Here is a 135516-nt window from a genome sequence, read left to right on the forward strand (position 1 = left end):
AGCAAACCCACTCTTCCTTTATCTCAGAGGCATTCATCTTTATTATATGGACAGCAAACAAACCTGCCCTCTGCCCCACAGGAAGAAACCCTCTGCCTTCTGAGGCTGTTTGCTATCCAAACATCCTTGAAAAAATAGCAGGACAAAAAGCTGCCCACGCCCCTGCTTGTGAGTTCTATGAAAATACCAGAAACTCAGGAAGCAGTGTCTCCCAAGAGCCGTAGCACTGGCATTCAATGGGCCGTGCATTCACCTGTGAGGGTGATTTGGGCTGGAAGTCAAGCATATGAGGCTGTTCAGGGTACAGCGTAGTGGTTCAGTGTGTAGACTGTGGAGTCAGACAGCCTGGGTTCAAGTCCTGGTTCTGCCACTTTTAACTGTGTGACCTTGAGCAAGTTACCTGACTTCTCTGCTTCAGTCTCTCCTGTAAAATGAGAACAAGCCGAAACCGGTTTGGCTCAGTGGATAGAGCGTCGGCCTGCGGACTGAAAGGTCCCAGGTTCGATTCCGGTCAAGGGCATGTACCTGGGTTGCGGGCATATCCCCAGTGGGAGATGTGCAGGAGGCAGCTGGTCGATGTTTCTCTCTCATCAATGTTTCTAACTCTCTATCTCTCTCCCTTCCTCTCTGTAAAAAATCAATAAAATATATTTTAAAAAAAACAAAAATGAGAACAATATGTCCTAGGGCAGTGATGGTGAACCTTTTGAGCTTGGAGTGTCAGCATTTTGAAAAACCCTAACTTAACTCTGGTGCCGTGTCACATATAGAAATTTTTTGATATTTGCAACCATAGTAAAACAAAGATTTATATTTTTGATATTTATTTTATATATTTAAATGCCATTTAACAAAGAAAAATCAACCAAAAAAATGAGTTCACGTGTCACCTCTGACATGCTTGTCATAGGTTCGCCATCACTGTCCTAGCGGCTAGGACCTAGCCAATTTTGCTCAGTGGATAGAGTGTTGTCACCCTGCGGACTGAAGGGTCCCAGGTTCGATTCCGGTCAAAGGCACGCAGGAGGCAGCTGATCAATGATTCTCTCTCATCATTGATATTCCTATCTCTCTCTCTCCCTCTCCCTTCCTCTCTGAAATCAATTAAAAATATATTTTTTTTAAAAAGAACAATAGCCCCAGTAACCATAGGGTTATTGTGAAAATTAATATATGGGCTTATATATGCAAGGCACTTGGAACAGCACTGGCAGATGGAGGGCCATGTCAGTGTTAACTATAATTATTATTAATTATCATGATGACGCTGCGAAGCGTGTGGTCATGCCTGCTCTCCCACATTTGTGGGCAAGCTGTGTAGCCCACGCAGCTCCCTTGGAACCTGCCTCAGAGAACCCGGGGAGAGCACCCGGGCTCTCTGCTCCCTGCTCCCCACACTGACTCAATATGCGGGGCTGCAGCGCCGGAGCTGGGTGGTTGCAGGTTCCAAGGAATCAAACAGACTCAGGTTCAAACCCTGCCTTTGCCACGTGCCAGCTGGGGACCCCAAGTGCTTACTGCACAAGGTCTGGGCGAAGGGAGAGTGAGCCCCCCACACCCCCCACCCACACTCGCCCCAAATGACCTGTCCAGCACACACTCTGGGCCATCCTTGGCCAGTGCCATTTTGATTATCATCGTCATATTATTATTCAATGGGCAAGACTCCATAGGTGCAAGCTGAGACCATCTTTGCTCTTTTCCTCCAGTACTCAGTGCATTTACCCTGGCCCCACCGTCTCTCTGCATGCCTCAAGCTCCAGGAGAGACATGGGGGAGGGCACCCCCATGCTGTCCTCTGTCGTCTCATCCAAGGTACACCCAGCCCTCCCACCTGTGGGCTTCGAATATGCAACACCATCTCCACCGCCCCCATCTCACCTTTCAGTCCTCCTCCAGACCCCGCCTCAATCGCCACCTCCTCAGGGAAGACTTCCCTGACTTCTACCCACGGCTCATCAGGTCTCCCTGTTAGATATTCCATTAACATTTTGTTGTTGTTATTAATCTTCACCCAAGGGTACTTTTCCCATTGATTTTTAAAGAGTGAAAGGGGGGCGGGGGGGGAGAAGAGAGAAGACAGACAGACAGACACATCTACTGGTTGCAGCCTGCACACACCCCAACCTGATCTGCGATCAAACCTGCAACCCAGGTACATGCCCTTGATCAGGAATCAAACCCATGGCCCTTCAGTGCGCGGGCCGAGGCTCTAACCGCTGAGCAACACCGGCCAGGCTCCATTATCATTTTTATTGGACACTCTCCCACTCTCCCCACCGCACCCCACCGCACCCCACTCCTACCCAGGGATTCCTTCTTCCAGCAACTGCATGTTTGGAGTGCCGGTCTTTCGCCAGCTGCCGAAGCTGGCGTGGCCCAAGCAAAGGCTGGCCAGAAGTGCTAGCGAATCAGCAGCCTCCCCTTCCCGGGCCACCCAACCGGGGAGCAGCCTTTAAGGAACGAGGATGGGGATTGGTGGATAAATAGCCCGCTCCCGCGCCCTTCAGCTCTGCCGACTCGGACGAGGGTGCTCTCTGCTGCCTCCCAGAGGTCCCGGCGGCTCTGCGCCCAGTGGTCCAGCCTGGTAACAGCTGGTTTCATCACTGCAGTTACTGGCGCCTTCCCTTCCCTTTCTCACGGTCCACGCCCCTATCCGTGTCTCCTTGGGCTACCTCCCAGATAAATTACTTGCCCCGGAATTCTTGTCTCGGGGTCGCCTTCTGGGGGAGCCCAAGCTCAGACAGCACTTCGCCCTATCCCTGTGAAGGTCATAATTCTTTGCAGGCATTGGGCGTGTCTCCCCACTGGCCTGAGTTATGTCCACCCTTGTGTCTTCAAAGCCTACCCAGTGCCTGGCATGTAGTAGATGCTCAATAAATGACCCCAAGTCTCCTAGCTCTGGGGGCCAGGTGCTAACGGGGAGCTCTGCCCCCACTCGGGTCCTCAGAAGCCCCCAGTTGGAGAGAGTCACGGGGCAGGAGTGGAGCTTACTCCTCCCAAGCTATAAATGGCAGCCTCCACTGCCGGGCGCCCCAGGCCACACAGCCTGGACAGCTGGGCCAGGGCCCCCAGGGGCCAGGAACCCCAGATGACCCTTCAGGTCTGGCCAGGGCTCCTGGGGTGTCCATGAGGCAGGTACATGGAGAGGACATAACTCCAGTCCCAAGGCTGCAGGGCGGGAGGGATGGCACCGTTGGACTCTAAGGCAGGCCTAGGTCCCCTCTCCCCTCCCAGGCATCAGATTCCACCTCTGGGAGCTCCCAGGGCAAGAGGCCAGGGCAGGAACCGGGGTCTGCCCTACAAGGCCATGGAGCGAGCAGGCGCCTCCTGGGGGAGAGATCCCTTTTCAAGCTGGTGGTGTCAGACCTGGAATTAGCCACCAACCTGCGGTGAGGCCATTCTCAGGGTCTCCCAGGGCCAGCTGTGGGGAGGGAGGGGCGGGGGGGGAGGGACCTGACTCCCAATGACTCAGCTTAAGACAGGGAATCAGGGGGGTGGGGGAGTGCGGGTTAGGACCCCTCTCCAGCTCTGTTCTAGGGTCAGCTATGTCGGGGTCCAGCTCTGCCACTCGCAAGCTGGGTGACCCTGGGGTGCCACCCTGGACCTCAGCGTCCTCCTCTATAAAATGAGAATAAAAACAGCCCCCTGCTCAAGGCTCAGGGAGGCTGAAATGAGATGCTGCCAGTTGAGTGCTCAGAGCCGTGTTCGGCACACGGTGGGCACCAGTGAACGGTATTCCATGGTCTACGTCGCACTCCCGCACTCTGTACTCTGCGCTGCCAGGAAAAGGGGGGAACAGAGGGCGGGGGGAGGGATAAACCAATGTCCTCAGAGCATAAGAGGTTCCAGAATGTTCTGTTTGCTGTTATTATGGCCCCAATGCCTTTGAGTGGGTGAGTTCTAACCATGACAAAGAGAAGGACTAATAGCTTAAGGGGCAGTGAAGGAGCCAGGATGGGGCACAGGGGAGCCAAGAACTCTGGATCTTGGCCTCCCCCACCCCACCCCACCCCCGACTCCCCAGTGGTACAGACTGCTGCCCAGTCTCTCTCGTTACCCCACTCCCTCTGTGGCCTTGGGCAGGAAACCCAGAAACCTCCATACCACATGGGATTGTTGGTTCAGGGCTCTGTTCAGGAAGGCTTCCTGGAGGAAGAGCCATCTGGTCTGGGTTTTGAAGAATGAATAGAAGTTCCCTGGTTTAAGAACTGTGTGTGAGAGAGTGTGTGAGTATAGAGAGGGGGTTGTTCATTTTCATTAATGAGGCTCATCTGGGCCCCAGGCACTCAGGGGCCCACAGACAAGACCAAGGCCCAGGCCTGCTGCAAAGCAGCTCAGTCTGAACATGATGATCAAATAATAACCGTAGAGCAACAGCTCCCACAGTCTGAGCATGTGCGCGAGGCCTCAGCCTGCGAGGGGCACTCTGTTTGTCAAGTGAATGAATGAGCAAACAATTCTTTCTAAAGGCAGCAAATCTGCCCAGCCAGTGCTTGAGCATTGACCTATGAACTAGGAGGTCACGGTTCGATTCCCGGTCAGGGCACATGCCCGGGTTACAGGCTCAATCCCCAGTGGGGGGTGTGCAGGAGGCAGCCAATCAATGATTTCCTCTCATCATTGAGGTTTCTCTCTCTCTCTCTCTCTCTCTCTCTCTCTCTCTCTCTCTCTCTCCCTCTCCCTTCCTCTCTGAAATCAATAACAAATATATTTAAATAGAATGAAATAAAGGCAGCGAGTCCTGCCCCGGTTGATGGAAGAGAGAGGGAAGCACAGTGGGCAGCGGGGGCCACAGGTGCAGAGACCTGGAAGGAGGAAATGGCAGGCCTGCCTGGGAGCTCTGAGTGCTGAGCTGGGAGAGCTGGGTGTAGGTAGGGGTGAGTGGGGGTGGGCAGGAGTCTTGAGTGAGAGGCTGAGGGGCTAGGCCTCCTGTTCCTGGGGGGACTGCAGAGTTGGGCAGGGAGGGCATTGGGGTCTGGCCGGGGCCTGCCAGGGCCTCCAAGCTTCTGAGAGAAGGACAGCCCAGGTCAATCTCACCCTAGTGAGCCAGATCCATGGGGCCAGGAGAGATGACAGAGGGAGAGGGAGGCAAAGGAGACAGAGAAAGGGGGACAGAGAGAGGAGCCTGAAGAAATAGAGGGAGAGAGACAACGAGTTACAGAGAGAATCGGAGATAGGGAGACAGAGGGAGGGAAATGGAGACAGACAGAGTGACAAAATGAGAGCTACAGAGAGACAGACAGAGATGGAGAGCGACACAGACCAAAAGAGGAACAGAGACAGAGAAATGACGAGAAACAGAGACAGTCACCAAAACAGGGGCAGAGGGAGAAGATGATGAGACGAAGACCCTCCAGGAAGAGGTGGGAGGACCCCCTGGGGTGGTAGCAGGAGATGGGATGGGGGCCTGACCCCAATACCTGGAGGCAGTACCAGGAGTGGAGGACAGGAGCCTCCCCGGCCCACTCTACCCACCCACCAGTCCTCCCCGGCCCTCCCAACCACAGATGTGGAAATCGAGGCCAACCAGCAGGCCACAGGGGATCGCCCTGGGCCAGCACTGTGGCCCCAGGTTCATGTGGGACCAGTGTCACCAGGTTAAAAATGGAAATGGGTTCGGCCTTTTTTTTTTTTTCCTTTGAGAAAATCCTAGGCCCAAATAAGGTACGGGCTGCGGGTGCCGGGTGAGCTGGCCAAGTTCTCCTGAGCGAGCGAGTGGCGGCTGGCCCGGCCAGCCTGGGCTTGGGCCTCCTCCAAGACTCGCCCCAGCAGGGCGGCACACCCTGGGAGGCTATAAGGGCCTCCACTCCGCCCTGCTGTTCACTGAGCCCAGCCACCGATCCCGCCACAGACCCACCACCTGCGCCCCTCTCCGCCCAGCCATGGAGGCCATCAAGAAGAAGATGCAGATGCTCAAACTGGACAAGGAGAATGCCATCGACCGCGCCGAGCAGGCCGAGTCCGATAAGAAAGCTGCGGAGGAGAAGTGCAAGCAGGTGGGGCCCGGCCGCTGGGCCGCACCAGGCGGCCCCGTGCCCTCTCTGAGCCAGCGAAGCTCTGGGCTGAGGGTGGGGCTCTCAGAAACCTTGGTGCCTGGAGGTTAGGAAGGGGACAGGGGGTGATGCTTGAGCCAAGGAAGAGTGAGGGGATCATTGTCTTCCCGGGAGGGGGGTCCCTGGCCTGAGAGAGAGAGGTGACAGGACCCACCCAACAGGACCAGCCGGAGCCAAGCAAGTAAGCAGGGGCGTCTGTTGGTACTGGATGTGTGTGTGCAAACGTAAGGGTGAGTGTAGGTGTGTCGGGGTGAGCGTGTCAGGTGGGTGTACGTGTACTGGATAGGGTGGAGAGCGAGGGAGAGAGGAACCTGAAGAAATAGAGGGAGAGAGACAAAGAGATACAGGGGGACGCTGTGTGAAAGTGTATTTGTGTGTGTTTGAGCATTTCTGTGTGTATACATGTTGTGTGTGTGTGTGTTTCCACTGCAGAGAGTGTGGAGGGATGAGGGTGGCTGTGAAAATGAGGGTGTGCAGAGAGGTATGAGCTTGTGGCTGTTGGAAGTGGGTGTGAAAGAGCGTGGATGTGTGTGAATGGTGGTATCAGCGTGGGGCTGTGTGTATGGGGGAGAGGCTGGCTGCGCGTGCGCTTGTGCAAAAGGTGGCCTGACTAATGGAACATGCGAGTGTCAGAGCGAGTGTGTGTGTTGAGGTGACTCTATTGGGGCTGGCCTGTGTGTGTGCTTGCCGGGGCGCGCGCACGTGTGTGTGTGTGTGTGTGTGTGTGTGTGTGTGTGTGTGTGTACGCGTGCACCCGTTGAGGTGAGGGGGGCAATGCAAAGCTGTGGGGGAGGGGTGACCTGTGCCCTGTGACTGTGGGCCTGTGGTCCACTTTGGTGACCACCCTGGGTGGGTGGCCAAGTGTGGTGTGTGGTGGGGTTAGTGCCTGGCTGCAGGGGCAGCTGGTGAGGCCAAGGGTGCCTCCCGATGGCCGGGCAGGAACCCAAGTCCCCAGAGGTCAATTCCCCATCTGAGGGGGGGGGGGCAGGGAGTGGAGATGTGAGACTCTCCATAGGCTCTGCTTATCTGGGTGCCCCTGCTGCCCCTGCTGTGAACCTGGCAGGGCAAGGCAGGGCTTCGGGGACAAGAGTCCCAGGAGGCTCCGGCAATAAGGGCTCATCAGGAAGCTACCAGGGGAGCAGTGGCAGAGGCCGGGCTGGGCCGGGCTGGGCCGGGCTGGCTCGTCCAGAGCAGAAATCAGTTGTCGGGGCCTCGGTGGCCAGAGCAGCCAGTGAGAGGAGGGGAGGGGGTCCTGCCCCTTCCATAGGGCCCTGCCCCCCTGCTCCCCAGGGCTCAGCCACATCCCCTGAGTCAATGACCAAGTCCTCAGGAGCATCAGGGTCTCAAATAAGCCCCAAGAACTGCCCAGGACAGTGACACCAAGTGCCAGCCCTGCCCAGCCCGGGCGCCAGGCCAGCTTGGCAGGTCAAAGCATAGGCTCTGAGCCCAGACTGGCCCTGTCGGAAGCTTGGTCACTGAGCACCTGGAGAAAATGGCTTTCCTCTCTCTGTGCCTTAGTGGCCTCAAGTGTGAAACGGGGAAGCGACCGTGGTACCTCCCTCGTAGCCATGAGAGGATTAGAGGTGACTATGCAGGTAGATTCCCTGTCACTGCACCGGGCACAGAGTAGGCGCTCAATAAATGGAAGGTTGTTTTCTGCCCCTCCCTACTTCCTGGGGCTGTGACACATCTGTATAGGGCAGCTCCACCTCAGCCCTCCCTGCCCTGGGCCCCTCCTTGACAAACACAGCCGCCCATCCTGTGCTGGCCCTGAGCTGTCTGCTTCCATAAATCATGCAGCCCTCACCATGAGGAGCTTAGCAGAGAAAAGCAACTTGCTGGCTCTAATTTTCACTAAGGTGTGAGTGACTAATATAGTATACTCCACCAAGGCAGACACAAGTTCAAAAGGGAAGGCTCCTCAAAGTCTCCAGGCAGCTGTGTGGCCAAGGGGCAGGGACAGGTTCTCTGGCCTCCAGCTAGATTTTCATTCTGTTCCCCCCACCCCCACCCCCACAAAGCCTCCCACTCCTGTGGACAGTGCTCAAATCCAGACCGGATCATCTAGCTTTGTGACTCAGGGCACGTTGCTGACCCCCTCTGAGCCCTCAGTGTTTTCATCTGAGAAATGGGGGCAAATGATGCTTCCGATGGCCCGGCATGAAACCCAAGACCCAAGAGGCCCAAAGCAAAAGCCAGAGCCCCTTGGGGCCAATGGGCAGTCTTGCCTGGGAACAGAGGCAGGGGGCCGACAAGGGACTCAACTTACCCAGAGTGCCACCTGCTTCAGAGGAAGCCCTGAGGACCCTGCAGCGAAGTCCAGATTCCAGGCCCCTCTAACCCCCCCCCCCCCCCCCCCCCCCCGCCTGCTGAATGTGGGAATGGGACCAAGAGGTCCTGCCCGCCTGCTTCCTGCCCACTTCTCTCCCAGGGCAGTGACATCCGCCACAACTGGCCTTTGACCCCACATCCTGCCTCAGTCCTGTCCGAAGCCCCATTATGGGGACTAAGGTGTGTAGTCCATGACCCTCCCAGCTGATTTACAGGCAGGGAAACAGGAGGAAGTGACTTATCCGAGACCCCCCAGAGCCAGGGCAAGGCTCTGCCCACCAGCAAGGTGCCACACACCTGCACATGCTTCATGTGTGGAACTCAGAGGGAAAGAAAGGAACTGATAAGTGTCAGTCTTATTTATTTTTCACACCAACTCCAACCATTAAAGGGGCTGGGGTTGTGTCATTGATTCATTCGGAGAACTTCCTCCAGGGGTCAGTGCTGGGTGATGCTGGGGCCCAGAGTGACCTTAGCCCCAGGCCTGACTCCCAAGGAGCCCCAGGCTGGGGGAGATGGAGCCAAACATAGAGGGAGGTTCCCTGCCTCCAGGGTAGGGCTAGACCAGGGAGGGACAGGGACTGGGGGGCCCAAGGGGGTGACAAGGGCTCCGTCCAGCACAAAAGGCACACCACCCAGCAGAGAGGGCTTTGGCGCTGGGTACGGAAGGTCAGTGGGAGAAGGGTGTGCTGGACAGTGGGCAAAGCTTAACCTAGTGGTCAAGCGAACCAGCTTGGAGTCCGTCTGACTCCAAGGTTCAAATCCCCTATCTGTATGGCCTGGGGCAAGTCCCTTCCTCATTCAGGGCCTCAGTTTACCCTTCTATAACATGGGCCTTCAGTAACGGGCCTGGCACATTCTAACTGCTTCATAGCCCTCTGCCCGCTTTATCCCAGTGCCCACCCATTGTACACGTTTTGCCAGAAAAGGTCATCAAAACCCAATCATCTCTGTAGCTGGATGGGCACCGGAGACCACCATGTCAAGGCTTCCGTTTTGCAGAAGGAACTGAGGTTAAAAAAGGGACACAGCTGGGGCTTGGAGTCAGGCTTCTGAGCTCCTTACCTGGAGGTCAAGGTCAAGGCCCATAGATCCTGATTTAGGCCTGACCTGCTGCCACCCTCCCGGTCCTCCGATCCTCTCCAGTGGTTCTCAACCTTCTGGCCCTTTAAATACAGTTCCTCATGTTGTGACCCAACCATAAAATTATTTTCGTTGCTACTTCATAACTGTAATGTTGCTACTGTTATGACTCGTCATGTAAACATCTGATATGCAGGATGGTCTTAGGCGACCCCTGCCTGGGAAAGGGTCGTTCGACCGCCAAAGGGGTCGCGACCCACAGGTTGAGAACTGCTGCACCCCTGCACCATTTCCACCTCAGCGTGGGACACTCAGGGGTTCCAGGATGGGAGGCTAGGTGATATCACCTTGGGACAGGGGCCCTTTTAAGAATTTATGCGCGCACGCGCGCACACACACACATTCCCATACTTTGCACATCTCACTAGTGAACATGTAACCCAGATCAGACTCCCAGCTTGATCTACTAAAAGCTGCAGGAACAGCAGCTTGTAACATACCCTCTTCCGGAAGGAAGAGAAGGAAGTCAGAGAGGGATGCAGGAAAGCAGGCCTGGCGTGAGGACCGGTCAGAAGGGATGCGGTTCCTCTGCTGTGTGACCTGGGGAAAGTTACTCTAGTGAAGAGGAAGTGAAGAGGAGGCAGGAGGATGAAGGGAGCCCAAGAGGGCTGCTGGGAGCATGGACAGGATCAGGAGTCAAACTACCCAAGTCACAAGTCTGGTCCAAGCATGACTTGAACTAACCACCTCAGCCCAGAATTAGGGGCAAGGGGAGGTGCAACCTGGGGTTTTCCTGAGCTGACCCTCACCGATGGGCTGGGGGCAATAGAAATGGGGAGGTGAAGGGTGTGTGGTTTGTCTGCCACAGACCTGAGCTAATCAAAGCGGGTGTAAGGAGGGGGCCAAGACTAAACAAAGGATAAACAAAGATGACTCAAAATTTGGGAAATGTAGGGAACGTTTTTATTAAGATTAAAGCCACATGTGCAAGAATTTAAAAGATTTAATCTGAGCCTCAGAAGAAAGTGGTTTTTGAAGGGTAACTCTCTTCTAGCCAAGCCCCCAAAGTCCAGGAATGGGGGCCGTCTGAGCCCTTAAACCTTTCATTTTTGTGAGACAGTGTGAAAACCACTCTCTTGGGCAATGGGGAGCCATGACAGGTTCTAGGCAGGGGGAGAGCAAACAAACACTTAGAAAGGTTCTCTGGCTTGAGGTTGTGGTGCAGAACTAGAGGGAGGTCAACTGGAAGTAGGGATGGTCCATGAGACTCCCTCCCTTTTTTTAAATATATTTTTTTTATTGCTTTCGGAGAGGAAGGGAGAGGGAGAGATAGAAACATCAATGGTGACAGGGAACCATTGATTGGCTGTCTCCTGCACGCCCCCTACCGGGGATCGAGCCCGCAACCTGGGCATGTGCCCTTCATCAGAATCGAACCTGGGACCCTTCAGTCTGCTGGATGATGCTCTATCCACTGAGCCAAACCGGCTAGGGCGAGACTTCTTTCACTTTAACCCAGATCACGGAGAGGTTGCACCCCTGAAACTGGGATGCAAAACTGAATGTGTATTTCTGGGGAACTGTGTCAGGACTCAAGTTTCTCCAAAGCTGTACTCGATTCCTCAAGAGTATTGGGGAACCCTACAACAGATAAGCACAGCGGGTCCCAGGACAAGGAAAGGATGTGAAAATGAAATTCACGGGTGTCGTTTATGGAGTGGTGCTTGGCGTTGCTATCCCGTTTACAGAGGCGGAAAAAGGCCCGGATAGAGGACTTTTGTGAATGTGGGGGGAGCTCCCGCGCCCCGGGGACGTGGCCCCCGACTGACGGGTTCCCCACTCTGTCCCCAGGTGGAGGAGGAGCTGACGCATCTCCAGAAGAAACTGAAGGGGACCGAGGACGAGCTGGACAAGTACTCGGAGAACCTGAAGGACGCGCAGGAGAAGCTGGAGCTGACCGAGAAGAAGGCCTCGGACGTACGTTCGCAGGAATGCGGCGGGGCTGGGCAGGAGCCGGGGGCAGGGAGGGAGGAAGAGGAGCAGGAGGAGGAGGAGGAAGGGAAGGCGGTGCCTCCCTGCGCTTTCTCCAAATAAGTCCCGAAAAGGGGCACTTTCCAGCAGCTGCGGCCAGCGGTGCCGACGTCAGGCCCTCCCCCAGCGGTGCTGACGTCGGCGGCCGGGCCGGGTGACCTCATCGCCCCGACGGCGGCCGGGCCTGGGGCAGGGAGGAGCGGGGGCGGCACCGGCGCAGGCAAAGGCTCGGGGGCTGGGGCGCGGCCGCTGCAGCTTCACCGAAGCGGATTCTAGCCAAGTCGAGCGCCCGCTGCGTGCGCCCCCGCGCCTCCTTGCCATGGCCGGCCTCAACTCCCTGGAGGCGGTGAAACGCAAGATCCAGGCGCTGCAGCAGCAGGCGGACGAGGCGGAGGACCGCGCGCAGGGCCTGCAGCGGGAGCTGGACGGCGAGCGTGAGCGGCGCGAGAAAGTGAGAGCTGCCCCCGGCCCGCGCCCCCCTTCCCCCAGCAAGGCGTACTCCGGGGTCCCGCGCTCCCCGGCTCGCCCCGCGCGCCCTCCTTTCTTCCCTTCTCCCGGCGCCTCTCCCTTCCCGCGTTCCCGCCCGCCGCCGCAGCTGCTGTCCACCCCCCTCCCCCGACCCATTAGCCCGCCTTCGCGCCCTCGGGCCCTGCAGCTCCCGATCGGGGACCCGCAAACGACCCCCACCCCCACCCCCTCCCCGCCTGGGGTTGGTTGCTGAGACCCCCTTCCTCCGCAGCCTTCCGCCTTCCCCGGCCTGGGACTGGGCAGGGAGCGCCGAAGCCGAGTTGGGAGGGGCCGGCCGAGCGGGAAATGGGGGGGATGGGGCCGAGGGCTAATGCGACCCCAGAGTGGGGTAGGGGCACCCAGCAGCCACAGAGCTCGGGCTGGTGCCGGGACCCGGAGGTTGGGGGCGGGGGGGGGGATGAGGCAAGGAGCAGCCTTGGGTTCATGCACCTCCTAGGCGCAGCCTTCCCGCTCCGTGGCTGCACCTAGGAGCGGGAAGTGAGAGTGGAAAGAGCTCCCATTGTCTGGGGTTGGGCTGGCCGACTCGGACTGGGGTGGGGGAGGTTGCGTCGCACTCTCGCCTCTTCTGAGGCTTCCCGGCTCCGCTGAACTTTCCCAGCTGCTCCTGGAGGCGCGGCGGCGACGTGTCTGCTCCCCGCAAGGGGCGGTCAGCCTGGAGCCGACGGCCTTTCGCTTCCCAGCTGGTCCCTGCGGTGACCAGGGCTCCTTCTCCAGGGGACCCTTGGAGTGTTAGCACGGCGATCGGTCTCTTGCGTGTCGCGGGGCCAGAGGCGGCAGATAATGGGGCTGAATGAGGGGGTTGCCGCCCTCTCCCCCATCCTCTGACTGTCCCGCGGGATGGTACAGATGGTGGCAACCCTGGGGTTGGTGAGAGATCTGGATTCTAATTCCATCTCCTACTACCAGATACTTAACCCCTAGGGGTGTCTCCCCATCTGTAAAGTAGGGGTGATGATAATGGCGACTCTCTAGGGTAGGTGGGAGGTCCTAGGAGTAAAACCTCCCTGGGTGCATCTGGCACATAGTAGGTGCTGGATTCCTTTTTTGTTTTTGTCTCTCCCCTCCCTCTATCCCCAGAAGAGCTCACAGTCTAATGCAGGTAAGGGGAACAGACACACAAAACTGATTTGCATTCCAGGGGTCTCAGTTCTGTTGTGGGAGCATAGCAGTGGAGCTTCAAAATGGAGGTTGAGCAGAAAATTCTGAATTTTCTGGGACAGGACACCTGGTTATATAAAGTCTTAAAGACTCAAAATTTGGGGGGGGGGGGCGGTGAAAGCCAAGGGGCCCTGAAAGCTGGAATGTTGGGACTCAAGAGTGGGGACCCCAGAAGTGGAGAAGGCGCTTGGCCAGGTGGCATTGCCATGGGTGTTGTGCCCCAGACTGCTTCAGGGTTGGCCCGAGTCGCAGCCTTTAATCCTGTAAGCCTCCAACAGTAGCTGGTTTGGCCTCTTTCGCACACGGAACCAGCGTAATCCTCCCTCTGATCTCATCCCAAGTCTTCTCGCTGGAGGACAATTACTTCTGCTTAAAAATGGCCCTCAGCCGCGAGCCAAGACAGGAGTGGGATATCCATTTGGGAGGAGAGATGTTTTTGGAAAGTTGCAGACATCTTAAAAAGTTAGCCTTTCAAAGCATGCTTCTCTCGGTCAGGAGGGGGAAAGCCTGAAGAAGGTTCTTGGGCAGAGGAATGGGGCCCAGAGGGGGGAAAAACTTTCTCAGTCGCCTGTAGAGTAAGCCAAGAGCCGGCGTGTGGCAGACTTCTGGGGCTGCCTCCAACAGCTGGTTTCATTTAGATTTTTGTGTGATTAACCGACATCTTCCTGTTCCTTGGCCACATGTATCTAGCAAGCCTCTTTTACCTTATAAGGGAAATCCTTTGTAGAGTGTAGAAGCTTTGATTGCAGGAAGGGGTGGAGCCCCAAATGACTAGCAGTGACTAGCAGTTTTTCAAAAATACATATATATGTCTGTGTCCATAGAGATGAGTGCATCACAGAAGTCTTTCGAGTCCAGATAGTTGAAAATGTGCCCAAAGCCTAGATGTCAGGATTCAGAATCCCCAACATAAGGAGCCGCTCACTTTTTAAAAAAAAAAAAAGACAGCTTCTAAATCAAGCACTCTATATGAGCTTAAACATCAATTCCTAACTGCTAATTGGTATGGGATTTCTTGTTGGGGTGCCAAAAATATTCTGGAAGTAGTGGTGTTGGTTGCACAATTTTATGACTGTACTAAAAAACGGGGGAATTCAATTCCTGCCCCAGCTGCTGAAGGAGTTAAGATTCACCTAATTTAAAAAGGATAAAAAAGCACTCATTGGAAGGAGTGGGTGACATTTCTTAAAATAACTCATTAGTGGTTTTTAATAGATTCTCCAAGCTGGTGTTTCAGAAGAGGCTGCCATCAGAAACACTTGTGGGAGCTTCCCCGCCATTTGCTGCTAGAACACTCTGGAGCTGAGAAAAGATGCCTGGTTCTCTGTTTTGGAGCAACTCAGGCCTCGTTCTATGACTCCATATTTTTGCTGTTTAAAGGAGCAGGGGAGTGGTTTCCCACTCATTTTTACAGCCTACCCCAATTCAGAGGCCTTCACGTCTCCCCTTGGTTCAGCCCTGTTGTCACACATTCTCAATATCCCTTCCTGAGCATGGCTGGCCTTGATTGCCCCCCGCCCCAGGACTTCAAGGTTCAGGGAGCAAGGGAAGAACCCTGGACTGGTGCCCAAGAGGCCATTCCTTCCCAATTCTGTGACATTAACCAGAACTATGCCACCTAGCTGGGCCTCTCTGTTTTTCCATCTGTAAAATGGGTGGGATACTCGAGGATTAAATGAGATGAAATCCTGGCTGTAAAGCTGCCCTTCGGTGGGACTTAACCACAGGACAGGCACGACGCCTTGCCCTTCAATGGCAGTCCTCGCAGCTGTGAGGAAGCAAGACAGGGAAGGGATAGGATAGGGAGGCTCAGAGCCGTGAAGCAACCAGCCTAATGCACATGGCTACAAACTGGCAAAGCGAGCCAATACCTTTTGATCCTGGAGTTCTTGCTTTTATGCATACTCCACCACGTTATCTTCCTTGTGGGGAAAAACACCTTGAAAAGCCAGTGACACTCTTCAGACATCTCTTCCATGTTTGTAACCAAGATTTCTTCTATATGTTATCCTGTCATCTCTCGGTCAGACTTAGTTAAGGATGGTGTTCCATCTTGGTTGCCTTCTCCACCCCACCCCCACCCCCCCACCCCCGCCCAGCGTATGGCCAGGATTTTACTGAGGGCTCCATGTTCTTGCATTTATCTTGCCATCGAGGTGACTGGGTGAGCCAGGTCCCCGGTGGCCTTGTTCTCTAGGAATCCCAGGCACGGAGAGGCCAGCACTGTGCTCTCACAGCATATGGTATACTTACTTCTCTTCTGTGTTGATTTGACCACCCATCCTGTACTGGGACACGAACACCCCCCCTCATCATTGAGTGGCGTGTGTTCCCTCATGTTTTCAGGGAAGATCACAGAAAATTATTCACATTCTCCAGAAAAGGGTGGATTCCTCACTGCCTGGATTCCTGGACGGGCTCTGGTAGGGGGAATCATGTTAGCTGAGGGAAAGCTAGTGTGTGGGGGGGCTTCCCACTGCTGGCCCGTTGCCTCCTAACCTGGCTGCACCCCTGACCTCCCAGGCTGAAGGAGATGTGGCAGCTCTCAATCGACGCATCCAGCTTGTTGAGGAGGAGTTAGACAGGGCTCAGGAACGACTGGCCACGGCCCTGCAGAAGCTAGAGGAAGCAGAAAAGGCTGCCGATGAGAGCGAGAGGTAAGGATGCTTTGAACCCAGTGGCACTGGTGACGGCTTCTGGGAAATGGAGATCTGAATGGATGGCTGACCTCACAGACCTGGGGTGAGGCTCTAATCACATGATGTGAGCATGCGCACATATGTACGATGCACGACAGCGTCTTGAAAACCCTCACACTGTGTATAGAGCTGTCTTGGTGGTGGTGATGGAGAAAAACTCCCATCAGGCAGAGGGAGGTTAAAAAAAGGGGGGGGGGGCAGCTATAACTGCAAGTATGACTGTAATGCTGATAAGTTTGCAGAGTCTGAAAGCCATTGTGCAACTCATCCATCCATGTTCTCAAGACATCAATTTCCAGGGTCAAGTGAGGAGGAGGCAGGTAAAAACTTGGAACAGGCCATGCGTATGTGATTGTTAACAATGCTGTTGGTCAGGCTTTGGGCTACTAGATAGCTAAACACGTCAGGGACATGCACAAACTTGAGCTGACAGTGCTCCTCACCTCTGAGGCATGAGCGCTGCATTCGGCGTCCAGCAGGGTGCTCTGTCTTCTGGAGACAGTTTTCTGGCACAATTCCAGACTGTGGGATTCACAGAGTACCTGTCTCTGTAGTGTAAATGGGTTCCTTGGGTGGCGACGGTGTGGGCCAGGCTGGTGGTCATTGCATGTCTACCACGATCCCACCAGAATTCTCACTTGACCCATCCACTGTGGTTTTCCAGGATGAATTCCTCCTAAGGACTCATTCCTGAATATGCTGTTGTGACCATAAACTGGAGATTAAAAACCAATTTGGGGGGGGGGGGGCGGGCTGGGGAACTTGGAGATAGACTCTGGGAGTTGCCCAAGCAGGAAATTTCTTCCCGTGCAGTGGAACAGCCATAATGAGGGTGTAGACCCCAGACCCCGGGGCAGGCTCTGCTTTAGCCACTTAGAGTGGGGGAGGGAGGGGATGCTATGGGAAATATGAAGGATCCTGTCACAAGGTGCTCATGGCTGAGCCTGGGGCCTGGGTTAGCTGTTGTCTGTGGACACTGTCAGACCAGCCTGGCTGGATATCTCATTTTTGAAGATGTCCTCAGGGCAAACCCGGAAAGCCTGGGATTGCTTCTCACTTGTATCGCCAGAAGTTTTTGGTGACACTGTTGTTGGTGACTGATGTCTTTTGGTAAAAGGAATTTTACACTCAGAAGCTGGAGAATCTAGGTTCAAGTCCTGCTGCCACTTGTTACATGGCCGAGGGCTGGCCACTTTGATCTCTCCAGGAATACAGAGGGTTTTCCAAGCTTGCTCACCTGCTGATCTTGAGGCCTTGTACAGCTGTGCAGCGTGTTGTGACAGTCAGCTGAGAATGGTAGTGACAGCCCAAATGGAAGTATTTATTAGACAGCAGAAGTGTGTGCTCCTTTGCTCTGAGTGGGCACTGCACACATTGCTATGTTATCCTGGGTCAGCCTTTTTGGAGCTGCTGATCTTACCTGGATCACCCAAGCAGTACAGGCCAGAGTGAGTTCATTTCATGGTCAGCCAACTGAATCATGGGAGACTTCCAGCTGTCCCCAGGAGGTATCCACTTCAGGCTCTCCTCACCCCTCACCTTGTTGGTACCCCACTCTTACCTGGGCTTCCCACTACAATCCATTCACCATTCTAGTTTCCACTCACTTATTTTTGAAACTGTCAAGTGCCACCCACCTTACAGTCTAGTCACCCTGACCTCCTGCTGTGTTGACATTTCTCTGGGGCTTTCTTGTGCGGTTCCCTCACTGAAGAATAACTTTCCCTCCCTTGTTCACTTGTGGACTCTCTTCTGGAACGTCTTCTGTGACATCTCCCCCACTGCAACAGAATTCATCTCTCCTTAGCCAAGCTGGCCCAGATCTCTAATCACATTGTAGTTACAGAGTACAAATACATCCTGTTACTAGTCAGAGGTTATTTAGAATGGGAACACAGACTCCAGAGTCAGACCACCAGGTTTGAGTCCCAGCTCTGCACTTACGAGTCACTTCGCCTCTCTGTGCCTTGGTTTCTTCTTCTGTGAAATGGGGACAATGTACCTACCAGTTCATGGGGTGGTTTTGAAGTTTAAGGCATTTAGAGCAGTACCCAGTGTTCAGTAAGGGTGAAAAGTACATGTGAGCAGCTCTATAATTTCCTCTTTGGAGTCTGGTTCTTGGCAGATGTCTGACAAGTGCTTAGATGAGCAAGTCCGTGAAGGTGTGTGGTGAGGTGGTACTGTGTCTGTGTTGGTAATGACAAGGTTGTCCTTGCAGAGGAATGAAGGTGATAGAAAACCGGGCCATGAAAGATGAGGAGAAGATGGAGATCCAGGAGTTGCAGCTCAAAGAGGCCAAGCACATTGCAGAGGAGGCTGACCGCAAATACGAGGAGGTGAGTGGGGCTGGCAGATGGCGGCGGCAGCAGGAAATAGGGAGGAAATGGATGTGTGATAGGGAGATCCTGGGGCTGCCCAAAGGAAGTCCTCTGTTAGGTCAGCTGTCCATCTGTATCCACATCTGTTTTTCCAGAGACACCACTTGGCTGGGAACTGTATCTTCCACAATGCCAAAAGGTTCTGGGGAATTCTGTGACGCTTGTCTGACTTGGTGGGGAAATCAGCTGACCAGATCACTTTTTGTCCCGCAGCTGGGTATTTCAGTACAGTTTGGCTAAAATTGGGAATCGTGGTCCCTGGTCATGGGTCTTCAGTCCCCTTCCTGCCTGCATCCATGGTCTCAGCTCTTCCTTCCCCTCCTGTCTGCCTTACTCTTGGGACCTAAGGGAGAGAATGTGGATGTTCTCCAGACTGAGTTAAAGAAGCAGCAGTAAGCCCCTGGCATAGTCTGGGTGTGGCCTCACTGTCTGCACTGGGAGGGCATCCTATTAGATGTGGCTGTTGGGGGGGGGGGGGGCGGGGGGGGGCGGCAGGTCAGTCTCCGATGATCCTTTCTCTCTGCAGGTAGCTCGTAAGTTGGTCATCCTGGAGGGCGAGCTGGAGAGAGCAGAGGAGCGTGCCGAGGTGTCTGAACTGTGAGTGGCAGAGCAGAACTGAGTGGGGCCCAGCTCTTTTGGGTCAGAGCTGGAGGGAGTTGGTTTACACCAACCAGGGCCTCTGGTCACGTGGATGGGCATCTGGACTCATTGCTCTGTAGCTCCTCTTTGCTTCTGTGGCTGACAGAGAGAGGTGGCAACTGTTTGTCCTTGCTGTTCACGTCTCGACTCTAACCATAAAGGTATTAGGAAGTAGGAGTGAGACAGCTGGTAGCAGAGAAGTCTCATTCTTCCAGAGAGACTATCTCAGTAGGCGTGCCTTCTTTACAGAAAGCTGACCTACAGAAGGCAGCACTCCCCCCTCCCACCCAGTGTTTAAATACTTTGCTTCTGAAGTCATTATTTGGCCATGACACATTAACCCCGACAGGCGGGGGAGGGGGTAAGAAGCTTGACCAGAATCCAGAAAGCTCCAAAATATAAAAATTCCTCTTCCCTGGGCCTTCCAGCTCCACAGAGCATCTCACAGTCTTAAAGGGGTCTGGTTTTGCAAATCCATTCTGGGCTTGCTTCCTGTAGTGTCCGGTGTAGACTGCTGTCTCCCAGCCTCCTGCTCTCCATCTCATTCTTACACCTTCCGGAGTCAGCCTCATCAATCATAGATTCCACAAGTCCCTGTTGCCTCAGCTTTGGCAGGAGCCCAGGAGCACTCTATAAACCTTCCAGTACTCCGCAGCCTGCCTGCCGCGCCTTTGCCTGGCATGATAGGGTTTTGCTAAGTACACAGTGCTCCAGTTCAGAAAAGGCCATTAACCTTTTCCCCGCATTCCTTGTGGGGGGCTCCAGGCAGTGTGGATTCCTCCTTTGGAGGACTGCTGTTAGGGGGATTGCCTGCGGTAAGGGAAGATAAGACATAAAAATCCTTTGTCTTTGTGCAGAAAATGTGGTGACCTGGAAGAAGAACTCAAGAATGTCACTAACAACCTGAAATCGCTGGAGGCTGCCTCTGAAAAGGTTGGTTGGCTTTAGTTAGAGGGTGATTGGCTGGACTTTTTTCTTTCCTTCCCCAGAGGTACACAGGAGCATGCCAGGGCAACAGGGATCTGTATTGGCTAACAGCAGCTTTAGTGCCCCGCTGCTGGGGTTTTTTCCCCACAGAAAGGTGTCTGGTGGCTGGATTTCCCTCTTTCATGGGGTCTTAGCACCATCTTTTGTCTCCAATTCTTATGAGGGTAGACATGGAAGGTGAGATTAATGCCTGGTCAGGCTTTTCCTGGAGAGATCTGAGCATAATCCTATAAATACAGAGCCCCACTCTCACTTGGATCCCTTGGTTCTTCCAGAAATACCTTATTGAAGATTGAGCAGCAGATATCAGAAGTGGGATAGGGCTTTTTAGGCTGAGACAGTAACCAGAGTGGTCACTACAGGATAGAATCACATTAGGAGTAACGTGTAGTCTTCCTTGGCTTACCCTGCTGAATTCCCCATCCTCATTGCTTCCTCACCCTCCTCCTACTATCCTCCAGTAGCACTGAACTTCAGTTTCACAAAAATTCCATGTTCTCTCATCACTGCCAGTTCTTTAAACCTGCTGTTGGAAGCAACCTTTCCTTTCTTCTCTGCTTGATAACCTATTCATCCTTCAGGCCTTTGCTTAAACAGCACTTCTTCTGAGAAGCCTGCCCTGATTGCACATTTAGGTTAGGCGTCTCTTGGCTTCATAGCCCCACCTACATCTTTTCCTATCATGATGATTGATCTCATCCATCATAATTACTCAATTATATGCCTTCCTTTCTAGATTGTAAACTTTAAGAATTGGGTCCCATAGCTGACTTGTTTAGAGCTATATCATTAGTCCTAGCCTTGTGCTTGGCATATATTTGATACCAATTTTTGGGGAATACATACAATCCAGGCGTACATGACAATGTGGCCTTTGCTTCTGTGAGAGCTCAGAGTCGAGTGGAAGAGACTAACAAGATAACAATGTGCTTTGGAATTTCAACAGAGGCACCTTGGAAAGTTGGGAAAGGTGTCCTGAGGAGGTGACCTTAAAAAAGGCTGCAGAACATAATGATGGCTGGGAGCTCAAATTCCAGGGTCAGATTCCAGTCTCATGGCTTGGTCATTTGATAGCCATGTGACCCTAGACAAATGACCTCTTTACTCATCTGTAAAATGGGACTGAGGCTATCTAGCAACATTGCAAGCAGTTGGTAAATACCAACTAACTAGTGGCCCTGTGCACGTATTCGTGCACTGGTGTGGGGCGTGGCCTGCAGGGATCTGCCTGCTCTGGGAGCAGCTGCTCATCCCGGTCAGCCAAGCAGTCAGCTGAGTGGCCCTCCTCCTGTGAGAGCGCACTGACCACCAGGGGGCAACTCCTGCGTGGAGTGTCTGCCCCCTGGTGGTCAGTGCGCATCATAGCGACTGGTTGACCAGTCATTCTGGTCATTCTGCCATTCAGTCGCTGGGCTTTTACATATATAGATATTCATCTGAATTGAGCCTTGAAAGACAGATGATTTCTAACAGGTGGTAATTAGGAAAGGAACATTCTGTCCCTGGGTCCCCATCATAGACAGAGCTGGGACACCAGAAAGTACACAAAATTTCTTGAGGAAATTGGTGGGAAATGGGGTTAGAAATATAGATGTGAAGGGCCTTGAATAGCATGCATTTCCATCCAATCATTGGTCCCACCTCATCACAATTTTAGCTCAAGTTATCAGCTCAGTACCATCCCAGAGGGGTCTCCCACAGATTCTCTGAGTTTTGCACACATTTCTTCTGCCTGGAAAGGTGCCTGCCTCTACTTTACTTCTTAGGCATGTTCAAGCACACTTTATTCCAAGGAGCAGGGAACCAGTATGCCTTTTTCTTTCCTTTTTTTAAAAGCAGTATTTTGGTTTCTCCCACAGTATTCTGAAAAGGAGGATAAATATGAAGAAGAAATTAAACTTCTGTCTGACAAACTGAAAGAGGTGAGTGATCACACCCAACTGGTCAAGTTTCTCCTGGCGCTGGTCTTGAAGCAATCATAATAACTCTCGTCTTTTCCTTTAGGCCGAGACCCGTGCTGAATTTGCAGAGAGAACAGTTGCAAAACTGGAAAAATCTATTGATGACCTGGAAGGTATGAAATTACCATCTAATTTTGTTTGCTCTGTCTCCCCCTACTTGACACATCCATGGAAAGTTGGGGAAAATCTGTGCAGGGACTAGGTTGGGCTATGTTCAGTTTCGGATAGTAAGTGCAAAGTGATGTCACATCTGGAAGTCTAGAGCATTGGAATCAGATAGTGCAAATCAAATTCAGACTCGGGTTGCCATTTTTTGAGAAATAAAATATCTTTGGTTAATTATCTCCACGTGTGAGTACAAAGACCCGAATATGGCTGATTTTTTTTTAAATGTCTTTAGAATTTTCTTCCATTTCCTCATTTCTGAGAGATGCCTTGCATTTTTCAGATGCCTTGCATTTTTTACAGAAGCTCTCTCTCCCAGAGAGCTGAGCTTATCACTATATGAGACAACGGAAATACAGAGAACGTAGGGACTAAATAAAGACTCCAGTCTGCAAGCCTGGTGCCCCCACAGATTCCAGAATTTCTTGTAGAGTTCCAACTTTTTAAAAAATTCTGTCCTGTGTTCTTTATGAAATAATTCTGGAATTCCAGATCTTGGGGTTCAGACAGGATCCCCCAAGCTGCCTCTTTCACCTAGAAAAGGTACAAAACTTATTCCTCAGACCATGTGTCCCGAGTTTGGTTTGGGAAGTGAGGCTTCCATATAAGGAGAATTGCCCTCCTTCCAAAGTGTGACCTTTAACCAGGTGACATCATTGAAAGTCAGAAACAACCCAGGGCAGGAGACTAGTGACCTGTGCACTTGTAGTCACCACTCTTTGTAAAGGTTATGACTAATCCCCGGTAGAACGTCAGAATGCTTAGAAATCACTCTGTCCATCTTTTGTTTTCTTGTTTCCGTAAGACACAACTTCCTCCTAGTTCATGCTTTGTTTTCTCACTTTTTTTCTCCCTTTCATTGCTCATCTGTGGCACGCCATCTCGACCCTCGCATTCTGTCCCCTGTACCTCTTCTTCTGAACTCTCTCTCTGGGGACATCCACCCTCTAGATGAGCTATATGCTCAGAAGCTCAAGTACAAGGCTATCAGCGAGGAGCTGGACCATGCTCTCAACGACATGACCTCTCTCTGAGAGGCAGCAGGGTGCTGTCCTCTGTCCTAGCAAAACTGAAGTCTGCTTCTCACTCTGGTACCTGTGTTCCCATTTCCTGCCTCCTGGTTTGACCCTTCAAGCCGCCATCTGCTGTGACTGTGACTGTGTGACCGAAATAAAGACAGGGGGTCCTCATCTTCATGCCCTCTTATTTTCATTTTTTCTACTTGCCGCTCTTGAGCCGTAGTAGCTGTGGTGCCCTTGATGTGGGTGGTTCAAATGAAGAGCTCATTTCAGAAAGAAAATTATGCCCAGGCGATTATTTTCTGATGACATGAAAACAAAAGCCAATTTGGCATGAGCTCTCAGACTCTGTATCTACCAGTAACTGTTTTTCCTTAAACAGAAATTGTTTTGAGTGGAGATTCATCCACCTTCATAGAGTCAGCAGAATTTTCAGAAACCAGCAGGATTGTGTCTAAAAAGAGGCTACGCTTGAATGGGGTTTGCTCTACGGACTCAAACAGTGGCAAAGGCATTTTCGTCTCTACGCCTTTTTGCATTTGTTTCTCTTTATACTCTGAGAACAGTGCCTGGGGTTCCCTATGTTTTCATTGTTCGTGGAGTATCTATCCAGCTCCCAGTCCTGGGAAGAAGTTCACCCATGAACTTCATCCCTATACCTTGCCTGTAGAAAACTACCCTACAAAGAATTAAAGAGCATCCCATTAGCAGGGAGAGAGTGGAAGCTGCTGGAATGCCAAAGAAAGGAAGCGAGGTGATCCTTTTCTGAGTTTCAAACAAAGTTGCCTGAGATGCTAAAATCTACCTCCCCCCCTTGCCAAAACCAGTTTGGCTCAGTGGATAGAGCGTCGGCCTGCGGACTGAAAGGTCCCAGGTTCGATTCCGGTCAAGGGCATGTACCTGGGTTGCGGGCACATCCCCAGTAGGGGGTGTGCAGGAGGCAGCTGATTGATGTTTCTCTCTCATCGATGTTTCTAATTCTCTCTCCCTCTCCCTTCCTCTCTGTAAAAAATCAATAAAAATATATTTAAAAAAAAACCCAAACATCTACCTCCCCTCATACTTGAGTTAACTAGAAAGGAACTTTTGCAAGTCCATTCAGCCCTCCCCTGCACTCCACCACCACCACCTCAGATTGTCTCAGTAACTCTGACATGTTGATGTCCAAGCCACATCTTCCAGACTTCCCCTCGAACCTGACAATGGCATGAAAATCTCCAGTTAGCATTAATGTGGGGTCCCTACGACCTGTTATTCCTCATCCTGTTTTGATTCAAGTGGGAACCTCTGTCCTGATTTTTCTTTATAGTCATTGCTTCAAAATACATCTCCCCTAAACAACCCACACCCTTCCACCCCCAGCATCTCCCTGCTTCTAACTGCCATCCACCAGGAACTTCTGTATAAACCACACCCCTCACATGTTGTCATACATCCACCCCTGGAAAAGTTACAGACTGTGTGGAGGTGGATGTATTGTCTGTTCTCTCTGTGTATTTGTTCCTGGGATTTTTCCAGACATTTGTAGCCTCCACCCTTTGAAACAGCTGCAGCTCTGCCTCTCCAGTTACTCTGGATTGGGTCTATGGTGATCTACTACTACCTGTCTATGGGCTGTCATGATTCTCGAGGGCAATTAACACTTTCAGGGAAAGTTACTTTATCTCAGCCCAATAACAAAGTAGATGCCAGGAACCTAGTGGCAAGGTGAAGTGAGATCAGGATTTATAGCTGGGATGTCGGGGTTTTGATTCTAGCTCTACCACATTAGCTGTGTGACCTTGAACAAGCTATTTAGCTTTTCTGCAAAATAAAGGTGCTATCTTAGTTATTGTGAGGATTAAATGAGATAATGGAGAAATTAGCTCACACAGTAGGCACTCAATTACATGTATCCTTCTAGACTGGATAGGCCTGGGTCACTGTTCTGATGGAAGCCTCTGAGATCAGAGTGGCTAGGTTTTTTTAAGTGCCTGGTCAAATGAAAAGTTTCGCAGTTGTATTTGAAAGGCTGCCATCTTGTGCACTTTTTTCCTTTCTGAAAATTTCCAACCTGATCCTATCACCTTTTAGGAGACATTTTACTTCCCTTCAGTATTTTAATGAGTCTTGGCCTAGTCCCTTATCAGCCATCACTCACGGCAAACCAGTTCTCCCTCGTGTTCTGTCATGCATAGCTCTAAATGGCATCTTACTCTCTTAAAAAAAAAAAAAAATTGTGTCATCAGCTCAATCACTTAATAACATACCCGTAGTTTAGCTTAAATTTCAATCATGTTGTGTTTGCTTGGGTTTGACTACATTGCTATGGACACACAGAAGCAATAACACAATTACGGGTGGAATTTCAACAGCCATTCCCAGAAGCTCCAAAAGAAAGATGGGTTACAGGGCTAATTAACTGTATTTAGGGGGGAGACGTATTAAGTCACCCATATCTGGAATTAAAATCTTATGTTTGTGTAGCACTTCATAAGTTCTGAAGCATTTTTCATTCTTTCTCATAATAACCCCCATACCACACGGTAGTATTGTTATCGCCATTTGACAGATGGGGAAACAGACCTAGAAAGGTTAAATGGCTTACTTCATCGGCACAGCAGGGACTTAAATCCAGGAGTTCTGACTTTAGGATTGCCAGATGTAGCAGATTAAAGTACAGAATGCCCAATTCAATTTGAATTTCAGATAGGCAATGAATAATTTTTTGGTATACGTATATCTCATGCAACATTTGGCATATACTTATACTAAAAAGTCTGTGTACCTGAAGTTCAAATTCAGCTGAACACTCTGTATTTTATCCTGCAATCTGATCTGACTCCCAGATTTGGTGCTTGATTTCTATTATTCCATGGTGTCCCCTTATAATTAAAATGCAAAATGCTTTCTCTGCTATGACGTATACTCTGGCAGTATGGATTTTAGGAAACCTTCTTCCCCACCCCCACCCCTCTTTAAAAAGATGCTTATTAATTTATTTTTCTTCCACTCTTAATCCTCACCAGAAAAACTTGCTCAGGCCAAAGAAGAGAACGTGGGCTTACATCAGACACTGGATCAGACACTAAATGAACTTAACTGTATATAACCACATCAGAAGAGTCTCGTTCCAACAGAAGCTCCAGACCTCCGTTTCTCTCTCTTCTCTTGTAAGAAGTTTCTTTTGTTACTGCATCTACGCAAATTATGAGTATGTGACCAAATATTTTGTATCAGAGAAGCTTTGAGCATCAGTTAAATCTAATTCCTTCCCCTCTTCCCCAAATGGCACCAGATTTTTTTAGCTCTATTTTTATCCTTAAATTGCATTTATTCCTAAGCTAGTCAGGGTGTTTCCTATTGAACATTAGTCTCTTAAGACTGAGGGCATATGGTTTCTGGGAGATTAAACAACCCCACACTTCCAAAACACAGACTCTAATATCTAGTCACTGGCCAATTTAAAAGGTTGAAGAGTAGAACCACTGGGCCACCGTTGGACACACTATAGGAGTCCAGGGACCATCACATTAAAATGGGTGGGGATTTTCCAGCCAGAGCATAAAAAGGTTTGGGGAGAGGCTATTGCGGGAAGTCATAAACCACAGATAGATTAGTCGTTCTGGCTCTTTTCCACACTCTACTGTGCAGAACATCCTTTGAGAAAACAGTGTGAGAATGCTTGGGAAATAGTTATAACATTTACTCTTATTTGAGGCCATCTACTCAGCAGGAATGAATTCAGTCCTGTTCAGGAAGCCATACCAAAAAGACTGCTAGCCTTCAATAATTGAGCAAGAGCATTTTTCTATTAAGTATTAGGCAGAAGAGATAATGTAATCGGCCTAACTTATCTCCTCTGTACTTAGGGAATGGTAAATTGAAGATTTACTTATTTAGGGCTTTAATTCCTTTGTCAGGACCAAGTTAATAAAAGACCAGGAAACTCCTGATTCAACTGGATATGCAGTATTTTGTAGACAGGGCTGCACATTTTGGCTTTGTTATATTTTTGCTTTCTTGGTTAACATCTCAGCTGAAACATTCCATATTCCCCAGCAGTGAGGGGAGTAACTCAAGTTTACAGTTCTGCCTAAAAATCACCCTGATTCTAGCTTTTTGGACTCCTCTGCCCCTCACTCCTATTTATTACGCATCACACTACCCAGGAGATACACTAGCAAACTGTGCAATTGAATAAAACCCACACTTTTCATTTAGATTCTTGCAACTGTATCATATGTAATAGTATCACTTTTTCTACATTTTGGTCAAATAAATTTTTACATAAACTATAATTTGTGTGAATTTTAGAACGTGTGGGGACATTATCAGGCATTTTGGTTCAATGAATGTTAAATGGGATGGATAGATAATTGTGCCATGAATTGAGCAAATTTTATTTATTAGCTTCATACCATGACTTCATGATATAAGGATTATGATCTCTTCATTACAGTGAGAGCGCTTTGCCTCGGTTACTCTAAAGCTCCTGTCCTTTGTTATTCCCAATCATGAGCCGGACTGTGAAGAATGAGTAGGATATTAATAGATGAATAGGAGGAGGAAAGATGGTCCCTGTTGCTTTAGTTAGGAAAGCACAGGCCTGCCTGGAAAGGTTTCCTGTACATCGCATAAAGGAAAAATATAGGAAAGCTGGAAGGTAGGCTGGTCCACCTTGATGAGAGCCTGAACATAACTTGGTCAGAAGTGGAGAACCATTGACATTAGAAAACTCCACTTAGCATTCATTTTCAGAAAGGATTAAAATGGGGATACACTAGAGGCAGGAGGACCAGTTAGAAAGATGTTTCAATTAATCCAGGGTAGTACTTGCCATGGAATTGGGAGGAAGAAGTGATGTGAAGGAAGTAATCTTAAGATTTAGCTGACTGCAGTTTAACTACCTGAATTGTTTTGGTATTTGCCTCAAGATCACATCTTGGAAAAGGGAGCTAGGGAATCAAAAAGAGAAATGAAAGGCATTAAAACACTGATGCAGCATGCAAACAATGTTTTGTTACCAAGTACAATTGAAAACATTTCCTGCTATTCAACATTTAGCTGACACTGAGCTCATTTAGATGGTAGAAGAGAATGTCAATAAAATAGAATCCCCTCTAAATGTCTACCATTACTAGACTGAAGTTCCTTCTCCGTCCTTCCCATCCCCCCACCCCCGGGATATAATCTAATCTCAGGATACTGTTTAGTCCTGTGCCTGAACCCTTAACACTGTTCAATGTTTATTAAACTGAACTGTCTCAGCTCTTGGGGAATCCAGTCTCATGAAGTGTGAGTGGAACACAAGGTGAGGTCAGGGCCGGTTGTAAGGACTTTATCCTGGCCGTATACCATGGATGGACATTGGGTGTCTTAGAATGAATGAGCACACTGCGGGATGGAGTCTGGATTAGAGAATGTCAGGGAGACCACTGGGAGAGGTGATGATCTGAGGGGCGATGGAAACAGAAGAGCAAGATTCAAGAGCTACTGAGAATGTCCCTGAGGACCAGAGTGCGAGGGACGACGAAGTCTCACAGACAACTTAGGTTTCAGATAGAAGGCAATTCAGGACAAGCTAATGTGAGTAGATGATGAGGTCGGTTGTGGCCATGCTGAATCTGAAGGATCTTTGACAAATCCAAAGGCAGATGCTGAGAAAGCCCTTGGACACAGAGTGATCGCTGGGCACTAGGTTCTCTAAGAAGTGAGAATCAGTGTGGAGCGATACTAGAAGCCACGGGGGCGGGGGACCACCTAGGAAGTGCAAACAGACAGGAAGGGAACCGTGAGGCACATGGACACCTAGGGGACAAGTGGAGATCCCCCCCCCCCCACCCACCCAAAGACTGCAAGGGAATCTGACAAGCAGCACCCAGAGAAGGGGAGTTGTAGGTGGCGGGTGAAGAAACAGGCAAATGAAATGGAAAAAGTGCCCAGAAAAGGAATTGCCGGAGGAAGGTGGTCAAGAGCATCAACTACCACGGGGGCTGAAACCTGCAAAGTGGCCTGTGACTCTGGCTGGCGCTTTTCCTAAACAAGACGAGCATTCCGGAATGGGCTGAGGTGCAGGGAGGAGAGCCCGAGGCCATGGCGGGACCCCACTCCGATGCCCCAGAGCGACTCCACGGGGGAGGCCGCACACAGGCTGTGACCGCACACGGGCCGTGGCCCGCCTTTGAGACGCAGGAAACCCTAGTGATCGGGACTTGGGCCTCGGCAGCTTTGGGGTCGGCATTCATCGTCCAGCCTCCCACTCTGGGGCCCGGGCAAGTCACTCAGCCCCTCTGGCCCGTTTCCTCGCCATAAAATGGGGCGAATCGGCCCGGCTGTTTGGCTCGGTCGCAGGTGTGAGCCCCGGCTTGGTGGGGGCTTTCGCCACCAAGGGTGTGTGTCTCCCTCACGCGGCTCTTTCTCTCTCACCTCCTCCCCCCCTCCCGCTCTCTCTAAAAATCAGCGGGAAAAATATCCTCGGGTGAGGACTGAAAGACAAAACAAAACAAAACGTGGTCACACAGCAGCACCTACCTCAGCGGGCCGCAGCGGGGACGGAACGTCTTACATGGTTTCCTTTAGTCACTGTTTCCACAAACCCTGGCCGGCACAAACCAGCGTTCCCAATTCTGACTGTGCTTCTGGCTCTCCAGAGGGCTGACTGTGGGGGCAGGGAAGCTCCAGGGTGTTGGGTCTCATCAAAGAATCGGATCGATACCCGCCCCCCCCCCACCCCCCAACCCAACCGACCTTCAGGCCGCGTCACAGGGGACACTCCACTTGCTGAGACCATTCTCTCCCCGCTCCGGAGCTTCCGAATCCGCACCTGCACAGGGACTTCTCCGCCCAGAGTCCTCTGAAAACCTCCGACTCCCCGTCTTTGGGTGCCGCTGCCCTTTGGAGCTCAGCCCATCTGGGTATCCAGGTGACCTAATCCTATAAAATAAAAGGCTACTGTGCAAGTTGCCCCCTCAACCGGGAGTTCGACCAGGGGGCAGAGCCTGCCGGACCCCACCCGTGCACCGGGCCTCTAGTAAATGTATCATTCTTCACTCCTTTCGGCCTCGTGCGTCCCTCCTTCGGTGACTCTAACACAGGGTAACACTGAGGGCAGAGAATGTCCTGGACAACCTCTAATTAGGTCCGAGGGCCATCCTGAATTGTGCCCGAGAGCTCAGCTGGTGAAGGCCTGGGTAGCTTTAAGCCAGTCCCCTGACCAGCGCCTAGATCCCGGAGTATACCTGGGGGCGGGGGCGGGGGGACGGGGTGGAAATAAGGGGGATTGGCTCGTTTCCACTGTGACCAGCCCCCCTACTCTCCTTTCCTCTTCGGATTTCCCTGGCCTGCGTACTGCCCTGCCCGAGCGGAGGCCTCCAGACGACACCACCGAAGACACCGCGCCTTCCCGCGCTCTTCCCGGCGCCTACTGAGCCTGCGCAGGCCGAGAAGGCGGGAGCCAGAGACCCCGTGCGCGTGCGCCCTCTGCTGGCACCTAACGGTTTCCCTGGCGCGCGTGCGCAAGCTCCCCTCCCCGGGCTGCGGGGGCGCGGAGCCGTTGGCGCTGATCCCAGCGCGCTCCCCGCCTTCCTCGGGGGCAAGGCGGGGCCTCCATAGAGTCCGGGAAAGAAAGCCGGGACTCGAGAGACCACGCCCCTTGTCCTGGTCTTCTTTTGAAGCCCCTAGACTCCTCACCGCTGGCCAATCGCAACCCGCCCTGTCTCGAGCGCCGGCCAATGAGAGGCGTTCTTGGGCCGCTTCCGGCTCCGCGCCCCGCTCGCCCCTTCCCCAGTTCTCCCCGCGACGGGCGGGGCGCAGGGGCGGGCGTAGGCTGCGGTGACGCGCCAAAGGCTGGGAGCCAATAGGAGGCGAACTGGGCATTGATGGACGGGAACAGCGGCCAGTGGCGAGGCGCTGGCCGCACTTCCCGTCGGGGAGAGAGTGTAATATGGCGAAGACCTACGATTACCTGTTCAAGCTGCTGCTGATCGGGGACTCGGGGGTGGGGAAGACCTGTGTCCTGTTCCGCTTCTCCGAGGACGCCTTCAACTCCACTTTCATCTCCACCATAGGTAGTGGGGCAGGGGAGCGGCCGGGGTCGCCGGAGGCCTGGGTTGGGCGCGCCCCTGGGAGGCTCGGGCTGAGGGAGCGGCGGGGCCGGACGGACACAGGGATCTGAGAAGGTCGAGGGGTTCGGAGGGGAGAAGAGCAGTCGCCTCCGCCGCCGTTCGGGGGTTCCTGGGCCACGAAGGGGACCAGGTGCCCATTTTGCAGATGCGAAGACTGAGGCCCCAACCCTCAGCCTGCTTCTCGGGGAATATATGTCCTGGGCTAGGGTCTCGGCGCCCGTCATCTCGTTCGGTCCGCACAGCGGTCTTGGAAGCTGTTCTTCGGGGTTCCCGTCTTGCAGGAGCGAAATTGAGGCATAAGGAGCTGCCGCGGGGAAAGGCCCGTGACATCTAACCTTATTAAGAATTTACTGTGTGCCAGGCGCTGTATGTTCATTATCACATCCTGCAATCCTCTGTGGTAGGTCTGTTATGAGCCCATCTCACAGATGAGGGATTTGAGGCTCAGGGCGGTGTGGGACTCGCCCAAGGTCAGAGTCTGCAGGTGGCAGAGATGGCATTTGAATCCATGTGTGTCTGACCCCAAAAACTCAAGGCTCAGGCATCCCAGAGAGTGAGAGCACAAGGCAGGCACAGCTGATCCACCTTGGAGCCAGAACTCTAACCCAGATCGCTTCTGCTCTTACCCCTTCAGGGGTGAGGACCCTTCTCTCCTCCCCCTGACCCCCTCCCCCCCCATGGGTGGATTTCTTCTAGAGAGGGAGCTCAGAGCCTTTCTCTGCCCTGCCTTCTCTCCCACTTACGGGTCACAGCAATGGCAAGTGACAGCTGCCTTCCCTGGGACCTGTCATCCCCAAAGAGATGCCAGATAAAAGCTTCAGTGAGAAACCAAAATCAGCCGCTGCCACAGGCAGCCTGACTTCCCTATCGCGGGGCCCAGGACACCGGTTGTCACTTTGCAGAATAGCGTTTCCTGCAAGGCCAGCCCACACTGTGGCTGAACGGAATTGACTTGTTGCTCTTCGGTTCTGACAGCCACAAACGTGGAGCGGACTTCTCCCCACACCATAAAACAGCTATTGCCCGCGTGACAAGCTGTGACCTGGGAGTAGCACTGGTCTGTGCAGCCTTGCTCTGCAGTGGGGACGGGGAGGGACGGTTGCCAAGCCCAGGAATTGTTTCTGAACGGAGAAAACCGGCTCTGCCTTGCCCCTGGGTGACTTCAACCCAATCAGGTTATCGCTTGAACCCCACAATGCGCTGCTGAGTGCCCTGCTCCAGGAGCTGCACTTTGCAAAACGAGGTGCCAGGTGCAAAGGGGAGGAAATCTTCATGCCTGATTTCCAGCTGTTGTTCATTCGGGAACAGTCACTTCACCTGTCTGAGCCCTGTGTCGGCGTGATGCTCTCTGCCTTGCTTTGTGCCCTGGGTGGTGGAGGATCAGAACTGGACCACGAAGAGGAGATTGTCCCCATAGCCTGGTGGACAGCATTCTTCCCCGTGTTTCTGATTCCTTCCCCTCTCCCACTCCAAGGTCCAACTTTGGTATAACCCTTGTGCCCCCATCAATCAGGAAGTAATGTTAATACCTGGCAAGCTATGGGTCGCTCTCAACTCAGACCTCAGGTCCCCAGTATCAGACACCTCCTGTTCAGCCCAAGCGCTAGTGAGATCAGTTTAGGGGGTGTTTTTTATTTGATTTCGGATTCTTGACCAGAAAATCCAGGCCGGCACTTAGGGCTCTGAGGAGACAGGCCTCCACTTGCAGAAGAGACCATGATTTGGGCAGGTCACCTAGGAGAGTAGAGGAGGCACTGGAAGCAGGATCTCTTTCCCTCCCACTGTTTTTCCCTCATGGCACGTGTCGCCTTCCTGCAGGTCTGTGCCTTCTAGGAAAGTTCAAGTTAATTCTGACCTTGAAGTTACAGCCTCATAATTCTTAGGCCTTGTAAAGTTTACACTTCCTAATTAAATTTGGTGTGTGAATAAAACCCAGGAGAAGAATAGGACAGCGATGTGGTGCTCTGCCGATTGAATGGTGCTTCTTGATTTCATAGGTCCCATGTGTCTGCGATGGGGGTGGGGGTGTTAGGAAGGGATGTCACTGGGATGCTTAGTCCTGAAATGCAACTTAATGCATAAAGGGGATTCTCTGTTGGCAGTGTGTGTACCTCTGGGTTTTCTTTATAGATCAGAGATTAAGTGGCTGTTCATTTTCTGCAGATTATGTTTTGCCAAAGCCTGTTCTCATAAACTCCATCGATTGTGGTGTGAACTTGGCCCTGTGGCTACCAGAATTGGTTCTCCCTAGCCTGGTTCAGCCCCACCACCTCCTCCAGACCCTATCCATTCATGTATTCACGGAGACAGATGACATCGGGGCAAGTGCTGTGTACACCATGGAGTATCACATAGATCCCACTGCTCTTCATTCTTTCATTCAGTCATCTTTCCCTGACGCCTGCTGCATGCCAGGCACCCACCTCCGTGTGGGGGCTGGAGAGACGACTCGAATGAATCTGAGGGAGCAGCACTAGAACAAGGTCTGTAGTCAGGGTGTGTGCACAGGACCGGGCAGTTCAGCCCCTGCCACACTGTCACTGGATATGCAGCCATAAAACTTTTCAGTCTCTGCTCTCTTGGAGCTTATAGTCTAGCGGGCACAATTTAAGTGCAGGCTTATATTCTGTGTGGTCCCCAGGACAGGTCCTGAGGGGGCAGGGAGGGAATTAGCATTGTCCTCAGGGTTCAAGTCAGGCCTGAGCCTCAAGGCTTCCCAGGCAGAGATTAAGAACAAACTCACAGAGGCAGAGGCTAGGTTGGGCTGTTCCCCTCACACAGGCCATTCTAGTCAGCAGGTTTTGCTGCTAATGTTCATGGAGCAAATAACCAGATAGACAATGTCAGGGGAAAAAGAAAAAGCAAGTAGGGGAGAGAGAATGAGGAAGGTCAGGAAGGCTCCCCGGAGGAGGTGACTTGAACAGGAACCTGAGTGAAGGGAAGGGAGGAAGCCAGCTGACCGTGGAAGGAAAGACCGTTCCAAGGGAGAGAAGAGCAAGAGTGAAAGCCTGAGGCTGGCTAGAGTGTGCTGAGGGTGGTTAGGACACAGCCCTGTGGGCAGTGGCCAAGGCGGCTGGAGAGGAGCGCCTGCGCTGTGGGTGCTGAGAGGTGCGCGGGTTTTACCTTATTCTGGGGCCAAGGTCATGTGGGAAGGTGTTTTGAGTTTTTGTAACAGTTTTATTGAGATATAATTTGCAAACCATACACCTCATCCATTGAAAGTGTACAATTTAGTGGCTTTCACAGAGCTGTGGAACCATCTCCATCGACTCTAAAACACTTCTATTATGCCAAAAAGAGACTCCAAACCCCTTGGTCACAATACCACCCTACCCTCTACCAATGGGACCCCATCTCCGCATTCCTCTCACAGCCCCTGGCATCTGCTAACCTCCTTTCTGTCTCTATGGAATTGCCTGTTCTAAACATCTATAATAATAAAAGCGTAATATGCTAATAAGACTGGACAGCCGAACGACCTTCCAGGCGTCATTCCAGACATCATTCCGGACATCCTTCTGGACAAAGCCATGGCAGCGGGGGCCGAGGCAAAGGCAGTTAGGGGCGATCAGGCAGGCGAGTGGTTAGGGGCGATCAGGCAGGCAGGCAGAGTGGATGGGGCAATCAGGCAGGCAGGCAGGCAAGCAGTTAGGAGCCAGCGGTCCCGGATTGTGAGAGAGATGTCTCGGATTGCAAGAGGGTGCAGGCCAGGCTGAGGGACACCCCCCCTCCCCGCCCCCTGCACAAATTTCATGCACCGGGTCTCTAGTTTCATATAAATGGGATCATACACTGTGTGGCCTTTTGTGTCTGACTTCTTCCACTCAGCATGGTGTTTTCAAGGTTTACCTATGTTGTAGCGCGTGTCATTGCTTTGTTCCTTTTCATGGCTGAGTAATATTCTGTTATATGCATAGAGCACATTTTGTTTATCCATTTATCTCTTGGTAAACCCACTGGAAGGTTTGGAGCAGAGGTTAGCCTTGTGATATGTTGAGTTTGTGTTTTTAGAAGCTAGGGAAGGGACTGAGGGAGCAATGGTGGGAGCCTGGAGAGCAGCCAAGGAGTTGAGAAGCCACCCTGGTCCTGGGGGGAGAGGCAGATGGGAGAGAGGAGGGCAGGGTCAGGAAGGCTTCTTGGGAGGTGACCTTAAAATGGCTTTTAAAGGAGAGAGAAGTTTGCCAAGCTGATAGGTGGGCAGGGTGGGGACCACCACAGAGAAGGAACAGTATGTGCAGAAGCTCGAGCCTCCCTGTATCAGGGGCATGTTGGGACCTATTGCCCTGGGTGCTCGGAGGCCCAGGGGCGGGGTGGTGGGAAGTGTGGGTCTCTGGCCGGCAAAGGGCTCTGCTGGGCCCACTCCTTAAGGCTGCCTGATGGCGGAGGGAAGAGAACAAAGCGTTGGCACCTGAGTTGCCTAGGTTTGCCTACCATCTTTGCCAGCTGCCAGGCAGTTGTGAGGGTCCCAAGATCCTGTGTGCCCAGCACTAGCCATGGCAGCTGTTACCTGCACAGGTGGGAGGTGCCCGCCTCAGATGCAGCTTGGGAAATGGGCTGACAGTGATGTGCCTTTTTTTTTTTTCCTTTTCTTTTCTTTCAGGAATTGACTTTAAAATTAGGACCATAGAGCTCGATGGCAAGAGAATTAAACTACAGATATGGTAAGAGTCATTACCTTCTTCACCCAGAGAACACTTCGAGCAGAAGCTCCTGGTGTCCTCTCCCACTCCCTGTGACCACGGCCTCCGTCTCTTTGTGCCCAGCCTAGATACTTTCTTCAGAAGCTTCATGAACTGTCCTGTGCTGGCTGCTGGGGCCAAAGTCTATGTCAGCACCTCCTGGGGGCACAGCTACAAGCCCCCATTAGCTCGGTGTTTCCATGTGGCACAGCCTGGGTCTGGGCTGCAGGGCGGCCTGCTCCCATGGAGCTTGGAGAGAGCCCTCTGTGCCTGGCAGTGGCAGAAGCTGCCAGGAGGACAAAATACCCTGGCCGGCATTTCCTTCTGAGCCTGTCGGCTCACTGAGCCAGGCCTACGTCGCTTCCTCTTTTCTTTCCCAGGGCAACCCAGGCCTCATTTCCTAACAGGCAGACCGAAACCCCAGGACCAAAAATAAGCTGAGGCCAGGCCTCACCTGGGGCTGGCTTACATGCCACATAAAATTAGAGAAGCGTGAGTCCCTGACGCTGATGCTGGTCTGCGGCCCGCGGCTCTGGGAGCTCGGGCTGAGCTCAGATGGTTAGATGTGGGAGAGCCCTGTCTTGCAGCCGCATCACTTGCGGGGAAGCACGAGCCCTGACCAAAATGAAGAAAAGTAATTTTTTGTAGGGTGGCACCATCCCTTCGGTCCATGAGAGCGCCTTTGGGCGGGAGGGAGTGCCATGAGATAGTCTATAAAGCCACCCCCTCCCCCCACAGCGTGATCCCTCCTGTCCTCAAATCTCAGTGCATGAGCATCACCCAGCTTGCTTCATAGTCCCTCTCAACTTCAGTGGTATTCACCTCTGAATCTGATTTCAGAGCCAGAGGGATGAGGCCTAAAGCCTTGCCCACCCTGCAGAGCTCCTGGTCTGTCAGCTCTGGCCACCTTGTAAGTTGTCACTTTGTAAGCCACACAAGTTCCTCCACTTCCAGCTTGTGTTCCCCAGCAGCCTTGGCGCCCAAGTCCAAAGTGACACTGTATCAGCAAGCAGAGTTTCACTTTCCTTTCCTCTTGTCTTCTTGCTTCTGCTCTTAGCAATCCCAGTGAGCTTAGTGACTTTCGTAAAACTTCTAGACTAGGCCATGGTTGAGAATAAAATGACTAATCACAAATGTCACCCCTGTTGGCATCAGAAAGTCAGCCCCACATGATTAGGCATGCGGATCCCTCCTGAGATTGGGGGTTGAGGGGGTACAGAGTTGTAGGAGGAACCCTGGGTCCAGAGACAAAAGACATGGCCCTGGTTCTGCACTGATCTGTTAATGCCAGGAGCTGGGCTGGGCACAGGCCTGTCGGTGAGGAAGGACTGTTTTCCCTGGCCTCCACCGAGATGGTGCGAAAGTGCCTCCTGAGTCCCCACTGAGGTCACCCCTGCCACATGACCAGCCCCTTCCACACTTGTGGTCCCAGATTTGCACAAATAATAACATCCAACCATGGCTCTTCTGTGACAGGAACTCCAGGGTGAATTCCCAGGAAGCAGCGGTGGCCGTGTTGTGTCCCCAGCTGGGACGCATCAGCAGGTTCCTAACCTGTCTGAGGCAGAGTTCCTTCTCTGTAAGAATAGGGGGCAGGAGGGGCACTGCCCACTGCAGGACAATGAACCAGAGTTAACCCGTGAGAAAGCCAGGCACCCATCCCCGTTAAATGCCCCTCGTTCTCACTGTGACAGTGTCGCTGATATCCCTTCTCCTTCTCGTCTTTAGGGACACAGCTGGCCAGGAACGGTTTCGGACGATCACAACAGCTTACTATAGGGGCGCAATGGTATGGATCGGTGTGTTTGTATGTTTGCTTGTTTAAGTAAAAGGGAAAGTCACTGCTTGGATACCAAAACCTGGCTGTTTCCGAGGGGCCCCATGATCTGGCTCCTCGGGGATCCTTGGTCCTGGGTTAGTTTTAGGAAAAGGCTGTGTGCCCCTCCCCCATATCCGTACTTCCCTTCTGGCTTCAGAGACAATGCAGGCTTTAAGGAAACCTAATTCTCTGGGAACGAAAGAAGACACAGGAAGCCGGTTCTTCCAGGTGAAGTCAGTGAAATCGGAGGGGGCATGTCCCAACACCTAGGAGCGTTCGCTCGGCCCATGCTGGTCTCTATGGAATTTGCTACTGAAAACTTGAAGATGGTCCAGGAGCTGACTTGTTCTGGGCTCTTGGCTGCGGCTGAGGCAGGGTGACGTGACCAGAAGACTGGCTCATCCCTCAAATATTTCTGCCGAGCGCCTTCTCCGGGCCAGGCTTGCACTGGATGCGGGGGAGACCTATGAGGGCTCTGAGCAGGTCATGCATGTGTGAAGTATGTACAAATGGGGCACTCGGGGGTCAGCAGGAGCAGACACAGACCCCCAGGACCTGGCTCAGCACCCTGGGTCACCCTCTGAGTTCCATCTCCTTACTTGCAAAGCGTAACAGAGAATAGGACTATGTCCCAAACAGGGAGGATATGTGGCCATCTCTCCATTTCAAGATCCTACCACACCCTGCCTTTCCATGGTCATTGCCATATGCCCTGTGCCTGGGACTGTGCTGAGTATGTGGTGAGAGCTCAGGAAATGAGGTGGACTGCAAAAATGAATGGAGACATTAAGTATTTAGCGTGTCCCACACAACATCTGAAACATAATAGAAACTCAATCACAAAGATTGCAACCTTAGCTCTCCTCATTAAAATTAATTTACTAATTTTCCCCTCACCTGGCTGTGTTCTGGTGGGGCGGGGCCCTCAGGTCCCTGGGGGACCTTCTGCTGTGTGGTCTCAAGTAGTCCCTTCCTTCCAGGTCGTGGCCATAATTTCCTGTCTCCCCTGAGTGTGGGTGTCACGTAATCCCCGTTACACAGATGAGGACGCTGAGGCTGGGCGCCCTTGCATGCCTGACTTAAGTTTATCCAGAGAGTACATGGCTGGGCTGGTCCTAGCAGGCTCTTCAGCTCCCACACCCTCAGCCCACCCTGGCCAGGCTGGACTGAGCCATCTGGAAGGCACTGTCCAGTAAGACGATGGTGGCTTGTGGTCCTCTTAGACCTGCACTAACCATGCAGAAGCCACTGGCCACCTGTGGCTCTCGGCATTTAAATCGGTTAAATAGGAATCCAGCTCCACCATCCCACTGGCCACATTTCAGGTGCCCCAGAGCCGAATGTGGCCAAGCAGAAACCTCACAGGACAGTGCAGGGAACATTGCCACCATTGCTGCCCATCATCCTCTCTGTCCATGAGGTACTAGACCATGGGGTCTCGAAAATGGGAACATTGGATGTCTGGTGTCCGCTTATGAGCCTGCAAACAGCTATGGGGAGCTGTGCCCAGATGGGGGCCAGGAAAATGATCGCTAGGAGCCCCAAGGGGAGTTTTAGGGAGGACCTGGAATACCCCTGTTTTGATGGCAGTGAGAATCTTAGGCCATCAGAGGGGCCAGTCCCCGGATAAAGTGGTGAGAAGTCCTCACTGCCCCTGATGGCAGGAGTGCAGCTTCTGAGCAGAGACCCCTACTATGCTCAACTCAGAGTCTGCCCATCAGCATCTTCTACTCATGCTGGCCTTGGGGGGAGGCAGACATCACGTCCTCTAAAATCTCTGAGGCCTCCTGTCAGCAGTCTGTTCAGTTCCTCAGGAGACCCCAGAATGGACCCAGATGGTATTTTCGAGCGGTCATGACCCTGGCTGTGGGTATCCTTAAGGTCACGGTGGGGATTTGGAAGTGTTGTGGCTTTCTTGCCCTGTCTCCATGGTGACCCTCGCCCCCGAGGTTCTCTACCCAGTGCATACGGATCGTTTTCTTACTCTGCAAACTCGGGCCGCCTCAGAGACAAGGTCTTGGCCACACCAGAGGCTGTGGATGCAGGGCTGGGCCCTGGGAGCAGGTAGTGTGAGGGAATGAGCAAACTGGACCTGAGCAGGACAGCTTGAGCCCAGATGCTGGGCTGCACAGGGGGACTGCAATGCGCTGCAGGCTGGTTTGCTGTGGATACCCCTCAAGGTCTGGAGCAACCAAGGGTGGCCTGAGTGTTGCTTGGTGCTGAGGAGGGCCCAGAGAGGTCCTCACAGGAGCCAGTTCACTGCTCCTTCAGGGTTAGCCCCACCTGGGCTTAAACCTTAAAACTAAAGCACTTCCCTCTGTGCATTAGTTTTCCCTCTAACAGGGATATTTGCCCTTCACATGATGGTGAAATCATGGGCTCAGGTGGAGGCGAGGTCACTCTGTGGGGACCTATGGACTGTACCAGGCACTCACACGTTGGCTATGGAACCACTGGGCCTCAGTGCTGCCGGCCTGTGCTGGAAGCCAGCCCCCACTCTGGGGGAGTCGCTGGAATGCACAGCGATGTCAGGATCAGGCTGCCCAGGGTTCAGAACCCACTTGTGCCCTTTACTGTCTCGTGGGGCCAGGGCCAGGGACCTAGCCCTGTTATCCCACAACCTCAGGTTTCCATCTGCAGAGGGGGGAGGGTAGTGGGACCACTTGACCCAGGCCTGTGAGGCTTTAGGGAGACCCACTGCAGTGTCTGGCACATAGGAAGCGCCCAGAGGAGGTGGCATTGGCTGAACCCAGGAGGTGACTTGGGCCAGGGCAGGGGCATGAGTGAGGATTTGGAGGAAGCCAAGCACAGTGAAGGCTGGCATGGGGGAAGTACAGGGCTGTGGAACCTGTAGAGGGTGGGGAGCTGCAGGATGAGAAGTTGGGAGCCCAGCAGGATCTCAGGGGCTGCCGGGCACATGGGCTGTTCTTATCCTGCTGTGAGGAGCCAGCAAGGCTGTTTGTGAGCATGGGTACGGTGGGATCTGGTCTAGGGTGAAGGGTCACCTTGGTGGCTGAGGGGGCAGGACTAGAGCCTGGGAGACCAGGGATAGGCTGTTGCTGGAGCCCAGCAGAGGAAGAGCCCCTGTGATGGAGAGGAGGGAGTTGTAGGGAGAGGTCTCATGTCAGGGTCCCTGCTGCCCTGCCTCGCTGGGTCTCCCTCAGCTCACAGCTTTTCTGGAACATCTCTGTCTCCCCCTGCTCAGGGCATCATGCTGGTCTACGACATCACCAACGAGAAGTCCTTTGACAACATCCGGAACTGGATTCGGAACATTGAGGAGGTAAGGCTTAAGGGAAACTTCCATCTTGTTCTCACCCTGGAGCCCCCTGGTTTACAGGTGAGATCACTAGGCACGGAGCCACCCCAGGAGCCTGTCCAGAGCCCCATAGCTAGTGGTGTCGCCAAGGCAGGGCCTGGGACCCAGGCAGTGAACCCTAGAGACCACGCTGCCCTAGCCTGGTCACAGAGTGACTCCTCTGGGCTGTTGGTTTTGGTGATGAGAAGAAGTGATACCCATACTCTCAGTCACCGTGAGCATTTGGTGCTTTCTAGAATTGGCATGACCTTTGTCTTTGGAGGGTGTGGTGAGAAGCTGTATCAGGTGACTTTGAGCCACAGCAGAGTGGGGTGTGAGTTGGTGTGAGCTCCCCGGGTTCAGGTCAACAGCACACAGACCACAGCTGGCCTGAAGAGAGACCTTGAACCATGAAGGGAGGGGAAGGTGGCCAGCCCCAGCTCCCCATTCCAAAGCCAGTGTCGTCACCTTTCTGCTCCCCGAAGAGCTTATCTCACCCCAGAGCCTTCCTGGACAGAGGCGCTTGCAGCTTTTGATGACTCACTAGGTGGGGCGTTCGGGGTGAGGTGTGGCCAGAGGACTTTCCCCTCCTGGGCTGCCACCGCAGAAGGTCACTCACTGCTGATACGACGGTTATAAGCAGTTGCACTGGGCCTCCCCCCTCCCCCCCGCCCCCAGCAACTCTGCATTTGCTGTCAGTGGGCTGTGCCTGGCTGAGGAGGAGGAACTGCCCACACTCACGGTGGTCTTTGTGGAAGCTGCGTTTCTGGCCAGCAAGCAAGAGGGCCTTCCAGTTGGCAGGAAGTTAGGCGGAGAACCATGCAGGGCATTTTGGTGAGATCAGGTCTGAGCTGCAGCAAGAAGGTCCTATCCAGTGCCTCGGGTCTTCAGGAAGCAGGGCCACTGCATGGAGGAGGGGCGGGTGGGACAGAGTTAAGGGAATGCCAGGTGCCACCACCCCAGGCATGACCCATTTCCGGAGCCCAAAGAGAGTAAGCTGGAGCAGGCTAGAAGCTCTCAGGATAGCAGCTGCGCCCCCCCCCCTCCCCCGGCAGAGGAGCCAGGGAGGGGAGCCGGGTTACCTCCCATAGACCCCACTGGATTCCTAGGGACACACTCAGGAGCCTGGTTATTGCAGCCCATAGAGAAGCCATCCTCAGCAGGTAGAAAGCATGCACTTGGTCAGAGAAGCAGCCAGAACCCTAGACTTGGCCTTGGCATTGGCTGTGTGACATGGGACAAGTTATTCAACCTCTCTGAACTTCAGCTTGTCATATGCACAAGGGTGTTCTAGCAATCCTGGCCCTCCCACTCTGATTTCAGGGGTCAGGCCACAAGTTGGCCTGTGAGCCCGTCTAACCGCACCTTTCACCTCCTCTGTCTGTTCTCCCCCAGCATGCCTCTGCAGATGTTGAAAAGATGATACTTGGAAACAAGTGTGACGTGAACGACAAGAGACAAGTCTCCAAGGAACGGGGAGAGAAGGTGGGCATGGTGGCCAGCTTGGGCCTAGTATTGTCAGGCACCTCAGGGCAGAGGGACCTCAGGGTTTTAGGGTTCTCTGCATGGAGGCCAGCCCTTCATGCCCTCCAGCGTTCCTTGATTGCTTACTAAACCCCTCAGAATCTTCATGAGCATAAGATGACCTACCATCTCGCTTGTCCGAGACTAGGGGTCCCAGGATACAGGACTTTGCTGAGCAAAAGGGGACAAGTCGATCGCCCCTGTGGGGTACATGCCAAGGGGAGAGAGAGTGGGAAAAACATGCCCAGCCAGGCTTCAGGCTAAAGACTGCGAGCAGTGCAGGCTCCTAGGCTGTACTGTGCACGTTCCTGCATCGTGTCTCATGGGAACCCGTCGAGGCCACCGCGAGCAGAGAATGGAGCCATGGTCCTGCCGTGAATAGTCACCACCTGCTGTCCGCTGGTGACTCCAGGGAGCAAGTCCACAGTACCCAGCTCATCTGGGGCCTCCTCATCACTGTTCCCAATTTAGGGTGCTTCCTGGGGGCCTGGTGCACCTAGCTGCTGACGTGTGTGCATATATGTCTCCCTCCCTCACAGCTGGCCCTGGACTATGGAATCAAGTTCATGGAGACCAGTGCAAAGGCCAACATCAATGTGGAGAACGTGAGTCCCAGGCCCACAGCGCTAGCCCCTTGAGGCTGAGGGTTGGTCTATACCCTCTGAGGAGGCTCTGCCACAGGGTCTGGTCACAGGCTATGGGCTGTCCTGTTGGCTATCTGTCCGAGAGGCACTTCCTGGGCAGGGCCATTTCCAGGCTCCTTGAGCTGCCCAGCTGGACCCGTGTATTACCCGCTGTCTCCCTGCCCCTTCCCCACCCCATATTCAGACGTTAGCAGGTGCAGGCCCCAGCTGGGCACCTAGGATATTTTCTCACTGGCTCTTAGGGAGCCTTGGGAAATGGGGAGGGTTTCAAAGATGGGGAAACTGAGGGTCCCTGGGTAGATGCTCTGGGTCACGCCACCTACATAGGCGTCCTGTTCACAAGCCCAGACGAACGAAGTAGGGAGCCTTGGCCTAGCTCTGGCCCAGGCCACCCTCTCCTCTCCACAGGCGATGCCAGCCTTGCAGCTGACCTACCTTCCTCTTCACCCCACCACCCCAGTGACCTTCCCAAAACGGACCATCCATGTCACTCCCAACTTCAACCCCCTACACCTGGCTTAGAAGGCCCGCCCCAGCTGTGTGTGCCGCCCAAAGATCAAGCCTCGCCAGCTGGTTTTCATCCCAGGCCACCTCCAAGCTTTTGCTTACGGTCCCTTCCCTCACACCCCCTTTTCCATCAGGGCCTAGCCCAAGTGGCCCTTCCCCAAAGAAGTCCCCACCATCGCTAGACCCTTAGGCCTACCACTTTGGGTCCCCAGCACCCCCCTCCCCCCTCCATGACAGAACTGTCCACATCACATAGGTGTTTGCTGAGACTCCACTCCTCCCACCAAACAAGTAGCCCCTTAGGTGCAAGTGCTGAGGCCAAGTCTCTGTGTGAGGCCCGGGGGTAGGGTGTGGTTTATAAGTGTTCTTCGAAAGAGCAGGCGAGGGAAGGGAGGGAAGGGCTAGGAGACTGCAACAGAGGCAGCAGCCTCTGGTCAAGTCATCCCTGGAAGACAACCCTTTACCCCATCCCAGCCCTTCCAGGCAGGGACCCAAATGAAGCTTGTTTGGCCAAAGAGCTGCTTGTCTTCCTCTCTACCCTGCCCCTGACCACTAGAAAAGGGGCAAAGCAGGAAGGCAGAGCACAGGAGTCAAGGATGGGTTCTCCTGGATCCTTCCAGATTGGTCAGTTAACCTCTAGATGCCTTGGGACAAGGGCCTTCGTCCTTTTGAACCTGTTTTCTCCCTGACCAGTCAAGGCTGATTCACCTCCCAGGGTCATTGGCTCAGGAGAAGTGCTGGTCTTGGCGGGTTGGGGTAGGAGATGGGGCTGGACAGGTGAGACCCCCACCTCGCTGTCCCACCACCGCCATTCCATAGTGGCACCCAGTAACCAGCAAGCCCCCATCTGCTTCCTGCTGCTGGGGTAGTAACAACGTGCTTACTTCACAGGCATTTTTCACTCTCGCCAGAGACATCAAAGCAAAAATGGACAAAAAATTGGTGAGTGTGTGTCCTTCCTCATCCCTGAAAGGTTCTCTATTGGAGCCTGCCGTTTTCCACCTCAGTGGTGTGACTCAGCCCAGACAGGTCCTGCGTCAGGGCCCAGCCAGACCCAGTCAGGATGGCTAGGAAGGGGGAAGAGGCAGCAGTTGGAGTTGGGCATCGGCTCCCAGACATGCTCATCTGCTTTGTTCTTTCTCTGTGGCTCAGAGCTGCTCAGCTCCAGGCTGTGTCCAGGCAGGCAAGGCCCTGCCTGCTGAGTGCACTGGCCAGCAAGGGACACACGGCCCCTCCCAGCCCACGCTGCAGAGGACAGCCCCAGCAGCACCCGTCCCGGCGCGTCTGGCAGGTTGATAGCGTTTTCCCCCGCCAGCCCCAAGTTGTGCAGGTGTGATGGCTCTATGACCTTTAGTAGTAGGTCCAGGGCTCTGAGGCCTCCAGGAGGTCCTACTTGAATCCCTCTTATCCACCCTTTCATGTATTTCTGGCTTTTTTGCTCACCACACAAGCATGTCATGGTCCTTAATACTCAGCATAATTATACTTTCTTGGTCGAGTCTGAAATCTCGGCTGTACTTCGGGCATGTTCAGCGCCTAAATGCTGTTGTGAGTGTTGCCTGGGAGCCTCATTCAGTGGCCACTCTTCCAGCCAGTGACACTCTCCAGCACTCTACCTGTGGCTCATTAGGTCTCATTACACAGAGTGCACACAGAGCACAAAATGCCATTCAAGTAGGTCACACCTCATTTAAAAACAAATGTATTGCCCTGACCGGTTTGGCTCAGTAGATAGAGCGTTGGCCTGCGGACTGAAGGGTCCCGGGTTCGATTCCAGTCAAGGGCGTGTACCAGGGTTGCGTGCACATCCCCAGTAGGGGGTGTACAGGAGGCAGCTGATCGATGTTTCTCTCTCATGGATGTTTCTAACTCTCTATCCCTCTCCCTTCCTCTCTGTAAAATTCAATAAAATATATTAAAATAAATAAATAAATAAAAACAAATGTATTTTTATAATTCTAAGATACCATGAATTAAATCGTGAGGCACAAGATGGATTTAATAGCAGCTCTTTGGCCAAAACGGGAAACAGTCTATGTAAACCAGTGTACTTTTATTTTCCTATTCATATATATATATATATATATATATATATATTGCAATATATATATATATTGATTTCAGAGAGGAAGAGAGAGAGAAACATCAATGATGAGAGAGAATCATTGATTGGCTGCTTCCTGCACACCCCACACTGGGGATCAAGCCCATAACCCAGACATGTGCCCTGACCGGGAATCAAACCTGGTTCATAGGTCGACACTCAACCACTGAGCCATGCCAGCCAGGCACAGTGTACTTTATTACAGAAATTCCCTTACGACGGACTTGCTTTTCTCTTGAGTGTAATGGTAAGTTTTTGATTCTTAACGATCCTTCTGACTCAGTTTTGCCCACTGCAGTTACGTTGAGCATCACAGTGACACTTGGCCCGTGTTTTTGATACTGGCCTGTTGATTGCCTCCAGAATGTGCCATGTTTATTAGGGCTCAGATCACGAAGCACTGGTACACAGCCATAATCCTTGAGATTTCTCTCTCTTTTTTTTTTTAACAGAATTGCAAATCACCCATTTCCTACCATCTTTCTGTTTGTATTTAGCAATGCAGCCCCATACTATTTTATATGTGTCTTTTTTTAAATTGAAATATATCTGATATACAACATTGTGTAAGTTTGAGGTGTACAGTGTTAGCATGAGACATTAATATGTTGCAATATGATTACCATGGTAGCATTAGCTGACTCCTCTGTCACAGTCACATAATTCTTCCTTTTTTGTCTTGAGAACAATTAAGGCCTAGACTCCTAGCAACTTTGAAGTTTATGCTATTGTTGACTCTGATGGCAGGCTCTTCATTAGATCCCCAGGACTTGCTTATCTCACCAGTACAGTTCATGTTTATCTTTCTCATCTCTGGCAGCCAGCTCTGCCCACCCTCTCTTCTCTCTTGAAAGTGTCACAGAAGGGCGGGCTCTGCTGGTGCCCACCCCATGCCCAGACCTCTGGCATTTTCCCTCTCAGCACAACCCAGTGCTTCCCACTGCACTGACAGCAGACTCCACACACCGTGCCAGGCCACCTGGGCGTCATGCACTGGCTGTTGCCACCTGCTTCACCTTGTCACCTACTGTTTCCGTGTCACCCCCTGTGCTCCAGCCATGCTGGCCTTTTCTTGTTCTTGAAGCACCCGTGCTTATTCGGGTTTCCTTCCCTTTCACCTGAGGTGCCTCTCCCCGCCCCATCAGTTTCCTAGGGCTGCCCTAACAAGTTCTCGTAACAAACTTTCCAGCTTGCACCGCACACATTCATTATCTTAATGTCCTGGAGGTCAGGATTCTGAAATGCGTCTCACCAGGCTCAGAGCAAAGTGTCAGCGGGGCCGAATTCATTTCTGGAGGCTCCAGGGGAGAATCCATTTTCGTGCCTGTCAGCTTTTAGAGGGCGCTGCATCCCCAGCCTTAGAACCACTTCCGCCAGCTTGGGCCCTGCTGCCATCACCTCTCTTTCTTGGACCCCAGCTGAGAAGGTTTCTCTGCCTTTGAGGATTCACAGGATTAGATAGGGCTCACCCGGATGATCCAGCATGCTCTCCCCATCTCGCCTTAGTCACATCTGCAAAGTCCCTCTTGCCACAGCAGGTGCCATAGGCATATGTTCCAGGGATCAGGGTGCAGACATCATTGGGGGCTGTTACTTGGCTGACCACACACCTGGACTGTCTTACTTCATGAGGTCTCACCATCAAAGCACACCTCCACTTCTTGCCCTGCCTTTGCTCTCATTCCTCACCATGGTGGGAAATCACTGCTTTTTTTGTTACCGCATAATTTCCGTCCCCAGTGTGAGCTTCCCAAGGCAGGGGGTTCTTCTTCACCACTGCATGCCCAGTACCCACAAAAGTGCCTGACACAGCATAGGCATTCGAGAGTTATTGTTAAGTAAATTCAGGGTCTTTTTTTTTACCTAAGAGCTGAAAGATGAGAAAGAATTTGTCAAAGAAAAGGGGACTGACCCTTTCCAAACAGGGTGACCTGGGAGAAAATAAGATTTCCATTCCCAGAGCTGGCAGAGGCTCTGGATGCTGGGTGACAGTTTGACAGAGGGGCAGTCCTCTGAAAGCAGTGTGGGGACTGGTGTGTTCAGTAAGGCTTCAGTGGGCAAGGTTAAGGTTTCTGCTTTATACCACCCACAGCAGAATAGAAGGTGGACCAGGGGAGAAGTGGTAAGTCAGAGCCTTAGCACAGAGACATGGAGACCATCCAGGTGTGAGTGGAATCGGGACCTTGAATTCAGCACCCCTAACGCCCAAATTCCAAGGGACATTTGGCTGCCCCTTGACTGCCTCACTAGTAGGGGTAGAAAGAAGGAGGGAAGGGTGGATGAATGGAGAGAAGGAAGTAGGGAAAAGAGTGAGATGGGAGAATAAATGGAAAGGTATTGAGGGGATGAAGGGGAAGGGGTGAATGAATAAATTGAAAGAATGAATGATGGTTGGAAGGGTTGGTGGGTAATAGAAAAAATTATCTCTGGGTTTGTGTAAGATGAATTGTCAATTGGAAGCGATAATTGGATGGATGGATGGAAGGAAGTAAGGGAATGGACAGATGTATGATTTATAAGAAGGGAATGAGTGGAAAGAAGGAAGAGAATAGACAGGTGGATGGTTAGTTTGAAGGGAAGGAGGAAAGAGGGTGGACAGATGGATGTATGATTGGTTGGAAGGGGATGAATCCATTAATCGTTGAAGGTGATGGATGATTGGGTAGATGGGTGATGGATAGGAGGAAATGGATAGACTTGCAGTTGGATGGTTGGATGGAAGGGGGTGGATGGATGGATGGATGATGGTGGATGGGAGGGGATGGGTTGCAGTTGGGTGATTAGATGGTTCCTTGGTTAGGTGGCTGGCTGGTTAAGAGACATAATGCTTATGCCCAGTCATAACCTCAGGAAACTTCTTGTGACTTCAGGAAGGCAACAGCCCCCAAGGAAGCAACCAGGGAGTCAAAATCACACCGGACCAGCAGAAAAAGACCAGCTTTTTTCGATGTGTTCTTCTGTGAGGAACGCCGCCTTACTCTGAGCCTTGTTCAGCCGAGCTGACTGTGCCTGTCCTGAGTGAGCCCCTCACTCAGCTGGGGCCCCCCCTCCAATGCCCCTGCCACGGCCACCGGGCCCAGGGCCACCAGAACACAATTGAGAAATTGTTTATTTTAGTAACTCTGATCTTTTTCAACTTTGGAGATGGAATAAGTTAAGAATTTGCTATTTTCCCTGTGATGTCCACCGAACTGGCCCATGCATCGTGTATCTGGAGAGAAAGATGGACATGACATGACCAGCAACCTTGACCAATATGGTGGGCCTCCATCTCTGGGGCGTGACCACGAAAATTCCACTGCGAAGCCAGTCTGCGTCTCCTCGCGCAGAAGCAAGGCTCCCAAAGCCAGCGATGGTTCCAGGAGTGCTGAGCTTCCCCCCGCAGGGCGGTGACCCATCAGGCCCAGGAGGCATCGCCGACACGTCTGACTCCCATGGTCACCTTTTCTCTCAGTTTTGGACAAGTGACAAAAACCGTTATGTTTCTTTTTCTCCCCTCCCTCTTCTTTTTGACTCTCAAACCAAAGGGAAGCACAAATTAAGGAAATCCTGTGTAAGCGTTCGGAAGGAAGGAGGGGGGAGGGGCCTCGCCTGTCCACAGCCAGGTTTTGGTCTGTAATCCAGTCAGGCCTCGGGCATGGTCAGTGGGCCTCGGCAGTCCCTGTCTGATCACCGAGGGGACACCATGCATCCTACGGGTGACCCCAAAAATGCAACCACACACCGATCACCCGCAATTAAGGCGTTGGCCTCTCGGCCCCCAGACAGCCCCCACTCCCACAGTCTCCGAATCGGATGTTCTTTCCAGCTGAGATTTTTATTTTTCCAGATTTGTAGTGCCATCAAGTGATTCCATCTTTGATTTCCAGCGGCAGACCCAGGTGACCAGGGACACGGATCCATCTGTGATTGGATGTGGCCGGGAGCATGCAGCGTCCCAGGCAACAGACTGACCACAGAGCTTTCGGGGATGGTTTTTAACTGCTGTCATTGGTTCTGTTTTGACAGCTCTGCCTTCCCATAGAGGGTGCATTTGAGACCAGGTCACCAGGTCCGAGGGGTGTCACGAGGGAGCCTTTATATTTCTTTTTCTTACACTTCACCCCAAGCTGCTGTCTACCCAAGCCACTGGCGTCGAAATGTCTTTTTTGAATTAAAACCAATGTACCAGCCATAGTCTGTTCCTGGAATCTCTTAACATGCTGTTTACATCAATAAACACACTTAAGGGAAACAAGTTAAAGCTCATTTTAAAGTTCTCGGATTTTATATCCACAGTTCTCTGTGGGTAGACAGATGTGGCCAGGCGTTGGCTGGTAGGTTCGCAGAGGCCTGTTATTTAAAACACAGCCCAGGCCAGCAGTGGCCTCGGGTCTGGACAGGATCAAAGTAGAGGTGGTGTGTTCCCCAGGCTCTGAGACGACACCATTATCCAAAGGCTGACGTGGAAAATAAAGCTTCCTACCCCCACCCCATAGAAAAACAGGAGACCCTGTTCTCTGCCCCATGTGGGTTTCCACGTCCCATGCTGAACCTGCTTGTCAACATTAGCCCCCAATGTCACCAGGTCCTCGCGTCTGGTCTCTGTTGGCGTCCATCTGCCAAGTTGCACACTCAGCTCTGGGACCCCTTTCTCACCTCGGGAGCGTCCTCCTCCCCCACCCCTGCAGTCCTGCTTCCCCTGGCTTCTGGCACATGGCCACCATTTGCCTCTTCTCTAGACTGGCCCCAGTGGGTTTCTTCTCTGTTGGGGTCCCCAAGACCACCCAGGTCACTGGTTCCCTGGGACTCGGCGTGTAGCTAATGTATTACAGCCAAAGGGCACAGGAAAATGGGCTCAGGAAGAGGCACGTGGAGCCGCGGCCAGAGGAAACCAGGCACAAGCTTCCAGGCGTCCTCGGCGTGGGCTCACGCTTTGCCACCCCCGAGCTGTGACAGCTGTGAAGTGTTAGCTGCCAGGGCGCTCCTTGGAGACTCAGCACCCAGGGTTCTATTGGGGCAGGTCCTGGAGGCACCTCGGCGGCGAGGCGTGTTCCAGCACCGCAGCAGCCTGGAGAGCAAGCGGCGTTCAGCATAAACCACATGGTGCAAACATTTAGGCATGGTTGTGAGCCGCTCTTGGTGCCTGGAAGGCTTTATTTCAGCATAGGGAACTTGACCCGCCAAGTTCCTGAATGCCAGCCAATGGCCAGCCTTTGGACGGGCCAGTGACTTCTACTGTGTGCATCCAGCCCAGACACCAGTCTGAGCTCCAGGCCCCGTATAACTCACAGTGCACCATGGACCACGAGCTCCTGCATGCTGTGGCCCTGCCCACCTCTTCCCGTTCCTCTGCCATCCTCCCTGGCTCACCTCACCCCGGCCCGGGTGCCTTACTCTCCTGCTTCACCCCGTGCTCGCCACTGCCCTGGTGCCTTCGCACCTGCTGCACCCTTGGCCTGGCCGTCCTCTGACATCAGCACAGCCCACTTGTGCAGGTCCTGCCCATCCAGGACAGCCTCCCTCCTCCCGCCTCATCATCAGAGCGGCTATGGGAATTCACGTCTCATGGCCAACTTGTCCCCCCCACCCCCACCATGGAAGCTCCACGAGCCTGACTTGCCCACCCGTGACATCCGTGGCAAAGTGGCATGATGGCCACTTCCCCGGAGGGCCACCCACCCCACACGAGCCATGGCAATCCCAATCACCAGCTGGGGCTGCTGGTGGAAAGTCCAGACCTGGGGTCGAGGGGAAGGGGCTTCGGAGTCCCAGCCCTGATCTCCCATTCTGGCCCCCTTCCAGAAGGCCCTCTGGGGACCACTTGTCCATTCAGTTTCCAGTGGTCACTGAGGGTTGGGTGGGGCGGGGGGGATTCTCAGGGGAGGATGTTGGTTTGTGGGAGACCACATCCACCAAGCCGGTTGGGGGATTCAGGCTGCAGTCCTCTGATGGGGCCTCGGGGCCGGGCTGGAGGTGGACTGATAAGGCCCCACGTTCCTGTAGACTGAACACCATGCAAATGATACCCCAATGGCCAGGCTTTCTAACAAGGGGCAGTTGGGCACTTCTGATCCCCTCCCCTCATCACTGAGGCTAGGAGCCGGCTCACTGGGCTGTGGAGGGCATGAAGAATCAGAGTGGTGGAGTGAGTTGCCCAGCCTGGGAGGTCTGGAGCCTAAGCCTGCATCTCCCCCAGCCACACACAAAGGCAGCAGATTAAGTCACAGGGAAGAGTCCTGGTATCATTACTGTCAACTGAGCCCCCTGCTGCCTACCTGAAGGTTGTCTCTCCTATCTGAGGAGCGCTAGTGTCATGTGACTTCACAGATGAAGAAGCAGACCCAGAGAGGTTGAGCAACTCACCCAAGGCCACACAGTGGGTGAGTGAGAAATGGGTTCTTGGTGTTTTCTGCTTGGGGCTGTTAAACCGCAGACTGCAGGCAACCCCCTCCCCCATAGAGCAGGGAGTGGTCAGGGCTCCCAGCTTGAGCCTGCAATGAGGCTATCCAAACCAGCTGGGCCAGGGCGATAGGCCCCCGGGGACCCTGTCCCCCGCCCCTCCAGCTCAGCCATGAGGATCTGGGCCATTTCTGCCTGAAAGGAGGAAGTGGTTTAGCCCGTGTCCCAAGACAGGAAAGGGGGTGCAGCCAGCATATATCTGGGGCTGGCTGATTCGTTAAGAACAGGTTCTCATACTCAAGGGCCCACTATGTGTGTAGTTTTAGTTTTTTTAAATCAGTAAAAAATTAATACAATAATAATGAATATATAATAATGATGCCAATGCTGTAATAAAATATAATTTCAAATGGTTTGGGGTTTTTTGTTGTTGTTAATCCTCACCCAAGGATTGTTTTTTAAATACATTTTTGTTGATTTTAGAGAGGAAGGGAAAAGGAGAGAGAGAGAGAAACAACAATGATGAGAGAGAATCATTGATCGGCTGCCTCCTGCACGCCCCACACTGGGGATCAAGCCTGCAATCCGGACATGTGCCCTGACCGGGAATCAAACCATGACCTCCTGGTTCATAGGTCGACACTCAACCACTGAGCAATTCCAGCTGAGCTCAAGGATATTTTTCCATTGATTTTTAGAGATAGTGGAAGGGAGAGGGGAGAGGGAGAGGGAGAGAGAGAAAGAGAGAGAGAAAGAAACATTGATGTGACAGAGACACATCAATTGGTTGCCTCCCATAGGTGCCCTAAGGGTTGGGGTGGGACAGGTGGGGATGAACCTGCAACCCAGGCACGTGCCATATATATATATATATATATATATATATATATATATATATATATATATATATATTTGATTTTTTACAGAGAGGAAGGGAGAGGGGATAGAGAGTCAGAAACATCCATGAGCCAGCACCGGTTTGGCTCAGGGGATAGAGCGTCGGCCTGCGGACTGAGGGGTCCCGGGTTTGATTCCGGTCGAGGGCATGTGCCTTGGTTGCGGGCACATCCCCAGTGGGGGGCGTGCAGGAGGCAGCTGATCGATGTTTCTCTCTCATCGATGTTTCTAACTCTCTATCCCTGTCCCTTCCTCTCTGTAAAAAAATCAATAAAATATATTTAAAAGAAGAAGAAACATCCATGAGAGAGAAACATCGATCAGCTGCCTCCTGCACACCCCCCACTGGGGATGTGCCCGCAACCAAGGTACATGCCCTTGACCGGAATCGAACCCAGGACCCTTCAGTCTGCAGGCCGACACTCTATCCACTGAGCCAAACCAGCCAGGGCCCAGGCACATGCTTTTAATGAGGAAGTGAACCTATGACCTTTTGGTACATGGGCCGACACTCTAACCATTTAGCCACATCATTCAGGGCTGGGGTTTTTTTACTTTTTTGTTTGTTTTTTTGTTTTGTTTTGTTTTTTTACAAAAGTCAAAATGTGGCCCTGTCTGCACAGTGAGACTCAGACTACCCAGGCTTCATCCTGCCTCAGGCCCTTTGTGCGGCTCCCTCTACCTGATGCATTCTTTCTGCACCTCACCCCCCCCCCCATCAAGTTGGCTCCTACCTGCCCCCCGGTGCCCCTTCAGTCAGGCCCCTTCTGGGGGTTCTGGCAACCTCAGTTCCTGCTTCCGGGCCTGCTGTTCGCTTTGAAACAACATTGACAGTTTCTTACTCTCTTCATTGCTCTGTAGATTGTAGACACTGGGAGGGTGGGGCTTGTGCCTGTCCTGGGGTCTCCTCTCTGTCCCCTCAGGATCTGGCACACATCAGATGCCCAGTAAAGGCTTGTCCAGATCTGAGTGGAGCAAGGGTGCCCCTCCACCTGCAGCTCAGCAGCTTCGTTGGAGTGTGGACAGAGGGGCTCTCCTGGTCCCGCCCCAGGCTCACCTGCTTAAGGAAACAGGAACCGCCTGGGGCCCCGCCCTGCTGACGTGTGGACCCTGAACTGAAACTCAGGCACCTCCAGGCAGCACAGGCACAGCCAGAGCGAGGGCCTCGGCCTCGGCCGCCCAGGGGTCTCCCAGGTATGTTCCCTGGGTGGGGACTCCTCAGTCAGCCACAGGCCCACCTCTGAGGTCCTGGGTGAGGCTGGGCCCCTGAGAGTCTCAGCCCCAAACCAGTCCTAGAAGACAGAGCACAGGGTCCAGGCTGGGCCAGAGGGGGTGACGGGGCTGGCAGAACCAGAGAAGCATGAGCCATCTGTTGGAGGCACCAGGAGGTGACCATTGAAAAATGGAGCTGGAGGTGGGGAAAGAGCAGTTCTGGCAAAGAACAGCAACAGTGTGGAGGGGAAAGAGCACTTGATCGGCCCTAGTTGGTTTGGGTCAGTGGCTAGAGCGTTGGCCTGAGGATGGAAGGGTCCTGGGTTCGATTCCAGTCAAGAGCACAAGCCTGGGTTGGGGCTCGATCCCCAGTAGGGGGCGTGTAGGAGGCAGCCAATCAGTGATTCTCTCCCATCATTGCTGTTTCTATCTCTCCCTCCCTCTCCTTTCCTCTCTGAATCAATAAAAATATATTTTTTAAAAAGAGAGAGAATGTGATCGCTTTGGAGTAGAGCAGAGATGCTGTTAGGGGATGAGGAGGCGGGGAGGCTCCAGGGCCAGGAATTTGAAACGTAGTCTGGCCTCACTCATCACTAAACCATCTAGTCATCAGCACACTGTGCTGATGCTGGGGACCCAGAAAAATCCAAAAGGATCTAGCCTGGGCCTAGACCCTCCCTGGCACCCCTAATATGGGGGAGACAGACCCGACACAGACACTCCAGCTCCATGAGGCAAGGCTAGGCCAGAGGCAAGAATTGTGGGAAAGGTGGGGGACATAGAAGGGTGCCCGGGTTTTGTCCAGGGGAAGAGGCAGGAAAGCTGCATGGAGGAGGGGATATTTTTGCTGGGTCTTGAGGGGTAAGTAGGAGGTCTCCATTACCCCGTAATAGGTCACTACTGGACTCATGGACTTTTATTATAAATACAGGTGTTTTGTGCTGGTCTCTACCAATCAATACCAATATTGTGACTGGATCAGCCCTTGTGGCTCTTATTAGGATTTCAAGATCCCTTGAAGCCACAGTCATCAGGAAACTTTAAACAAAAAATAAGAGGTTTATGTATTACTTAAGGACCTGGAAATTATACAGCATACCTGGGACCACTCAGCGAGGTCAGAGGTAGAGCAAACGTGCACACAGGCAAGTAGCCCAAAGGGTCAATTATTGAAATCAACTGAGATCTCTAAAGCAGTCGTTCTCAACCTTCCTAATGCCGCGACCCTTTAATACAGCTCCTCATGTGGTGGTGACCCCCAATTTCATTGCTATAAATTGAACATAATTAAAGCATAGTGACTAATCACAAAAGTAATATGTAATTATATATGTGTTTGCCGATGGTCTTAGGCGACCCCCGTGAAAAGGCCGTTCGACCCCCAAAGGGGTCGCGATCCACAGGTTGAGAACCGCTGCTCTAAAACAAAGCAGCCGCAGCGGGGGAAGGCAGCTTGGCTCTTCAGCCGCGTGGCTGGCAATGTTTACTGGAGATTGCCATCGATGAAATGGATGCCTCCGCAATCAAAGCTTAAGTCAGGCACTCACGTTACAAAGAAGAAAGAAAAACCCACACGCACTGTCAGGGCTTACACAGCACTAGGTAAATATCATTATCCCCAAGTCGCAGTTGGAAATACAGGCACAGAGAGGTTACGTGGACTTGCCCAAGATCACACAGCAGCTAAGTGGGGGAGCGAGGGTTTGAACCCAGGCTCCGATTGCAGGCTCTTAGCCACTTTGTCACCCTACCTTATTACACATTGCTTAATAGATTCAATTCCACTTGTCCCAGGATTCCTTTGGGTCACTTCCTGAAGGGTGTGTTTGTCATGGGTCTTCTGGCAGGAGGAAGTCAATATTGACCGGGTTGGTCAACAGGGCCCCTCTCCGTGGAAACAATGACCAGGTAACAATGACCTTCTAGAGCAGTGGTTCTCAACCTTCCCAATGCCGCGACCCTTCAATACAGTTCCTCGTATTGTGGTGACCCCCAACCATAAAAATATTTTCGTTGCTACTTCATAACTGTAATGTTGTTACTGTTATGAATTGTCATGGAAATATCTGATATGCAGGATGTATTTTCATTGTTACAAATTGAACATAAAGCATAGTGATTAATCACAAAAACAATATGTAATTATATATCTGTTTTCCGATGGTCTTAGGCGACCCCTGTGAAAGGGTCGTTCGACCCCCAAAGGGGTGGCGACCCACAGGTTGAGAACCGCTGTTCTACAGGGTTGAAAAATTAGATTTGGGGGGGGAGGGCCAGTTTGGGGTGAGTGTGAGGGTTCACCCAGCAGGGCACAGCCCTTTTGCTGGCTTTAACGTCAGACTGTTTTTGCAAATTGGTGCTGGTATTTTTCTCTGTTTTCCAAATTGGTGCTGGTTTTTTTCTCTGTTTTCCAGCTCTGTGTCATTAGCTCACAAAGCCCAGTGGTAACTGAGCCTAAAATTATTGAGAATGGGTGTGAATTAACCATGCACCTGACACATTACAGCTGTGCCATTCATGGCCACCACACCTGGGGGCACTGGTGGCAGAAGCAACTGTTTGGGGCACATCTCTGTGGTGTTTAACACAACCCTGGCAACCCTTTATGGCACCCACTGAGTGACTGCTATTTCTTTCATTCACTCGTCATGTGGACATCTCCACCTCCCACCAGGGACACTGGTAGTTACTTAGTATTTAAATAAATTCAGTTCTTAAATTTAAATACATGTATCTATAAAGAGGATTTTCCAACACTTGCAATAATGAAATAATAATATTCTTATTATTCCCTTTTGTTCTCATTATTTCATTTTTTTTTACTCTGACCTCCTTTTATTCTTATTATTTCATTTTATTCTTTTTTGTTTAGTTAAGTCTCACCTGAAGATTTTTTTTTCATTGGTTTTTAGAGAGAGAGGGAGGGAGGGAGAGAGAGAGAGAGAGAGAGAGAGAGAGAGAGAGAGAGAGATACATCAGTGTGAGAGAGACACATCGATTGGTTGCCTCCTGCATGCGTCCTGACCAGGGCCGGGATAGAACCTGCAACCCAGGTGGTGCCCTTGACAGGGAATCCAACTCCAGACACTCTGTGCCTACGCTCTACCCACTGAGCAACACTGGCCAGGGCTTTCCTTTTATTCTTTTATTCTTATTATCCTTGGAGGATTTTTGGAAGAAAATCGGTAAGTGAACATACATAAAGTGCCAGCACGCAGTAGGTGCTCAAGAAACACAAGCCAGTTTCAAACCGGTTGCTCTGCCCAGCGCGGAGGACTTCTCCAAAGAGGAGGGCGGCACCATGACCTGCGAGAAGCAGATAAAGATGGGAAGTGGACCAGGCCTGACTCTCTCTCCTCCTTCCTGCCCTCAGGTGCCACCGTCCCCCTCAGGAAGCCATGACAGAGGCCAGAAAGCTGCCCCCGCCGCTGCCCCCACGACTGTCCTGGTTCGTGCAAACACAGCTGGGCCAGCTGGCCCAAGGAGGAGTCCCTTCCTGGTTCCATGGTGCCATCTCCAGACAGTGAGGACACACCCACACTTCCCACCCTGCCTTTCACCCTCTTTGTCTGCCCCCACCTGGGCAGGTTTTCACTGTGTGCTCAGCTCACCTACGTTTGTTAAGAGGATGAAAAGGGCTTTGGAGTTTCGGGCTTGAATCTTGTCTCCTCTGGACTTGCTGTGTGCCCTTGGGCAAGTTATTTTCCCTCTCTGGACCTTGGCTTTCTCTATACAAGTGGCCACAAGACAGAACCCCCTCCTTCCCCCCTGCCCCAAACCCCTCACTAGGCCAGGAATCACCAATCAATGACGGCAGGACACAGCCTCAGAATCCTTCTTAACACAGTGCCCCAAGCAGCTCCTCTCAGTCTATCGGGTATATGGCTAACATGCACTTTCTACATTAGGCTGAGCTCTGAGGAGATGAACAAACTCACCTACTTCGCCACCCCAGGGCCCAGCTCTAAATAAATGGTGAAAAGAACATGTATTGCCACCCTTGACATTTAGGAAACTGAGGGAACATTGCAAAAGAAAAAGAGAGACAGAACTCGACATGGTTTCTGAGTTCTGGGGTATGCCAATAAGATACAATATGAGCCATACATTGCAATTTTAAAAATTCTAGTAGCTATATTAAAAGAAGCAAAGAGAAACAATTAATTTTAATCACATCTTTAATCACACAGTATATCCATGATATTATCATTTCAAAAGTAATTAATACCATATAAATCACTCATGAGACAGAATACATACCTCTCTATTTGTACTGCCTTTATTTATTTTTTATTTTTTTAAAATATATTTTACTGATTTTTTTTTTTTACAGGGAGGGAGAGGGATAGAGAGTTAGAAACATCGATGAGAGAGAAACATTGATCAGCTGCCTCCTGCACACTCCCCACTGGGTATGTCCCTGCAACCAAGGCACATGCCCTTGGCCAGAATCGAACCTAGGACCCTTGAGTCCGCAAGCCGACGCTCTATCCACTGAGCCAAACTGGTTAGGGCATGTCTTTATTTTTTATAATTAAAAAAAGGTTTAAGCCGAAACCGGTTTGGCTCAGTGGATAGAGCATCGGACTGCGGACTGAAAGGTCCCAGGTTCGATTCCGGTCAAGGGCATGTTCCTGGGTTGCGGGCACATCCCCAGTAGGTGTGCAGGAGGCAGCTGATCGATGTTTCTCTCTCATCGATGTTTCTAACTCTCTATCTCTCTCCCTTTCTCTCTGTAAAAAATCAATAAAATATATTTTTTTTAAAAAAGGTTTAAATTGCAATTGACATATCATATTATATTAGTTTCAGGTGTACAACATAGTGATTAAACAATTATATAACTTACGAAGTGATCGCCCCAATAAGTCTAGTAACCACCTGACATCATATGTAGTTATTACAATATTTTTGACTATATTTCTTATGCTGTGTACTGAGTCTTTAAAATCTGGTGTGTATTGTATGCTAAAAGCACATCTTGATTCAAACCAGCCACATTTTTTTGTTGTTGTTAATCCTCACCCAAGGATATTTTTTCCATTGATTTTAGAGAGAGTGGAAGGGAGGGGGAGAGACAGAGAAAGAGAAACATCGATGGGGCCGGGGATTGAGCCCCTCAGTCCATGAGCCGATGCTCTAACCATTGAGCAACCGGCCAGGCAAGACCGGCCACATTTTAAGCTCTCAGTAGCCACATGTGGGCAATGGCCCCTGGACTGGACAACAGGGGTCCAAAGGCTCCCCACAGAAGGCCACTCTCTGTGCCACCAGGAAATAGCAATAATGATAGTAATATAGTTCAGGGATGCCGACTCTAAGTCCTTTATATAACTTTTGACTCCTCAAAACCTTAACTACAGTCATTCCCCAGTATCCCTGGGGTTAGTTCTAGGACCCCTCCACGGACAGCAAAATCTGCGGATGCTCAAGTCCCCTCTATAAAATGGTGTAGGTCCAGGCATACAGTCGGCCCTCCACATCCATGGATTCTCAACCTCAGACCAAAAATACTATACAGAGGGCCAGTTTGTGTATTTATTGAAAAAAATCTGCTTGGACCTGGCAGGTCAGTTCAAGGGTCAAGTGTACTAATCGTGAACATTTCGAAAGCTCGCACCATGCGGAAGTTGTCCTGCTGCTCGCATTTTGTCTGTCCTCACATCGGCCCTGGGAGTGAGGGTTTTCTGTCCCCTTGAGGAAGCTCAGGTCAGAAAGGGACTGACCTCACCGGGGTCACACCGTGAATGAACGGCAGAGTTGGGTTTTGAGCTCAAATGCATCTGGAAACAGCTGTTGCTTTGTTGCCTGTCATCCTCAGATCCACCCAAAGGTGCCTTCCTGAGTGGATTCCAGGCATCGGAAGGCCGGCAGGGGCTGTGGGCCCTGGGGCCAAGGTCATCAGAGGCCTTCGCCACCTCTGGGGGGACACCTGAATATTCCAAAGTCTGAAACAACCAAGAAAACAATCTTGTTTTCGGTTGTTGTTCAGTCCTGGAAGGACTGCTACACCAAGGGTCTGGGCAGGACACTGGGCGGCGAGACCTCAGCCATCTCTCACCTGTGTGTGCCTTTCCAGGGACGCAGAGAATTTGCTGGAGTCGCAGCCACTGGGATCCTTTCTCATCAGAGTCAGTCACAGTCACGTGGGCTACACACTCTCCTACAAGTAAGGTCTGGGCTTGGGGACGGGGGCTCCGGGCTTCCTTGGAGGGGGCAAGGGGGGCTTCATATCACGGGTTTCAAGAGCAACTGGTAGGACGTTCTGGACTGATCTGGCTGAAGAGTGAGCAGCTGCAGGTCTGGCTGGATCCAGCAGACTTGGGTCTGTGGTCACTAAGACTGCGTGTCTGAGAACAGGAGCTGCTAGAGGCCTGAGAGTGGCTACTGCCCTTTCCCTAACCACCCACCTCCCTTCTGCCGTCTGCTTGGCAACACTCTGACTCCACTAAGGAGAATGTGTTGGAAACTCAGGGCAGTCCAGCTCCTTGAGGCCTCAAAGCCTGACCCGGCATCCCAGTCAGAGGATTCAGCAGAACAAACTACTTTTTGAAAGAATTCCAGGCCAAAGGAATGAAAAAACAAAACAAAACAAAAAACCCAACGATTCCATTACAGAATTACCCACAGTGGGAAACCCTTAGGACCTGAGTCAAACAGTACGAGGCTCGGCTCTGCTACTTACGCACTGTGGCCTTGAACAAATTACCCAACCTTTCTGTCCCTCCCTCAAAGTCCTCATCTCTAACAGAGGATGCTAAAATTAATTGTCTTGACGTGAGGATTAAAAGCACGTAGTAGGCCATTCGTAAGTGCACCCATTCTTGAATGGAGCGGAGTGCCAGGCACACAGCCTCCAGCGAAAGCCTGACCAGATTTTCATGATCATTTCTATGTTTCATCTTCACAAGAACTCCTGAGGTCAGTCTTCTTCGTAGCCCCATGTTATAGAAGGGGAAACTGAGGCACCGTGCTGTTAGGCACCTACCGAATGTCACATGGCTAATGAGTAGAGAAGCTTACATAGGAACCTGTGAGGTCGGGCTGCAGGCCTGATGCTGCCAGTTCAAGGACTTGCGGGGGGCGGCGGTGAAATGAGGGAGCAGGAGGTCCTAACCCTGGCAGTGTCTCCGCAGAGCCCAAAACTGCTGCCGCCACTTTATGGTGAAGCTCCTGGACGATGGGAGCGTGCTAATCCCCGGGGAGGAGAAGGCCCACGCCTCGCTGGACGCCCTGATCACCTTCCACCAGCAGCGGCCGATGAGGCCACATGGGGAGCTGCTGAAGCTGCCCTGTCCGCAGGTGAGGGTTGGGACCTGGGTGGGCAGTAGTTGTCCTTCCAGGGGCTAAGCCCTCCAGCTCCCCCCAGTCCCCTCAGCCTCTTGTGATTCTGCGTCTGGCCCCCCACGGCCCCACTCCTCCTGGTCCTCGTTTCCCCTCAGGCTGATGTTTTACAAGGTCTCACGTGTGCGAGGTGTAACCCTAGCTCCGTGGTCGGCAAACTGCGGCCCCTTGAGTGTGGCTCTTCCACAGAATACCACGTGCGGGCGCGCATGTACAGTGCGATTGAAACTTCGTGGCCACACTCAAGGGGCCAAAGAGCCGCATGTGGCTCGCGAGCCACAGTTTGCTGACCACTACCCTAGCTGATCTATAGGACTAGCATAAGCCCCGGTGGACGGGCCTGTGCCCTCAGAAGCTGCTGTGGGCAGGGCAGACCTCCTTATAACGGTTTATGGGCAGGGCCTAGGCCCTAGGCCAGGGGTGGGCAAACTTTTTGACTCGAGGGCCACAATGGGTTCTTAAACTGGACCAGAGGGCCGGAACAAAAGCATGGATGGAGTGTTTGTGTGAACTAATATAAATTCAAAGTAAACATCATTACATAAAAGGGTATGGTCTTTTTTTTCAATAGTTTTATTCATTTCAAAAGGGCCGGATCCAGCCCGCGGGCCGTAGTTTGCCCATGGCTGCCCTAGGCCCACAATGCGCTCCGTGGAGCTTGCTTTATTACAGGTTTGTGGGTCAGAGCAGCTCCTGAGCTCCAACTCCCAGGGTCTGGGGACCCCAGCCCCGTCCCTGTCCCCCTCCTTGGGGCTGAGCTGCAGGTCCCCTCTGTCCACAGAAGGATCCAGCAAACGTGGATTACGAGGATCTCTTCCTTTGTTACAACGCACTGGCTGAGGAAGCTGCCAGCCCCGCCCCTGGTCCCAGTGATCATCAGGAACCTTCTTTCCATCCAGTGGCTGCCCCCAAGGAGGTATGTGACAGAAAGCTGGCACCTCCAACCGGGCGGCAGGGGCAGGGGCAGGCGCAGAGGTGGCCAACAGCTGCCATCGGCTTTTAGAATGAAGGTAAGATCCTGTAGCCCCGAGCTTAAAACCTTCCAGTGGTTTCCCAAGGCACCAAGGTTAGAATCCTGGCTGCAATCTCAGTTCTCCTTCTGCCCATCACCAGCCCAGCTTCAAGCAACCTCAGGGTTGCTTTGCCGTATGCTCTGCCCCACATTTCCCAGGCCTGGCTTCTCCCACCCGTTCTTCAAGTGTCTCCCTCCCATTTCCAGACCAAAAGCACTCCCCCAACCACCTTCTCCATCATATCACCCTATTTATTTGCAACAGAGCACTTCTCGAAATTTGAAGTCTTGTTTACTTACAGGTTTTCATGTTTTCTGTCTGCCTACCCGCTCCGTTATCACCACTTAGGGGCGAGGGAGCTGGGGTATTTATCCTCCAAATTCCCTCAGTCATTGGTCAAATACTATTCCTGGGAGATTTGCTTCTCTGGCACTTCTGGTCTGCCATGTGGACACAGTGGGCACTGGTGGCCAGAGAAGGCCCCAGGCAGAGTCCCTGCCGTTGGCATTTGGGAGTGGAGCTGGGAGCAAAGAGGATATGAGTGGGCCTGGCCAGTTTGGCTCAGTGGATAGGACATCGGCCTATGGACTGAAGGGTCCCAGGTTCCATTCCAATCAAGGGCACGTGCCTTGGTTGCAGGCTCCATCCCCGGCACTGGTCAGGGCGTGTACGAAGGCAACCAATCGATGTGCCTCTCTCACATCAATGGTTCTCTCTCTCTCTGTTTCTCCCTCTTCCTTCCACTCTCTCTAAAAAAATAAATGAAAAGTATCCTCAGGTGAACATTAACAAAAACAAAACAAAACAAACAAACAAACAGGATATGGCCCGGCCGGAGTGGCTCAGTGGTTGAGCATCGACCTATGAACCAGGAGGTCACGGTTCGATTCCCAGTCAGGGGCACATGCCTGGGTTGCAAGTTTGATCCCCAGTGTGGGGCGTGCAGGAGGCAGCTGATCAATGATTCTCTCTCATCATTGATGTTTCTGTCTCTCTCTCTTCCTCTCTGAAATCAATAAAAAATGTAAAAAATAAAAATAAAAAGAGCATATGGGTGGGCCATCAACAGCCTCTGCCACACGTGCCAGGCACTTGTCCTGAACGGGGGAGCCCAGGGGTCAGCACACTCCCGCCTGAGGGCCACCTGCCTGCTCGTGTGTGGCCTTCGAGGCCCCGGCCCTCAGAAGCTACGATGGGAGGGACAGTTTTGTGCTTAAATGGTTGAGACAGTTAATAGTTCGCGGCTCGTGGAAATCAGATGAAACTCAGATTTCCGTGTCCATAAAGTTTTATTGGAACCCGGGCCCACTCGCTGGACAGCAGCAGAGCTGAGCAGTGGGACAGACTGAAGGGCCTGCAAAGCGGAAGCTGTTTGCTCCCGGGCCCTTCACAGAAAAGGTTTGCCGACTCCTGTGGAGGGAGTGAAGCAGGTGACAAAAATGGAAAGGGTGGGGCCCGAGATTTGGTTTGGGGGTTCACATGGGGACGTTTCTCGGCCCTGGGGCGTCTGGGTGGAGCCCAGGTCCCAGTTTCGGGGGCAGAGTCGGAGTGCTGGGGGGAGGAGGGGTGCTGGCCCAAGTCTCACCGGCCCTCGGTTTCAGGCCTCTGCAAAGCCAGACTCGCTCCACTGGCAGAAGGAAAGGACGCCGTCTGCAGCGGGGGACAGAGCGCCCGCGGAGGCAGCTGCTTCCTCCTGCCCCCCGAAAGCCCCGCTGGAGGAGGCCTGCCAGAAACTCTGGAGGAACCTCAAGACGCTCCCGCAGACAGGCAAGAAGGTCCATCAGCAGCTGAAATCCCACCTGGCAACCGTGAGCTTGTCATCACTCCGGGACCCCGCGCGATCGGAGGTGACTCACGGCCCAGCGACAGGAGCGGATGATGCGGTCCCCGAGAACATCTACACGGAGCCCTTTGTGGCCACGGCACCCTCAAGCCCCTCACAGCCTCAGGCTCGGAAAGACAGACAGGACTCCTCCAAGAAGGCCTCGAGGTCAGTCAGCTGGAGCGAGGTGACCCCGAAGACCAGGGGTTGGCACCAAGCAGTAGTGAGGGCCCTGTCCTCACAGGTGTCCAAATCAGAGCCCAAGGGCTTGGCAGAACCCCAGGACTGTGTCCCCGAGGAGTACCGCCCACCGCCACCCTTTGCCCCTGGGTACTGCTAGCGAAGAGGTCCGCCCTGGCTCTGGGACCCTGGGTGCCAGGGGCTGCTCACACCTGGACCCCTTGCCTTCCACCCACCAGCCCTCTGGGACTGAGAAATGTAATAGAGACGCTACTTAAGTCTGGCTCTGCAATTGCCAGGGTGGCCTGGTTATGTGAAGAAGAAGAATCAGTTAATAAGTTACAGCAAGGATCTGGGGCACCTACTGTGTGCCAGTCCCACACTGAGACTCTCCGTGTCCATTCTTTCCCTTTACTCCTGCCTCTGAGCAGGCCCATCAGGTAGGCACCTCCTGCACATTTCAAAAAAGAGCCAGATTCCGAGAGGAGGAGAGGCATGGTCAAAGTCTACTGGTCACAGTCTACTGGTGTGAGTGCCAGGGTTGGAAGTCATGTCATTTGGAGTCCTTTTGCCCACAACCCCTGCACCCAGGCTCAGTTCTCCCTTCTGGACACGCCTCCCCCTCCCCCCGCCCACCCCCCTCCAGTTCTCATGCAAATGAAAGAGATGAGACTTGTGGAGGGCTTGGTGCACACCGGCAGTTTTAGGAGAAGCAAATGTGTCCTTTGCTTTAAAAAGGGAGAGGCAGCCCGGGACTGTGGCTGAGGTGGACTCCGCAGGGGGAATCCTGGGTTGCACGGCTGTGTGGCCTTTGGCGAGTCACTAGATCTCTCTGGGCCTATTTCCTCATCTGGAAAATGGGGAGAAGAGTAGGACTGTCCTCTTGTTCAGGACGAAGCAGTAGGATATATGTAAATCCTAGGGCTTTGGTGCACAGTAGGTGCTTTTGGTGCACAGGAGGAGTTTAGGGTGGGAGTGGGCTCCCTAGAAATGCTACACAGTGGGGGAGTCTGGAAGGTCCCTGGGGCTGCTCTCGGTTGCCCCACTCAGAATGACCACTGTTTGGACTGACTGGGGCCACAGATGGGGCCCCTGGGGTGGCCGCTGGTAGAGTGGGTGTGGGGCTCCCCAAATCCACAGACTGTAGAGGTCTGGGATGTGGAGTGAGCTGGCCAGGGGTCAAGTCCTCCTCTGTCCATGACTTGAGGTGTGGTCTTGGGCAAGCCATTCTGTTCCCTCTGAATGAAGTGGGGCTGGTTCTCGGCCAGCCCTGCTGGGATCCAATGAGATGGCAGAGGGGCGGGTGGTTCATAAACTTGAGAGTACTGTGCCCGTCTCAGTGAGTGGCCCTCCTGGCACCCCCGCAGAGGCCTCCCCGGCAGCTTGAATAAATAAGCAAGGAGTTACCCAGCCGGCGTGGCTCAGTGGTTGAGCATCGATCTATGAACCAGGTGGTCATGGTTCAATTCCTAGTCAGGACACATGCCCGGGTTGTGGACTCGATCCCCAATGTGGGGTGTGCAGGAGACAGCCAATCAATGATTCTCTCTCATCATTGATGGCTCTCTCTCTCTCTCTCTGAAATCAATAAAAAATATGTTAAATAAATAAATAAATAATAAACAAACAAACAAACAAGGAATTAAACCTTCAGGCCCTTTGAAGAATTCAGGGATTGAGGAAAAAGGGGACTAGGGTTCGGGGGGCCCTGGGGCGGGACAGCATGCCTCATCTGCACACCTCGTCTCTGCTCACCAACGCACAGCCACGCACCCCCAGCCTTCACAGTGGGGGAAAGATCTAGAAGTCAGACTCTTCCTTTTTCAGTCAGGGAGTTGGTAGCCCAGAGAGGGGGCAGCCACACCCAGGGTCACACAGGAAGAGCAGAGGTGAGCTCCCAGGTCTCCTCCCTCCCATCCACCAGGTTTAAGGAAGGTGTGACTCAGTGATGTGTTTATTCGCAGAGTCCAGATTCTACAGTGGGATGAGGGCCACCCTGGCCTCCTCTGGCCCGGCTCCTCCTCCGTGGTCCTCAGATGCGGATGTGGAAGGTGCTGTGTGCAGAGAGGCAAGGATCAGTGTCATCGGGCAGAGGGCCGCCCTCCTGCATCTTCCCCCCAACACTCCCGCGGGAGTCCCCCAGGCCAGCCAGTAGCCACATGGGAAGATGGGCCTCCTCCTCCTGAAGCCCTCGGCTCTCCTGACCCCTTCCCCCTGGGGTTGGGAGCAGATCTCTGAATCAGTTCACACTCAGACTGTAGGACTCTGAGTGAGTGGCTGCCCCTGTCTGGGCCTCAGTTTACTCCCCTGTGAAGTGGGGATGATAGCTGTCTCCCCTTCGTAGGGCTGCACTGAGGGCTGAGAGCAGGACACACAGAAGGTGTCCTTATTCGTGTCTCCATCTGCCAGGGGACCAGCCTTGCTTATCCAGGGCAGAGCAAGGAGGCCCTTGGTGCATGTCAAGACACCACCAATAAGAACAGCCATACCAGCAACCACAGCACAGTTATTGCACACCTACTGTGTGCCAGGCACTGCTTTAAATTTCATGGACTAACTCGGGGGCCAGCCAACTTTTTTTCTGGAAAGGGCTAGGTAGTTGAAATGTCAATGACTAAACTCTGCCTTATAACTTGAAAGCAGCCATAGACAATCTGTATACAAAAGGGCATGGCTGTGTGCCAGCAAAACTATTGAATGACCTGGAAATGTCAATTTCATGTCACTTTCGTGTGTCATGGAGTATTATTGGTCTTTGCCCCCCCCCCTCCCCCCCGCCGCAACCATTTCAAAATGCAATTTAAAAACGATTCTTAGCTCATTGGAGATACAAAAAACAGGTGGTGGGCCACCTCCTGTACTAACTCATGCAACCCTTGCGATCCACCCTGCAGTGGGGGCTCTGATTTTCCGCAGGGCTGCCAAATACAGTTGTGCAGACTGTTCACTGCAAGGTGTTCAGGCAAGTAGGGCTGAAGTCCACCCATGTTCCACTCACCCAAAGAGCTGTGACCCCGCCCCCCCACAGGAGGAGGCCTGGGGCTCCTAATTATCCCGGGCTTAAAGGTGCAGGGGCTGAGGCCAGGGAGGTTGGGAAAGTTCCCTAAGCTCACAAATGAATGAAGGAAGGAACTTTCACCAAGGGAGTCTATGAACTAGTTCCGTAAGATCCTTTCTCACACGTGGAAATGGACTGTGTGGGGTGGCAAGAAGGGTCACCTGAGGAAGTCGGGCGCCCGCAGGATCATGTTTTGGAAGTCTTCCAGGGACAGCCGCCCATCGTGGTCCCCATCGGCCTCGTCGAGCACCTTCTCGCACACCAGGCTCACCTCCTCAGCGCTCAGCTCGCCCCGCGTCAGCTTGGTCACCGTCTGCTCCAGGTCCCACATACAGATGTAGTCATCGTTGTTGAAGTCTGCACGGTAGAATGGATGGAGACACGGGGTAGGCAAACAGCAGGTGGCAGGCAGGCTAGGCCAGCAGGGGCATATCTTGTCTCCATATTACAGAGGGGGAAACTGAGGCCAGGCCCTCAGAGATACACTGGGTCTCGCTTTGAATTGGGCAGGGACAAGTTCATTCATTCGTACATTCAACAAGTACTTGTTGAGCACGTATGATGTGCCAGGTAATATGATACCTTTTTCATTCATTCATCACTCAACAAGTATTTATTGAGCACGTATTTTGTGGCAGACACTGTGGTAAATTGTCATTCATTCATTCATTCATTCATTCATTCATCCATTCAAGTATTTATTGAGTACTTAGGTACCAGGCACCATGATAACTGTTTTTCATTCATTCACTCACTCAACAAGTATTTATGTAATGCCTACTATGTGCCAGGCCCAGAAAACAGATGGTGAACTAAACAGACACTGTTTCTGCCCTGGGTCTCCTCAGAGAGAGAGTCAACAAGAAGTGAGCAGATCAATGAACAAGAAATGAAGCAGCATTATCCCATGCTAGGGGAGAAATAAAATGGGGGTTGGAGAACAACTGGGGGATGGGGGCTACTTTTGACCAAGACTTCAAGATCAGAAGGAGCCAGGAGAAAGGTGTTCTGGGCAGAGGAGAGGGCAGAGGCAAAGGCCTGGAGGCAGAAAGAGCTTGGTGTGCTGGAGAAAGAGCGAGGCCGGTGTGGCTGGAATTGAGTGAGCAAGGAGGTGAGGTCGGGAGGTATGGGGTGGGTGGAAGACAGGACCAAGTTGGGCTTTGAAGCCCTTGGGGAGACACTGTGACAGCAGGGCAGCCTCTGGCCCTGGGGTTGGTCTTGTTTCCACTCCCCACCGCACAGCCCTTACCGCCGGCCCTGCACACACCATAGATTTTGAAAGCATAATAGGCCTTGAGGTCACGGGGAGCCATTTCACTCATCACAGAAAACATGTCCAGGAAGTTGTTCAAGGTCATGTGGCCGTCCCCATCCTCGGAGAAGACCTGGGCAATCCTCAGGCGGAATGGGTTGTCCTGGGGACAGGAAGTGGGGAAGCCATCACTGATTAGGCTCTCAGGCTCCAGGTGGTCTCCCTCTCGGCACCCACCTTCTTGGGAACCTCCAAGTGCGCCCCCCCGCACCAAGACTCCCTCCCTCTCATGGTCCCTGAAAAGAACTTCAGGCACTTCCACTCTCTGCCCCTGGGGTCTGGATGGTGCTGTCCCTACTTCCAGCTACAGAGGCAGCCACATGACCCTGGTAAGGACCATCAGGGATTTCCATTCACCTGGTAGCTGTGATTGACACTGGGATAGGCATGTGACTTAGACTGGCCAACCAGAAGCTGCCCTGGGATGTTTTTTGAAAAATTGGGATGAAAGGGCCTGCTTTCTGCTGGTTGCAGAGCCGACAGGAGGAAATCTGGGCACTGGGCGTTCCCTTCACTACCTCAAGAGGAAGGGCTGATTGAGACTGAAGCCTCTCCCTGGGTGAGCTGAGAGGTGGAAGAGGATTCCTGAGCCCATCCTCAGAGACCCTGGTCCCAGCTGTACGGATGGATTTTTTGCTCATGTGATCGAATCCATTCTGTCCCTCTTGAATGAGGTTTTTGTCCCTGATGATACAAGAATCTCTCTGCACAGTCCCTCACTCCACAAGTCCCTTTTAGAGACACAAACCGAGTGTTGAATATCCAGCTGAGACGAACTTGCATGTAGCGGTTCCTACCATGAACAGACCTAATGTTCCCTGAGTCCTTGCCACCCAACAGGCCTTGTACTAAGCCCTTTACCTGCATTATCCTATCTCATCCTCCCAACAACCCAGGGTTTGAATCCCATCTATGTCATGTCCTGGCTGTGTGGCCATGAACAAGTGTCTTAAATTGTCTGTACTTCGGTCTTCTCATCCATAAAATGGGAATAATTGCAGCACTCACCTCATAGGAATGCAGCAAAGGACATCGTTACCATTTTCCCCTGCCCGCCCAGTTGCCTAAGCATACCTTCAGCTCAGGCATGGTGCCGATGAGCTCGTACGGCACCTTCACGTCAGGGCAGCTGGTGTAGTCCAGGGGGACAAGCTGGGGGGCCAGGTCCTGGTAGCGATAGAAGAGCCTGGTGTAGGGATGGAAACACCGGGAAGGGTTGGGAGATGATGGGAGGAAGAGGACTTGACCCTCCTCTCTCACTTGCAGCTGCTCACTCCATGCTGCAAGATGCTGAGTTCCTAGGAGCCATCAACCTGGCCTTCAGGCATACAGGCACCTTTATCTCCCCGGGGTCACAGCCAAGGTAGAAAGAGGGCTCTGTGGGGTTGGGGGAAGGTGGGTGGGTGGGAAGTAATCAACCAGGAACCTTGTATACATATATACAAGGCCCATGGCCACAGACAATGGGACAGTGAGCGCCTGGGGGAGGGGGCGGGGAGGGGCTGGAGGTGGTCAATGGGGGGAAAATAGGAGGCATATGTAATACTTTCAACAATAAAGAATTATTTAACCCTCTCCTCCCACACACACACAAAAGAAAGAGGGCCCTAGAGCTCAGGGAGACCTGAATGGGGAAAGCAGCCAGGGAGGAGGAAGGACTTCCTGAAGGAGGAGGCATTGGTGCTGGGCTTTGAAGCAGGAATAGGAGCTCACCACGTAGACTGGGTGGGCAGAAGGGAAAGTGCTTAAGGTCATTGCACAACAAGTATTTGGAGACTCTGAGCCAACCTATGACTCTCTGGACACCATCACATCATCGGCAAGGTCATGCCTCTAAGATCCCCATCCTCACACTTTGCTTTTCTCCCTCCATAACGAGAAGCAGGGTTCCCGCAAGGGGGCCGAGCAAAGACAAAGGCTAAAATTCAGGTTTTTGAGAGGGTGACTGAAACGCACTTTGGAAAACACCAAATGACATAGACACTGCCTAGTCGGGGGGGAGCTCTCCATGCTGATGACCTCACCTGGTGATGCCATACCTTCACTGGAGGAGCATGCTGAGCAGCAGCCTTGTAGAGACCCTCCTTGATGAGCTAGAGGTCCCCACGCTTCTAGGGACTGTCTCGGAAGGGGACAAGGAGTCCCTGGGTCAAATGACCACTAGGAACTCAAGGAGGGAGTGTCTGGGATTCAGTCATGACCACCCAGTTCCTTATTTGGGTCCCCTCAGGGAACAACTGAGTTTGGGTTTCTGTATGGACTTGAGCAAGTCCCTCTAGGCCAGTGGTTCTCAACCTTCTGGCCCTTTAAATACAGTTCCTCATGTGGTGGCCCAACCATAAAATTATTTTCGTTGCTATTTCATCACTGTAATGTTGCTACTGTTATGAATCGTCATGTAAATATCTGATATGCAGGATGGTCTTAGGCGACCCCTGTGAAAGGGTCGTTCGACCGCCAAAGGGGTCGCGATCCACAGGTTGAGAACCGCTGCTCTAATCCTCTGAGCTTCAGTTAGTCTGTCTGACAAATGAGAATCTTGGGACAGGTGACATGTCAGCCCTCAAACTCCTTGGGTCTTGGCCCATTTGCCAAGCCAGGGCCAGCCGCCCCTGTTCCAGCCTCAGTTTCCCATCAGTAATTCGATAACGATGGCCACGGTGACCCTGCGAACTGTCCTCGCCCAGACAATGGGGCTCACTCATGAAAGGTGTGCCCATCAATAATGGATGCCCTGTGCCCACATAATTGGACCCTTGGCCTCGATCACTCTGCAGCCAAACCCTGGGAAGCTTGGGTTTCACAGCTCCAAGCCCTGGGTCGGGGCCTGTGGACAATGGCACCAGGGGCCAGGCGGTGATGTGGGATGCCCAGCTATGCCTGTCGCGCTCACACGCTGGGGACTTGCAGCGGCCTCACGCACCCTCACCTTGAGGCCAACCCCAAAGCCCAGAGCTGGCTGTGGACTCTGCCTCTGGGCTCCCAGCCTCCAGTCCCAACCTCTTCCCATTGGCCTCAGGGGGGCCTTCTAACATGCTGATCTGTTTCTCCCCTGCCCACACCCTCCCCATGGCTCCCTGCCACCCTTGGGGGAAAGCCTAAGCTTGTCAGCCTAGAGGCGTGACAATATGACAAGATGTGACTTCTCAGCCTCCCTATCTCTGCCTCCATCTACTGAACATTCATTATCACTCTGCGGTGAAGCATTGAGTCTTGCCAAATTGCAAACTTCTTCCGGCAAAGACAATGTATAGAAAGTTGTGTCCAGGTCTTCCTCCCTTCATCCCCAGACTGACCTCATGATTTCCTTCCTTGTGAAGAAGGTGCAGTCCTGCGGAGAGAGATGGTGGCTTGGCCCAGACCCTACTGGGGGGCCTCCTTCCTCCTCCACCCCCACCCCCACCCCCATTCTCATTTCTGCTGATGCCACACACAGGAACCCCTGTGACTGCACACCCAGGACCAAGGGATGCTGTCCCCATCCCTCAGGCCAGGAATCCAAGGCTGACGAACCCACTGAGGGCCCCGCTCATCACTCCTACCTGATATTCTTCCAACTGCTCATGGGTGAAGACTGTTTGCTTGTTGCCCATGGTGAAGGCCACTGCCAGGAACAGGCTCCAGAAACCCCCAGTCTCCTCAATGCCACCCAGTTGCCAGGCTGCCACACACCAGTGTCTGAGAAAAATCGCCCTGCCCTGTCTGTCACCCGCCCACCCGCCCCATCACCCCCAGCCTGGGGGAGACTCAAGTTACAGCCAAGCTCTTTGGACAACAGCCTGAGTATGTCCATGGCCACCAGGGCAAGGAGAAGGGCTGTGGGAGGTCACAGAACCTCAGACCACATCTGCCACCACCGGGTGAGCCTGCGAGCAGGGGATACCTTCCAGAGACAGGCAGCGCGGTGGGGAGGTGGCAAGCATACCCCAACTCAAATACCAGTTCTCCAACCACTAGCTGTGCGGCCTCAGGCCAGTCACCTGACCTCTCTGAGCCCTATTTTATAAGGCGGAAATTACTTTAATACGTACCACATAGAATTCTGAAGATACTAGTGGTCATTATTGCAACCAAAACAGCCAAACAAGATGAATAAGCTCCAAGATCTGCTGCACAATATTGCACCGATAGTCAACATTAATGTACTATACACTTAGAAATTTCTTAAGCCTGGCTGGTGGGGCTCAGTGGTTGAGCATTGTCCCATGTACCAAGAGGTCGCTGGTTGGGTTCCAGTCAGGGCACATGTCTGGGTTTCAGGCTTGTTCCCCAGTAGGTGGCATGCAGGAGGCAGCTGATTGATGTTTCTATCTCTCCCTTCTCCCTCTCCATTCTTCTCTCTCTAAAACTCAATTAAAAAAACGTATTAAAAAATTTCTTAAGAGGATAGATCTCATGTTAAGTGTTCTTACCACAAAAAGTAAAATAAAATAACATGCAACTAGCCCTAACCGGTTTGGCTCAGTGGATGGAGCGTCGGCCTGTGGAAAAATCAATAAAAACAAAACAAAAACAAACAAACATGCAACTATCATGTGATCCAGCACGTGCACTCTTGGACAGGCCCAGATAAAGGAAAATGTATGTTCACACAAAAACCTGTAACAGCCCCAAATGGGAAACACCGATATGTCCTCTCCGCTTAAAATATAAGTTATTGCCCTGGCCGGGTTGCTCAGTGGTTAGAGTATAGCAGGCTCGATTCCCAGTCAAGGACACATGCCTCAATTACAAGTTCAATCCCTGGTCCCAGTCGGGAGGCAACCAAGTGATGTGTCTCTCTCAGGTCAATGTTTCTCTCTCTCTCTTTCACTCTCTCTTCTTTCTTTTTCCCTCCCCCCTTCCTTCCACTCTCTCTAAAAATCAATGGAAAAAATATCCTACTCCTTGGGTGAGGATTAAAAAAAAAGACTATAAGTTATCAATGGGGGCACTATTAACCCCAAATTGGGGTGGTTTGGGGTGGGAACAAGACTTTTTGCCCGCCCCCCCTTCCCTGACAAATTCTTACTCATCAGTATTTAATTTCTCTCATTAAATTAAAGTTGGTTTTTTTCTAAGGGGATGATAATGAGAAAAAAGGTTGAGAAATACTGTCTGAAAGGTATTTACACCCACTTCCAATGGGTGGTTTCATGGTGTGGTGACAACAGCAAGGATGGAACACTCAGCGTAGGTTGGATTACAGTTGTGCCTCCGTTTCCCTACCTGCGAAATAGTCTGGTTTATGTACTAAGGTGACTGTGGAAGTAAGTGAGATGATTCATATGAAGTGTTAGCTGTTGTCATAATCATCCCCATTTTATGCGGAAAGGGAAGGTCAGAGACACTGAAGACACTTGCTCTCGGGTACAAAAGCCTTGGGGGCGCCAGAGGCCAGCTCCACAGCTGGTGGGCTGGCTGGGGGAGAACTCATTTCCCCGGTGGAGTCTTTCCTGTCCCTCTCTGAGGAGCTGGTTCTGCCACGGACGGTCCCAAGTGGGAACTGGCACAGGCTGGCAGCCCGCGTCCTTCCCTTTGGGCACCCGTCCAGTTCTGGAATGCCCAAGGGCGAGCCCCGGCTGGAGAATGGGGCAGTCGCTTGCTGCCTCCTTCAGGTGGAACTGGGAAATGCAAGCACCGAGACGGTCCCGAGTCGTCTACTAGTGTATTAGGGAATGCTCCCCCCGCCCCCTTCATCCTTCCCGTCCCCCCATCCCCATCCTCAACAATTTGGGCAACAGTAGTACAAACTAAGATTCACATTACCCATTGAACCCTCAAAATACGGCAACAAAAGAAAACGACATCCAAATGTACGCAAAACACTCAAAAAGACGAGGGGTTTTAAGAAATGGAATTTGTCAAATTGGCTTCACTGGGAGGGAGGGGGGAGCAAGAACAGAGAAACCAGAGTGTGTGCCACAGCCGGAAGTGTGTCAAAACCGGAAGTGTGTGCCACAGCCGGAAGTGTGTGCCAAAGCCGGAAGTGTGTCGGAGGAGGCGGTAGAGCCGGACTCTCCGCCCCGCCCACAGACCCAGAAGTGTACCAAAGGCGCATGAGCAGCGCCTAGCTCAGCCAATGAGGACGAAGTGAGGCGGGATTTCGCCCGGATATAATGTTCCTAAACAGGAAGTGTGGCAGTTTACTCCCGAACTGCGGGCGGGCGCCATGGCGGCCTACGAGCAGGTCCAAAAGGGGCCCTTGAAGCTGAAAGGCGTCGCAGAGCTCGGCGTGACCAAGCGGTGAGTCCCATGAGCCGGCGGGAACCCCCATCTTCTGCCCTTAAGCCACTTTCCGACACCTCGGCCTCTTGCTCTCTGATCCGATCTCACCCCATACCCCTCCCCCCCGCCTCCCCTTTCAGGAAGAAGAAAAAGAAAGACAAAGACAAGGCGAAACTCCTGGAAGCCATGGGAACGAGCAAGAAGAACGAGGAGGAGAAGCGGCGCGGCCTGGACAAGCGGACCCCGGCCCAGGCGGCCTTCGAGAAGATGCAGGAAAAGCGGGTGAGGCGGGTGGTCAGGCCGGGGATGCCCCGCACCGTGGGCACGCGTCTCCCGGAGCCGATGCCTAGGACGGGCCGGGAGACTCGAAACCCGGACGCTTGAGGGATGGCGAGCGGCCAGGGAGGACCTTGATTCCGGGGAGAAGATGCTGTGTGAGGGGAAGAGCTCACTGCCTGGGAAGCCCCTCGGGCTGAGTGCAGGCAGAAGGTAGAGCTGCAGGTGGCGTGGAAAGGAGCGGGAGCCAGAGACCCGAGTTTGAATCCCAGTGCCGTCTCTCATTCGTCCCGTGACACTGGGCCAGTAACTCGTCTTCTCCCCGTGCCTCGTTTTTCTAATCTGTAGGATCAGGATAGACCCCCTTTCTTAAGAAGTATGGGACCTTTGAAATGCAAGTATATTGCATTTGTCATTAGGTCTGGTATAAAGTCAGTGCTCATTGGTGTTAGCTGTTGATATTAAATGGTCATGCTCCCTGCTGTAAGTCACCACAGTCAGTTTCCATGACAACATTGTTGGCAGATTCAAATGTCTGTTGTTTATTTTAATACAGAGGTTCTCAACCTGTGGGTCGCGACCCCTTTGGGGGTCGAACGACCCTTTCACAGGGGTCGCCTAAGATCATCGGAAAACACATATATAATTACATATTGTTTTTGTGATTAATCACTATGCTTTAATTTAAATGTATGTTTAACACATTGCTTTAATTACGTTCAATTTGTAACAATGAAAATACATCCTGCATATCACATATTTACATGACGATTCATAACAGTATCAAAATTACAGTTATGAAGTAGCCATGAAAATAATTTTATGGCTGGGGGTCACCACAACATGAGGAACTGTATTAAAGGGTCACGGCATTAGGAAGGTTGAGAACCACTGTTTTAATATTAAACACTTAATAAATGTGTGCAACAGGGGATAGGAGGGATCAGCCTTAAATAGATAAGCTTGGCCTTTATGCTGCGGGGAGGGGAATAATAGGTCTAGGTCAGTGGTTCTCAACTGAGGGCCATTTTGCACCCCTCCCCCCGCCCAACATACATCCCCAGGAAGTCAATTGGCAATATTTGGAGACATTTTTGTTCGTCATAATTCAGGCTGGGTGCTCCTGGCATTTAGTGGGGTGGAAGCCAGGGATGCTGCCGACATCCTACAGTGCTTGAGACAGGAAAGACTGATCTGGCCCAAAATGTCAGTAGTGCTCAGGCTGAGAAACTAACCGTGGTCTGGGTGATTTGGTCCAGTGACATTAGGGAAAAGTTTACTCTTTGCTCCTAGGCCTAATTCAGTCATTAAAAAAAAAAAAAGATGCACTGCACTAGCTTTGGCAAGACATACCTGGGTTCTACTCTGTCTCGACGATTTGTTGGTGGTGTAACACTAGACAATTTGGCCAATCCCCCACATCTCAGTTTCTTCATCTGTAAAGTGGGGTTGAAGTCCCTACCTCATTGGTTTGGTGAGAATTTTAACAAGTGAATGCACTTAAGTCCCTGCCTAAGGTTATAGTCAGAGGCAGGGCTGGGATGTTACTCCTAGAGCAGGGGTGGGGTAGGGAGAGGCTAATGTAACCTGCAAGGTCAGGCAGTAACAGTGGAAGGTATCGGGTTTGGGGTAGATTTTGAATGAAGAACAGGATCAACTGATGGATTGGCTGTGGGCTAGGAAAGGAGAATCAAGGCTGACCAAGATTTTTTCAGGAGAAGCAAGGTAAATGAAGGTCCTGGTTACTGAAATAGGAAGGATTGCAGGTAAAATAGGTTTCTAAAGAAAGGTATTAAGACCTTGGTTTTAGAAAAGTCAAATTTGAGGTGACTGTTAGAAATCCAAGTGGAGAATTATTGTGGACAGTTTGACACCTGAATCTGCAGTTTGGGCAAGAGGTGGGCCCCAGATAGATGTTGGAAATTGAAGAGAGACAGTGTCTGAGAAGAGGTGTAAGGTCTGGCCTCTGGTGATTAGAGGGTGGCAGGGAAGAAATTGCAAAGGGACATGGGAAGGAGGAATAGCAGGAGAGTGTATTTGAGAGCTGAGCTGAGAAAGTGTTTCAACGAGGAGGAAGTGATCAGTTGTGTCTTATGCTGCCAAGAGGTCTTGTGGGGTGAGCACCGAGAGCCCTTAGTTGGCATTTAGAATGAGAGGGAAGAAAGACCGATCAAATATTGTCAACTATATTGAAAAATAAGTTTAAAAAGAAAGGCGGATTAGAGTGGATCCAAGAGAAGGTGGGGAAAGGCAGAGGGGGGAATAGAAATGGCTCTTGGGAGATTTACTGTTAAGGGGAACAGAAAAATGGGCCTGTTGTTGGCATTTAAACCCAGAAGTACTGTTGTCAGTTTTGTTTGACCCAGGAGAGAGAGGTGAGGTGGATGAGAGAGAAAGGAGGTGTGGGCAAAGCTAGGCACAGTTGGGCAGTGCAGATTCCCTGTGTTTGGTGGAAGGTGTTTGATTGGGCACAGGGAGCAAGAAGGCTGGACCGCTCCTGGCTCCTGGGTGCAGGGCCCTTGGGGTGAGCCACTGCCTATGGGAAGGGGTCAGGGCTTGATATCTTCAGGCCCATCACCCGCTGTACACTCTGGTCCTTATTTTCTCTGTGTGAAATGGAGATGGTGACAGCTCCCAAGGCACCCTGTGAACTTGGTGCCTGGAGTTGGGAGAGAGAAGGCAGAGCCCCGCCAAGGGCCTGGCATTGGTGACAGCTGCTCAAGTCAGTTCGGCTTCTTGTGAGGACACATGGGTCTCACGTGGGCTCACAGCAGTAGGAAGAGAGGCAGGGATGGACAGGGCAGACAATTCAAAGGGAGAGTCATTCACTTGGGAGCTGACAAGGCAGAGGGAGATGACGCAGCAAATGAAAACAGGAGGGACAGGGAGCAACAGCCAGGTGGCAGCTGACAGTAATATCTCCTGGGTCTGTGGATCGACTGGGCTCATCTAGGTGGTTCTGCTGACCTTGCTTAGCGTTTGGTGCAGTCAGACGGCAGCTGGGGCTTTGCCATCACATGTCCAGTGCCTCAGTGCTCCTTCCGTGGCCTCTCTCCCCACATGTCATTTCACCTGCCAGGTCCTTTCTTTCCAGTGAGGTCATCAGACTTCCTGTGGGATTGCTGGTTCCCAAGGGCACAAAGCAAAAGATGTTGGGTCTTCTTATGGCTTCTGGCTCGTCCTGACTCTACGTTCTGTTAAATAAACTGAGTCATGGGGCCAGTCCAGAGTCAGTGTAGTCAGACAACTGCACAAGACCAGGAATACCAGGCAGCAGTTTCTGGATGCATGAGGAGGGGTGGGCCACCAATGTGAGTTGGCCACGGTCACCTAGTTAGTACGTGTAGTGTCAGGTGCAGCCCCAGCTCTCTCTGGCTCTGCATCCCACACTCTTACCAGGTACCACTGGGTGTTGGGAATGAATGCTGAGCCAGGCCATGGTTGTGCTGGATGCATAAGCTAGAATCACTCATGAAGGTCATCTGTAGCCCTCCTGGCACTGTGAACATTAGATGGATTCTGTCACTCAGGCCTACTATGTGTCAGGCCCTTTGCTCATTTCTCATCCTTCCTCAAACCCCATCTGGGACTTTCTTTTTCTGAAAAAATGGGAATTCTGCCAATTGCCCAAGGAAGCACTTGTACAGCTCCCAGGAGTAGTCGTGCTAGTACATTTCCTGCCACTCATGACCTGAGTTTCTAGTGGGATGTGTTGTAGCCAGGGGTCCCTGTCAGACCAGCCTGAGTGGATCTGAGGGACCTGAGACCTCCAGCTGTTGTAGGTGTGAGAGCCAGGCCAGCTGGGGCTCCAATCTTCCACCCTGTGCTAGCCTGTGCTATGTCTCACCTGCATTCTCTCCTCTTCAGCAAATGGAAAGGATCCTGAAGAAAGCCTCCAAAACCCACAAGCAAAGAGTGGAGGTAAGTCATGTGTCCACTGGGGGAGGCTGAGTCCTGTAGGTCCCAACGGGGCCCAGAGGCTTGGAGCCAGGCAGAGGAGTCAGTGGGGGGCGGGTTTACCCAACTTGCCTGGGGTCATTGAAGGGAGAGGCTAGGGTTCCGGCGGCTATAACGCCTGGCAGGCTGGCTTTAAGAGCAGGGGGCTCACTGAGGGGAGACAGGATAAAGTGGGGGTGGATGGTGGCATGTGTCCCTAGTAACCCTGCTGGGTGCTGTGATGACATGGCCTTTTTCCTCCGCTTCCCCAGGACTTCAACAGACACCTGGATACACTCACAGAGCACTATGACATTCCCAAAGTCAGCTGGACGAAGTAGCCTTCCCACCCAGAGTATGGGTGGCACCGAGGGGAACAGCAGGCCAGGTTGGGGTTATGTGTGGTGCCTGTGGTATTTTCTAGAAATACTCTACACACACCCTGGGTCTTCTGCTGAGACAGTGCTTTTCAAAGCAGTGTGCCCTCATTCTGGAACTTGATTAAAGTAAGACTATCCTTTTACGCTATTTTAGTTTCTCAATAGCACATTGACGATGAAGCTTTTTAGTTCGGACTGGAAATTATTGAGAGTTTATTCAGAGGTTAAGTGGAAGTGTTTTTACACCCAAGTTGCATCTAACTCATGCTGACAGTCCACCAGCTGTCTCTGCCTGGAGGAAACTGCCCCCAGAGGAGAAGGAGCTGCAGGTGCAGACCCTCACGGGGCCCTGCATGTGCTGCCCTTCCACGTTTCCTCTAGCTGGGGCTTATGCGGTTCCATCCAGGGCCTGGGGAGGCCATTCGCCTGTGGCCTGCAGACTGCCTCAGCCCAGCTGGCCAGGGAGAATAACCGCCCAAGGCAAGGATGGAATGAACGCCTTGCCCCTTTCTGAGCTGAACTAGTGGCTGGCATGCAGCCTGTTGCCCCAATATTCCTATTCCAGACATGTCAGGTGGGTGTTGCCATGGTAGACATTGCCAGTCAAGTACCACGTTCTTTGTCATGGAACCCAGACACTGCCTCCTGCCTCACTACCTTCACCGCTGAGCTCCAGGCACAGTGTTTGTTCAGAGTTGGCACATTCATGCAATCTGTTTGGCATTCCCGGCCTAAGGACGCCTCAGGGTAATGGGACCAGGGGAGGACCCAGGTTCTAGTGCTGCAGAGCCAGTGACTTTGAGGGCCTGATGGTCCCCCCCCCCCCCCCCGCATGAGGATCGGACTGCATATGCTACTGGAAGAATATGGTCTCTATTGACATACAGCTGAAAAAACAACAGATTCAGAAGAAAAAAATATAAGTGTTGGGTTTGGGGCTGTCATATGTGAACTGCACAATAAAGCAAAACCAGTTATTAAATATAAGCCTGAGTGTTTTAATTGTAAGTTGTTTATCACTACAAACTCTGTCTTGGATTTATTGCACACACAGGATGTGTGCTGCCAAAATATCTGCCCTCAGTTTGGATAAAATTAGATGATGTGTTCTCACCTGTGGCTCACAACCCACCAAAGAGAAGTTACGGTCTTACCACTGGCTCTATTGGGCAGCCTCCCATATTACCTGTTGGAAAGGCACTTGCAGATATTTTTTTATCCACGAGCCATTGGTTGGAGTCTGAGCATGTTGTGCTGTGAAAAGTCAGAATGTGGAAGATAAACATTCCAATTCTCCCTGCCTAACAAACTGCTCCAAAAATGAGTGGCTTAAGGTTTTAAGGATTTCTCCCGATTTGTTGATAGGTTGAGCTCAGCTGGGTGGTTCTTCTCCATGTGGTATAGTTTAGTTCCCTCGTATAACTGTGTTGACTTGGCCTGGAGCCAGAAAGTCCAAGGTGGCATCTTGTCCTCGAGGTTTCTCTCCATGTAGGCCATTTCATTGGACAACAAAAGTCATGTCACCCAATTTAGGAGGGAACTAAAAGGCCTGAACACCAGGAGACAGGGTTTATTTGTGGCCATCACTTACAGTTTTTAACAGTGGCTCTCAAATTCTGCTGAAGGTTAAACATTAAAAACCACTGATACTTCCTGGGATGGAGATCTGTCAGATTTTCCAGAGCTCCCCAAGTGACCCTAACATACAGCAAATTTTGAAAAACCCTGATTTACCACAATATTTTTTTAAAATGTATTTTTAGTGATTTCAGAGGAAGGGAGAGGGAGAGAGAGAAAGATAGAAACATCAATGATGAGAATAATTGATTGGCTGCCTCCTGCACGTCCCCTACTAGGGATTGAGCCCACAACCCGGGCATGTGCCCTAGACCAGAATCGAACCTAGGACCTTTCAGTCTGCAGGCCAACGCTCTATCCACTGAGCTAAATCTGCTAGGGTCCACAATATTTTTTTTTTTTTCAGAGATGTTGCAGAGGTGAAATCTGGCTTATATATTTAAATATAAATGCCAGAGATGAAATTAAGATGAGTCAAGTTCCTCCACATAAGGAGAAAAAGTTACAAGTAATTTATGTGAAGAATGTTTCTTATAAGAAAACTAGAGCCCCGGTGAAAATTTGTGCACTTGGGAGGTGGCGGGGGGGGGGGCGGGGGGGGTCCCTCAGCCCAGCCTGCGCCCTCCCAGTCTGGGAGCCCTTGGGGGATGTCCAACTAATGGCTTAGGCCTGCTTCTCATCCTTAGCTCTGCTGCAGAGGTAGGAGAGGCTACCCCAACCGCTGCTGCACTCGCCAGCCATGAGCCCAGCTTCTGGCCCACTGACCACCAGAGGGCAACTCCTGTGTTGAGTGTCTGCCCCCTGGTGGTCAGTGCCTGTTATAGCAACCGGTCATTCAGCGGTTTGGTCGATTTGCATATTAGCCTTTTATTATATAGGATGGGCTGCTTTGTGCAATAATGCTTCCTGACCAGGATTTACTTAGCAGTGCTCTAATATTCCAATGTTCTCTGGATTTTCCTGCATTTATATCTCTATCCTTAGCAGAGGATATACACTATTGCAAAAGCCATCTTTCAAAACCCAGATGGAGATGGGAGGAGCAATCAAAAGTGAGGGGCAGGCACCCTGGTTGGGTGTTCAGTTGGTTGGATCGTTGACCCGTGACCAAAAGGTGGGTTTGAGTCCCAGCTAGGGCACATACCGAGGTTGCAGGTTGGATCCCTAGGTCAGGGCACCTACGGGGGGCAACCGATCAATGTTTCTCACATCTATGTGTCTCTCTCCCTTCCTCTCTAAAAAATCAGTAAAAACATATCCTCAGGTGAAGATTAAAAAAACGAGAGGCAGGCAGTGCAAGTAAATCTTTCTGATACTGCAGGATTGGGATCCCCAAGGCATTATGATGGTCCGTTGGCACAGAATGCAGGCATTTTTCCACAGCCCAAATGTTCATAAAAGCAAATGAGATACAATTCAATTGACTAATCAGGGGTCACAATTTGCATTACCCATCAGTGGCCACTAACTACGGAAATAAAAACGTGCTGTTCGCCCAGGTGCAATGGGGCGTGGTTTTCAGATCATTCCAGGCAATAAAGAGACATGCTTGTTCACTGACTAATGCTGACACTAACAGGTGTCAGGTAGTGACTGTTGGTTAGGCTTGATAGCTATTCAGGGTTTGTTTGCCCTCTTTCCAAGTAATCACCACCTCCCCATTAAAGCGTATCACAATTGGTGACTGCATATTTATTTGTTTCCTAGACTCCCCCACCAGAATAGGGGTTCCATAGGGCTGGGCCCCAGGTGGATCCATCAGGGGGATCTCTCACCTAACAGCCCACAGGATGGAGATTCCCGTGGCCAAGTCTTCCACAGCAGCTGTGCCCGCATCAGTTGGCTCCGCCCGGCCCCGCCAATCTAGATGTTACTTCCGGGACGCTTTAGGTGGGAGCGTGAAATAAGGTCTCCTCGGGCGTACGGCGCCTGCACATACTGCGCCTTGCGCCTGTGCGTTCCTGGAAGCTCCGCCCCCTACCGGACATAACGGTCCGCGCGCGACTCCCTGGACCGGAAGTGGAGTCGAACCGTCGCAGGGTGTGCCTGGCTCTACTCAACGCCCGGCAGTTCTTGCCCTCGCCGCCGCCCTCGGCCACTGCCGAGGCTTCCCGCAACCGCCATGTCCGCCAGTGCCGTCTACGTGTTGGACTTGAAGGGCAAGGTACGGAGGGCTCCCCACCCTCCCTGTTGCCAAGCAACCGGCGAGTTCCTCGCCCCTGGGGACCCACCCTGTTATGGGTTATGGGCCAGTGGGACCCACCCTGGCCCTAAGCAAAGAAACCAGTAGGTCTCACCCTGTTGCTAAGTAACCCATCTGCCCGACGCTGCTTCCCTGTGGGCGGGGGCCCAGGCCTCGGTGCGGGCCGCGGGGAGGGTGAGCCGCCGGCGGCTTCCGAGCCAGGCCTAGAGCCCAACAGCTGCGCGCGACCCGGGGCCGGAGGTGGGGAGGCGTGTCGCGACCGGGGTGCCCGCGGGTCAGTCCCGCCCTCTCGGCGTGCGGCAGCTTCTGTTTATCCGGCCGTTTCTCTGTGCTAGTCTCTGTAGGAATTTTTTAACGTTCGTTGCGACATGCAGTTACAAGGGTGAGGTGAAGTGGGTGGTGGGGGAGCCCTTCCACAGACGGGAGAAACGGAGGCACGGAGATGTTGCACAAACCCACCTCGGTCACACTGGTCACAGGAAGTGGCGGGTGTAGGAGTTGAACCCGGAGCCGTCTGTTCATTCAGCGGACGATTGGAGGAGCACCTCCTAGGTGCCGGGCAGGGCGCTAAGCCTTGGGCTGCCTTGAGTGAGCACCGTCAGAATCAGGTGCTGCCCTTCTGGAGCTCACAGTCTGGGGGAGAGGGACACTGATCTCAAAAAGCACAAGTAAATGGAAATTGCAGTAGTGCCGCAGTGAGGAGGTGATAGGGGGGCTCAACCCGGGCTGGGGTGAGGGAGGGCTTCCTGGAGGGGATGACGAATCCGGCTGAAACCTGGAGGAGCTGGACATAGCTAGGACCCAGGTGCCTTTCCGGGGGAGGGGGGGGGGTCTGAAAAAGCTGCTTAAAGGGGGGCTCTCGAATCCTTTCAGAAGTGGTCTGTTCCCTTCCCCCTAGTCCATCCTGCTAATGGAAAGCAAGCATCTGGCCTCTTGCATCTGGGAGCAACAAGAACAGGTCCAGCAACATTAAACTTTAAGCCCCACATGGATCAGTGAGAGAACTGGGTGTGGGTGTCCAGCCTAGGTGGAGCAGGCAGGAGTTAGCTCAGAAGCAGGGGAAGTGAAGTTGAAGTGGCTGCTGCTTCCTGCCCCGCTCCTCACCCCAGCACTTCCCCAGAGCTCCTTGGGTAGGTTGCCTGCCTTGGATGCTACCCAGAGTCAACAGCCAGTGATTCCCAGTGTGGGACTTCCTTCCCCAGCCTTGTTAGAGGCAAGGGGAGACACGGGCACGCCAAGGCTGGCTGGATGTTGGTGGGTTTCTAAGTCCCAGTAGCATATGTTCTTGCTTCCACCTTGGCCCCATGTCCCCAGAGGTCCCCCAGGCTGCCTGTCGCAGCCCACTTGTTCCTTCAGCAAACATGTCAGCAGTACCTAACATGCACCAGGCCCTGTGCTGACCATCTCACCGTGACTGTGGGGTCAAAACTGCTGCTCGGTGATGTGATCTTGGGCAAGTGCCTTCACCACTCTGGGCCCACAGTCCATACTAGGCAACATGGGCCTGCGGTCTGGCAGGGGAAACACACGGATCCAGATGGTCAGAGCCAGTTAGCCATAAGGGCAGGGTCAGTCCTGCCTTGTGGAAGCTCTTGAGGCAGCCATGGGCTTCCCTCCCATCCTTAGCAGCCATCCTGTCATTTATTATTCCACTTACCGTAGACTGCATGTTTTGAAAGTTTGCCTCCTGCATAGACTGCATGCAATCCAAAATAAAGTCATGGCACATCAAGAAGTTCACAACCACACATCTGCCTGCCAGCCAGAGCCTCTGATCATCAGTTTGGCTCAAATAAACTCATAAAAATCCCCCCCCCCCCCCCCCCCCCCCCCCCGCAGCATGGCCATACTTAGCTAATAGACAGCCTCCGCAACACTTCTCTGCCCTTATCTTTCTTGCTCCTCTGCAGCTTCTGACACCACTGCCACTCACTCCTCAGCAGGCTTCCGCTGGCCTCCAGGTCACTGTATTCTCTGTTTCCTCCTGTTTCTCTCACTGGCTGCCGGCCCCTCCTCTCCTGCCCTCCCCTTGGATTCGGCCCTCAGGCGTGAGCCTAGATGTGCCTCTCTGACCGTCCTCTTGGGCTGGCTTTGATTCATGTCAATGTGCCAATGACTCTCAAATTTGTACTTCACTCCAGAGCACTAATCTGGAGACCCACTGGCCTGCGGGACACCATGGAGGTCCCACAGCAAGTGCAAACTCAGCATTTCCCAAAATGACCTGCTCTCTCTCCATCTCAGTGAGTGACACTGCCATCCATGGGACTGTCCACATCGAGACCTGGGCATTATCCTGGCCTCCTTTTTCTCACTCCCACATTCACTGCACAGACATGTACTGAGCAGCTACATGGGCCAGGCTCTGTTCTGGATGGAGGGACACAGCCATGAACGAGTTGGAAGTGGTCGCTGTTCTCTGGGAGTGTTGGACTTTGGTAGAAGCGACAGGCAATAAATGAGGATACAAATAAATGCAGCTGTGATGTGGGCAGAGAAGGTAAACTCAGGTTGGGGGTAAAGAGGGATGGGATGGGATTTTTCAACCAGAGCAAACAGGATAGGTTTCTTGGAGAAGGTGCCATCTGGGCCGAGGCTTGAGAAATGAGAAGAGCCAGGCCAGGGCATTCTGGGCAGAGGGAACTGCATGTGCAAAGGCCCTGAGGCAGGAGCAGATGTGGATTGCTCAGAGACCAGCAAGGGGGCCAGGATGCTAGAGTGGGGTGACCCAGGGGAGTGTGGACGTAGAGGGGTTGGAGAGGCTGTAAAGAGCCAGATGGTCATGGAGACAGACTTGCAACTAATTCTGTGTGAGGGGTGGCTAGGGAATATCGAAGTTTCAGCAGGGGAGAGACCTCGTCTGACTTCTGTTTAAGAAGGCCCATGGAGCATTTGAGATCTTGCTTTCAAGCATGTCATCAGTTTGGCTCAAATAAACTCATAAAAATCACCCCCCCCCCCCTCCAAAAAAAGAAGACTCTTCTCGCTCTCTATGGGGAAGGAATTATGGGTTAAGAGCAACATCAGGGGTTAAGTGATTGTCACCTCAATGTTGTCCGCCTCCTCCCTTTGTCCTCTTATCTGGGACCCAGCTTAGAGGTTATCCTTACTTCACCTAACCAGTGCTCCCAGGACCCCCATGGGCTGTGTCCCCTACACCTGTGGCCTCTGCCACACTGGTCCCTCTGCTTGTATCCTGCCTGTCCCCTCGGACCTCAGTTTGAAGGTCAGTTCCTCAGGAATGCCCTCAGTTCCCCCAAGCAAGTATCCCAGTGTAGGGACTGTTTGTCTTGGTCATGTGTGTATCCCTAGGCCCAGCACAGTGTCACCATAGAGGGACACATGGTATGTGCTTGCTGAGTTGAATGAGCAGACCTCTGTTCACCTCCGGTTAGAGTGAGCAAATAAATTGCCTCCTCCTCTCTCTGAGCACTCTGGGGGCCCAGGGCTCCATGCTCGATCCCAAAGTTTGGATGTCTGGGGAGGAAAGTGGCCTTGGGAAGCTCAGAAAACAATGTGCTTAGCAAGCAGAAGTGGTCCTGCAGGGAGTGAGAAAGGGGGGCAGGAATCCTGACTCAGCTTTGCTTGTCCTGTGACCTCAGGCAGGTAGCCCCACCTCTCCTGCATAGACTGCATCTAATCCAAAAAAGGTCATGGCACATTGATCTCTAAAAGTAACAGTTCTCCCTCAAGGCTGGGGCAGTGTATGAGGCAGTGTGTACTCTTGGCTAGGAGTATCTGAGGGAGCACCCTGGAGTCCCTTAGCTGGTCCAGGTGCCCACAATCTCACCCACTGGTTGCTGGGTCCCTAAGAGGCCTGAGGGCACAAGGTCCCTTGCCCACAGGCCAGGAAAGAGAAATTAGGAAAGGAAGGGTTTTTCTCTCCTTTTCCCTCACCCCTCTGGCTTGAAAGGATAAAGACAATGGTGTATTTTATGCAGCTACAGGTTCTGAGGTAGGCAGTTCGCAGGTTGGTCAGCTCAGTGATGATCTCAGCGCATTTCTGAGTTTTGCAGTTGGCTGTCCTCGTGAGCCCATGAGAGCAGCAGCAGCTCTAGGTGGCATCTCCAAATAGAGCCTTGCTCAGGCTGGCAAAGCCTCCAACCTTTTTATTCCTTCAGGGAGGTGTAACTTACATGTAACAAAGTGGCTTATTTAAAGCCCAGAAGTTGAAGAGTCAGGCATTGCATATACCCAGGAAGCCATAAACACACATTCTGTCACCCCCAAAGATTCCTCTTACCGCTTTTGTCCAGCCTATTTCCCAGGATTTTATAAAAGTGGAATCGTGCAGGATATGCCATCCATTTGCTGGTTTCCTTTTTTTTCGTACATGTAAATATTTTATATTTTTATTTAAAAAAATCTTTATCATTGAGAGTATTATAGATGTCCCCCTTTTTCCCCTCATTGTCCCCCTCCACTCGTTCCCGCCCCAGGCCTTCACCACCCTATTGTCTGTGTCCATAAGTAATACATAATATGCATATAATATCTTTGGTTAATCTCTTCCCACCCCCCACCCCCTTCCTCCTTCCCTCTGAGATTCATCAGTCTATTCCATGTTTCCATGCCTCTATTTTATTCATCAGTTTATTTTATTCATTCGATTTCTTCTTCGTTTAATTTGATTTTTAGATTCAATTGTTGATAGGTATGTATTTATTGCCATTTTATTGTTCATCTTTTTTACCTATGTCTCTTCCTCCTTCTCCTCCTCCTCCTTCTTCTCTTTCTCTTCTTAAAGACTACCCTTCAACATTTCATGTAATACTGGTTTGGTGGCGATGAACTCCTTTAGCTTTTTCTTATCTGTGAAGCTCTTTATCTGATGATCTTCAATTCTAAATGATAGCTTTGCTGGGTAGAGTAATCTTGGTTGTAGGTCCTTGCTATTCATCATTTTGAGTATTTCTTGCCATTCCCTTCTGGCCTGCAAAGTTTCTGTTGAAAAGTCAGCTGACAGTCGTATGGGTACTCCCTTGTAGGTAACTGACTGCTTTTCTCTTGCTGCTTTTAAGATTCTCTCTTTGTCTTTTGCTCTTGGCATTTTAATTATGATGTGTCTTGGTGTGGGCCTGTTTGGGACTCTCTGTGCTTCCTGGACTTTAAGTCCATTTCTTCCAGCAGGTAGGGGAAGTTTTCTGTCATTATTTTTTCAAATAGGTTTTTAATATCTTGCTCTCTCCCTTCTCCTTCTGGCATCTCCATAATGTGAATGTCAGTACTTTTGAAGTTGTCCCAGAGGCTCCTTATACTATCTTCATATTTTTGGATTCTTTTTTCTTTCTGCTCTTCAGGTTGGGTGTTTTTTGCTTCCTCATATTCCAAATCATTGATTTGCTTTTCGGAATTCTCTACTCTGTGGTTGAATTCCTATAAATTCTTCTTTATTTTAGTTAGTGTATGCTTAATTTCTTCTTTCTTTTTGCTCACCCGATTGGTTGTTTTTGTTTCCTCATATTTCAAATCGCTCATTTGATTCTTGGCATCCTCCATTCTACTGTTGAATCTCTAAATTCTTTTTTATTTCAGTTATTGTATGCTTAATTTCTGACTGGTCCTTTTTCATGTCTTTGAAATTTTCACTAAGATCCTGGAAAGTCTCACTAGTCCCTTGAAGCTCTCATTAATTCCCTTGAAGTTCTCATTAAGTCCATTGAAGCTCTCATTAAAATCCTTGAGTAACCTTATAACCATTGTTTTGAAATCTGTATCCAGTAGTTTGCATGCTTCCATTTCTTTCATTTTTAACAGTTTCTTTGTCTCTGCGTTTTGGCTGCTTCCCTGTGTTTGTTTCTATGTACTAGTTATGTCTCCTGGAATTGGTAGAGTGGCCTTGTATCTTAGGTGTCCTGTAGGACCCAGTGACTCAGTCTTCGCAGTCACCTGAGCTGGGCACTCTAGGTGCACCCCTGTGTGGGCTGTGTGTACAGTCTTGTTGTATTTGAGCCTTGACTGCTGTTGGAGTCACTAGGACAGTGGTTCTCAACCTTGGCTGCACATTAGAATCACCTGGGAATCTTTTTAAAATCCTGTTTTCTGGGCCTCATCCTCCGGAAATTCTGTTTCTTTGTTATTAATGTTGTGGCCCCACCCCATAACAAAGAAACAGAATTTCTGGAGGATGAGGCCCAGAAATTGGGATTTTAAAAAGATTCCCAGGCGATTCTAATGTGCAGCCACGGTTGAGAACCACTGCACTAGGAGGAATTGACCTCCAGGTTAATTGGCTGTGAGGACAAGCTGTGTCTACAATGAAAGCTGCTGTGCAGGAGACACCCCTATGGAGCAGGACTTGCTTCAGTGGGGCTTTGGTGCTCACTGAGTCTGCCCCTTGAGTGTGTCACTTGTGGATGTGTAGAGTTGTAATCTGCTGTGGTCTGAAGCTGTCCACTGGGAGCACTGACTCTGGGGTCACCCGGCCGGAGCTATAGAGAGATCTGAAGATGGCTTCTACTTGTATTGGGTTAGGAAGTGCTCAGGGAAAGCCCAGCTGTGAAGCAAGGCAGGCTGGTGCTAGTGCTGGATCTTGGGCCTTTTACTGATAGATTTGGGGCACACTGACTCCAACTACTGCTAGTTAAAAATATTTAGGAAAACATTTTAGGAAAGCTTGTGTTCGGGCTGCAAATTGGATGGGGTGGGGTCTCAGGGAATCGCCAGGGCAGACGAACAGAGTAGGCTAGGCTGATGGAAACTCAGATATGGCTGCCGGTCAGCTCTGTACTGGGGGAGGTCCCAGCACAGGAACAGTGACCCCTGCGAGCACCACTGTCTGGGAGAAAGCCACCCCCGAGTTCCTGCCCCCATGCCAGACAGTCCAGTTCCTCCCGTGTGTCTCGGGAATCCCCCCAAAGATGTCCTGAGCTGGAGCTCAGAGGAAGCGAGACCGTGTAAATTCATGTATAGGCCTCTGTGTCATTCAGCCACAATCCTTGCTGGTTTTTACATCCCAAAGTTACGGGGCCTTCTCTTCCCAGCTGTGGAGCCCTGGGCTGGGGCTCTGGTGTGCAGCTGGGGCCTCCTGCTTCTCACAGGAGGCCTTGGAGATATCCCTCCCGATGAAAACACGCCACATGTGGGTGTAGGACTAGCATGTTTCGCCCCTCCGCCCCTCCTACCAGTCTCTGTGCTTTCTTCTGTACTTCTTTGGTTGTAGGGTTTCCATTCACCCAGATTTCAGGCAGTTCTGAATGATGGTTTTTCTGAATTTGGTTGTAATTTTGATGTGGTTGTGGGAGGCAATGAGTATAGGTGTTTACCTACTGGTTTTCCTTTCATGTAAATATTTCCCATTTGCTGGTCTCTCTCACACGGCCCAGTCATCCTGAGATTCCTCCATGCTGTTGCATGTGTCGTTGTCACTCCTTATGGCTGAGGAGTGTCCCATGGTGTGGATGGATATGGTTTGTGTCTCTATTCACATGTTGAAGGACATTGACATTATCTCCAGCCTGGGTCCGTTTAAAGTAAAGTTGCGTGAACATTCACTTCTGAATCTTCACATGGACAGTATGGTTTAATTTCTCTGTGTAAAAACCTAAGAGAGGAATAGCTGGGTCACAAGCTGGTTTAGCTTTGTGAGAACCTGCCAAGCGTTACTGAAATGGTTGTCCTACTCTCTGTTCCCATCGGTGGTGGATGAGGACATATCTAAACCCACAGGCTATGAAGAGAGATGCCAGGAGAAGGGCTTCTCCTCTTCAGGCTACGGGGTGGGGTGGGAAGGGTGCTTGGGTTCCAGCAGGTGTGAGCACTCAGCAGTGTCCCCCAAACAGGTACCCTGACCCAGGCAGAAGAGCGGGGTGAATTAGCACCAGAAAGACTCTGAGAAGGTCTGCAGTGAGAGTTTATGGAATGTTGTTGAACCTGTCGTCTCCCAAGCAATTCAGTCCTAGGCCCTTGCCCCACATCGCCTCCCACCCTTTCCTGCAAAAACCCTGCTGGTCCCTGTAGTTCACTTGGGAAACACTCTCCTTGAGGAATTCCCTGGGGTGTGGCAATCACATGGCCTCCAGTCTATGCTCTTTGATTGGAGGCCCCTGAGGGAGGGAAGCTGGCATTTCTCACCCCTGCTCCAGGCACTCGAATTGAGTGTCTTCCCTCCCTCCGCCCCTGCCCAGGTGCTCATCTGCCGGAACTATCGCGGTGATGTGGACATGTCGGAAGTGGAGCACTTCATGCCCATCCTGATGGAGAAGGAGGAGGAGGGGATGCTGTCGCCCATCCTGGCCCATGGGGGTGTCCGCTTCATGTGGATCAAGCACAACAACCTGTATTGTATCCCTTTGCAGGAGAGCCCCTGTGGGACTCCTTTGTGGGCATGTAAGTGTGCACATGTGTGCTCATGCATACAACTGAGAGCTGCCAGCACCTGCCCTGGCCCAGCCCAGAGTGCCCAGGCACAGCCTTCCTGCAGCTCCCTGCTGCCTGGGGAGATGGGCAGAGAGCACCCAATGACAAGGGTGATGGGTGTTAGAAGAAGAGGGGGTGTGATGGGACCGCACCTGATCTGGGGATCCAGGAAGACTTCCCTGAGGAGGTGACATTCTGGAGGAGACCTGCAGGCAGGCAAGGCATCTGCCAGCCAGAGGAGTGGTCAGGCCCAAGGAGCGCTAGGCCTGAACGAAGGCTCTGCAAGGGAAAGCGGGGCTCATTCCAGAAGCTGTGGCTCGGGTGGCTGGACCATGGGGAAGGGATGTGTGGTGGGAGAGGCCCGAGGAGTCAGCAGGGTGCATACGTCGGGGTCTCACAGGACATCACCTTAAATGTGGTGAGAAGTGAGCAGCTAGGGTAGGGTTGGGGGAGGCTCCAGGCCCCAGGATCTGCGAGGTGACAGCTTAGGCTTGTGAGTGCTCCTTAACTACAGCTGCCATGCAGTGGTCGCCACTTCCAAGAAGAATGCGTGCGTGTCACTGGTGTTCTCTTTCCTCTATAAGGTGGTGCAGGTGAGTCGAGCCCCAGGGGCCCCAGAGGGCTGTGGGTCACCTGATCAGTTGTGTGCCTCCCCATACCAGCCATTCAAGAGCTATAGGGGAGCTCCAGCTGCCCCATGTATGGGATTCGTCGCCTTAGTTGTCCTCCCTCCCCTACCCACCTCCTGGTGAGGAAAGTGAACAGGAGAAGGTGGGGCTCAGGGCAGGGGAGCCCCCTGGCCCTGGGAGGAACAAGTATGCCCCCCAGCTGGCTGTGGAAGGGTAGAGGCTAGCCAGCTGAGAGTTAGGGGTTGGAGAGTTGAGGTAATTGGGAGAAGGGCAGAGCCAAGCTCTGCTCAGAATCTCCTAGGGCCGTGGTTGGCAAACTGCGGCTCGCGAGCCACATGCGGCTCTTTGACCTCTTGAGTGTGGCTCTTCCTAAGCCTTAGTAGTACCCTAATTAAGTTAATAGCTACCTATATAGTTTCAGTTTAAAAAATTTGGCTCTCAAAAGAAATTTCAGTCGTTGTGCTGTTGATATTTGGCTCTGTTGACTAATGAGTTTGCCGACCACTGTCCTAGGGGGCTCTCACAGTAGAGGCCCACTGAGGCCCGCCATGGAGAGAGCTGACATGCCAGGCCCAGGCTGACAGCAGGATAGGGAGGCAGAGAGAGTGGCACATGCAAATGCCCTGGGGCAGGAGTGCATGTGGTGTGGTCAGGGAGCATCAGGCAGGCCAGTGTGCCCAGGACATAGGGAGTGAGGGACAAAGTCTGGGGCTGAGGTCAGCAGAGTTGTTAGGGCTGGATCACAGTGCGGGTGTGGAGAGGCATACAGGCCTGGTGAGTTTAGATTTCATTCCAAGTGTGATGGGAGATGGTGGGAGGGCTTTAAGCGAGGACTGCTCAGGCTGATCTAAGTTAAGATGATCCATCTCTGGCTGCTGAGTAGAGGAATGTGAGGGCAGCAGGGAGCCCAGTGAGGTCGCTGCAGCTTGTAGAAGAGAAGTGGAGGGGCCTGGCCAAAGCTGGGGTTTGGGTGGAGAATGGGACCCAGGAGACCTGGGGTGGGCCCAGGAAAGCGTGTATACCTCCAGTGGTACCATATGCAGCTAGCTCCGGAGCCACTTGTGCTAAACCTTCAGGAGCAGGGGCCGGTCTGACATTGAGGGCACGCGGTATGGGACAGGAGAGCAAGGAGTGGGCCTTCATTACGGAGTGGTGGTGCTGTCGCAAGCAAGGCCTGGGCGTGGGGAAGTGGGGAGGAGGAAGTTCTCCATGGAGGATCTAGCAGTTCTCTCTGCTTTGGTGTCAGTGCTAATGAAACATTCCTTCCTTGAACCTTACAACTTCCTGCTGAAACGGGGACGATGTATCTGCCTGCACAGTTATACAGACTGGGAACTCAGGGAGGCCGGAAGAGTCCAGAAGCATTGCTTGTTCTGTCCCCAGTGGCTCTTGCCTCTCACTTGAGTCGCCTCTGACTCAGAGGCCAAGGAGACAGTTACAGTGAGGACTAAAGGGAAGCTGGGAAGGGGCCGCAGGGATGCGGATATGGGGCTTCTGACCAGGCTTCAGAGGACACCTGCAACCCCTAGCGTGGTTCCTGCCTCCCAGGTAGCCACATTGCTGCCCACATTCCCTGAGTCAAAGGTCTAGTCTGTAGTATGTTGCCAAGCCTAGAAAATGGGCAGGTGCAGCTTGTGGGCAAAAGGGTTGTTGTCTCTGGGCCTCAAGGCGAGAAAGGCAAATGGATTTGTGCAGGCCTTTCTCCCTTCCTCGTCCTTCCCTCACCCATCGGCCTGCCCCCACTGCCAACATCACAGGTGTTTTCAGAGTACTTCAAGGAGCTGGAGGAGGAGAGCATCCGCGACAACTTTGTCATCATCTACGAGCTGCTGGATGAGCTCATGGACTTTGGCTACCCCCAGACCACAGACAGCAAGATTCTACAGGAGTGAGTAGGCAGAGTGGGGGTCTGGCGGGTCACAGCCGTGGGCAATTTGGGATCCTTTCCCATGCAGCAGCGCTGCATGGTATGAGCATTTTCCCGTTACTAGGTCTTTATTTTCCACCCACAAAGGTGCACTAAATGCTTGGTTGTTAGGGTGTCAGTCACCTGCCTTTGTTTTTTGCTGTCACAAAGGAGGCTGTGATAAAATATCTTCTTTTCTGGAATCCTGCTCTTCAAATAATGGCCACTGTGGATTAAGTGCTTCTTGTGAACTGTGCCCCGTGTGAGCACTTAGCCTCCACTCGATTCACAATCAGAGGCACTGTCTCCCATTGTACCCGGGAGCAATGTAACTTGCCCATGTCCCGTACCTGTTGCTCCCCAAGTGGGAATGGGGTCACCAGGTTACTTCACCAGGGGCTTAATCCCCCTCTGCAGACCAGTGGTGCTTTTCCTCACTACCGCTGTCTCCTTGGACCCCCCAAATGAACGGTCAATGCTCATTGTAATGAGTTTTTTAGGCTTTTTGAAATTTACGATATTGTTGAATTAAACAGCCACAGATGAAACCAGAGCCTGCCTTTTCTGGAGCCTGTTACGGTGAGGGGCTGTTTTCAAGAATGTCGGTGCTTGCCTGCCTTAACTCTGAGCGTGGTCTCACAGGTACATTACTCAGGAAGGCCACAAGCTGGAAACGGGGGCCCCGAGGCCCCCAGCCACTGTCACCAACGCAGTGTCCTGGCGGTCTGAGGGCATCAAGTACCGGAAGAACGAGGTGTTCTTGGACGTCATCGAATCTGTCAACCTCTTGGTAGGCTTCTTTTCTTTATTTTTTAAAAATCTTGTCTTCTCAATGATGGTTGTAAAAGCAACTAGACTTTTAAAATTAGTGAAACCCTGAGCAATATTTAGGTTCTGTGTGATAGATCAGCAGGATTCAGTTGGGGCTACTCATTGCAACGTGAGCTTGTTTTATCTTCATGAGCTTTTGTTTTTACTTAGAATCAAGACATTGACATTGTTTTTAAAAAGAAGAATATATAAAATTAGAAAGTGAAGGGCTCCATAATCAGAAAGCCCGCCTCACTGTATAAACATATGTTGTTTTTCTATAAAACAGCATAAGGTGTGGTTTTTCTGCAACTTGTTTTATTTTGGTGGGAGGGGTGTTGTTTTTGTTTTACTGTTTTGTAACCTTTGTTTTTTTCTTTAACTTTATTTTTTAAATACCATTAGGTAAAATTGACCTATGAATTCTAGAATGTGTACATGTTTGTGCGCGCACTCTCATTATCAGGATACCAGACAGTTCCATCACCTCCAAAACCTCCCCCTTGCTGCCCCTTGGTAGTTGCACCCTCCTCCCTGTCTCCAACCCCAGGCAACCACTGGTCTGGTCTCCATCCCTGTAGGTTTGTCTTTCTGAGATTGTCCCATGAATGGAATCCTACAGTGTGTGACCTATTGAGCCTGCCTTCGTTCACTCACCATATTGCCTTGAGAGTCATCCATGTTGCTGTGTTTATCAAAAGTTTGTTTCTTCTTATGTTTGTTTATTTTATATTCTGAACCACAGTATGTTTATCCATTCACCCACTGAAGGACATTGTGCTGTTCCCAGTGTTTGGCACTTGTGAAAAGCGTTGCTATAAACATTTCGTGTACAGGCTTAGATGTGGGCAGTTTTCATTTCTCTAGGGCAAATACCAAGGAGTGGGGTTGCTGGGTCATATGGTAAGTGCATTTTAATAAGTTTAATTTTATAAGAAACTGCCAAACTGTTTTCCAGAAGTAGCCACACCATTTTGCATCCCTACCAGTAGCACAAGAGAGTTCTAGTTGCTTCACATCCTTGATTAGTATTTTGTTTGTGTCGTCCTACTATGTATGTAGTGGTATCTCCTCATGGCTTTAACTTGCATTTCCCGAATGGCTAATGATGTTGAACATCTTTTTATTGCTTCTTTGTCATCCGTATAGCGTCTTTGGAGAAGTGTCTCTTCGTGTCTTTTGAGCATTTTTAAACTGGGTTGTTTGTTTTCTGATTATTGAGTTTTGAAAGTTCTTTATATATTCTGGATATGATTCTTTTGTCAATATGTGATTTACAAATATTTTCTCCAAGTCTGTCACTTGTCTTTTCATTCTCTTGGCAGTATCTTTCACAGAGCAAAAGTTTTTAATTTTTAGAAAGTTCAAAAAATTGAACTTTTTTGAGTTTTAAAAATTGATTCTAAATTTTCTTCTTTATAGTTTTACATTTAAATCTGTGATCAATTTTGAGTTAAATTTCACATAAGTTATGAGGTTTATATTGATTCTTTTTGCATATAGCATAGTTTTTTGTAGTTTTAATAATTTTTGAAAAGACTATCCTTTCTCTATTGAATTACTTTTGCATTTTTGTCAAAAAGCAATTGGTCATATTAATGCAAGACTATTTCTGGACTATCTATTCTGTTCCATTGGTCTGTATATTTATCTATTCCTTTGCCAATACCACACTGTCTTGATAACTGTAACTTTATAATAGGTTTGAAAATTAGATAATGTGATTCTCCCAACATCCCTGTTTTGGTTTTTTTTAATTGTTTTTAACTATTCAGTTCCTTTGTATAGAATTCTAGGATCAACTTGTCTGTACCTACAAAAAATTCTGGGATTTTGATTGGTATGGTGTTAAATAACTATTTAGTTTGGGGAAGAATTGATATCTTTTTAAATATATATATATGTATTTTATTATTGATTTCAGAGAGGAAGGGAGAGGGAGAGAGAAAAACATCAATGATGAGAGAGAATCATTGATTGGCTGCCTCTTGCATGCCCCATACTGGGGATCGAGCATGCAACCCAGGACCCTTCAGTCCGCAGGCTGACACTCTATCTACTGAGCCAAACCGGCTAGGGCTGATATCTTTTTTTAAAAACTATGTTTTTGATATCTTTAGAGAGGAAGGGAGAGGGATAGAGAGATGGAAACATTGATGAAAGAGAAACATTAATTAGCTGCCTCTTGCACGCCCCCTACTGGAGTTTGAGCCCACAACTCAGGCATGTGCCCCTCACCAGAATTGAACTGGTTCATGGGTTGATGTTCAACCACTGAGCCACACTGGCCAGGCAAGGATTGGTATATTTAGCATATTAAGTCTCACAATCCATGAAATAGTATTGTTTCTCTGTATACAAGGTGGGGCAAAAGTAGGCTTACAGTTGTGAGTCTGTGAAACAGAGTTTATTCTTGTATTATTAATTATTGTATTATTTGCTATACTTACAACTGTAAACCTACTTTGCCTACCGCCACTCTTGTGTATTTAGGACATCTTTGATTTCTTTCATCAGCATTTTGTAGTTTTTACCATGTACATGTTTTGTTATTTAGGTATTTCAGTGTTTTGAAGCTATTATAAATTGTATAGTTTTGCTTTTATTTGGTAGAATTCACCATTGAAACTGAGCCTGCAGATTTCTTCTTTTAGCATATTTTTAATTACAAATTTCAATTCTTTTAAGTTGGTCCATTTCATCTAAGTCATTGAGTTTATATGCATAGGGTTGTTTATAGCAGTATTCCCTTATTATCTTTTTAAGTCTGCAGGGTCTCTACTCTATCCCTTCTTTTGTTCCTGATATTGGTAATTTATGTTATCTTTTTTCTTTGTCAGTCTTGTGAAAGTTTCATATATTTTATTAATGTTTACAAAGAATCAACATTGATTGTTTTCTTTATTATTTTTGTTTTCAGTTTCATTGATTTCTGCTATTATCTGTAGTATTTCTTTCTCCATGATTTGGGTTGATTTTGCTCTTCCTTTTCCAGTTTCTTAAGGTAGAAACTGAAGATATTGATTTGAAACCTTCCTTTTCTAATATAAACATTTAATGCTATATATTACTCACTAAGCACTGCTTTAGCTGCATTCTACAATTGGGGATTTTCAGATTCAAATTTTCAAAATATTTTCAAATTTGACTTAGATTATTTAACAAAAACGTTTTGGTTCATTTCTAAATGTTTGCAGATTTTTTCTTTTATCTTGTCATTGATTTTTAATTTTATCATTGTTTGACAATATACTTTGTATAATATCAAGTCCTTAAAGTTAAGGTTTGATTTAATGGCCCAGAATATGATCTATCTTCTCACTTTGTTCTCATCATTTCACATTCTGACATGAATATTAGACCTTCTGTTATTGTTCCATGGTTCCCCGAGGTTCTGTTCATTTTATTCCATCATTTTTTCTGTTAGTTTAGATCGGATAATTTCCATTGATCTGTCTTCAAGTTCACTGACCCTTTACTGTGTTATCACCATTCTGCTATTGAGCCTATCCAGCAAGTTTTTAGTTTCAGTTATTGTATTTCTTAGTTGTAAAATTTCCATTTGGTTCTTCTTCCTATCATGTTTCTTTGCTGAGATTGTCTGTTTTAACATTTGTTGCAAGAGTGTTTGCAATAGCTGTTTAAAGTGTCAGATAATCTCAATATCTGTACCAGTGTCGGCATCTGTTGGTTATATTTTCCATTTGAGCTGAAATTTTCATGGTTTTTTGTATGCTGAATAATTTTAGATTATATTCTGAAATTTTTGGACATTATATTATAATAGAGGCCCGGTGCACGAAATTTGTGCACTTGAGGGGAGAGGAGGGGGGTCCCTCAGCCGGCCTGCGCCCTCTCGCAGTTGGACATCCTTAGCACTGCCATGGAGGTGGGAGTGGCTCCCGCCACCGCCACTGTGCTCGCCAGCTGTGAGCCCAGCTTCTAGCTGAGTGGCACTTCCCCTGTGGGAGCACACTGACCACCTGGTGGTCAGTGCACATCATAGCGACTGGTCGTTCTGATGTTTGGTCAATTTGCATATTAGCCTTTTATTATATAGTATATTTCTAGTTCTTGTTTAAAATATATGGAAAATATTGATATTTTTGTGTTAGCCAACAGTAGACCTGGTTCATTGTAGGCCATGGTTTCAACCCCCACTCTGTGGGGCATGAATGTCAGTTCTGTTTTCAAAGCCTACATGCCATTTGCAATTTGAGTCTCTCCCAAGAATGCATTGCCCAGTGGTCAGTCAGGGCACTTTGGTTCTCAAAGTCTTTGACATGCATGCCCATTTCTAAAGACATGAACAACTCCATGGGGTTGCTTTCCTGAACTCCTCACTCTCTGCTATCTGCCTGGTACTTTCTAGCAGCCTGGGGCTTCCCTTTTTGGTTTTGGGGCTCTCGATCCCCAAACTGTCACACTTGTCTGCACTTGAGCCTGAATCCTGGGCTTGCCCCACCTCTTGGAATAGCAGCTACATTGCATTGCCTGGGGCCTGGGGCATGAGAGAGCAGTGAAGTGGGGAAATGAGGGATTTCTGTACTCCCACTGAGTGGCAGGAAATTCCCTTGGAGGCAAAGCTAGAGGTTTCTGAGAGCTCAGTCTGCACCTCCGTGATGCTCACTTCTACTTCCAGGTTCCTCGCACTTTCACACGGGGGAGGGTGCACTGCTCCTTGGCTCCCCCTGGGTCCTCCTGCTGAACTTTTCAGTCTCCCCGCATCGTTGCCAGTGCCTCATGCCCAGGTTTTATAGTTGAATTTGGTGGCAGAGAAAGAATGCAAGCCAACCCCACCTCACCTGCACGCTGCCTATCTCCTCATTGGGAACTGTCCCGCCTCTACTGTTTGGGTGGTCCATGATGACTGGGCCAGTCCCGTCATGTGGCTTACTCGGGTTTGCCCATTCTGATTATGACAGATGGTGGAGAAATGAGCGTGCTCATGCATCCTCAGACATGCATGTTGGACATCTCCCTTACCTGGGCGTGATTTCTGGAGGTTGAGTTCCCAGACGTGGCATTCTTGAGAGAACTTCCCAAAGAGGTGCTCCTAGTGGACTTAATATGACTGTACTTGCCTTCCTTCTCTCTTTAAAAAAAAATTTTTTTTTTATTGATTTCAGAGAGGAAGGGAGAGGGAAAGAGAGAAAAACATCAGTGATGAGAGAGAATCATTGAGCTGCTGCCTCGTACTGGGGATTGAGTCCACAGCCTGGACATGTGCCCTGACCAAGAATCCAACCATGACCTCCTGGTTCATAGGTCGATGCTCAGCCACTGAGCCACACCAGCCAGGCTGCCTTCTTTCTTTTTAAGCCAAGGGGCAAGATGGTAGCCTTGCTAATAACTATGTTTCCTCCTGCCTGAAGACCTTGGTCTGACATTTTGTTGAAACCAAAACATGGTCCATCTGGTTCTTGGGAGGAAAAGCAAATCCCTAGAGCACTTTATAACCATCTGCTTGGGAAAACCTGGAGAGTTCAGAGGGTTCGGGGGTATGTTTGGGGGGCTGTGCCTAAAGAGCCCTGCTCCTCCCCATGCACGGAGGCAGGTATGGACACCTAGGCACGTGAGAATGCCTTATTCCTAAGTGTGTTTGCAGAGCTGGCAGCCGAGTCAACATTGGCCTCCAGATTCCGGAAATCTGGGTGGAGTGGAGTACTTAGCAGCTGATCCCTTAGCAAACATCTCTGTGCCCACCTGGAGAAGGCACTGGCTTTGGGCCACCTGTCACACCTCAGCTGGAAAGGGCAATTTGTCGTGATTGCTGCCCAGAGGGCCAAGATTAGCCTCTGGCTTTGTGGCTTTTTGTCTCCACTTCCTGGCCCTCCTTCCCAGCATTCACAACTTCCTGTGTTTAGTTACAGAAGGCCAAGGAGGAAACAGCCCCCCAGAGTAGGGGACCTAGGGGCAGTCACAGTCATGGGCAGCACGGAGGGCCATGGATTGAGGCAGGTGGGAGTAGCACCCAGCCAGCCTGGAAAGAGAGGACCCACATCTACCGCACTTGCTGAGTGCCTCCTGTCCTCAGGCGCAGTCTCCCTGCTGACCCTGCAGCGAGCAGCTTGGCATAGCCCCTCCCTAGAGAGGGGATGAGACAGGCAGACAGGCTGGTGAGAGGCAGGGGAAGCGGCAGCTGCTGTGCCCTGTGAGGTCAGGGAGCTGCCTGCTGGGGCGAGGACAGGAGAGGCAGTGTGGCCAGAGTATAGCGAGTGATGGGGGTGATGGAGCGAGAATCTGTTGGGCCTTCTGTCCTGTTTGGTGCCTTTCTCAGGGTTGTCAGCCACTCGGCACCTCATGTCTCTGCTCCCGTCAGAGGCAAAGGCTTTCATGTGAGCATGTGGTGCTGTTGGGACCCTCGTTAAAGGCCGGACAGAATTTCCTGCTTCTCTGCAGATAGGCAGCTCAGGCCTCCGCCATGTGAGTGTGGCTGGCGCCTCTGAGGAGAGGCCCCGGTGGCCCCAGACACGCTGTTGGTGTGCATGTGGCCTTGTGCAGAGGGACACTGGGGTGGTGGTCAGGGCTGTGGCCCCAGCACCTGCCAGCTACTCTGTTCCTTTGGTACATGACTCCCCCCCGCTTTGTCTCAGTGTCCTTTTCTCTAAAACGGACTCAGGGAGAGTAGCTCCAGCCCTGCTTGGTTGCTCAATGGTTAGAGCATCACCCTGCACACCGAAGGGTCGCAGGTTCAATTCCCAGTCAAGGGCACGTACGTGGGTTGTAGGTTCAATCCCGGCTCCGGTCTAGGTGTGTGCGGGAGGCAACCAATCGATGTGGGAGGCAACCAATTGCTGTGTGTCTCTCAAATCGATGTTTCTCTCTCTTCCCCTCCCTCCCTCTACTCTAGATAGATAGATAGATAGATAGATAGATAGATAGATAATAGATAGATAGATAGATGATAGGTAGGTAGATAGATAGATAGATAGATAGATAGATAGATGGATGAAGGAGGGTAGCTCCAGTAGCCTCGTCGCACTCTCAGATAACTCCCTGTTGGCATATGAGTTATAGGGTTGCTCATGCCATAGCCCAGCCCCACAGACTGTTGAGGGGTGCAAGAGGGGGCCTGCTGCAGGGGCACTTTTCGGTCCGTGTGAACACCGATTCCCTCTGTTATTTTGGATCCATGGTTATCAGACTTCGGGGCAGCCTGGGGGAGCAGGGAGGGTTCAAGGCTTAGGATGCTCCTCCTTTAACGAGCCCTCAGGGATGTGAGCCTGGTGGCCTCCCTGGGGCGTCGGGGCTCCTGAGAGGGCATGGTGCATGGGAGAGCCTGAGACAGTGTGCCAGGCCCAGGCCACCAGGCTTGTCCGTGAGGGAGGAGCTCATGTGGCCCAAGGCCTCGAGGGTAAGGCCCACAAGTGTCTGCCTCACTGACCCTGGCACGAAGGCTGGATGGGACGGATGAGGCTCCCCCAGCTCAGGAGACAGTGAGAAGGGCATCTAGAGTGGAGGTGGCCGGAGAGTCTTGCAGCATTGGGGGGGACAGAGCTGGCGAGCTGGGACCTCCCCTCACACCCACCCTTTCCCACAGGTCAGTGCCAACGGCAACGTCCTGCGCAGCGAGATCGTGGGTTCCATCAAGATGCGGGTCTTCCTCTCAGGCATGCCCGAGCTGCGCCTGGGCCTCAACGACAAGGTCCTCTTCGACAACACGGGCCGTGAGTACCAGGGCCACGGGCTGTGCACAGCGCAGGCTCACCCGGAGCTGGATCCTGGGCTCAAGTTAGAGCTGAGGGAAGGTCACCGGGTGAAGGAACACATTGATCCCAAGCACCCGGAAATATTTTCACATCGTTTACAAGACTATGAAAATTAATGAATAAATACCTAGAAATGATAGCCTACAATTAATTCGTAATAAATTAATAGGAGGGACCTGGCCTAGAAGTAGAACTCCTGTGGTGGGGCAGGGCCAGAGCAGCCTCAGGGGTCCAGATTGTTGGGGCTTTGTGTTTGCACACTGGATCACCCACCTCCCGGCCTGCCACAGGCCCAGCAGCGGGAGCAGTGTCCCGCCTGGTCAGTTACATCCGCAGCAGCAGTAGTTGGGGCCTCTCAGGCATTCGCCAATCAGGGCAGCTCCTCTCCGGGGCTGGATTTGACCCACACAGGTCTCTGTGGGGTGGGAAACCAAGGCAGGACTCCAGAACCCATGGGTCAGTGGGGCCAGAGCCCGCAGAAGCCCCGAGCCATCACCACAAACACAGCAGCTGGGTTTGTTAGTCATTCAACAAACGTCCCAAGCAGCCACCCTACCTGGTGATTGGTGTGAACCAGGCCAACCAGCCCTGCCCTCAGCATGAGTCCAGTGTCTGGACATGAAGGGGAGCCTCCATGTGGGTGAGGAGGGATAGGGGTGGGGTGGAGAGGGTGGTCTCAGAACCAGGTCCCTTTGGTGTTCGTGGCCCAAGATGCTCTCACAGATTTGGGGCAGCTCTGCTCTGCCAGGGGTGGGCCCCAGGCAGCGGGAGCGTTGCTGAGAGTGGCCCGGAGGCCTCGGGTCCTTACGCTCCCCTCCCCTTAGGCGGCAAAAGCAAGTCAGTGGAGCTGGAGGACGTGAAGTTCCACCAGTGCGTGCGGCTCTCCCGCTTCGAGAATGACCGCACCATCTCCTTCATCCCGCCCGACGGCGAGTTCGAGCTCATGTCCTACCGTCTCAACACCCACGTGAGTGTGCCAGGCTCCTCTCCCCGGAGCCGGCTCTCAGCACTGGGCAGCAGCGCGGGGGCTCCATGGTGGGGGTGTGTTGGGGGCGGGTCCTGTCTCCTTCCTGTGGTTGGGACAGTCCCTGTCCATGAGGTGACGCTCAGTGCGGGCACGGGGACCCTGTGTTTGAAGACCAAACTGTGGGAGCGGCCAGGCTGCTTTGGCATCACTGCTCCTCCTGGGAGCCCAGCAGTGATGGTCCCTGCGTTGTCGCAGAGGCCTCGGCATCTCCCTGCGACCGGGGTCTCTGTGTTCTGGGCTTACCCCGTGTAGCTGGGACTCCTCCTCGAGCCCAGCAGTGTGTGTCGAGCTCACACCTGGGTGAGCGATCCCTTGCCCTGGGCCCGGCCTCCCCTCTGTGAAACGGGCTTTATGAGATAGTCACTCTCCCGACAGGTCAAGCCCTTGATATGGATTGAGTCAGTGATTGAGAAGCATTCCCACAGCCGCATCGAGTACATGATCAAGGTGGGTGTTGGTCCTGTGGACAGTCAGCCTGGCGGCTGGGACAGCCCTTCCTGGTGAGGGTGCTTCCGTGTCTCTGGCCTGTCCAGGGCCCTTGGCACAAAGTTCTGACACAAGGCGGGGGCAGCCGTGGGGCTCAGTGACTCCCATCCTGGGGAATGAGGCCTGTGGCTGTCATCCTTGCTGCCTCACTGTGAGCTCAGGTTCGGGAGTGGGCCGGGGGCACAGAGAGGAGACACACTGCCCAGGTGCTGGGCATGGCCATCATGTCAGTGGCCACATGTCAGGCAACCAGGAAGGCTACTGCCTGCCAGACGGAGCACTCCTGCTTCTCAGTGAATCTGTCTAGCCCCGGCCAGCTGTGCGGACACAGACCTGGTCCCAGGAGGCCAGGGCTGGGCCAGAGGGGGGAATGGGGAGCCCGGACGGCCAATGGAACAGGAAGGCAGAAACTGAACTTTCAAAATCAAGCATAGGGGGACTCTTGGGGTAAGAGAGGGTATGAGTAGTGCCTAAGAATGGGCGGGGGTCAGCTTGGTGGAGGGTCCCACAGACCAGGCCAAGGGGCACATGGCCCTGTGGGATCCAGGTGGGTGGGGGCTGGGCTGTCTCCCTTTCACCTTTTACAGCCTTGACCATGTGGGCCTCTTCTTTAGGCCAAGAGCCAGTTCAAGCGGCGGTCAACAGCCAACAACGTGGAGATCCACATCCCTGTGCCCAATGATGCCGACTCGCCCAAGTTCAAGACAACGGTGGGGAGCGTCAAGTGGGTCCCTGAAAACAGCGAGATCGTGTGGTCCATCAAGTCCTTCCCAGTAAGCACTGTTCTCAGCAGGGTGCCCCCTCCAGACTTCACCCACATTCCACGTGCTCCCTGTGCCCCACCTAGTGCTGTGGCCCGGCAGCTGTGGGATCCCCCCAAACCTTGAGACAGGCCACAGGGTAGGATCCCCACCTGGAGCTTCTGGGAGGGTCAGGAGGGAGGGGAGAGCTGAGGAGCTGGCCGGGCAAGGAGGGGAAACTGGAGCCTCCGGGAAAGCAGAGGCTGGCTCAGCCTGTGGGCCCCTCACCACCTTCCTCTCCAGCATCAGTAAAGTGCCCCCTCCCCCCTCCCTCCTCCCTCCCCACCCCTTCCCTCCCTCCCTCCCTCCCTCTGACACTGGTGGGACCAGACTGCCTTGAGGCCAGAGCAGCACGGGTATCGGGAATCCAGCTCCAGGAACAGGCAGCACTTTGTGGCCTGTGCCAGCTCTGCCTGCTGGCGCGGCTGCCTGGCTTGTGTTCAGGATTTTGAGCGCTAGAGTCTGGGTTTGCGGGGATAGCGCCTGGAGAGCCTGGTAGGCGGGTGTGTGCTCCTGCCAGTCACTGCTTTCCCACGTTCTCTGTCTGAACCTCGGTGGGGCTTGAGGACAGTCCCAGCTGAGTTAAAGAAGTTGGGCATGCAGTCATGCTAGTGCCTTGAGTTTTTTTATGTTCGCAGTTTTCCTCAAATCTGTGATATAATTACGTTACAGAAAATAGAGGGAAAGGAGAAAAAAGACTGTAATCCTGCCACCATAATGCAATTGCTGTTAGGTTTTTGGTGTGTTTCATTCTTATCTTGCTGTGTGTTTTTGTTTGGCGTTGTAGAGCAGAGACAATCTGGTGTTCTTTGTCCTTTGTTCTCTCAGCCTTGTATCGGAAGCATTTCCAGGTCATTGACTGTCTTCTTGGTGGTCAGTTTGTCAGCAATAGAATATTCCGTGGAGGGAGTCATACCATCCTAGATGGTCGACTGTTTCCACTGTTTAGCATTTATGTTAAAAAACACAATGGGAGAATAAATCAGAAGATAAATCGCATGGTTCGCTCTAGGGGAGGCAGAGGACATGGCTAAGGGCTAGATGCCAATCATCGTGGACTGTACCTTGTTTGGTAGGCTGTGGTTTGTTTTAATCTAATCTTTGAAATTTTCACTTGATGTTGAAACCATTAAAGTGTTTTTCATTAGTATAAAACAAAATTAAATGAAAGAATGGAAAAAAAATAAAAGGTGATTCCTAAAAATCAAAAGCCAAATGAACTTATCAGTGTATCAAGTTGAGAAAACCACACAGAGACGGATTACTCCAAGTGGCGTGCCCCAGGGACAAAAAGAACTGCAAAAAACAATCTTAAATATGTACTAGTATATGTATATGTATCCTTCCCCTGTCTTATATTTCTCCATATCACCAATTCAATATACAGTTTGATTCAGGGTTGGCTTTTTTATTTTTATTTTTTTAAAATATCTTTTTAATGATTTTTAGAGAAAGAGGAAGGGAGAAGGTTAGAGAGGGAGAGAAACATAGATGAGAGAGGATCATCATGATCGGCTGCCTCCTACACGCTTCCCACTGGGATTTGAGCCCACAACCTGGGCATGTGCCCTGACCAGGAATCAAACCGGCAACCTATTGGTTCCTGGCTCAACCATTGAACCAGTCAGATGAGGGTTTGCTTTTTAAATTCAGTTTTTTAAATGTGTAAAATCTTCATGTGGTTAAAAAGTCAAAACTATTTTTTTAAAAATGAAAAGGGAGAGAAGAAAGGTGCAGAATTCCCATTTTCATGCCTTTCCCCTAAATCTCTCTTCCCATTATGGGAAAGCATTTAACCTTCTGAAGTGTCGTTTGGTACAGAGAAACAGATATAAATGGGTATATTCCTATTTCTCCTCCTCTCTTACCTGCTTCCCCCTAACCATTTAGGAGAAATGGTTATAGAAGCAGACCCTCCTTGTTCTTTTTTTTTAGCTGCATAGTATTCCACTGTGTGGCGTTTATTCTGTCTTTATTTAGACGCCTCCCCCTCCTCACTGAAGGGCGTTTAGCTGTTTCAGCCTTTGGCTTTAGGGAGACTGCTCTGAGGCTTGACCTTGGGCTTATGTCATTTTGTTTATTTGTCGGTTTAGCTTCAGCGTTGGTGCCAGAAATGAAATTGCTGGCTCAAAGGGGACATAGGTCTAAGATTTTGTTGGGCCTTTTCCACTTCCCTGCGTGCTGTTCACATCCCATCAGCACCCGCTCCCAAGTGCCATCAGCAGAGCTGCCGTGGAGCTTTCAGACATGTGCCAACCTGAGAGCAGACATGCTCCTCTGTGCCATTTCTCGCTTACACAGGATGAAAGGAGGAGTCCACTCATTTGCTTCTGGAGCCTGTCCAGTGGCATCTTTCCGGGCAAGGTCTGGTCAATGGAGGAGGGACAGTTTTATCGTTTCCATATGGCTGTCCAGCATTTACTAAAAGTCCATTGCGCAGTGGTTTGAAACACCATGTTGATCACAAGTCAGATTTTCAGGCAGCATTAGGTCTCCTTCTGAACACCCTCCTGCACGGAGGCCACATTTTAACTTGGGGCTGTATTCTGTGTTCCCATCTGGGGGGCCAGCCCCACACCCACCATACACCCCCACGCCTATTGATTGTCTGTTTCCCGGCAACTCCTACTGGTTTTGTTTTCCTTGTAGATTTTGGAATCTGTGTGTACTGAATGCTAAGTGAAGTGGGAATAGTGAACACCTTTGTGAGGCTGTGTTGTCCTTTCCAATAGCTTTGCCCCGCGGGCACCGTTGTGTCTTTTAGTCATGTGTTAGCATTTGCCTGCGTGCCTCCTCGTTGTTAGAAAGTACTTTTATCGAAGTATAACTTGCAGAAAGGTGCACAGATGAACTGTGAACAACTCCACGAGTTCTCTCAGAGTGACTATGTCTGTGTCTGGAGCCAGGAAAAAGCCATAGGACACTCCACAGTCTTCGAGCTCTGGGACTCACCGACAGTTTTGCTCATTTCTTACTAAGATGATTTTTTAAAATATGTTTTTATTGATTTTTTTTTTTTTTTAAGAGAGAGAGGGAGGGAGGGAGGGAGGGAGGGAGGGAGGGAGAGAGACATTGATTGGCTGCTTCCTGCGTACACTCTGACCGGGAATTGAACCTGCGACCTTTTGGCGCATAAGATGACCATTGCTCAACCAACTGAGCCACACCAGCCCGGGCTCATTAAGATGATTTTTAAGCCAATGTTTTGGTAAATGGGGTCTTCTCTTCCATTCTGTCTTTAATAGGTCACTAATATTTGCATGGCAATTTTATGTCCTGGGACCTTACTGGATTTTGATTTGTGGTAGCTTTTTTTAAAAAAAAATAAATATTTTTATTAATTTCAGGCAGAGGGAGAGAGAGATAGAAACATCAATGAGGAGAGAGAATCATTGATTGGCTGCCTCCTGCACACCCCCTACTGGTGATGGGGCCCACAACCCGGGCATGTGCCCTTGGCTGGAATTGAACCCAGGACCCTTCAGTCCTCAGGTTGACGCTCTATCTACTGAGCCAAACCAGCCAGGGCACGGTAGCTTTTCTTTTGATTCTCATGGGTTTTCAGATCTCCTTTCAGGTCTTTCGCACCTAGATGCAGTTTTTCTCTCTTCTCTCCTATTCTTTTCCATCCGATGGCTTCTGGCATCTCATTGCTTCTGTCTCCGGGGCCCTTAAGTGGTGGTGGAGAGAATGGCCTCTTGCCCTCTATGGAGCCACCAGGGCTTCTCCTCCAAGTTCAATGCAGCTGGGACTGCAGACTCAGCCCAGGCTGAGTTGCTGTGGTTTTAGCACAAGTGGGCATCGCATTTAGCAGCTGCCTCGTCAGTGTCCGTTTCAGTGCAGATCTGTTCATGGGTGGATCTGGAATGATACAGTATTTGTGCCTCCTGGTAAGCTCCACCTGAGCGTAGTATCTTTTCTTTTTAATAGGCCATTGAATTCTGTTGGTTAACATTGTATTTAGGATTTTTGCATTGGTATTCATACCTGAGATTGATTTTTGGTTTTGGTATAATCTCTATCAGGTGTCAAAGTTATACTCATTTTACACATTTTTTATCTCCCTTCTCTATGCTGCAAAACTGTTTAGCCTGGAGATTGGTTTTGAGACAGTTGGTAGGATTTAGCTGTGTGACTGTCTGGGTGTCTGCTACTTTATCTCTTGGAATGGAATTTGGGCCATTTAGAGTTTCTGTTGGAGTCTGTTTGGGTAAATTATATTTTTCTACAAAATTAACCAGCTTTTCAGATTTGTCTACACAAAGATATAGAACGTGGTTCTCCCCCCCTTCTCTTATGACAGTTACATTTCTTATTTTGTATATTTGTGTCGTCTTTTTCCCTTGATAAGGTTACCTAGTGGTTTATTTTTTTCAGATTTGCTTTTCAATTTATTTGTTTTAGTATTTTCCCATCTTATAAGTCTTTCATTTTAATTCCTTAGTCTTTTTTGTTCTAATTCTAATTTTCCGAGTTAGGTATTTTAATTTGATTATTTTGTTTTTAAATTTGCATTGATGTATTTGAGACACAGTTGTTCCTCTTTAGCTGTATAACTGACTTGTTTTATTTAATATCATCATTATCCAGAAATTCTGTGAATCAAGTAGAGTTGTTGAGCTGTGGTTTTTTGTTTACTTGTTTGGTTGGTTGGTTTTTTTGTTTGTTTTTTGGGGGTATTTTTTTTAAATATATATTTTATTGATTTTTTAGAGAGAGGAAGGGAGAGAGATAGAGAGTTAGAAACATCGATGAGAGAGAAACATCGATCAGCAGCCTCCTGCACGCCCCCTACTGGGGATGTGCCCACAACCAAGGTACATGCCCTTGACGGGAATCGAACCTGGGACCCTTCAGTCTGCAGGCCGATGCTCTATCCACTGAGCCAAACCAGCGAGGGCGGTTGGTTGGTTTTTAATTGCCTGCTAGAAGGGCCTTTTGTTTCCCATTTTCTCCATTTCCATTTGGTACATTGAGGTCAGAGAATGTTATTCGTACTGTTTATACTTTTAGAATTTATTGAAGTGTTTGTTGTGGGCCAGTTAAGGTCAGAATTTATAAATAGCCCACCCCATGTGCACTTGAGAAGCGGTAAGGCCTGTTGTTGGGGTGGAGAGTTTGACCTCTGCGCCCACGAGGTCTGCATTGTGCTGTGACAGCATCACTGGAAGCTCTGCTTCCCTTCACACTTCCTGCAGCATCTGCTTCGCAGAAGCCGTCCTGTCGCTTGGCTCGTAGACACCCATCAGTATTATGTCTTCCCTGTGGCTCACAGGACTGCAGCTTCCAGGACTGTGGCCTGAAATTCTTGCCCCGAACGTCTCAGATTTTTGCTCTGGTTATTGTTTCACACACAGGCTGATGGAGCTGATTTTATTATTTATTTTCTGCTGCTTTGTTGCCAAGCCCGCATTATTCTCCTTTCGGTGTCCCAGAGTCATCAGCACACGACACCGAGTCAGGCAGAGCACAGTCCCTGCTCTCAAGCTGGCCCTAACGGCCATGACGAGAGTGACCACTCCATCCCGGGGAGGGAGGCGTGAGCCAGGCGCTGGGAGCCCTGGCTCTGTCTGAGGTGGAAGGACAGCTCTTCCTCTGGGGCAGAGCCGTCCTGGTCAGCAGCCGCTCCCGCTGCCAGAGCCCTGGGGACCCAAGGTGGTGACCCACATGTGACAAGACCTGTGCCCCTCCCTGCTCCCCACTGCTCTGGTTGAGACGCACGGGGAGCTTCGACAGCGCATACTCCTCTCACCGAGACCCCTTGCTCCTCTCGCCAGGACTCAGGTCCAGTCATTCCTGGCCCTGCTCCGAGCCCTGCCCCTGGTGTCACTGCTCAGCCTGAGGCCGGAGCCACTACCCTTGGGGAGCAGCTCCTCAGGCAGCCCCCGCCGCGGCCTCTTAATGTTTGTCACCTCCCTGTCTGCGTTCCTCCCTTTGACAGTCCCCTCCTGCTCCACGCATCCTCCTGACACTGGGCAGGGGCTGTTCACTGAACTCTCGTCCCCGGCAGCCTGCGCCTGCACTCTTCCTCTCTTCCTCCTTCCACGCCCGTTGGTCTCATCTGCCTTGAAGCAATTAGTCTTCTCTCCCTGGGAGCCCGTGAAACTTTCTCCTGATCCTTAGAATTCAACCATCGTGCCCATCATGGCCTTCAGTCTTCCCAGTGGGGCTGGAGGCAGTCCTGGAGGACAAGTGTACATGTGTTCGAGGAGCTGGGGTGCCAGGTGTCCGCTGGCCACACTGGGAGGGCCCGGTGGCCAGGCCAGCAGCCTGTGTTCTCCACCTAGGCCGGGGCCTCAGCCTCACCATCCCCACCGGTCTGCTTTCCCAGGGCGGCAAGGAGTACCTGATGCGGGCCCACTTTGGCCTGCCCAGTGTGGAGGCTGAGGACAAGGAGGGCAAGCCCCCGATCAGCGTCAAGTTCGAGATTCCCTACTTCACTACCTCGGGCATCCAGGTACGTGCCAGGGCTGCCAGGCCCAGAGCAGACGGGGACAACAGAGACCCAGAGTCCACTCAGGCCCAGAGGACTGCAAGTGACACACAGCATCACAGCAGCTTAGAAAGGGTTCCCATCAGGTTGCCACAGCTCTGCTACTCACGGGCAGCCCGGCCCCCACAGAAAGAGGCCTGTACTTGTCTCCTCGGCCCTGCCCTGTGCTCTGCTCCAAGCCCAGGGGTGCATTTGGTCCCCAGAACTGGAGTTTGAGCCTCTAGTGTCCAGACTTGTCCCCGTGGGGCCCATCTTCCTGGGCACCTCCATGGGAAACCTTTGAGGGGAGGAGAACCCTGGACCCTCTCCAGGAAGCTCTAGAATCTCTCTTGTGAGCACATATCCGGGCTCTTTGCCGCGTCTGCTAGAAGCACAACCTCAGTGCGTTGCAGACAGACCAGTGCCCTTCACCTCTCCTCTCACCTCCGTTCACTCACTCATCACAACCTCCCCCGCCCAGCCCAGGGGGATGGTTAAGGGGTCACCAGCAGAGGGCGGCATGACACGCTCAGGGCCCTCCCTGTGCCCCAGGTGCGCTACCTGAAGATCATTGAGAAGAGCGGTTACCAGGCCTTGCCGTGGGTCCGTTATATTACTCAGAATGGAGGTATGTGCAGCCCACTGTGGGGGGGCGGAGAGTGGGGGTGCCGGCTGAGAGGGTCCCTAGTGGCCGAGCAGCTGCCTCCAGGGTGGCTGCCCCTAGGGTGGCACTCATGGACACCTCCCTCCTGTCTCCTAGATTACCAGCTCCGGACCCAGTGAGGGGTCAGTGCCCCAGCCCTGGTGCAGGGGCTCCTGGGGAAGTGCTGGAAGGCCTGCCAAGTCCGCTGGAAGGAGGACACCCCGACACCGGCCACCATTCCGGCTCTGCCGGGAGACCCCTCCTTCTCCGGACATACCTGCTCTGCCGGCTCCACACTTGTCTCCAAAGCCCCTTCTCCCAGAAGAGGCTCGTCTTCCGGATGTCCTGTCTCTTTGCCGAGCCCTTCCTGGGGAGGGAAGCAGTCTTCGCCCAGAGGCCATGCGCAGCCTCAGGGCTGAGTCCCGGCACCGAGAACATGAGGAACTCGCCGGCTCCTGGCGGCACGGTTCTGCCTTCTTGCCGTTCTGTTGGCCTGTGTTTGATGAGTGTCTCTGGGGTTTTGTCTTCTTCCTCGTTGCTGTTTACGTAACCCTGGCTGTCTGCTCCTGCTCCTCGTCCTGAAGCACTCAGGCAGCACTTAGTGGGGACAGGAGCCTCCCCGGCCTCCTTCCTCAGTGCGCATCCTCCACTGGGGCCAGAACCCCAGCACTTTGGGCCCTTGGGGCTCCTGGCCTGGACCCACGGGCTTCGATGAGGTGCCTCCCAGGGCCAGCTGTGCCACACAGGGCGTCGCTCAGCCACATCAGTGTTTGTCCCACCTGGAGGTGGTGCAGTGAGGGCCCTGGCTCAGGGCACAGGTCATCATGTCTGCTTGGTCACCCCTCCCGTCTGTGTTTGTGTCATAATTAGATTAAATTTCATTAATTAACCCTGTGTCTGCCTTCCCTCAAATGCACTGTGGTGCAGATGCCGCCCGGGTCTCCAGGGGCAGGTGCAGGGCTCATGGCAACCTGTGTGTGGCCTTGCGTGTGTCACCAGCTCCCGGCGCCTCCGCCCCGCCCCCAGTGAAGGAGGGACTGGGCGGTCAGTGGGCAGCAGAGCCATTGCCCTGGACTACCTGAGGGCACACAGGCAAATCCTTTCCTCTCATCCAAGGTGGTGGTTGTGACCCCCAACCCTCAGACTGCCAACAGCTTGCCCCCATCTCTCCTCGGCCTGATGCCCTTTCTCTGTCGTCTCATCCCAGCAGCATCAGTGTCCCCTGGGAGCTCACTAGACATGCAGATTCGTGGGTCCACCCTGAGCTGCCCAGGTAGCATCTGGGAGAGGGCCCAGGAGACAGGAACAGACCGCAGGTGGTTTGTATTTGCACTGGAGTTTGAGAACTAATGCCCGTTCATAGAGAGGATTGTGGCTGCCTGGTCCACAGAGGGAACTGTGGCAGGTGCATGGGCAGCAAGTTCCTCGTCCTCCCACCACAGGCACCTGCCCTCATGCTCACTGCTGCTCTAACACTGATGGCCTCTCCCCACCCCCACCGATTTCAAGGGCTGTGCTTTCTCCTGCCATACCACCCAGCTCCCCTTGCAGGTCTCCTGGACATCGGCCCGAGTGCAAACGTAGCATCCCACCCACTTGGAGTAAAGAACACTGCTCCGGCCCAGGGCTCAGGCCACAGCACTCTGAGCACCATGGTGCCTGCCCTTCACTGCCCATACCCACAGCAAGCCAGAGGGCCTCGTCTGATTCCATTTTCCATTCTCACTGCCATTCCTGGAGGCCAAGCCCCAGCCTCTAGCCCCCCAGAGGGACAGAGTGGCCCACACAGTGCAGAGCAGACCCTCTGCTCCCAGCGATGTTCAGGGCAATGTTCCTGGCCAGCCCGCTATTAACACGGAAATGCATAAACCAAAGTGAATGCACCGCTGAGCCAAGAAGGGATATCTGCACGAGCCTAAAACAGGAACAGGCACCAAAGGTATAGCAGGAGCTGGTTCTCTGGGGAGCCTAGGAATTTGGATTGAAGGGCCAGGTCGTGGGTGGGACTTTGGGCCTGTGGAGATGGTGAAATGCCAGGAAGATTCCTACATAGTAACAGTAAGAAGATGGGCTCACTAGAAAAACTGCCTGTCGCCTGGCCCTGGGGGACAGGAAGCCCTCTCGACTCTCTTGGCTAGAGAGCTGTTAGAGAAAAGTCTCCGCTGAAGTATTGTAAGGACCAGTTTAGAGCTGAAATGTGCATTACCCAGATGGTCTTGGAGACACCCAAGCCAAGACGATTATAAAACAAACTCTCACCCTGGCTGGTTTGGCTCAGTGGATAGAGTGTCAGCCTGCAGACTGGAAGATCGCAGGTTCAATTCTGGTCAAGGGCACATGCCTGGGTTGTGGGCTCAATCCCCAGTAGGGGGTGTGCAAGAGGTAGCCGATCAATGATTCTCTCATCATTGATGTTTCTATCTCTCCCTCTCCGAAATCAATACAAACATTTTTAATAAATAAAACAGAGTCTCGGGCCCGGCCGGTGTGGCTCAGTGGTTGAGCATTGGACTATGAACCAGGAGTTCATGGTTTGATTCCAGTCGGGGCACATGTCCAGTTTGTGGGCTCGATTCCCAGTGCGGGGAGGTGTGCAGGAATCAGCTGATCAATGATTTTTTGTCATCACTGTTGTTTCCATCTCTCTCCCTCTCTAAAATTAATAATATATATATATATATATTTTGAAACACACACACACACCCAGACTCTCTGGAGGGGAGTGACTCCAAAGTTCTCACTCATAGAGCCACCCTACATGAGTGCACATCCAGAAAATTATAAAACGTGGGTGAGAGTGCGCTGTGTAAGCAGTAGGATCAGATCCTCAAGACCTTCGTATAAGGATTTTCAGACACATAATATGCACATATGCCCTAAGTGATTACAGGCTTATGGACTCAAATGTAGAAAAGAAAATGCTGTTCAGACAGGACCGTTGCAACATCTAACTGGGCAAATAATCTGTATACAAATTATGTGATAACTTCTAGAAATCAGAAAAGGAAAGAACCCAATAGACAAATGAACCCAATAGGCAAAATGTGTGAGCAAACAATCCTGAGAAGATGAAATACAAATGGCAAGTAAACGTGAAAAAACGTCTAACCTTGTCATAATTAAAGACCACAATTAGATGCCATTTCACACTCATCAGATTGATGGGAAAACGAAACTGACAAAACCAGGTCCTAGTGAACAAGTGGAGCTTGAGGACATGTTTATCCTGCTAGTAGTTCTGTTTATTGATATAATCACTTTTTTAAATTGGCAAGACCACAAGGTTCAAGTGCTGCTCAGGCTGATGGCACACAGTGGGTAACATGCAGTGAGCCCTACCCCAAAGACGTGCACTTCACACACTTTACATACGTGTATTATACCTCAGCGTTTAAAGCTTAAAAATAAAAATGCCAACAGCTAAAAAAATAGAAACCAGGTTAATGAAATGAGCAAATTGCAGGAGGAAGTTGTCCTATTATTTATACAAAGTTTAAAGTCATGTAGCCCAGCCAGCATGGCTCAGTGGTTGAGCGTCAACCTATGAACCAGGAGGTCATGGTTCGATTCCGGTCAGAGCGTATGCCAGGGTTCTGGGCTCGATCCCCAGTGTGAGGCATGCAGGAGGCAGCTGGTCAATGATTCTCATCATTGATGTTTCTATCTCTCCTCTTTTCCTCTCTGAAATCAATAAAAATATTTTTAAAAATAAAATTACGTAAAACAATACTTCATATTGTTATGGCCACAAACATGGTAATTAACTGTATCTCCGACACGCTTCCCATTGGCTAATCAGGGAAATATGCAAATTAACTGCCAACCAAGATGGCGGCCGGCAGCCAGGCAGCTGAAGCGAACAGGAGGCTTGCTTGCTCCAGTGATGGAGGAAGCCAAGGTTCCCCGCCTGCGGCGGCCAGCCTCTGAGCTGCACTCTAAGCAACTATGTTGCAATTATAGAAGCTAAACAAACCCCAGAAACCTGCTTTCAGCCAGCCAGGCCTCAGACCTGGAGCTGCAACAGTTTCAATTATAGAAGACAAACAAACCCAGATCCCTGCTTTCAGCAGCTGAGGCCTCAGAGCTGGAGCCGAGCCTCAGAGCTAAAGCCAGCTCTCAGTTTCAGTGACAGCCATAGAAGGTAAATAAATCCCAGAATTAAAAAAAAGAAGAAAAAAAGGAGAGGTTGGGAGCTTCAGTCACCCGCCAGCCTAAAAATGGCCCTCAGCCCCTCACCCAGACTGGCCAGGCACCCCAGTGGGGACCCCCACCCTGAAGGGGGTGTGACCAGCTGCAAACAGCCATCAGCCCCTCATCCAGGCTGGCCAGGCACCCAAGCGGGACCCCCACCCTGATCCGGGGCACCCTTCAGGGCAAACCAGCCAGCCCCCACCTGTGCACCAGGCCTCTATCCTATATAGTAAAAGGGTAATATGCAAACTGACCCTAACAGCAGAAGGACTTGGAATGACTGGTCACTATGACACACACTGACCACCAGGGGGCAGACGCTCAATGCAGGAGCTGCCCTTTGGTGGTCAGGGCGCTCTCACATGGGAGGAGCTCTGCTCAGCCACAAGTCAGGCTGATGGCTGCCAGTACAGTGGTGGTGGTGGGGGCCTCTCCTGCCTCTTCAGCAGTGCTAAGGATGTCCGACTGCAGCTTAGGCCTGCTCCCTGCTGGCAAGTGGACATCCCCTGAGGGCTCCCGGGCTGCCAGAGGGATGTCTGATTGCCATCTTAGGCCTAATCCCCTGGGGAGTGGGCCTAAGCCAGCAGGTGGTCATCCCCTGAGGGGTCCCAGACTGTGAGAGGGCACAGGCCGGGCTGAGGGACCCCCCTCCCCCCCTGAGTGCACAAATTTTTGTGCACCAGGCCTCTAGTAGTATATAATAAAATATAGAAGCATGTAAGCAAAAGACGAACTCCAAACTCTAGACAGTTATACCCTCTGGGGTGGGAGAGAAATGGGCCGCATCTGGGGACCATGGGCAAGTTTTATTTCTGGTCTGTGTGCATACTTGGACATTTATTCAATAATCACCAATGATTTTGTGATGGTGTAAGACTGCTCTTAATATTGTAATTCAGATCATGTCCCCGCCCTGCTCAGAGTCCTACCATGGCTCCCCAGAGCCCTTAGAGTAAAACCCTCACTCCTCGCCCTGCAACCTGGCCCCGGCCCCTCCCTGGCTTCCACCTCGCCCTCCGTCCCTCTGCTCCAGCCGCCCCCAGCTTCTCGCCTCAGACACTTTGCAGATAGATGCAGGCCCCCTGCCTGGTGCCCCTTTCTCTTGGCTGCCTCCTCCTCGACACCCACAGCTCAACTCAAATGTCGCCTCCCCCGGCCACTCCCGCTTGGGACTACATGCAGTTGCCTTTGTTTCACAGTTTCCTGTACCCCGTCTGCCTAGAAGCCCCCAAGGGCAGGGCCCCCTGTTAGGTTAGTCACTGCTGTGTTCACAGGGTGCAGGGCAGGGCAGTGCGGCGCTGGGACCGGGACCTGGGGATCAGCCCCCGAAGCTCTGTCAGTTTTGGCCACCAGGGGGTGACCATGGGTCAGAAATCAATGTTTGGGGACAAACTCAGCCTGAACCAAGGACACGGAGAGATGGTCCAGACAGGCCTGGGGAGTGAAGGGCTCGGAACACCTGATCACCCAGTGGTGCCCTCTCCGCCCGTGGAGGAAGCTAGGGCAGCCACGGATGAAGGGTGGGCAGGGGCACCGGGGACCCTGGTCTTAGGGTGGTGCCTGTGATCCCCACCAAGTCGGGGCCAGTGAGGGGTCAGGCTGTCCCTCCCAAACTCCAGAATCTCAGAGCCCCCCACACTGCACACACACGGAAACTGAGGCCCAAAGACAGGCTGGCGCAGTCTTTAGGGTACCAGGACCAGGCAGGGCCCCCACGCCTGGTGCTGCCCACCCAATCCCCTCCAGCTGCCCTCTGGGGTGAAGTTGTGGGCCTAGTGGGGGAGGGAAGGCAGGGCACCTGTCACCCAGCTCCCTAGTCAACAGACAGGGAACTGGGCTGCCCCCACGCTCGTCCCCCACCCTCTACCCCCCACCCCCAGGCTCCCCCAGGAGCTCCTGTCCAAAGCTGAGTCCCACAGAATGGCTCCCCTTGCTGTGTGACCTTCTCAGACTCCTTGCTCTCTCTGGGCCTAGTTCTATGACCATGTGTGGCGTCCGCATGCCATTTTGTTAGAGGAAAGAGTCTCTTGAAGAAGGAAGTTCTAGGTTGTTGTCAACCAGTTGCCTTATCTAGGGGCCAAGATCCTCTTAGAAGATGCAAAGGCCCTGGTGTTGCCAGTTCACTGTTGGTTTTTTCATGAAGTGAAATTCACATAAGATACAGCTGACTTTTAAAGTGAGCCAATCTGTGGCATTTAGGGCATCCACAACATTGTGCAACCACCGCTTAATTCTAATTCCAGAATGTTTCATCACTCAGGGAGGAAACCCGCACCCATGAGAAGTCGCTCCCCACCCCAGTCCCCCGGCAGCCACCCATCGGCTCCCTGGGTCAATGGACTTGCTTCTTCTGGGCATTTCATCTAAACGGAACCACACCACATGTGGCTTTGTGTGTCTGGCCTCTCTCAGCAGCGTTTTCGAAGTCCATCCACATTACAGCGTGTCAGTGCTTCATTCCTTTTTATAGCCAAGTAATATTTCGTTTTACCATATATTGCTTACCCATCATTTGTTGATAGACGTCTGGGCCGTTTCCACTTTGGGCCGTTGTGAATAGTGTTGCTAAGCGCATGAGTGTAAAAATGCCTGTGTGAGTCCCTGCCTCCATTCTTTTGGGTCTATACCCAGAGGGGAATTGCTGGGTCACGTTTAACTTTTTTGAGGAATTTCACTGATTTTTATAAGACTCAAAGGCCGCGGCTCCTGGCCAGACTGTGAATACTGTGCCTGGAAATCTCTGGCATGTTCTTTTCGATGAGCCCTTTCCTCTGCCAACCTGCCCCTCCCATCCACCCACTCTACTCTGACGTTCATACCACAGACCCCTCCCCACCAAGACCCCAGCCACCCAGCCTCCCTTCCTTGCCCCACCTCTGAGCAGCATCTAACTCTGTTCACATCATCACCCGCACATTTTAAATGCTAGATAATCCTAACATTAAATACTTCACGTAGTTAAAGTGCTACCCATTTTTGTTTGTTTGTTTGTTTTAGTGACTGTACAGATTCACTTTGGGGTTGAGATATAACCGCCACAAAATGCGCCAAATACTCAGATCTGCAGTGTGTGGCCTGGTGCATTTCCCCCCTGTGTATGCTCAGAGGACACATCACCCCCCTCCACCCCCCAGGGAGGCTCCCTGTGTCACCTCCCGGAGAGAGCCAGGGTCCTGTTGGACACAGTGTTGGTTCATTTCCCCTGTCCTTGAACTTCAGATCATCAGAACCACAGTTGGTTCTGGGTAGGATCTGACTGCTTTTGCTCAGCATCGTTTCTGTAAGACTCACCCACGGTCCCCACCCTTTTTCCTCGCTGTATACTATTCCATGGCGTGACTTCAGTGCAACCCGTTTGCCCAGTTCGGTGGATGTGCATTTGTATTTTTATTGTGTCCAGAGGGATTAGGGAGAAGCTGCTCTGAGCCCATGTGCCGGGTCTCGTGCTCGCTGCCTGTTTTCATCTCTCCTGGGTCCATGCCCCTGGCGGATGTCTGGGCGACAGGGAGAGCGAGAGCTGCGTTCCGCTTCAGCAGACACTGCTGAACGGTCTTCCGAGGTGATGGCACCACTTCAGCTCCCACAGCAGCAAGTGAGAGTTCCTCATGCGTGCACCAACCCCACTGCACCCATGCCCACCGCCAAGCTCCCTGCCAGCGTCCCAAGTGGGGCCACGCCCACCTCTTAAGCCTCTGCCTTCTGTCCTTGGCCTTGGCCACCACCTCCCGTGTTTTCCTCCCACACTAACCCCTCTCAGCTCCGTCTTGAGCCAAGGATGTCTCCAGGTCCTCCTGCTGCCCAGGAAAGGACCACAGAGCCCGAGTCCCCGGCAGAGCCAGACTCTAACTCTCCTCCCCCGAGGTGGGGGCGCGCTCCTGCCTGGGTGAGCGCGGCCCCGCGATTCCCCGGCCCAAAAGGGAAACCGAGGCTTCCCGCCTTCACACTGGCCAGCGATGCTCCTGCCCTTTCCACCTTCGGAATCTCCCCTCCCCGACTGTTGCCTCCCCTCCTGCACCCACCTAACTAAGGCCCTTCGTCCACTGCACCGGACAGGCCCTGCCAGTCCCATTCCCCGTGTGGCACGCGCCCTTCATCCAGCCCACACCCAGGCGATGCTCCTGTGACCGGCACCAGCCCTCAGCTCTGGATGACTTCCCAGCACTTGTTTCCTGACCGGGCCAGTGAGTCCCTGCCCAGTCCGCTCCTCTGACCTCTAACCCTTGGGGGGAGTGGGATGGGGTGACAGGTGATCTCGGTGCTCATGGCACGTGGGGTGCTGGATGGGGGCAGGGAGGGGCAGACCACCAGCCCAGGGTGACAGGGGAGGGTTTGGGATTTTACAGCTTCCCCTGGGGGTGGGGGTGGGACGGGGTGGGCCAGGCAGGAGGGAGGGAGGAGTGGGGGGAGGGGATGGAGAGAAGAGGTCAGATTTGGGGGGCATCTAGAGAGCTGAGAAGGTTGAGGACAACAGGGCTGTGGGTGGGGAGGTCATGGGGGTGAGCGCAGTGTGGGGGGGGCCTCCCACACACTCTGGGCAATAAACACACCCAACCAGGCGATTCAGTTCCTCAAAAATGCCACATACACGTGTGCACACACGTGGATGCAACATGCACACAGACAGAGGCGCATGTACAACGCACAGACACACACTCACTCTCAGCCTGGCCTTTGAAGGGACGATCTTTTCTGCTCCCGCCTCTTCACCCCCAGGACCCTGATCCCTCCTAGGGCCAGGTCAAGGTCCAGTGTCACTGAGCCAGAGTCAGATGGCCCTTCCTGCCCCTTCGCCCCTGCCCAGTCCTGGCCACAGCGTGATGCGTGTCCCGCTCCCTTCCCCATACTGGGGTTCCTCCGGGCACATGTGGGTGTGGGTGTGGGAGGATGAGCGATGCCTATTGAGCAAAAAGTATCTTGGTCCCCTGAGCCTCCCTCTCCCTGCTGCTGCCCCCACTCTCCCACCCTCAAAGCAGGGCTCCCCACTCCCTGACCCCTCATCCCACTCAGCCTCACCCCTTGGTGCAGCCGGGCACAGACACCCCAGCTCCGAGAGGGCGGGCGGTGGGGCCAATGGCAGAGCTAGGCTCTATCCCAGAAATCAGGGAGGGCTGCCTGAGGGAGGGGCATTGGAGCTGGGTTTTGTAGGATGGGCTGGAGCTTGCCAGGCACACAGGGAGGGAGTCCTCTAATAAGAGGGACACACCCAGTAAATCCCTCCAGTACCTCCTGAGCCCAGAGCCGTTCCATGGGAGGGGTCATTGGGCCATTTGCTTTGTTGTTGTTGTTAATCCTCATCCAAGGCTGTTTTTCCATTGATTTTTAGAAAGAGTGGAAGGGAGGGAGGAAGGGAAGGAGGGGCAGAGAGAAAGAGAAACATCGATGTGAGAGACACACATCAATTGGTTGCCTCTTGCACACACCCCGACTGGGACCAGGCATTGAACCTGCAACCCAGGTATGTGCCCTTGACCGAGAATCACACCCATGACCCTTCTGTGCATGGGCCAATGCTCTAACCACTGGGCACACCGGCCAGGGCTTCGTTTTAAAAAGTGTGATAAAACATGCAGAACAAAGTTTACTTTCCTTTTTAACCATTTTAAGTGTCCAGGTCAGTGGCGTTACGTACATTCACACTGTTGTGCAGCCGTTACACCATCCACCTCTAGATCCCTTTCATCTTCCCAGACAGAAGCCCTGTCTCCATTAACACCCCCCGCCCCCCAGCCCCCGGCAGCCACTGCCTGCTCTCAGTCCATGAATCTGACTCCCCGGGTACAGGACGGGGATCATACGGTGTTTGTCCTTCTTATTTCATTTAGCATAGCGTCCTCAGGCTCGTCCATGTCACAGTAGGTGCTAGAATGCCCTTCCTTTTCCAGGTGGGACGGTATTTCATTGTCTGGAGGGACCCCGTTTTGTTTATTCATTCATCGGTCATGATTCTATTTTCAATTCTCTGAGGAACTGCCATTCTGTTGGCTGCTTGCTCTTAAACCCACAGTGTTTCCCAGGTGTCCCACTGAGCACCTGAACAGCCCCCCCCCCCCCGTCCCCATTTCTGTCTGACAAGTGGGGTGCCCCTATGCTGAACCCCTCAGTTGTTTCCTTCCTCAGATCTGCTCTGAGAGGCAATGATTGTGATAAAGCCCATTTCGCAGATGAAAACTGAGGCTGGGAAGCAGAAGTGACAGACATGCCCACGGTCACCCAGCAGGGCCTGCCGTGTCCCAGCTCCATGGGCTGGGAGCCCTCCCTCGCCCCCTCCCGCCTGGAATGTTCCCAGCCCCTCAGGCAGCCCATCCGCTGCCGCCCGCCCCGCAGAGCGCGCTTCCCACCCCATCCTGGCTCGGAGCCTTCCAAGAGAAACAGGTTGCACCTGGCACTGCTTCCCAGCAGGCCACGGGCGGCAGGGGCCCGGCCACGTGAGTGGGGGTGTGGGGCCTGAGGTCACATTGCAGCTCCCACCAGACCGCTGCTGGGGAGGGAGGGCCCGGGATCCAGGCCCGACAGGAGGCCTGGGAGCTCTGCGCACACAGCTCGCTGCTCGCCTGCGGGTGACCGAGGGCGCCTGAGCCTTAGTCCAGGATCTGGGAAGTGGGCTCACGGTGGCCTTTGCCCCCAGGGAGGATTCTGTGGGGAGACTCGGGGGACACGTGCAGGATGGCGGGTCGGGTGCTGGGGCAGCTAACGCACTGGCACTGGTGGGCAGCAGCCTCAGCACAGCCGTCAGGTCTTCCTACTCAGCGCTGACTGCTCCTACTGGGGGAGGGAGGGCAAGGGGGGGGAGGGGGGTAGCCAATCCCACCCACAGCCAAGAAAACCAGAAAACAGATTTAAAAACCACAAGAAACCACCACACATCTTAAAACTCATTTTTTTTAAAATCCACATATCATAAAATGAATAGGAAACATCTTAACATGAACAATTCAAGGGCGTTCTGTGCATTCACAGGGTTGTGCGGCCACGGCCAATATCTAATTCTAGAAGGTTTTCATCACCCTAAAAGGAGACCCGTCCCCATTAGCAGTCACTGCCCCTGCCCCAGCCTCTGCCGGCCACTCATCTGCTCCCTGTGCTTATGGATTTGCCCGTCTGGACGTTTCGTGTGGATAGGACCGTCTAGCATGCGGCCTTTGTGCCTGGCTTCGCTCAGCCCGTGTTGAAGCGTGTGTCAGAGCTTCGTGCCTTCTTATGGCTGAGTAACGTTCCACCGTGTGGGTGGACACTGTTGCGTTTCTGCTTTTTGGCTACGTGACTCGTGCTGCAGTGAATACTCACGCAGGTACATTTGTCCCTCTACACCCCTGGTTCTCAACCTTCCTAATGCCTCAACCCTTTAATACGGTTCCTCATGTCGTGGTGACCCCCGATTTCATTGTTACAAATGGAACATAATGAAAGCACAGTGATTAATCACAAAAACAATATGTAATTATATATGTGTTTTCCGATGGTCTTAGGTGACCCCTGTGAAAGGGTCGTTCGACCCCCAAAGGGGTCTCGACCCACAGGTTGAGAACCGCTGCTCTACACACATGTGTGTCCTCCGACCAGGAGAGTCAAATGGCTCAGGCCCGATGGAGACAGCACTGATTTATTGAACAAAGTTCTACATTTTTCTCACATCCCTTGAAAAGCATCAGAGGTTCTCTGTCTCCCCCAAACTTGGGGCTCCTTAGGGGCTAGGCTGGGGGGCCAGAGGTGGAGGTGTGGAAGGAAAATGGAGACACACGATCCCTGCTTGATGAGTGAGGGTGACTTGGAGAGGGCCCGACTTCCCAGGAGCACACAGCCATTTAACCCACAGCCACAACTCAGGTGGACTCCAAGTACAGTGCTCCTTCCACAAGCTTGTATGGAATGACCGACCACCCCCCTCCGGCTGCTCACCCGGGTCCCCTGCAGCCCCTGCCCAGGCCAGAACAGCCTGTCCCCTGCTGGGGGGAGCTGTCCCCGCCCCCGTGGCCTCAGGGTCACAGATACGGCCACTAGGCCTGGCTATCAGCAGGAAACAGCTTGGCAGGACAGGAAGCCACAGCGCTGGCCAGCCGCGCCCTCCCCCGTGTTGGCCAATCCGTGGCCAGATATTTTGGGAGCCACTATATAAACCCCAACCCGCTCCCAGTTGTTCCCGGGGAAGCGCAGGGCTTCACGTTCCCCAGCAGCCGGCTGGCCCTGTGGCTGCTGGGACAGGGGCACGTGGGAGCGCAGAGCAGGGCAGAGGGCAGGGCGCCGGCTCGGGCGCAAGCCGACCCCGTTCAGTCCCTGTGCGGCCGCTTGCTTGCTGAGCCACACGGGCAGTGCCTACCTCTGCGTCTCAGTCCTCCCTCCCACGGCCCACCCCGGCCCCGGTCCTGCCCTGGGAAGCACGGACTTAACTCCAAACACACTCATGGGTCCCAGAGCCTTGCCTGGCACCTCTGCGCCCGATGTGGCACCTGCTGACACCCAGGGGCCCACCCAACCCTGGGCAGGGCCCGGGAACCTGCATTTTAAACCATCCTCATGATGAGGTCGTTATACAAGCTCAAGTTTCTCCAGTTCAAGGACATACAACTGGTCCAGGTCTCTCCAGGACTCCTCCCCTCCCCCAGCCCAGCCAAGCCCCCCCGGACCAGCCCCTAGCCGGCCAGACCCGCACAAGTGCTGGGTCAGAGAGGCAAAGCGACAAAACCGTGGTCGCGGTTATTCCCTGTTCACCGAGGAGGAAAGTGAGGCCCAGAGACCGGGTCTCTAGAACACAGGCCCGGGGTGTCCTCCTGGGGCTGAGTGGCTCCCGAGATCACATGGTCAGTGGGTAACGGGGTCTGGGATTCAAACCAAGTCCACCTGCTCCCCGGCCCCAGCCCTGGTCAGCACAGAATGAAGCCCCAGGGCCTAATAACCATCACCTGGGACAGGCTAACAGGCACCTCTCACCCGGGACGAGTAAAAGTGAAACGCAGAAGTGAAATAAAAATACTCAAGCGCTCACTGGGGCTCGGAGGCAGCTCCCGCTCTCAGCCCCTGACCTTTTCCTGGGGAGAGGCGAGGGGGCAGGACAGCAGGCCGGGCGGAGGAGGCCAAGCATGGCTATGTAAATGGCGGGCCCGGCACCTGCGGGGCCCCTTGCCAGGGCGGGTGCTGGAGCGTGCCCTGCAGTCCCCACCCGGGGCAGCTGCAGCCGGCGAGAGGGAACGGCCGTGCCAGATTTAACCCACCCTGACTCCACCCACAGCCAGAGCTCCACGCCAGGCCTGTGCCTGGAAAGCTGGGTTTGGCCAAATGACCTTGGACGGGTCACTGTCCAGCTCTGGGCTTTCATCTTTCGCCCGGGAAAGGCCTCAGCATAGCTGTGTGCTCCCTGCGGCCCTCCTCAGGCCTGGAGGGGGTAAGGAACAAGACTACCCTGTCGCCCCAGCCGGTCTGGCTCAGCGGACCAAAGGGTCCCGGGTTCGATTCTGGTCAAGGGCACGTACCTCGGTTGCAGGCTCCTCCCCGGCCCGGGCCCTGGTCAGGGCTCCTGCAGGAGGCAACCAATCGATGTGTTTCTCTCACATTGTTATTTCTCTCTGTCTTTCCCTCTCTCTTCCATTCTCTCTAAAAAATCATTGGAAAAATATCCTTGGGTGAGGATTAACAAAAACAAACAAACAAAAAACAAATACATAAAGGTGATTAAATGTAAAAAAACAAAACAAAAAAAACTACACTGTCCCAGCCCAAAGCCATAAGCTCCTGCTCAGCTTGCTGCCCAGGAGACACCAGCTGGCGTGTCTCTCTGACAGGATGCTCACTGCCCTTCGAAGCAGCCTGGCCTGTGGCTTAGAAACTGCCGGGTGAAAGTGGGTGCCTCTCTCAGGGCCCATCCTGCCCTGCTCTGCCATCTAGACACCTGCAACAGGTGACAGGGCCTGCGTCTGTCCTTCTCTGGGTTAAACACCTTAAAGCCACCAGTGCCTTCTCCCAGGGTACCACTTGAAAGTGTACACATCCACATGCACACACACTCACACACACACTCACATTCACACACACACACACACACACACATTCACATACATTCACACACACACACTCACACACACTCACACACATTCACACACACGCGCACACACACTCACATTCACACACACATTCACACACACTCACACACTCACACACATTCACACACACTCACACACATTCACACACACACACACACACACACACACACACACGCACACACTCACACACATTCACACACACTCACATTCACACACACACTCACACACATTCACACACACACACACACACACACTCACACACACTCACACACATTCACACACACGCGCACACACACTCACACACATTCACACACACATTCACACACACACACACACACACACTCACACACACTCACACACATTCACACACACGCGCACACTCACACACATTCACACACACATTCACACACACTCACACACTCACACACATTCACACACACTCACACACATTCACACACACACACACACACACTCACACACACTCACACACATTCACACACACGCGCACACTCACACACATTCACACACACATTCACACACACTCACACACTCACACACATTCACACACACTCACACACATTCACACACACACACACACACACACACGCACACACGCACTCACACACGCACACACACGACTACTCTGGTAGTGTCATGGAAGACTGCAATGGTCTTCTCCAAACCTGCTGCCATCAGTCTGCTGCAGGGATATCAGTCTGTGGCAGGGACAGCTGCCTGCCTGCTCTGACCAGCCCAGAATGGGGAGGGAAATCATCTCCCTCATTCTGGAGTCTATACCTTTATTAATGGAACCCATGGGCTCAGGAACTTGTTAGGCAGCTTTATCACAGGCAGAGCGCTCCTCGTATAGTCATTAATCATCAATGCAAAATGCTGAGTCCACGTGGGAGCTTTGGCAGGAGGGGGTTAGGCTGGGAATGTTCTGTTTCTTGATCTGAGTCCTGGGCACATGGGTGCATTCACTTTGCAAACATTTTATTAAGCTGTGGACTTAAGGATTTAGGCATTCTTATGCCTATAGTTATCTTTGAACAAAATACTTAAAAGAAGAAAGGAAAAAAAGGAGGCAGTTTGACGTCAAGTTGAGGCTGACAAGTAAGTAGGCCGTAAGTAGAGGAAGTTTGGAGGCACGGACGGATGCAGGACGGGTATTCCAGACAGCAGGCCCAGCAGGTGCAAAGGCCCGAGGTCCCGGATGAGCCTGAGGTGTTTGAGGATCTGCAGGGCCTGTGTGGTTGCAATGGGAGGCAGGGACTGGCCACCCGGAGCCTCAAAAGCAATGCCACCAAGTGGAGGCTGACAACGTGGGATGGACACATGCAAAGGCCACTGAAGCCACAAACAGGAGTGAGTGAGGAGTGTTCAGCCCATTTGCCAGAGGGGAAAACTGAGGTCCAGTGAGGCCCAGCTGCTTGGCCACATGTAGTGGTGGAGATGCCACGCGAGCCTGGCCTGACTCTCAGGCCTCTTTCCTTCCAGTCCAACAGGCCGTGGGCCTGACGGGTAGGAGGGATCCTTATGCCTAAGAAGCAGTCAGGCATCCTGGGTTCGAGTCCCTGTCTGCACTCCCTGGCCTTGGTGTTCTCATCTGTAAAATGGGGCCTGGGAAGGCTGAGAGGGGTCCTTTCTGGACCCATTGCAGGGGGTGCTCAACAGGCCGTGAGTCCAGCGGGCTCCTCCAGCTCCAGGGCACCTGGCCAGCCCAGAGGGCATTTCATAACCGGGGACCGCAAAGGCGGCTCTTCTGAGAAGCCCAAAGCCAAGGAGGAAATCCTTTGCGTGTGGGGGACCTTGGGTAGGGGTGCCCCCCCCCCCCCGAATCCCATACCAAAAAAGACTGCAGAGAAGGCAGAAGGCGGGAGTTTTAAAAAGAAAACCATGTTCCAATAATGCAAATTCAAGCCCACGGGAGGTGAAACTGAAGTAGGAAAGAGAGAGCGACGGAAGCGCCTGCTGGGGGACGCCCACTCGTGCCAAGCAGGGGCGGGTCGCCACCCAGCCCTCCTCCCAGCCTCCGGGGCTCGGCCCCTCACTGTGGAGGGGGGACCATGCTGCCACCCCACCCCGTCACCCTAGTGCATTTCTGGCTTCCAGCCCAGACCCTGGCACCGGAGGGGCCCTGAATAAACAATGGCAGGTCGCCTACCCCTCTTATCTCACGGGGGGGGGGGGGGCTTTATCAGCCTGCTCTGCCCAGCCTGGCTTCAGTCTGGCCGTCACACGAACCCCCCTGTTCTCTTACGGGAGTCTCAGGAGGTACATGGCTCACGGAAAGCCAGGGACAAAGAAAGTGCTCGGTAGATGGTCACTGTCATCTCCCCCACACCCCATCCTCGCCTTGCACCCCTGAGCTGGGGCTCTGGTCTGCACCCCCACAAGGGGAAGGTAGAGGCAGAGGCAGCCCTCAGGGTCTGACAGGGACTGGCAGACCCCCCCCCCCCCCACCTCGGTTCTTTCTAAGAAGCAGCAGTGATAACATTCCTCTAAAAAGGGAACCGGTGGGTTGGGCTGGTGTTGCAGAACCTCCTGCAAGCCCTCCCCCCACCCCCCCTGCCATGCACAGCCCGGCTGCCCCTGGGCCGGCTTCAGGGCCCACTGGGCCCAGCCTGGAAAGATTTTTATGTAAAAGTGGTCGATGCAAATCCAGGGGCCTAGAGACCAGAAAGGCCCCACTTCCCCCTTCACCCCTCCAGCCTGGGGGCGGGTAGGAAGGCAGATGGACACCCCGTTGCCCTGACTAGAGCGGCTTCCAGCGTCCACCCTCTTCTGAACTGCCCGGCTGCTGGGCCAGAGGGCGGGGAGGGACCCTGTGGGCCGCCAGCCCCTGCTTGAGGGATGATCACAGAGGCTAGCTTGGCTTTTTTTTTTTAATTGAGATAAAATTAATTACCATTTTAAAGTGTACAATTCAGCGGTTTTCAGAACATTCCCCGTGTTGCGCTGCCACCACCTCTAGCTAGATCCAGAACATTCCATCAGCCAAAGGAGGCCCCGTCCCCGTTGGCGGCCCGCCCCATGCCTCCCCCAGCCCCTGGCAGCCACTCCTCTGCTTTCTGTCTGTGGGTTTGCTGCTCTGGACACGTCACACACACAGAATCACATGCCGCGTGGTCACGCGTGTCTCGCTGTCGCTCAGCCTCGGGCCTCAGGTCCGTCCCCGCTGGGGCGGCGCCTGCTCCTTTGGCGGCTGAGCGACCTCCCACGGAGGGGACGGAGGGGACGGCCGCTGTGTTTGCCTGTCCCCTCGCGGGTGGGCATCGGTTTCCCCGCTTCGGGGCGGTCCTTGCCGGCGCTGCCGTGAGCACTGTGCCCAGCGTGTGACGCCGACGCCTGTCCTCCCTTCTCGTGTGTCCATCCCTGGGGCCCAGTCGCTGGGTCAGACGGTGACTCCAAGTTCCATCTTTTGAGGAACTGCCAGGCTCTCCCACAGCCACGGAGCCTTTTCGCCTTCCTCCCGGCCCCGCCGGCGGGTCCCCGCTGCACGCCCTCGCCAACATGCGCTCCTTTTTGCCTTTGATGCCGTCCTGTTGGCTGTGGCGCGGAGCCCTTGTGTTACCGACAGGACGCTGAGGCTCAGCCAGGGGGACCCACGTGTGCGCAAGCTCAGCTCCTCAGCCTCGAAGGCCGGAGGGAGGAGGGTGGGTCTCGGGGGAAATGGGGCAGGTGAGCGCCAAGGAGGTCTCCCCGATTGGGAACCAGAGCCCTGGGCGAGAGGTCTGGGGTCGGAGGGCTCCCTGTCCAGCGTCGCTGTGCAGGCCAGGAGCCTCCTTCCATGCTCCCAGGACAGGGTGCCCACCACCCACAGGGCCGCCGGGGGACCCTCAGCCCGACAGCCCTCAGGGTGAGGAGATTCCTCCGTGTTCTCCTGGACCCTCACCAGCCTGCCCCTGACCTTGAGGACCCCTTGCCCCAGGGCAGCCTCACCCGGGTCCACAGGCACAGCCCAGCCCCCACTCAAGCCCTCGCTGGCTTCACCACCGGATTTCCGACACATGAAATCCACTATTTTACAAGGAGCCGAGTGCAGTGTGGGACCCGGGGCGCATCAAGGCCCTCATGGGAGAGCTGGTGGCATTCTTAATGCCTGGTGCTCGGTCCGCAGTGACGTAAGCACACCAGCACCGGTCCCTCGGACTCGGAGAAGGTGCTGTGAAATGTGCTTTTCAAAGCAGGGAGGGTGTGCGGGGCTCCGGGGACGCCCGCGTGACTTGTCAGGAAGCTGAAAATCATTCCACAAGGAAATGTTTGTTGAAATCATCCTCTGGACATAAACACACGTCGACTCCCCAGATCCCGCGGTGGCAACAGAAGAAGAATCATCTCAGAACGCAGGGCCTGGGCCGGGCCTGGGGACCCCGGGCGCCTCACCTTGCTGTTCCCGAGGGCTCTGTCCCAGCCTGAGCCACGCCCGCCCGCCTCCCAGGGAGTAAGCACCTCACACCTTGCCTCCAGTGTCCGCCCAAGGCCCCAGCTGACCGCCCGCCCCGACCACGCCAGCCTCCTCCCCACCTCACACCAGCCGATCAGACTCCACCCATCCATTCACAAGCACTTACTGTGCAGCCGCTGTGTGCTCTGCTGGGGGTACGGCAGTGGGCAAGACGGACAAGAATTCTTTTTTTTTTTTTTTAATATTGCTTTATTGATTTCAGAGAGAAAGGAAGAGGGGGAGAGAGAGAGAAACATCAATGATGAGAATCATTGATCGGCTGCCTCCAGCAGGTCCCCTACTGGGGATCGAGCCCACAACCCAGGCATGTGCCCTTGGCCCTGGGACCCCCCAGTCCGCAGGCCGACGCTCTATCCACTGAGCCAAACCAGCCAGGGCCGGACAAGAATTCTAGTCAATGAGGAGAGGATGTATAAATGTTCAGAATGACATCAGGTAAAATCTCTGTGATACAAAAACAGTGGATCAGGATCCGCAAAATGTGTGGGAACGGAAGGGCTGTCATGGCCGGGAAGGCCAAGAAGGCCTCCTTCAGGCTGCGACCTCCAGGAGGGTGAGGGGGTTCGCAAGGGAACAGCATTCTTGGCAGAAGGAACAACCAGTGCGAAGGACCTGAGGCCTGGTGTGATCATGGGACAGCGAGGAGGCCGGTGGGCTAGGACTGGGGGAAAATGAGGTCAGAGAGTGGCCAGGACCAGACCACTGGGCCTGGTGGGCCCCAGTGAGGGTTCAGATTTTTTTCCAAACATGCCCGTGGGCATACCCAGGACAGGGCCCCGCACATGACAGCTGCTCGGAAAATATTTGCTGAAAGTGGGCGGGCAAACCACAGACCCGGCTCTGCCTTTGGAGCTCCAGGGCCTTCGTATCTGCCCTTGGAGGCCCCAGGATGCAGGGAATTCAGGCCTGCGTGTGCCTTCCAGAGGCAACTGGAACAGTGTGAAACTGCATGGAACAGCATGAACGAATGCATCCTGGAACTAAGCCTCCGCCTCCAGCAGGACTGCGCTTAGTCGGCCTCTCCAGGCAGGAGGCCTTGGCCAACTCCTGTCAGCCTCAAGCCTGAACCCAGGAAGAATGAACAGAAAAGAGGCCACTGTCCCTCACAGCGGAACCTGAGCTGCTGGCACTTCCTGCCAGCCAGTCCCCCAACAACCCACACATTCTCCCTGGTGGGGGTTATTCCACGGCTACCATACCCCGTCTATGAAGCAAAGGGTATTTCAGACCCACCTGGCAATGACGCCACTTCACCAAGCCAGAGACCCAGGACAGGGGGCGTGGGGGGAGGATAGGACCTCAGTTTCCCTATCTGTAAAATGGACAGGAAAAGCTCCCAACCCAAAGCTCCCCGTGAGCGCGGGAGGTCTGCCTCACGCTGGGGCCCTGAGCACCCAGGCGCTGCCCGCTTCTGACCACGGAAGGGCCCGGGACTGTTTTGATCTCTCCCTGCTCGGTAGACCCGGTGCCACAAGTCTGATCGCTGCGAAAACCACAGCGCGGGGGCTGCTATCTGCTATCAGCCGCGGGCTGAGGGCGGTTTTGGGGCCTCTCTCTGCGTGTGCTTCTCAGAAGAGCTGGCCCATGTCATCACAGGGTAGTTGGCAGAAAACAGGGGGTTATCAGGCCCCTCATCACGATTCTGGCCGATTAGAGCCTTGCATGCATCTAATGACTTGTTTACAGGGCTTCTTTTTAAGATTTTTTTCCCCCGTTGCCAGTCAGGGGTCAGGGCTAGGGAGAGGGGAGGTCCCTGGAAGAAGGAACGCCAGGAGAGGGTCCCGGGGCCCGAGTGAGGGTTAGCTGCTGAGCGTGGGGAGGGCTCTCCAGGCAAAAGGACCCGCGTGGGAAAAGGCTTGGGGGCGAGGGCCACCTGGCAGGTTCCGGCTGATGAGCTGGGGCTCAGCTCCAGGGCAGCGGGAACGTTGCAGAGTTTAAGGCAGGAGGTGAAGAGCAAGGGTGAGGTTCCAAGCCCAGCTCTCTGCCTGGGCCCTGTGATGGGACATGTGGTGTGCACTCTCTGAGCCTCAGTTTCCTCATCTGTGAAGTGGGGAGGGTGGGAGCCATCACCCCAGAGGGTGGGCCTGAGGAAGAAGCCCCCTGCAGGGACGAGCAGGCGGGGGCTGAACCGGCAGCAGCATCAGGAAACAGGAAATCGCCCTGGCCGGTTTGGCTCAGTGGATAGCGCATCGGCCTGCGGGCTGAAGGGTCCCAGGTTCGATTCCGGTCAGGGGCACATGCCTGGGTTGCGGGCTCGATCCCCAGTGGGGGGTGTGCAGGAGGCAGCCAATCGATGATTCTCTCCCATCATTGATGTTTCTATCTCTCTCCCCCTCTTCCTTCCTCTCTGAAATCAATAAAAATATTTAAAAAAGAAAAGAAATAGGAAATCCCTAGGGCGGGAGAGGAGATGGGTGGCTGATTAGGGCTGGGTGGGGGAGGGATGGTGACAGCTAAAGGGTAAGGGTGCATCCTGAGGTGGCGAAACGTTCCCAAATGGAGCCTGGTGATGGCTGCGCCACTCCGAATGCCTAAACGCCATTGAATCGGGCACTTTAAATGGGCAGCGTCGTATGGTACGTGCATTTCTGTCTCAATAAAACGTAAAAACAAAAGCGCAGGAGGCAGATCCAAACCGCCCAGTGAGAGACGTACTGTGCGGTGCTGAAGGAAGGAGGTAGTGAGCTCCCCGTCACCCAAGCCAGGACCAGGTGAGCCTCCGCTGGAAACCCCAACCTCCCCAGCTGCTTCTCACCCTCCTCCAAAGTGCCAGGTGCCGGGGGCTGCCCCTCAGCTGTGGCATCAAGCACCGGGCCCCCCGCCTGCCGCGACGCCAGGCCCAGCCTGGGGTTTCCGCAAATCTGCTACCTGTCTACCTGCTAAGCCACTTCCTCTGAGGGCCGCCTCCTGCCCGCCTGTCTGGCTGGCTTCCCCGTGCCGCTGGCACAGCCTGGCGTGAGGAGTCAGAGCAGCTTTGCTTCTTCTCCCTGGGGGTCCTCCAATAGCAGAACCTTCACTGGGCAATGGGGCTGGCATCGCCAGCTGCACCGGACGGCCTCGAGGCGCAGGGCCTTTGCACTGGCTGTTCCCTCCGCTGGTGTCGTTCCCGCTGGCCTCTCACCCCCTGGAAGAGCCCTCCCCGACTCCGGCACCCACATGCACACGCACTCTGTTCTCCCGAGGGCCTCGCTGTTCTCCCGAGTGAGGGCCTTGGTACCTGGGATTAGATGTTGTTCTGTTTCTGGAACCCATCTCCCACTGGCCAGAGAGCCCCTTAGGAATGTGGCTTTGACCGTCCCTGCCCCCAGCAAGGGCTCCGTAACTATTTGCTAAATGACTAGGGAAGCGAGTCTGGGGGAACCGTGCCCACAAATTCCAGGGGGAAATGACATGTGGTTTTATCGTAAAGTTAACAAGAAAATGTCAAGGAGTCAAGGGAAAAAATCAGGTGCGTTTTCACAATAAACCCTGAAGCTCCACCTTCCACCTCCAAGAGGCCAAGTTTGAGCAGTGTGATCCTGGGGACACCCCCTCCCCCAAGGCCTGCCCAGGCCCCCAGCCCCATTGCCCACCACTCTTGCCTTCAGATAGTCCTAAAACCAGAGGGAAAAAATGAAAAAGGACCCTTTCCTCCCAGCCAGGAGCTCTGTTCCTGTGGTTCAAGGACCACCCCCCTGAGCCCAGGACCTGATCAGAGAAATCTCCTGCAAGGAGAAGGGCAGGATAGAGGGGAGGGGGAGGGGTGCAAAAACACTGGGCCTTCTTAAGCCTGACCACAGCTCCAGGCTGGGCCTGGGACACAGCATTTAGCAAGACCCCTCCCAGTATGGCTGCTTGGGAATAGGCCTCAGTTTGGATGCCACCTCTGAGAAGGCCTCCAGGATACACATGTCCATCCTGGGCCAGGTATGGGGTCCTGGGGCTCTTCCTTCACCCCACACACCTGAAACCAGGGGTGACCCATCATGATAGACATCACCGCCTCCCTTGCCCCACCCCTTGGCATGGACAACTGGCTCCCAAGCAGTGGGGACGATTGTGCTTCTCAGGACACAGCTCCAAGGTGGGGAGGCGTGCACCTCTCCAGCTCAGGAAGAGAGAACGTGGGAGCCTGGAGGACGGCATCGAGGGACAGTCAAGGGCGAGGCATCCAGAACAATAATAAATGGAGTCGGAGCTGCCAGGCCCGAGGAGCCACCTTGCACATCTTATACCTCAACCCTTGGAATAAGGCAACATAACCCCCTTGAACCTGTGCACTGGGCGTCAGCAAACGTGTGCCCCAAAGAACGATTTGCAAAGATAACAAGAAAGCAGATATGATGACCACAGGACGCTGACTACAGGACGGAAACCTAAAAACATCGTCGAGAATTAGCCTCCCTATGCTATGTTATCTGCACCTACAGCAATGCCTTCCTCCGACTGATGTAATGTTCCCCCTCCCTTTCTCATAAATTCCCTTT

The 135516-nt window shown here is 52.5% G+C and overlaps 6 protein-coding genes across 10 annotated transcripts; 5 read left to right on the top strand and 1 right to left on the bottom strand.

Moving 5' to 3' along the window:
• The first annotated feature begins 5799 nt into the window (after positions 1–5799).
• Positions 5800–27315, top strand: TPM4 (tropomyosin 4). Of its 4 annotated transcripts, none has more exons than XM_036302463.1 (9): positions 5800–5999; positions 11322–11447; positions 15711–15844; positions 18105–18222; positions 18791–18861; positions 19761–19836; positions 21750–21812; positions 21895–21964; positions 22968–23208. In XM_036302463.1, exons 1-9 carry the CDS (start codon positions 5886–5888, stop codon positions 23048–23050), a joined length of 855 nt encoding a protein of 284 aa, XP_036158356.1. In that variant the 5' UTR covers positions 5800–5885; the 3' UTR covers positions 23051–23208. The 4 variants fall into 4 exon arrangements, with proteins under 4 accessions (XP_036158356.1, XP_036158355.1, XP_036158358.1 ...); XM_036302462.1 differs by lacking the exon at positions 22968–23208 and adding an exon at positions 26044–27315 and having other exon boundaries at positions 5801–5999; XM_036302465.1 differs by lacking the exons at positions 5800–5999; positions 11322–11447 and adding an exon at positions 11534–11952.
• A 3570-nt stretch (positions 27316–30885) lies between these two features.
• On the top strand, positions 30886–49952 carry RAB8A (RAB8A, member RAS oncogene family). Its single transcript, XM_036302578.1, has 8 exons — positions 30886–31083; positions 35741–35801; positions 37548–37608; positions 40844–40921; positions 42332–42421; positions 43000–43065; positions 44503–44553; positions 48586–49952. Exons 1-8 carry the CDS (start codon positions 30960–30962, stop codon positions 48676–48678), a joined length of 624 nt encoding a protein of 207 aa, XP_036158471.1. The 5' UTR covers positions 30886–30959; the 3' UTR covers positions 48679–49952.
• A 3554-nt stretch (positions 49953–53506) lies between these two features.
• On the top strand, positions 53507–66049 carry HSH2D (hematopoietic SH2 domain containing). The gene is made up of 6 exons (XM_036302693.1): positions 53507–54187; positions 57579–57728; positions 60285–60374; positions 61342–61507; positions 62331–62465; positions 64164–66049. The coding sequence occupies exons 2-6, from the start codon at positions 57604–57606 to the stop codon at positions 64722–64724; spliced, it is 1077 nt and encodes a 358-aa protein (XP_036158586.1). The 5' UTR covers positions 53507–54187; positions 57579–57603; the 3' UTR covers positions 64725–66049.
• A 547-nt stretch (positions 66050–66596) lies between these two features.
• On the bottom strand, positions 66597–72637 carry CIB3 (calcium and integrin binding family member 3). Its single transcript, XM_036302621.1, has 6 exons — positions 72477–72637; positions 72231–72265; positions 70009–70120; positions 68890–69037; positions 67784–67979; positions 66597–66618 (listed from the first exon to the last, which is right to left on the bottom strand). The coding sequence occupies exons 1-6, from the start codon at positions 72525–72527 to the stop codon at positions 66597–66599; spliced, it is 564 nt and encodes a 187-aa protein (XP_036158514.1). The 5' UTR covers positions 72528–72637.
• A 2378-nt stretch (positions 72638–75015) lies between these two features.
• FAM32A (family with sequence similarity 32 member A) lies at positions 75016–80720 on the top strand. 2 transcript variants are annotated; one of them, XM_036302616.1, is made up of 4 exons: positions 75016–75159; positions 75282–75423; positions 79285–79338; positions 79626–80720. In XM_036302616.1, exons 1-4 carry the CDS (start codon positions 75086–75088, stop codon positions 79692–79694), a joined length of 339 nt encoding a protein of 112 aa, XP_036158509.1. In that variant the 5' UTR covers positions 75016–75085; the 3' UTR covers positions 79695–80720. The 2 variants fall into 2 exon arrangements, with proteins under 2 accessions (XP_036158509.1, XP_036158510.1); XM_036302617.1 differs by lacking the exon at positions 79285–79338.
• A 2596-nt stretch (positions 80721–83316) lies between these two features.
• AP1M1 (adaptor related protein complex 1 subunit mu 1) lies at positions 83317–112647 on the top strand. The gene is made up of 12 exons (XM_036302618.1): positions 83317–83475; positions 91641–91797; positions 92398–92465; positions 94259–94389; positions 95050–95197; positions 102761–102887; positions 103754–103896; positions 104332–104403; positions 105057–105215; positions 111574–111699; positions 112267–112342; positions 112475–112647. Exons 1-12 carry the CDS (start codon positions 83434–83436, stop codon positions 112495–112497), a joined length of 1272 nt encoding a protein of 423 aa, XP_036158511.1. The 5' UTR covers positions 83317–83433; the 3' UTR covers positions 112498–112647.
• The last annotated feature ends 22869 nt before the right edge of the window (positions 112648–135516 follow it).

This window comes from Myotis myotis, unplaced genomic scaffold (genome assembly GCF_014108235.1).
Source record: "Myotis myotis isolate mMyoMyo1 unplaced genomic scaffold, mMyoMyo1.p scaffold_m19_p_32, whole genome shotgun sequence".
Classification (NCBI taxonomy): domain Eukaryota; kingdom Metazoa; phylum Chordata; class Mammalia; order Chiroptera; family Vespertilionidae; genus Myotis; species Myotis myotis.

Coding starts and splice junctions, on each gene's coding strand:
- CIB3 (XM_036302621.1), bottom strand. CDS start 72,527: ATGGGCAACAAGCAAACAGTCTTCACCCATGAGCAGTTGGAAGAATAT. Junction 69,038..70,008: donor GCACCATGCCTGAGCTGAAG/GTATGCTTAGGC, acceptor TCCTGTCCCCAG/GACAACCCATTCCGCCTGAG. Junction 67,980..68,889: donor TTATGCTTTCAAAATCTATG/GTGTGTGCAGGG, acceptor TCTACCGTGCAG/ACTTCAACAACGATGACTAC.
- FAM32A (XM_036302616.1), top strand. CDS start 75,086: ATGGCGGCCTACGAGCAGGTCCAAAAGGGGCCCTTGAAGCTGAAAGGC. Junction 75,160..75,281: donor GAGCTCGGCGTGACCAAGCG/GTGAGTCCCATG, acceptor CTCCCCTTTCAG/GAAGAAGAAAAAGAAAGACA. Junction 75,424..79,284: donor AGAAGATGCAGGAAAAGCGG/GTGAGGCGGGTG, acceptor TCTCCTCTTCAG/CAAATGGAAAGGATCCTGAA.
- HSH2D (XM_036302693.1), top strand. CDS start 57,604: ATGACAGAGGCCAGAAAGCTGCCCCCGCCGCTGCCCCCACGACTGTCC. Junction 57,729..60,284: donor CATGGTGCCATCTCCAGACA/GTGAGGACACAC, acceptor GTGCCTTTCCAG/GGACGCAGAGAATTTGCTGG. Junction 60,375..61,341: donor GGCTACACACTCTCCTACAA/GTAAGGTCTGGG, acceptor GTGTCTCCGCAG/AGCCCAAAACTGCTGCCGCC.
- RAB8A (XM_036302578.1), top strand. CDS start 30,960: ATGGCGAAGACCTACGATTACCTGTTCAAGCTGCTGCTGATCGGGGAC. Junction 31,084..35,740: donor CACTTTCATCTCCACCATAG/GTAGTGGGGCAG, acceptor CTTTTCTTTCAG/GAATTGACTTTAAAATTAGG. Junction 40,922..42,331: donor GGATTCGGAACATTGAGGAG/GTAAGGCTTAAG, acceptor GTTCTCCCCCAG/CATGCCTCTGCAGATGTTGA.
- TPM4 (XM_036302463.1), top strand. CDS start 5,886: ATGGAGGCCATCAAGAAGAAGATGCAGATGCTCAAACTGGACAAGGAG. Junction 15,845..18,104: donor GCTGCCGATGAGAGCGAGAG/GTAAGGATGCTT, acceptor TTGTCCTTGCAG/AGGAATGAAGGTGATAGAAA. Junction 21,965..22,967: donor ATCTATTGATGACCTGGAAG/GTATGAAATTAC, acceptor TCCACCCTCTAG/ATGAGCTATATGCTCAGAAG.
- AP1M1 (XM_036302618.1), top strand. CDS start 83,434: ATGTCCGCCAGTGCCGTCTACGTGTTGGACTTGAAGGGCAAG. Junction 102,888..103,753: donor CCTCTTCGACAACACGGGCC/GTGAGTACCAGG, acceptor CCCTCCCCTTAG/GCGGCAAAAGCAAGTCAGTG. Junction 112,343..112,474: donor TTATATTACTCAGAATGGAG/GTATGTGCAGCC, acceptor CCTGTCTCCTAG/ATTACCAGCTCCGGACCCAG.